Below are 119,960 nucleotides of genomic sequence, written 5' to 3'. Positions count from 1 at the left end.
AAGAACAGCAATTATAAAAGATAAAATAAAAAAATCTGTTTGGACTATATACGTATGATGTGATATTCTCTGAGGTGATGGCTGACTACAATTGTGGTGCTTAACTACAGTATACTATGTTATTCTGGTAAGAGAACTTCCTATATTATTTAAAAGAGAAAAAACAATAACAATAACATATTATTTAAATTGTTTTTATTGATCATTTTAGCTGTGTATAGTCAAGTTAGACCGCGCTCACAAGTTCTCACACTGGGTGCTGTAATCCCATAAAGTTCAGTATATCAAAGCAGGGTAGCCGGACCAGCACTCACAGGTTCAATGTTTTTTATTGGCAGCCTGAATCAAAAGCAGACATGTTTCGGACAATGTCCTTCATCAGTGGTATGGCTAGCACTGGAAATGCATTCAAGGTGATGGTTAAATACACCTGGCAGGTAAATGACACGGCAGGAAATGACATCACAACGCAGGTGTGCCTATGCAATATGACTAAATGAATGACCTATCAAATAGAGTCCAATCATAATTTATACATATGTATAGATATATCTATATCTATCATCAATAAATATTTATAAACAATACAATAAAAAACTAAACAAAACAAAATTACCAGAAACTTGATAACATATAGCATGCCCTTTAATTTATAGGGCTAATTGAGCCACTTTACGTAATTGAATTAATTAATTTCAAATTATCCATTGGGCATCTTTGTGAATCATGCCTCTAGTTTGGCAACAAACAACATCTTTAATCAGACCAGAAATAACAATGTGGGAGTAAGGAGGTTAAAGGAAACAGCGTTGTGATGTCATTTCCTGCCGTGTCATTTACCTGCCAGGTGTATTTAACCATCACCTTGAATGCATTTCCAGTGCTAGCCATACCACTGATGAAGGACATTGTCCGAAACATGTCTGCTTTTGATTCAGGCTGCCAATAAAAAACATTGAACCTGTGAGTGCTGGTCCGGCTACCCTGCTTTGATATACTCATTTTAGCTGTGTGAATGTACATCATGTGATGGTTATATTTTATTTAGTCTTTTGTGTGGACCCCAGGAAAAATAGTTGTTTCTAAGGCAGCGACTAATGGGGATCCTAAAATAAACTTAGACATTATATTATGCATCTATCTCAAGAGTGATGGCAAGAGGTTGTGAATATCTGGGTTGACATTTGTTGTCTCCATCATGGATCCTCCAGTTAAGGCTGATTAAGGCTGGAGTTACACCTATGGTGTTTTTCGTTTTGAAGATGAGTTTCGCTTTCCCGGTCGCAACGTAGTGGCAGCCGAGTTAGACATTCGTTTTGCAACTTGAGCACTTTCGTTTTGCCTCCTGAGCACAGTGATGTAGTACAATGCCAAAGCAGTAGGTGGCAGTAGGTGGCGAACATGAAGGCAATTTTCAACCAATCAGAACTTGAATGTGCCAATACACTTCCTGAAAAACAAATACACAAGCCGCCATCTTTAAATGCCTCCTTGAGCTATTTATCCACTGTAGCACTTATTTTTCAGCAAAGAACGTGCAATAAACAAAACGGATACATTCACTGTGTGTTCTGCCTCTCATTTGTTGATGAAACAAAACTAACATCAACACAATTGAACACCAAAAGCGGAGTTTAGTCTCATCGGTGCCGATTTTGTTAGCTTACATGCTAACGTGAATGGAATATGCCAGTATAACAGTATAGCATTGTGGCTATCAGCTAACGTTAGCTCACGTTAGTTAGCCAGCCAGCACCAAACTGATATCAGGAGCTATCAGTAGCTAGATAACATTAGAGACAACGCCTCATGTATTAAACAAAAGTGAATAGATGACTGGGCCATTTTGTTTAATGCTTGTTATGTTGAAAGAGGGGCTCTGAGCTAACAGGGTCTGGTAGCTAGGTATCTACGGTAGGTAGCTAACGTTAGCTCACGTTATCCAGCTGCTCATGCAATCGTTAATGCTAGCAGAATGAATGGATGTAAACTTTATTTAACATATTGCAGAATGGGTACAATACAATACGGCTCAATACAAACAATTGTTAAGGGAATGCAGACTGTTGTAGCTTGGACTGGGGTCCTTATAACAATACCTTGACAACACATGGTAGCTGCAGCTATTTGGGACAGCTCTGTTGTCACCGGACGTTGGTGAGGGCACGCAGATGTCGGTATCTACTGCGCATGGGCGTTGAGCAACAACGGCTCCTCGCAGATTACACGACGTTTTTCCAAAACGGAAACACAATTTCATCGTTGTCAGTAGGGCAACGCGTTTTCCTGCCAAAACGGCATTTCTATTTAACAGGGACAGCAAACGTATTCATTCAGCAACAAAACAAAAACAAAAACACCTAGTCTAACTGTAACTGAGGGGTACAATTCCCTGACTGTATTGAGAGTATGGTATTATTAAACCACTACTTAGTTATGTACTTTAATTACTGGCCATACAGTACACGGTATATCTGGTGAACACCCACACAAGAATACAACAATGACACCTAAAGTTCTATTTGGAGGGATTTATTATTATAGCAGCAATGATAGGTTACAGAATGGGAATTATGAATTGCGCTTATAAGGCGAAGAACACTTAAGTAGGTCAAGAGCGTAAGTCCATGAGCATAATAAGATGGGTATAACTTACGCCACCTGTAGCATAAGAATTACATAAGGCACACTCGTAGTCAGCTGGAGACACTAGGGGGGTTCCCTCCGGTTGTAAGCCGGCAGGGCAGAGGAATGTTCGGGATGCAAAGTCTGGATCAACGAGGAATAAAGAAGCTCCAGCTACGGGAGGCGGTACATTACTCCCTTGATCGGCAGACAAAAGCAACAGCTATAATCCAGTATGCACGACAGCATGGATGAAAGCCAGCCAGCCTCTGGTCCTAGAGGCGGGCTCGAGGGTGCTCCTCACAGGGGTAGATCCCACACGACAGTGGGGTAGACGGTTCTCTGCTCCAGCAGCCACGGTACCAAAGCAATATAATCCAGCCGGAAAAGGCTCTGCATTCGCCGGTGTAGATTCTCCTGTGCACTATACTTCACATTAAACTATGTTGAACTTGACGTTATTTCACTAAACTCTGACACTTTTACTATCCTATTCGCACATGTTATAAGTGCTCTATTTAGACGCAAAGTTGCTCACTTCACTTGGTCGTTGACTCGTGGTGAAGGCTTTAACTTTGGGATAAGACTAATACTTTGAACGAATGAACTGAACTGAATGAACTGCTGCTGCTTTCCACCTGCGCCGTATTTATACGTAAGGTGAATAATCTAGTGCCAACCTCAGTTCTGTCTCGTATTACTGCGCAAACCTGGACATGTTGAGACAAGCCTTGGCGGTGGCTTTGAACTCGCCATTGGGGGTATGGCCGTTGGTGCCTAGGGGTCGCTGTCCAATAGGAGAACGAATATTATGGTCTGGTTTGTACCTAGGTAAAGGGATATTCCGTGTATATATACAAAGAATATACAAGGGATATGAAACGATATACCAATATTATACAAGGGATCTCAAGCAGTAAATATATATATTCGGTTTAATCTGACCCTTTGTAACACTAACCATGGCCTAAGGCTGATCCAGTTAAGGTTAGAGCTGCCGCGATTACCGCATTACCGCGGTATCGCTGTTACATCACGGCCACCGCAGAGTAGGCTGAATACCGCGTCACCGCTATTTTTTATAATAATAATAATAATTTACCCTCCTCTCGTTGGGCTTGCGGCTCTGCAGATATACCCTACTCGTCTATCGAGGTTCCAAGCGACCCTATTGGGTACCAGAAAAGTCACGTGAAACATTGCAGACCACTGATTGGTCAGAAGAGAGACGCGTCACACGTTTTTACGTCCTGAATGTCAGTTCATCACAACAGCTAATAACGTTAGCTTTAACTCTCCGCCGGAGTGGACTATCATCGCTCTTCAGGAGTACTAAACGAGACATAATGATTTTACTGTCTGCAACGAATGTTATAATAAAAGCCCTTCGTTCTATACACTGATTGAAAACTTTATTAACAGACCGCAGAATGGGACAACTCGGCACGCTCTGAGCAAAGAAAGGAACTGAGATATGAATAGAGTATTGCTTGCTATGGTCCGGTAAATACGCTGATGTTATTGAACGCATAACTATATAATGTCAATGCCACAAAACGAATGCCTTTATTATAAAGTAGTAACTTTATAGTAATAATAATAAGAAAGGGTCGGGGGGGTGCCCGCGACACCGAGTGAACTGCGCATCCGTGTTTCACTTTCAATAACTAATGCGTGCTTGCCGAATCCCAAACAATATTCATGCTGCAAAGTCATCCTCTAAAGATAGACATTTAGACTAGAGGCAGGCTATATGCTATAAAGAGTAGACTACTACTAAAAAAAAAAATGCATTCAAACTTTTTTTTTAATTTTTTGTGTGCGTGCGGTAAAAACCGCGGCGGTAGGAAATATTTTGCAAATTTGTGCGATAAGGAAATAATCAATACCGCGGCAGCTCTAGTTAAGGTGTCAAACAGTGTCTTCATCATAGGCACTACTTGCCCTGGGTTGTACTTCTAGTACCTCCCTGGGTGCTTCTGATCTGCATCAGCAACAAAAACAACAATCTAAACAAAAATAAATAAATATCATCATCATTCCCCTTTGAATGGCAGTGGCTCTTTCAGTTTCAGCCCCATGAGATGTTGTTTGCACCATAACATTAATGGTAAATTGGCTGCATTTATATACAACTTTATACATATAGTGCTTTTATCCAAAGCGGTTTACAAGTTATACCTCATATTCACCCATTCACACACAGACGGTGGAGATCTTGGACTTCCTGACGGGTAGACCCCAGGTGGTAAGAGCAGGCAACTGCACCTCCTCATCCATCACGCTCAACATAGGGGCCCCCCAGGGCTGTGTTCTGAGTCCCCTTCTCTACTCCCTGTACACACATGACTGTGTGGCACAGCGGAACAACAACACAATCATCAAATTTGCTGATGACACAGTAGTGGTGGGCCTGATCTCTGCCAACGACTAGAGGGCCTACCTGGAAGAGGTAGAGAATCTGTCGCAGTGGTGTCAGGAGAACTGCCTTTCCCTGAACGTCAGCAAAACAAAAGAGATGATTGTGGACTTCAGGAGGTCGGGGGTCAACGGGGCACCAGTTGAGAGAGTGAACAGTTTCAAGTACCTAGGAGTCCACATATCCGAGGACTTGACATGGACCACACACATTGACAGTGTTGTGAAGAAGGCACGGCAACGCCTCTACTTCCTCAGGCGCCTGAGGAAGTTCCAAGTCAGGCAGAAGATCCTTAAGAACTTCTACTCATGCACAATAGAGAGCATCCTGACTGGCAATATCACCTCCTGGTTTGGGAATAGCACCGCACAAGACCGCAGCAGACTACAGAGAGTGGCCCGTTCAGCCGAACGCACAATTGGAGGGGGGCTTCCCACTCTCCAGAACATTTACAACAAGCGGTGCATGGGTAAGGCCAAGAGAAAAATCAAAGACTCCAGCCACCCAAACAACTGCCTCTTTGAACTGCTGCGGTCAGGCAAGCGATACCGGAGTCTCATAGCAAGCACAGAAAGACTCAGAAGAAGCTTCTATCCCCAGACCTTCAGGTTGCTCAACGAACAATAACACTATGCAACAACCATCCAAAGCACTCACAGCACACACATCCACACGCACACACTCACTTTAAACAAACAACTCACTGCAGCACCCACTCTACACACTTTAGAACACCTAAACACACTTTATATTTATTGGCAAAGAATTTGCACTACAACCCATACCTCAGTACACCTTACTGTAAATTGTACCTAAATTGTACCTCATCCCATTTCTGCTTTGCACTATATAGTATATTGTAATTAGTATATTGTATAGTATATTGTATGGTAACTCAGTTACTTCTACTCTGCATTGAACATTGTACATATGTACATACTGAACACTTGTGTCTACGTACGTGACTTCTATTTTATACTTGCTATACTTATTTTATTTTATACTTATCCTTTTGTCTAGCACAGTCTCTGGAGCGTAACAGAAAGAAGCATTTTGTATAAAAGTATTCTGTACTTCTGTATGACAACTAATAAAGAAACTTGAAACTTGAAACCATGCAAAGTGCCAACCTGCTGATCAGGAGCGGTTTAAGGGTTAAGTGTTTTGCTCAAGGAGGAGCTGGAATCGAACCGGGAATCCTCCGGTTACCAGATGACTGCTCTAGTTCTTGAGTCACTGTCACCCCTGCCCCATGGTACATTTTCTACTATTCAATTAAGATGATGCATGTGTCAGGCAGTAGGGGTCTGTCTCTTCTCCTCCACCACTGTGCTGTAGGAACCAATACACCTGTCTCTTCTCCTCCACTGTGCTGTAGGAACCAATACACCTGTCTCTTCTCCTCCACTGTGCTGTAAGAACCAATACACCTGTCTCTTCTCCTCCACCACTGTGCTGTAAGAACCAATACACCGGTCTCTTCTCCTCCACCACTGTGCTGTAAGAACCAATACACCTGTCTCTTCTCCTCCACCACTGTGCTGTAAGAACCAATACACCTGTCTCTTCTCCTCCACTGTGCTGTAAGAACCAATACACCTGTCTCTTCTCCTCCACCACTGTGCTGTAAGAACCAATACACCTGTCTCTTCTCCTCCACCACTGTGCTGTAAGAACCAATACACCTGTCTCTTCTCCTCCACCACTGTGCTGTAAGAACCAATACACCTGTCTCTTCTCCTCCACCACTGTGCTGTAAGAACCAATACACCTGTCTCTTCTCCTCCACCACTGTGCTGTAGGAACCAATACACATGTCTCTTCTCCTCCACCACTGTGCTGTAAGAACCAATACACCTGTCTCTTCTCCTCCACCACTGTGCTGTAAGAACCAATACACCTGTTTCTTCTCCTCCACCACTGTGCTGTAAGAACCAATACACCTGTTTCTTCTCCTCCACCACTGTGCTGTAAGAACCAATACACCTGTTTCTCCTCCACCACTGTGCTGTAAGAACCAATACACCTGTCTCTTCTCTTCCACCACTGTGCTGTAAGAACCAATACACCTGTCTCTTCTCCTCCACCACTGTGCTGTAAGAACCAATACACCTGTCTCTTCTCCTCCTCCACTGTGCTGTAAGAACCAATACACCTGTTTCTTCTCCTCCACCACTGTGCTGTAAGAACCAATACACCGGTCTCTTCTCCTCCACCACTGTGCTGTAAGAACCAATACACCTGTCTCTTCTCCTCCACCACTGTGCTGTAAGAACCAATACACCTGTCTCTTCTCCTCCACCACTGTGCTGTAAGAACCAATACACCTGTTTCTTCTCCTCCACCACTGTGCTGTAAGAACCAATACACCTGTCTCTTCTCCTCCACCACTGTGCTGTAAGAACCAATACACCTGTTTCTTCTCCTCCACCACTGTGCTGTAAGAACCAATACACCTGTCTCTTCTCCTACACTGTGCTGTAAGAACCAATACACCTGTCTCTTCTCCTCCACTGTGCTGTAAGAACCAATACACCTGTTTCTCCTCCACCACTGTGCTGTAAGAACCAATACACATGTCTCTTCTCCTCCACCACTGTGCTGTAAGAACCAATACACCTGTCTCTTCCCCTCCACCACTGTGCTGTAAGAACCAATACACCTGTCTCTTCTCCTCCACCACTGTGCTGTAAGAACCAATACACATGTCTCTTCCCCTCCACCACTGTGCTGTAAGAACCAATACACCTGTCTCTTCCCCTCCACCACTGTGCTGTAAGAACCAATACACCTGTCTCTTCTCCTCCACCACTGTGCTGTAAGAACCAATACACATGTCTCTTCCCCTCCACCACTGTGCTGTAAGAACCAATACACCTGTCTCTTCCCCTCCACCACTGTGCTGTAAGAACCAATACACCTGTCTCTTCTCCTCCACCACTGTGCTGTAAGAACCAATACACATGTCTCTTCCCCTCCACCACTGTGCTGTAAGAACCAATACACCTGTTTCTTCTCCTCCACCACTGTGCTGTAGGAACCAATACACCTGTCTCTTCTCCTCCAGCTATGGAATGCTCTGCCCTTGGACCTTAGATCTGTGGTATCTGTAAACACTTTTAAAAAGCAGCTAAAGGCTGTGCTGTTTAAACAGGCGTTTGGCGAATTATGCTCTGTTGACATCTTTTATGTCTTTTTTATCTGTTTTGGTTTTCCTGATCTTTCACGTTTTTTATTATTTTCTTTTACCATGCTGCTATCTTTTTGCATTTTATTGATGTTTTTGCTATGTGAAGCACTTTGTGACCCTGGTCTGTGAAAGCTGCTATATAAATAAACTTTACTTACTTACTTACTTACTTACTTACTTACTTACTTACTTACTTACTTACTTACTTACTTACTTACTTACTTACTTACTTACTTACTTACTTACTTACTTACTTACTTACTTACTTACTTACTTACTTACTTACTTACTTACTTACTTACTTACTTACTTACCAGTGTGCTGTAAGAACCAATACACCTGTCTCTTCCCCTCCACCAGTGTGCTGTAAGAACCCATAAGGTCCTCGTCAACGTCTCTCAGCAGCTTCTGCATGTTAGTTTTGCAGATACGATTCCATGTCACATAAAACCTGATGCTTCTGTGTAACACACTCAATCTTAAAGATATAGTTTGGATTCTCAGTAATGTAATCAATGTATAAAACCATTCGCTTATTTACCAAGTCCCGTGGTCGGAGTTCTGGCCGGGTTCTGAGTGAACCGGGAAGCTTCAGACAGGCAGCAGACAGGGTCTTGAAACAGACCTGTTACCACAGCACACAATCAAACAAACGCACCACAGCAATATAGCTCCTAGAACATGTATGTTGCTCCTTGGAATTTAGTTATTTGAAATTTAACAATTAAGGTGGTGGAAAACAGGGATTAAACGTTCCATCGTTGGGCATGTTTTCGTTGTCTGGGTTGCTCTGTAATGAAGAGAAAAGTCCTCGGGAGTAATCATGAGGCTAATCACGAAATGTGTTTTTTTATTTAGTGACGGGGTAATTTCACAAATCATTACATAATTTATTCATATACAGTTACATCTCTTGAACGTTGATGTGTCAAAGCATGGCTCCTGTGCTCTTCAGAGACAGGATCAATTCTGATACCTTGGCCAAGGTTCCAGGAGCTGTGCTCTGAAAGACACAATTAAAGACAGAATTATCTCAAATCCAAGTGCCGCTCAATCTGTGCATACTACATTGTTATAATTATTAAACATATTGAGTGAAACTATTTATATCACCTTTCAATCTTACAAATATATATAGGCCTACAATATTATTTTTCAAATATATAGGTATGTAACATAGTAGGCCTGTTATTCTATTAGACCCCCCCCCCCCCCCCTCTCACGCACATAAAACAGCCAGACACTTATTTGAATAAATTATTTTATACGAGCGCGTCTCCTGGCATTCTTCTGCGCAAAGTCCTGTATAACAGTCTTTAAATCTATACTGCGCGCACGTCGGCTCTCAATACTAAGGACTGCTAACCCAGACAGTCTCTCTTGCGACATGTGCTCCTCAAATAGGTCTTTATTAATTTAAGTTTTGAGAAAGATCTCTCAGCACTGGCAACAGTCACGGGTATAGTTAAAAACTATTTGTCTGTTGTGCGCAACTGTTCGCGGGGAAGCAGAAAAGAACATCGCTGTGCAACTTCGCTCATTCCAACAAATCTATTTTTTGAGTTGGGCAACGACAATATCGATATTTGCGTAAAATACCGCCACTCTAAAATGCTCCCCTGCCTTGGAGCCGCTGGTCCTCACAGCCAGGGGCGGACCTTCCTACAGGCGATATAGGCGGTCGCCTAGAGCGCCACCCAGAGGGGGGCACCAAAAAAAAAAAAAAAAAAAAATATTACATTTTTGTTTTTGTTTAATTTAGAAAAAAAATATTCTCTGTGCAGTTTTGGCGCCCCCCTCTATATCTGCAACCATTATTTTTACATAAAAAAAATTCTAACATAAGGGAAAATGAGCCAAAAATCTAAAACGGTCGGTCGGTCTGAGCCTCAGCTTTAGGTGTTCACAGTCAGAACATGCTAGAGCGCTGTGCATTGATGGGTATCGGTCAAGTGTTTATAGAATTGAGCGTTGAGGAAAGAAAGACTAACGTTAGAGAACTATGAAGAGACAAAAGCCATAAAAAAAAAATTACAAAAAACCGGGCGCAGTGGTGAATCTCGCCTAGGGCGCCAAATGTGCTAGGTCCGCCCCTGCTCACAGCTCTGAAAAGTGCCTCTTTGTGCAATAGGGTCCAGCTGCAGCCGCGGAGATTGTTCCAGATTGAGCAACTTCCGGCCGGTCCCACGACATTTCTCCCGGGACAGGACAATGTGCGCTGATTGGCGGAAAGTACGGAAGTATCTCGAAGTACGTCTGACGTTGAACGTCAAAATAAATGTCAGAATCAAAAACAAGTACGTCTGCGCTGACGAGAGGGGGGGGGGGGGGGGGGGGGGGGGGGGGGGGGCTTGTATTGATCAGGTTAGTAGATATTGTACCGATCAGGTATTACAGATCATATCCGCATGAAATAAACTCAAATGTTAAAACCCATTTAGACTGTTTCTCATTCCTGTACTGTTGTTTATACTCTGCTCCTGTGTTGTAACCCAACCCCCTATAGGTACAGTAAATGACCAAGTATGGTTTTGTCAATATTCCAATGTACAGTTTTGCTTGTACAGTTTTACAGTGTCCCCCACCCACCCACCCCTCCTACCCGACCCCCCCCCCCCCCAACCACCTCCAATGTACAGTCCCCCCCCCCCACCTACCCAACCTCCTCCAATGTACAGTTTCTACGTCAAATGTATATACCCTCTTTTCTGGACTCTTTTTGTATCACAAACAATACTGTATTTGCAAATCTGGTATGTCATAAATGTATAGATGTAGCAGTACTGTCTATCTGTATGTCGTGTATGTCATATGTTATGATTAATTGAAAATGGGGGACCCTGATGTAAACAAGACAAAAGTCTTTATCTGGTCTGCATACCCTTAACAATTGTGTGTATTGAGCTGTACTGTATTGTACCCATTCTGCAATCTGTTAATACAATTTTCAATCAATCAATCAATCAAGACCCGCGTCGCGGGCACTGCATTCCGTTCTCAGAATGGATTTGAGAGATCATCAGCAGGCTATATATGATATTCAGACTCTAGATCTATTTGCAGAGCCAGATGAGATGAGGCAACCTGTGCGATTGGCTCTTGACAACTAATTTTGCACGTACTGTATACAGTATGTGTGTATGTGCGCACTGCGGGAGGTGGCCAGAAGCGCGCAACTAGCCAACTACTATTATTACTACTATATTAATACAGTCTATTCCATTATATAGCTATAGGTGCTGTATGATGACAATACATTTGATTCCTATCTAATTTTGATCCATCGCAAAGCGCTCCAGCGCTTGAATACGGCCGGGGGATCCGCTCTATACAATGCAGACCCACGGCTCTCGTATTATAATGAGCCCGCGAGGCGTGTTATTATTAGAGTTAATAATATTGTATATTGTTTACACTGCCTTTTTATTCTATTTTTACTTCTCCACTGTACTATAATTATGTGACCTGTACCTCTATGTCTTCTACTACCTGTACCTCCCCTCCCCCCTCCACATGCTGCTGAATTTATCTTATCTTATGATTGTGGTGCAGCATAGCAGGGAGGGGGGCCCCGAGGATAGCCTACAGTGGGGGCGGGCCCCCTAAGCTCCGGGGCTCTCCCGCACTGCGGGGGGTGCGGGGGCCTCCACTACGCCAGTGTCACCGACGCTGCATTACCTCAACGATGGCAGCACGGTAATGCTAGAGGTTTATTACCACCATAGTATTATTTTAACATGTGATATGACTGAGTACTTCACTTTACTCAAGTTTAACTCGGACGAACTGTGTTTCAGGTGCTTTTATCGTCTGCACACTGTTCTATGCACTGAACTATATATAGATTTCTTCTCTCTGTTGAGCGAAGGGGGGTTCCCTTTTTCTAAATCGTTACAATATACAATTTTTGGTATGGTTAAGTTACGTAATGTGGTTGTGGTTGCTCTGACCCGGTCACAGTGCCAACTGATGTTTGATCGACATCAGACAAGATATTTGAATGGGGGGGAGGGGGGGAAACAGGGATTTTTGTTTTTCTTTTCTTGTGACTCGCTCTATTATGTGTTTGCTCTCGCCCAACAGGACCTTAGCGTGGGGATGTGTATATGTTATAGTGCTCTACTTCAAAGGAATCACGTTCAGTCATACTGCAACCTAGTTGGACTATGGCTAATTTAAACATCTTGATCTGGAATACAATATTCCACATAAACGCACAAGTGTACTAACATGGTTGAAAAGGCAGGAGGTGGATGTCACTTTGCTGAGTGAAACGCATCTTTTAATGGCTGACAGTGCAAGACTTGCAATTTTTTTATCATAACATAAGCTCCTCTTCTTTTAGCACTAAGTCCCGTGGAGTAGCCATAGTAGCTAAGCGAAAGTTGAATATTAAACTATTAGACGTGTGGTCTGATGCAGATGGTCGAATTACTATTGCTAAGATGGAATACTCTAACAGGAAAATTGCTCTGATAGCCGCCTACGCCCCTAATGTGTATGACGCTAACTTTTATACTGTACTCACTACAGAGATGTTGAAACTACCTGAGTACTCATTTATAGTGGGTGCTGATTTCAATGCCATTTGGGATCCATTGATTGATAAGTCCAGTAACGCTGAAACCCACGATCAGAAGCAAGTGACCGCGGCCCTACGTTCATGGTCTAAAGACACAGGGGTGGTTCAGGTTGATGTGTGGTGGTTACTCAACCCAACCGCGCAAGACTACTCTTTTTTCTCCGCGAGACATAAGACGTTCTCACCCTCTGGCCTCTGAAGTTGCTAATGTATTTTTTATTTGGGCCTCACAGGGTAAAAAGTACCCAGTGAGACCCACGGTTGCAAAATTACAAAATCACTTTTAGCCATTTAAAAAAATTATGTTTATTTAAAAAACGTTAAAGGGGAACTATTTTACTATTTCTTTCACTATTTGGGCACTTTTACACACTTCCTGTGAGTCTATGGAACACCTAGGTTTTTTTTTTTTTTTTTTTAATGCATTGTTTTGTATTTCTAATCAAGTACTCAAAAAACGCATTTTTTAACCTCAAGATCTTAAGCCGTTTTGAGGCTGGGCTCCAACCACTGTGTGGCCTGGTGCCAACTGCCACATTATTATGCAGCTGAGAAATCTCTGACATCACAGATATGCACATTTTTAGATGACTCAGTTCAGTGAGGGTGAATATTGTGAGAGGAGAATTGGAAGAATGCGCCAATATGAGAATTAGAGACATAGATCCTATTATTATAAGTCCACATAGCTAAGAAACAATGGTAAACACTGAAAAAGGTCATTAAGATAGTTCCCCTTTAAGCACATGTATAGTCAATTGGTCCTGTTGTTCAGCCTCACAATGCTATTTGATAGTAAATGTGTTTATATGTCCCACCCTCTGGCCTCTGAAGTTGCTAATGTCTTTTTAATTTGGGCCTCACAGGGTTAACCTCTTAAGCCTGAGATATACAGTAAAAGTGTATATTTTCAGCATTACGTTTGTTTACCAATTATTTTAACTGTTATTAGTGAAATATAAGATTATAGACATCTCAGGGCATTGAGTCGGAAACCGGCGCATATTGACAGGAGGAAGTGGCACATCCAAAAGTGAGTGTAGTCTTTTGAAGGAAGAGACTCAGGGCTTTCAAATTTCGAAAAACTACCCTACCCAGCTCACACCAGCCCCTGTCAATCATCTGACTTCTGGATTTACTTTTTGATTTCTCTTATTTTTTGGGATTATCTCCCACAAACCTGAATGTTATTGCCATAAAACAGAACGCAGTTAGTTTCTCTACCTTTCTGTGAACGTCTTGCAAAAAACGGTGTTGCAATATGATGAAAAATGGTGGAGAAATTTACATTATAAAAAAGATGGCAGAATTCAGTACTGTATCTACAAAACCTTCTGTTTAATCATCTTCCCTTTATTCATTTGCTTAGATTTTTCAGGTCTGGTCAATTTTAGCATGGTGTTATTCACAGTTAAAGATAAAAAAAAATTAATAAAATTGATATTCTCCTTTGGTTCATTACAATTTACTCAAGCCTAGTAACAGACACAATATTTCTGACACTGATCCATATATGTCCCTAGATTCAGATACCAAGAACATGCAAATGGACCATTTAAAAAAAATGTGTAAAAGTAATTTTATTTTTTTATGGATGGAAGAGCCGCACATTGACGGGCAAAGAGCCGCGGGTTGGCCACCCCTGCTCTAGGCTATTCGATAGCTTTGAGGTTGACTTGAGGCCCATTGCACTGTCAGACCACAAATACATCCTCCTTAAGGGTTCACTCAGTAAAATAACGTCCCGTGCCCCTAGATGGCGCTTTAACTCAACGCTGATGAAGAATGAGGAATTCAACCTGCAATTTAAGGAGAAGCTCATTGAATTCCTGCAGTTTAATGCTGGATCGGTACAGGATCGCAGAATTTTATCGAATTCAATTAAGGGGTTTATTAGAAGTAACACCACTATATTTGCTTCAAATATCCGCAAGGGACGTCTCTCCAAGTTGGTAGAATTGGAAGAGCTTCATAAAACAATGATGTCTTCTATGCAGCACAACTACTCTGGCCGACTGGAGCTCCAAATTAAGGTGGTGAAAAAGGAGATTAACTCCATTTTAACTCCAAAACAGTCTGAATTTCAAATGCACAGAACAAGACAACTCTACTACTTTAATGTCTCTAGACCTAGTCATCTACTAGCTATGAAGATACGGGCCAGTGAACAATTTGCGGATATTCCTGGCAATTAAGAACCAACAGGGGGAGATAACCACCAACCCCAACAAAATCAACAATACATTTAGCTCGTTTTATTCCAACCTGTACAAGTCAGAAGTGGTCTTTGATCATACCAAGCTGGAGGACTATCTTAGTCAAATTAACTTACCACAAATCTCAGAGGATGACACTAAACGGTTAGCTGCACCTATCACACTAGATGAGCTTAGGGAAGCGATTGCGGACATGCAGCGGGGCAAGGCTCCTGGTTGGGACGGCATTCCACCGGAACTCTATATTGCGTTCTGGGATGTACTTGGCCCCTTATTACTTTCAATGATTTTACACTCAGTCAAAGAGGGCAATTTTTCCAGGGATGTCAATATGACACTTATATCTGTCCTACTCAAGAAAGATAAGGATCCCACCGAATGTGGCAGCTATAAGTCTCCTCGGAGCCAATCTCAAGCTATATGCTAAGGTGCTAGCCATCCGACTTCAAAAGCATATGACATCTCTGGTTAGCCCTGATCAGACTGGCTTTATAAGAGGCCGACTGGTCACAGATAATATCAGACGGTTACGGCACGTGATTGATGCCAGCAAGGATGTTGCAACCACTACGGCTGTCATGTCCTTAGACGCGATCAAGGCCTTTGACAGATTGGAGTGGTCTTATTTATGGTTAGTCCTTAGAAGGATGGGGTTAGGTGAGGGGTTCATTCACATGATCAAAGTTCTCTACACCGGGCCTTCGGCCATGATCTTAACAGGGAAACTCTGCTTGCCACTCTTCTCTGTCTCGCGCTCTTCTAGACAGGGTTGTCCTCTTAGTCCCGGACTCTTTGCTTTATCACTCGAACCTCTAGCTCAGTACATAAGACAATCCCAGATTATATCCCCTGTGTCAATTAAGGGCACACATCACCATATCAGCTTATACGCAGATGATGTACTCCTATTTATGCAGAACCCCGCCATCTCTCTACCTCACCTTCTCCAAGTAATAGATGATTTTGGCAGTCTATCTGGATTTAAGATCAACTGGCCAAAATCAGCCTTCCTTCCACTCAATGAAACTGCGAAGGCAACCATCCTCCCAGCAAACATACTCATGGTAGAGCACTTTAAGTGTCTTGGGATTGAAATATTCCCCACTATTAGCCAGACAGTAAAGTATAACTACTCCAGCTTAGGTGACAGGATTACGAATGATTTCAACAGGTGGTCCAAATAAAAAAACTCATTACAGGCCCGTGCCTCAATAATTAAGATGAATGTTTTACCCAGAATTAACTTTATCAGCTCCATGCTACCGTTATCTCCTCCTGTTGGTTACTGGCAAAAACTGCACTCTGCTGCATATAAATTCGTCTGGAACAACAAACGCCCACGCTTAAAGAGATCCACTGCACAGAGGAGTAAACTCGACGGGGTTTAGCATTTCCAGACTTCAAATATTATTTTCAAGCTTACTCTTTGAGACCTCACATCACTTGGTTTGACGCTCAAGCAGCTGTGTCCTGGCGACCATTGGAGGAGAAGATAGTAACCCCTTATAGACTTCAGGATATTGTGTATACCAACATTTCAATTAAGCAATGTAAATTATGATTTGGCCCTCTTATCACACATGTGATCCAGATTTGGCGTGACACCCAGAAAGCACACGCATTCCCCCCTATTTAATAACAATTTACTCCTTATTGGACAAGAACCCATTAGGTACCCTAGATAGGAAAAGAAAGCCATCCATACATTGGGGGATATCTTTGATAACTCTGGTCTCCGATCTTTTTACAGGATCTATCCAACGGATATGATCTCCCCGGAACCTCCTTTTTCTTTTATTTACAAATGAGAGCAGCTCTGAAGGCTCATGTCGTCATTGGCGTCCCACTAGCGCGTCACCGGTTTCACAAATTATTTTATGACAGGGAGACATCGAGAGGCTTCGTCTCTGACTTTTATCGCCACTTACTTATGTCCTCATATAAGGACCTACTCCTAGATATGATTTGGAGAAAGGATATCCCTGAGTTGGATATAGATTTTGATTGGGATGCAGTCTGGGAAAATATTCTGCTATCATCACGCAACCCAGATCACCAACAGATTCATCTAAGTTTTGTTCATAGGACTTATATGACCCCCAACCTAATGGGTCTCAGACCTGACTCTCGATGTACCTTACGTCCAAACGGTGCCATTGGAACATATATGCATATATGCCCTCCTGTTGAGATCTTCTGGGAAAATGTTACCTCTCAGCTATCAGAGATTTTCTCTTTGACCATACCGACCTTGCCTTCTGTATTATTGTTAAATGATGTTTCTCAATTGCTGACCTCTGTACATGTAAAGAGACTCATTTTGGCCGGCCTTACAGCTGCCAAAAAGTCTCTGCGGGGTCTCTGCGGGTCGAGGCATCAAAGAGGCGTGGTGCTTTGGCTCGCGGGGGCGCCGGACTGTGGGCCCTCCGGGTTGAGATCCGTGGCTGCCGGATCTGGAGATGGAGGGTGCTCAGGAGGTCCACTATACAGTAAGGGGTTAAGTCCTACTCCTTACATAGAATTTAAGTGGCGACTTATTTAATTTATACTCTGTTTTATTAATTTGTTAGTCCAATTTATTATCATTTTGTGTTATTATTATTACTACTGTTATTGTCATGTGAAGTCCTGTCTATTATTGTTGTTTATAATTATTATTACTGTATTGTGTTGTCTTGTTTTTGAAAAAAAATCTAAAATATTCAAACATAAACATAAAGACGGACAACACGCTCATCACAGACAAGCTGGATGTAGCCAATTACTTAAATTTTCTTCACAAACATAGCCACAACACTGGTAAACAAACTACCCTCCCACTCAGGGCATTTTGGGGTAGAACACATCATAGCCTAAGCCTACTACAAAAACCTAGGGGTCCGCAAAGACGATTTCAAACTAGAAATGGTAACAACAGCTGAGGTACTCAAAAAACTGAGCGCGGTTAGGTGGCGTAGCGGAGATTGCGTTCGTCACCAACCCCGGAGCTGTGAGCTGGATTCGCCTGTTCGAATCCAGCTCACAGCTCCGGGGTTGTCACCAGCTTGGCTGGCCGTTCACACTAATACAATTGGCTGTATTAGAGGGTGGGAGAAGCTGGCGGGGTGGGTCCGGGTCGTTGTAAACAGCGACTCCTACAGTTCGGTCGGGGCGCCTGCGCAGTAGAATCAGGAAGCAACAAGGGCGGCGTGTCCCTCCCACGCAGACCCTCGCCACTGAGAGATTGCGCTGTGCAGGTGAAAAGATGCGACGGCTGCCTCCTCGAGTACCGGAGGGGACACGTGATGCAAGGCTTTGTCTACATTGCAGCCGGCTTGTGGGAGGCATGGCCTAACAGCGTTCGAGACAGGGGAGGGTAGAATTGGACAATTGGGGACGGGAGAAAAAATAGAAAAATGGGGATAAAAAGTAGATCAAAAAAGAAAAGATAGTCTATCAGTGAGCTGGATGCAAGCTCAGCCCTGCTGGTCTCTGACAAGAACAAGTTACAGGTTGAAAAAACCCTCAGCTCGGAACTAGGCAAAATCTGCATATGGCTCGCTGATAACAAACTATCATTACACCTGGGCAAAACAGAGTCCATTCTCTTCGGTTCAAATAACAAACTCAGCAAGACCGATGGCTTCAACACCATAGTCCCCACCAGACTGGTGGACAAGCTGATCAAACTGGGTCTGAGCTCCGCTCTGAGCGCCTGGATACTGGACTTTCTGAGTGAAAGGCCCCAGGCGGTCAGGGTGGGAGGTCAGATCTCCAACACCATCACCCTGAGCATCGGGTCCCCCCAGGGCTGTGTTTTGAGCCCGCTGCTGTATTCACTATACACACATGACTGTGTGGCCAAGTTCAGCTCCAACTCCATAGTGAAGTTTGCGGACGACACAGTGGTGGTGGGGCTGATCTCGGACAACGACGAGAAGGCCTACCGGGAGGAGGTTGAGGTACTGGAACGCTGGTGCCAGGACAACAGCCTGCTCCTGAACATTGGTAAAACCAAGGAGCTGATCGTGGATTTTAGGAGAAAACAGCAGGGGACACACACACCACTGAGGATAAACGGGGCTACCGTGGACAGGGTGAGCAGCTTCAAGTACCTGGGGGTCCACATCTCAGAGGACCTGACATGGACAACACACATAGACTCAGTCGTAAAAAAGGCGAAGCAGCGCCTCTACCACCTGAGACAGTTAAGGAAGTTCAGAGTATCGGGGAAGATACTCCAGTCCTTCTACTCCGGAGCTGTAGAGAGCATCTTGACTGGAAACATCACTGCCTGGTATGGAAACAGCACGGCACAGGACAAGAAGGCCCTACAGAGAGTGGTACGCTCAGCCGAGCGTACTACGGGTATTGCACTACCACCCCTGCAGGTCCTGTATAACAAGAGGTGCAAATCCAGAGCCTGCAGAATAATGAAAGACCCTCACCACCCCAACAACAGCCTGTTCAAGCTGCTGCGGTCAGGCAAACGCCTGCGAACACCAGCAACTAGGACAGAGAGACTTCGGCTCAGCTTCTTCCCCCAGGCCATCAGAGCCTTGAACACTGAACTCTCCACACACAAGCACACATGAGCACACACACACTGTACACGCTCACACACTAGCAGCCACTTTAACATGAGCACACACACTCATGCTGCACACGCTCACACTTATGGTCACTTTACAAAAGGAAAGGTCACTTTAAAAATAGTATAGTATAACTTGAGATTGTATAATATAGCATTGTATAGCAGTGTACATAAAGACCCAGTGCCTCATCCGTAGCTAACAGTGTATTGCACTATCACAGGACCTAGCATGTCTTACCATGCTCTGTAAAAACTCATGTACATATACCGATATGCCCTACTTTGATTACTTGTATTATTGCACAATGTCGTTCTATTGGACTCTTATTATATTATTATTATTGTATTATGCACAATCGTTGCGGGCAAGACCCCCCGCATTTCACTGTATACTTGTATGCCGTGACAAATAAAACTCTTGACTTGACTTGGCTTCTCAGTTACAGTGGGTGACAATATTGTCACAAGGAAAGATGAAATTACATACCTAGGTTCCATCCTCGAGGCAAATCTTTCCAAATCCAAAAAGTCAACCAACGAACTCGATTCTTGTACCGGATCTCCTCTCTGGTCAACAAGAATACCCTGACGACTCTGGCAGGAGCACTCATTCAAGGGTACTACGACTATGCTTGCACCTCATGGTACCAAAGCACCTCAAAAGCGCTAACAACAAAATTACTAACATCTCAAAACAAACTGGTCAGACTACTGCTTGACCTTACTCCTAGAACCCACCTCACCCCTGCCCACTTTGACAACCTAGGATGGCTTAGAGTAGACGACAGAGTACAGCAACTTGCAATGGGCCTGGTCTACAAGATACACTATACGACTAAGGTACCCTTGTACATGTCAAAATACTTCCCAAAGGTCAGTGAATACCACGATCACAACACCAGAGGGAGCTCCACAAATCATGTTAAACCCAGATTCGGCTCAAACAAGGGACTAAACATGTTTCGCAATTATGCCACATCAATGTGGAACGCCCTACCCACAGCTGTAAAGGAATGTGAATCACTACCCACTTTCAAAACCACTCTCAAAGAGCACCTACGAGAGACTGCAATTCGAAACTGGCCCCTGTAAATGTCCTAACGCAACCCCCTCCAATGTACAATAAATGTCCTATTAAGCCCAATAATACACTAGACCCTCTTCTTGGGACCAAGTAAGGTTTAGTCGATAATCCAATGGGACCAAGTAAGGTTTAGTCGATAATCCAATGTACAGTTACCCCACCCCACCCACACAACCCCCCCCCCCCCCCAATGTAGTTTCCCCCCCACCTACCCAACCCCCCCCCCCCTCCTACCAACCTCCTCCAATGTAGTTTCTTCGTCAAATGTATATACTCTTTTTTTAGATTATTCTTGTATCAAAAACAGTACTGTATTTGTAAATCTGGTATGTCATAAATGTATAGATGTAACAGTACTGTCTATCTGTATGTCATGTATGTCATATGTTATGATGAATTGAAAATGGGGGACCCTGATGTAAACAAGACAAAAGTCTTTCTCTGGTCTGCATCCCCTTAACAATAGTGTGTATTGAGCAGTACTGTATTGTACCCATTCTGCAATCTGTTCATAAAAACTTCAATCAATCAATCAATGGTTTATTCCATGTGTTATGTCCTAAAATTGTCATTTATGAACAAATGCCATCTAATCTCTGTTTATTCCTCCAAAAGAGACGTGGCATGATCAAAATATAGGCGTGGCTATCGAGATTCAGTGCAGATGATGTATTGCCGGTCTGACCAATTATAAACCGAGGGTTCCCAAACATTAATTTGCTAGAGACCAACCAATGAACCAACAATCAACCTCCATATGTCTGTGGTTGAATTTAGCTCAAGAGTACTAAATTATAAAATGATGTAGGCTTGCATTACATTGCTGCTGTCAGAAATGCAAAGGTTCCTAAAACCAAACCCTGCTCTGTGAAAACGTAACATGAAGGCATTTGTTGAACAGGGATTCCTTTATGACTTGTATGATTTTGACTGGGAACATATTTGAATTATGTAATGATGTACAAACTGCATGGAAGTTCTTCCATGAAGGCTTCTCCTCTCTTGTTGATAAACGTGCTCCCTTTAGGAGGTATACAGTCAAAGGGATAGATAACCCATGGTTCATGCCTGAGCTATCTGACTTTTTGCGAAAAAGAAGCAGCCAGAAACACCGGGTCCGAGGCTGATTGGCTCCCTTTCAGGCAACTCAGAAATCGCTTTACTTTTCTGATGAAAAAGACCAAATCAGACTTCTTTCTCTCTGCCACAACAGAAAACCTAAATGACCCCAAAAAATTCTGGAAAGTGATTAAATCCATTTCAACTGATGAGTCATAGTGACCTCCCACCCAGCATTGTTTACAATGACACCACTGTATCTGATAGGGCTTCCATGCTTGATTGTTTTAACAACCATTGTATTGCCTCTGGCTCCCTGTTCTCTAGTGTTCTTCTCCCCAAGTTGACTCACCAGTCCCAGTCCCTTCTGCTCCAGATGCTGGTCTCATAGATGCTGGTCAGCCTTTTTGTTTTACATTGTTCACAGTGGAAGAAGTCCATAGAGCTCTCCTTTCTCTGGATATTACGAAATCTTCAGGCCCAGTTAGGTCCTTCAAAGGTTGATAAATTACCAGTTGAAGGACTTTCTCCAAACAAACAATATTCTCTCCCCATACCAATCTGGCTTCAGGAAACAACATAGTACCATCACAGCCTCCCTAAAAGTCACAAATGATCTAATAGAGTGACTGGACAACAAAACATTCTGCACATCCCTCTTTGTTGACTTCTCCAAGGCCTTTGACACTGTGAATAATTTCATCTTGAAGCAATGATTGTTGAATGTTGGGCTGTCAAATCAAGCAGTTGGTTGGTTTGCTAATTATCTGTCAGACAGAATGCAATGTACACATTTTGAAGGTAGTTATTCTACAATGTTAAATGTCTCTTCTGGCATGCCCCAGGGCTGTTTTGGGTCCAATTTTGTTTAGTATTTATGTGGATGCACTTTGCATAAACGTCCCTGATGCTAAATTCCATTTCTATGCTGACGATACTGTCATTTACTGTTGTGGTTCCACCCTTGCTGAGGCCCTTGGCTACTTACAGACTGCCTTTAACCTTGTGGAACGTCAGCTTATAGACTTGAAACTTGTTTTAAATATTTCTAAAACCAAACTAATGAATTTTTCTAACGGCCGGAAGATACCTGTGCCCCCTCCCAGTGTGTTCTCCTTACAAGGAAACACGATCGATTTAGTATCTTGTGTACCTGGGTCTGGGTGTTTTGATCGATGATCGGCTTTCTTGTAGAGAACCTGATCAAAAAGTTTAAAGTGAAATTGGGTTTATTTTATCGCCACAGGATATGCTTTACATTTGCTGCCAGGAAGAAGTTAGTTGCAGTCACCTTTCTTCCTGTATTGGATTATGGCGACCTTCTTTATATGCACCCCCCTGCAAAATGTTTATGAGTATCACAGTGCCCTGAGGTTCGTCACATGTTGCAAATCCCTTACTCACCACTGTACCTTATAAGGCAGAGTTGAGTGGCCCTCATTGGCTGCACATCGTCTCTCACACTGACTGGCACACCTTTATATACAGTATAAAGCCATTTTAGGCCTACTCCCCCAATATGTATGTGGTTATATTTTAAGAACCCAGAGTGCTTTATCTGCTACATATCCCCAAAGTTCACACTGAATTCGGTAAGCACTCCTTCATGCACTTTGCACCCGCTGCCTGGAATTCACTACAGAGCACTCTGGACCCGAAGGAGCTAATTTATCTTAGAACATTTAAAAACCTTGTGATTAACTTGGAATTAGCCTCATATCGTTCTTGCTCCTGCTTTATATGAAAGGCCCTCTATTTAACTCTATTGCTCTCACCAGATTGTATCTTGTCTATCTGTTGTTGATTTTTACATTATCTGTTAACTGACGAAATTCAATGTTTTAAGCTGCTGTCTTGGCCAGGCTTCCCTTGGAAAAGAGATCATCGTGTCTCAATGGGACTGAACTGGTTAACAAAAGAATATATAAAAATTACCTATTCCGTTTACAAATTGTCCCTTCATTTGGATAAGGATGTTAGGCTACTGTTAAGCTGCCTGGCCAACCAGAGTTTGAAAACCACTGCAATAAACCATGCTCTTTATCTGCAGGCCAAACCCTGCATTATGTATTGAGCTGATTAGGCTCGTCTTTCATATGTTACTGGAACTCACCATCAAAGGGTTTTGTTTTGATGAAGCTCGGGTGGGTCTGCAGAGGCGCCTTTCTGTCAGAGGCAATTGTCTCCAGTCTTTTACATGGACTCCCAGCTGCCATTTTAGTGAGGGCGCACCTCCACACACCCCTGTGTCATAGTTAAGTGAAAGACAACTTGTCTGCTGATGCATGTCTGTCAAGGGGCTGATGCCTTGGTGAGGAAGGTGACAGAACGTTAGGTTATGGCTATAACCAAGTTCTGTTAGTTAGGGGCGACGCTTGGCATCACCTTACTGCACTATCTCGCATATGTGCACGCGCACTGAATAAAGACCACAATGTACCTTTAATCCCAATATTCGTCTGACCACACCCCAGCTTACCAGCTTCATAAGCAGGTGTGTGGTCACCTGCTCTCCTCCTTCCCAAGCTTTCACCACAAGGTGAGGTCAAGGGCTGCAGCGGCCGTCTGATGCCAAGCGTCGCCCCTAACTAACAGAACTTGGTTATAGCCATAACCTAACGTTCTGTTTCGTTAAGGGGCTCAGCTTGGCATCACCTTACTGCACAAGGGGAGGCCAAGCGGAGCCGCTGGCTGACAAATACACCCCGCTGACAGCCCCCCAAAACCATCAGAACAGGGAGGGCCGAGCCCCCCCGACCCCCCCTAATGGAGGGTATCCCCCCTATTAGGGGCTTCACGGGAAGGCGACGGACCCGACCGTGCGAAGAGGCACTCAAGCAACTCAACGCACAGGGTGAGCAGACCGTGGCTTGACCCCACGACTACACACACGCACAACCCGCATGCCACCCGGGAACGAACGGAGGAACAACCTCGTTACTGCCCCCAGAATCACGGGGTCAAGGGCAAACCCAACCCCGTGGCAAGGCCGTAGCAGCGGAGCACGAAGGAAGACCCAGACCCACCAAAAGGACTGGACTCCCTAGAATGGGGGCCCGGAGAAGTCCATGATGCCAGCATCAAGACCCTACCAGGTGGGCACGTAGTGCCCCGCCCCCCACATCGCCAGCGTATTCGGACAAAGGCCCCTCAGTTACCGCACCTGGTATTCCCAGGCGGAATCCCATCCAAGTACTAACCAGGCCAGAACCTGCTTAGCTTCCGAGATCGGACGAGATCGGGCGTGTTCAGGTTGGTATGACCGTAAGCCGAGCGGGCCCTGTCCCCCCAATAGTACACCGCCTGGCACACTGACCCTGCAGAACAGGCAGTCAGCATGGCCGTAAGCACACAAAAAAGGTTAACCAACGGAAGCAGGCAGCGCACCGGGGAAAAACCAGGCAACAGGCTATTAACCCTAGCCTGGAGACTGCGGACGAGACAGGCGCCAGAGGGGACAGCTGAACACAGCCGCCCCGGCGGAAGGAGCGTAAGCTGGCGGTGTTGCATGACCAAGCCTCCATTTAAAAACCCCCACCCAGAGGGGTCGAGGCAGAGAAGGCTGACACGATTGGCAGACGTCATGAACGTGCAGGGGCACCCTCAACCGGTGAACCCGGGAGTTGACACTGCTCCAACACACCAGGGAATCAACCACCTCGGTGTTACCCAATGCGGTGGTTGTTCCTATAACCCCTCAAGAAAAAACTCCAAAACACACCTGCGGGTATACACCGGCTACACCGCAGTACAAGCGTTTCAGTTTTCAAAAAAGGTTAACCCAGGCCTACGGGTTGACGAAACATTACTTCGGACCGGGCCTGGCGGTACGGGAAGCACAGGGTCACCAGAGGAGGTCAAAAAACCACCCCCACAGGCCCCTCATCGCCATGCGTGAGAGAGGAGCTCAAAAGAATGGAGAACCAGCCCCTAAGCACACCGTACTTGGTATTCCCAGGCGGTCTCCCAACCAAGTACTAACCAGGACCAACCTGTGTAGCGGCCGAGATCCGACGAGATCGAGCGTGTACAGAATGGCATGGCTGTAAGCCATTACGACAGTGCTGAGTAAAAACGTACCCAACCAGGGTCTCCATAGCGCTTAACCCTGTGACACCCAGACCGACCTGGCATTTTTCCCCCTGAAAAAAGCCCAAGTCCCTCAGGGTACCAGAACAGCAGATCTGCATCCCCGGCGGACAACGGGTTCAACTGATCTGGACCAGCGTGACCAGAACCAGTCCCGTGCCCTAACCACGCCGACATGCCTACTCCAGGAGAAGGGCAGATATGCGTGTTGATCTTAACATGAAAAGAAGGCGCCACCCAGACGTTCGGGCGAACCGCGCCTGGTGGCCCACCCCAAGGGCGTGAGACCCCTCTACATATGATCAGATCCATTCCGTCATCATCCCCCAGACATGAACGAGAATCCGTCGAAAAACCAACCCAGGTCATGGGATCTGGTCGTCGGAAGAGGAAAAACCCCCATCTCAGTTGCTTTATAAAAACGCTGTTTCAACCACAAGCAACCAAGGCGTGCCAGTCAATCGCCCGTTTACAGCGAGCTAGCACTATACGTGCGTCGGGACACACCCCCATCAATGAACAGGCTATTTAGACCTGTCATTGAATCCCCAAGGCGCCCAGGGGAACGACAAGAGGGGTGTGACACTCCCTAACTCCAACACTTCTGGAATAGAAAAGAAGGAAGCATCAACAGTATGTATCCCAGTCTACACAGCCGGGGTAAAAAATTTTCACATTTTTACATCCCACCACCCTCCCATAGGAAGGAGACGGGGATCCCCAGAGAGACTTCCCACGCGAGCTGTACAGATTGAAAAGAATATATTGCACCTTGAGCCATGTAAAAGATTGGTTTTAGGGCTCTCCGGGGAAGAGGCACTGAACCCATACACACTCAATAAACGAATTGAATCGAATACATATACAATAGAATAGGACCCTTCTAGAGGGTCCACTCACTTTGACAATCTGAGGAGGAAGGCTCTGTACTCTGATGGAGGCTCCCTCACATGGAAGAAGGAGTCCGAACTCACAGAAGGCCCGAATAGGCGCTTGGTGAGGAGGAGCCCTGACCACCCCCCTGAAACAGATCCATCACATGGACCTGAACAGCACACGGAAGTCCTACCAACAGAGACGCGCACGGTGACGTCTCTATGGCGGGGGAATTCCTGCGGTGCACACGCCCAATATACCAGGCCGTGGGACCAGGAAACTCCCCCCCCCCCCCCCCCCCGTAACGTGCCAAACCGCCACGTGACGGGAACCTTGAAGGACAGGGGGTGTACCCCTGACCGACAGAAACAAGGGGGAGAGGAAAGGTTACCAGTTCACCCCTTTACGACCCCACACCCATGATACGATGTAATGACAAAAAGAGAATATGACACAGTCATAGTCAGCTCTATGAAACGTTTGACAGCTCCACACAGCGCATGAGCTAACCTGCTATCTGATTTTTACTAAGGAAAAACACAGAATAGAGAGGGCTCTAAGAGCCCCGGTCCAACATACACATGTGCTTCTGTGGCCAGTCCAACCCAGTTGTAGGTCACATGACACACACAACCCATCATCACCTACAAAAAATGGCAAAAAACACTCAACAGAGGAACGCCGTTTTTTCACAATGAGAGAATACATCATTCTCGATTAGTATCGGCCACAGGCCTTGCTAAGCACACATGACAGCGACCAAACCATTTTCTCTTTCAGGAAAATAAAGTTTCTCCAGCAGATTTAGCACAACCTCAGCAATCAAGCTAAGAGTTACATCGCATCCCTACCACACAAAAGACACAAATAGTGCACAAACATGTCTGATAGGAGGATGAAAAAGTCCCCAGGGAACCGGGGGGAAACACAATCCTCCTATTTTACCCTCAATACGGCCAGTTAAAACAGGAAAACCTGTTAATATGTGAACACACTGTTCATTGTCATCACAGTCTGAGAAAAGAACATTCTTTTACCCACTTGTCACCAAGCATAGCTTCATAGGTTAGTTACCTTAGTTGTGAGTACACGGTACATATAAACACCATGATGTTTCTCACACAACAACCAGATCATTACATCCCGATTTGCACGGAGAAGCTAACTGCCAGTGACAAAAACAGCTCACACATAACCCGCAACGTATCCTAAATGCATTGCAGCAACACACGTTTTTGGGAAAAACATCGTTATTCACAATACATTTAGAAAAGTAAAACCAGAAGACGTGTTATAAGGTCTGGTCAAACCCGTTCCTACCCGGAACGCAGATCAGCGAAGTGCAGTCACAGACACCGTAGGAACACAGCCGCTCCTGTGTTGTCCGAACTGGGCAGCGTCACCGCTCCAACCCGCACTACAGTCCTCCGTTGATGCAACCTTGCCGTCCTGGCTCAGGGCAGGGTCGACGAAACATCCCCTGTCAAGGATGACGTCGTAGTCAAGAGTGTAAAACATGTTAAAAACAAAGCACGTTCAACAGAATAGCATCAAGCTAACGGCCGCTCCAACCGTTCGGGTGCTACTGCTTCTGCTCGCGAGACGCCGAGCTAACGACGCACGCGATCAGAAGCGAGCTCACGGCGGCGCGCGAGAAGCTAAGCTACCCCGCGCCAGGCCATGGCCTATAGCAGCAAGCTAACGTTACCTAGCGATCACGACATGCTAGCCCCGCAGCTAACAGCTGACTGGCTAACAGTAGGCCCAACCTGAGCAGGCTAACGCAGCAGTTAACAGCTGACTGGCTAACCGTAAGCTAAGCAGCTATCAACTGAACCTGTAACAATGACATAACACTCACCCAGACAGGCCGCCGTTCTGAACCTCTCCTCACTTATTAAGAGAAAAGAGAAAACAAGATGTCAACACCGCTTCACAACAGTGATTTTACCAACACCCGACGGAATCAGCACAATACCAACTGGCCTGTGTAGCTGACTTTGAACATGAATCTGCCGCTATCGCACATTCATGCACATATCCCCTCGTGAAGGAATACTCTCATTTGGATATGAAAGATGGGGCCTTAACACGGTGACAGAGAGAATCCACTCGTCCAAAACACACAGGGATCACCAGTGTTAATGGTTGCGGCCCACTAGTTAAAACTATAATGGTCTTCAGACCAAGGCCTTCTGTCGCCTAGGTGGCTGAACAAAGGACCCTAGCCTGGGGCCGGTTTCCATAAACATTGTCAAGTAGCCCCCATAGCACTAACAGACAAGTGGAGCCTGCCAGCAAAACACTACTCACCCATCCTGGAACGCATCGCTTCTCACAACAGCGGCATGTCCGACAGTTCAGCTGTGGCCTGACAGGTTTCACCCCAACAAACACAGCAAGGAACTGCAGTTGAGAAGCATGCAGCGGCGTGCTCCCAATACGAAAACCGGTGGAGGATTTTTAGAATGATCAACATCTTCCAGACACTCCAGTACGAAGACAATATCGCCGTATTTTCTCGAAAATAGTGAGAGAGAAAATAAAGATATGATGTCAACGTATCCTTGTTTCCCAAAGCTGTTCCTAATCCAATTTATTCCATCATCATGGTGTCAAGTGTGGGGATCTACCGAGGCACTTATTCCTTGTGGTGAAAGCGAGAAGGAGGAGAGCAGGTGACCACACACCTGCTTATGAAGGTAAGCTGATGAGGGGTGTGGTCAGACGAATATTGGGATTAAAGGTACATTGTGGTCTTTATTCAGTGCGCGTGCACATATGCGAGATAGTGCAGTAAGGTGATGCCAAGCTGAGCCCCTTAACGAAACAGAACATCCACTGATTGGATGTTGTTGGGAGACACTTGCACCACTTGACCCTGGTTGAACATCAAAGGGGCTAAGTGGCTCTGCTCTGGTCATTCAAGATTGTCTGCTGACAGGACTCTTGTCCTGAAATGGTTTTCTGTCTAGAGATCGTAGTTTTAGTTCGCTGACAACATTCAGAGGCCCACTGTTGGCTGCCATGGCCACTAAGATGAGTCAGAGAGAATCATACATGGCTTTAACATCAAGTCACAACTGACGGTAACAGAGCTCCACCTGTGGGCCACCTATTAACACTACAGTGGGAAATTGCAGGTACCTGTTGGTTCAGCCAGCCCAATAGGGTATATCTGCAAAGCCGCAAGCGTCTGGGCGGGGCTTCGGGGCTTGTACTCTGTGTGACTGTTGTTGGGGCTTGTACTCTGTGTTGTTTCCTGTAAAACCCGGAAGTAGTTTTTACAAGCAGTGAGGACTCGACAGCATTTGCATTTCTGTGTTCCGTGTTGCGGGTTAGGGTTATGGTTAAAAATAAACAGCACAAACTGACTACTTCCGGGTTTTACAGGAAACAACACAGAGTACAAGCCCCGACGCCCCGCCCACGCACACAGAGTACAAGCCCCGAAGCCCCGCCCAGACGTTGGGCTTGCGGCTCTGCAGATATACCCTACTCCAGCCAGGCAGTGACGGAGGTGATATCCTCCTCAAAGCATTGGTTTAGGTATGAGTTCCACCACTGCCCTGTCCATACCACCACATCAGAGCTTGGACTCCACCTGTGCCCTGCTAAATCTGCCTTTCTCAACCACATCATGTCAAATAACAAATTCAAAGATGTATTGTATCCTATTAGGGAGAATGCAACACAATCATGTGAGGACAGAGTAATACCAGTAATCTAAGCTCAGGTCCATGTGGGTTGTCTTGTTGAAAGAGCTCACAGTCAACCTACTGTACGGTTATATAAGGAGATAAAAACAAATGGGAGGCCTGTAGTAAAACCTTGCTCTACATACTGGAAGTATAAATATAAAATCCTCTGGGCTCTGACTGAGGATTTTATCAATCTGGGGAATTAACTGGTAATGGCTGATGGTATTGTCCAGTAAATGTAGTCTCATGTACATTACATATTGCAGCTGCTTTATGTTCTCTGCCCTGACGTGCAATGGAATGATTGTGTTCTCCATGTTCTCGAGGCAATGCTCAAGTGATGAGGCAGACACCTGTGGCACCAAACCATTCATTTCTCCAATTGTGACAAAAATGTTGTCACATTTCACCAAGCTAACATTAATCAAGCATTTATTTGACAAGTTGACCCAAAGTTAATCAAATGATATTGCAACCAAAAAAGAAAGTGAAAACAGGCTTAAAGGGATATTTCACTTTAGTAGAAGTCTTTGCTATCCCTGTCGTCTGCTGTCAACACCACCATTCCTCCCAGGTGTCAGGCTCCTCATTCACTTCCATTCATTTTGAGGACCAAGTCTAAATATCATACTTCTGAAGTATAAATTATACAGCGATATTATTCTGTGCAATATATTTTTCTCTGTAAACGGTATTTTTTTTGTAAGCTAATGTTGCCATTTAAAAATTATTAAAGTAAAGGAACTATTTCTCACTTGAGGTGTAGTTTGACCAACTATCAACTTTTCACAGAATGTTTGGAATATTTCTTCCAGCAAGGCAGCAAGTAACCATGGGTAACCGCTCCCCAAACATTCCATGCAAGGCAAAGATACACAGCACAATCAAACCTACAACAAATAGAGGCCTTGCACGGAATGGAACAGGCCTGTAACATAGCAACCATCGTTTTATAGCTTACATGGCGATGGAAGAAACAACAGTTGCTATGTGTTGATATGAGAAATATATCAACAAAAACATAATCATTTGGTGGCTTATTAATGGATTTCATAAACAAGTCACAGTAGAACAGTAATATAGTAGTATATTTTCTGTGTTTGATCTACTCTACCATTGCAAAGGAAGGCAACATTTAATTTTAAATACATAATACACATACAGTATACTCTATAGTTACTGGCAGCCATACTGGAAGAAAGAGAACCACACAAACATTCCATGCCAGGCCTCTATTGACCAGATGTACTCTTAATTTTAAAAAGGGTATTAAATCTGAAATCTTTCAAACTCTCAAGTCTGAAAGACATATCAAATGCCAAAACAAACTAATACCCTTTATTTATATCTGCACTGCATTCGTTTGCTTACTTCAGAAGTATTTGGAAGTGAGTGAATGAGGAGCCTAACACCTGGGAGAAATGGTGGTGTTGACAGCAGTGGCAGCTTACTTATAGATGCTTACATAGTAAGTGGTGACTGTTGAAACTTCACACGTTCTACTAAAGTGAAACAACCCTTTAAACGTTTACATTGGTTAGTTTTCTCACCATGCTTTTGGTTAGTTGATTTGTATTCAAGCAGTCACTGATGATTGACACCAATTTGATCCTCATATTGAGGGGAAAAAACAGATCATCAGCAAACAGTTGAGCTAACGTAAATGTAATGCAACCATACAACTGTTGGTTTGTTAGCTAACAGCTAATTAACTTGCGCCAACCTGCTGCTTTTCTTCTAGCTCACAGATGAAGAATCTGCTGTTTTAAACATTTGTAACTGTTTAGTGTTAGTTAGTGTTGTTTTGCAATACCTTTTTGGACTGCTTGGTTATTTATTTTACTGGTGTGGTATGGTAAGTCCAATATGCATTCAAACACCATCAAGTGACAGCCTCTCATCCCTCTGACCAAGTGTCAATAAAGGTTTCCTCTTGATATGTGAAAAAATAGTTAAACTGCGTGTTTCAGAACTGAGAACACTACAATAATAAAGCTAATTTGGGTATAAATAAAGAAAACTAAACAAAACAAACATTCTGTGACTCCATAAAATCTGATTCCCATTCATTGTCTAGGGAGCAACTCCAGACTTTATACCCGATGACATCACAAGTTTGGATTTATCTGGTTTCTGGCTTTGAGAGAGAGTTGTTCATATTAACACCTAAACACCTTGTCTTATAGGGACTGCTATATTATCATTTAATTTAGTTGTAACACAAGGATACAATGTCCCCAATGACATCGCTAGTGCCCATAGTCAAACAAATTTTACTTTCAATAACTGTCAAACTAAAAGAATGTGTGCAAAACTGTTTATAACGTTTTTGGATGTGTGTGAGATTATGTGCAAAATAAATCAGCATTACTTTTTGGTGAAGTGCCCCTTTAAACCGGCAATTTGACCACCTGTTCAACAGGAATAAAAGCATGTCTCAAGAATACCCATTAGACTATTGATTGTATTCCATTACTTCAGCATATGCCATTTTGGGTGGCAAACAAATATAAATGTATGTACATCTGGAAAATGGACAGTGTAGCCTATAAGTAAAACTAGGTAAAATAGTTATTGATGCTTCCACTGCATATTGGTCATAATTCTTCCACTTATGTTCTAAGGTCCCTCTGGTTTGGTCATCGTCTTTGGAGAAAAACAAAACATAAATAACAACACTGAGATGATATTGATATAACGATAAGACAAAAATGTATAGGGTTGATTATAGACTGTATATGCACCTGTTTAAAAAGGTGGACGCCGAGATAGTTGGTTGCAATGCTTCTCAGGTTGCTCTTTCCCCCCACCTTGCATCTGATATAGCCATACAGGTTGGCCCACTGTAAAACCAGTCCCATTATTACCACAGCCTGAAAAGATTAAAAAAAAAAAAAAAAGTAAATACACTTAGAAAATAGAAGTAAAAAAACAAGTAACAACCTCTTTTGAAATGTAGGTATAAATCAGTGGACTGACCAGCCATTTAATCTTGAAAGAGAAAACAGTACTGAACACAAAAATAATCCAGAAGACAGGACACACAACGAGGCCAAGCCAGAAGATCCGGGACTCAGCACTGGAGGGACGTTTTTGACTGCTTGCCTAGAAGTAAAGAGGAAAGAAGTAGGGTTGAATTTTGTCAACTGGCCCGACTACTGTTGGTACAGTAGGGTCTCAATCTATGTTTAAAAAGCATTGCATGCTGAATTAAGCTAGTTATTTCCTTACTCGATTTGAAGACATAATTCTCCATTGACCATAGTCACTCACACGGCAGCCATTTTGCTCTTATATCATGCTGCCGTGTGAATATGGTCAATGATTCAGTTGACAAAATCCTATGACCATTAGTTGACCGAGTTCTCTTGTCATGCAACATTCTACTGTATTTATTTCCTATGCTGCATTTGAATAATTCCCTAGCAGTCAGTGTGTCCTCCAACAGGTGGCGCCATTACACTGCACAGCTTCTCAGCCAGTACAGAAGTGCTATTGTTGCCAGATTGATTGATTGAAAATTGTATTAACAGATTGCAGAATGGGTAAAATACAGTACAGCTCAATACACACAATTGTTAAGGGGATGCAGACCAGAGAAAGACTTTTGTCTTGTTTACATCAGGGTCCCCCATTTTCAAATCATCATAAACATATGCCTACCTTTCTTGACTCAAACACCCAGTGACTCTTGCCATCATCGTCCACTTGATTCCACCATCTCAGGCCGACCAACAACCTGCCAGTCACATTCTGAAAGGACCAAATGGAATCAATCCTTAGATGTAGGCCTACTGTGGATCAGTCATTTGACCCAACTTTATTGACCATATTTACATTTAGTCATTTAGCTGACGCTTTTATCCAAAGCGACTTACAAGTTCTGTACGACAAGTCATTAGGAAGGGCACAACTCTATCACCTGAGTAACAATGTTCATCTCCATATTCACACGGCGGCCATTTTGCCATTATGTCATGCTCAGGTTGGGATTCCTTTCCACCCTAAAAATCCCAATTTGAGCATGACATAAGAGCAAAACGGACACCATGTGAACATGGTCAATTGAGATATTCTACCCACTTTGACGGTCCAGAAATCACACGAGAGGAGGAGGATTATGGCGACCATAGAGACAATGAAGCTGCTACTTAGGAGGATCTCACAGAATAAGTACACCAAGATGGCACTGGTACGGAAGAAGAGATGGAAGAATGTGACCAGTGGATATCTGCAACACAAAAGATGGTGTATGAGCATTTCAATGTTGATATTCACGAAACCGGTGTTGATGGTCAGACGTGAAATCCATACCACAAATCGTCCTCAGAACAGTTAAATGTGACCACGTTGGAGGGATACAAAACTCACTTAATTTGAGACGTTCTTTGGTTGATTATATCTTCATCATCACCAAAAAGTGGAGTATCTGCATCTTGAGAGTCCTGAAAAAAAATCAAAGTTTGATAGCTATTAAAAGTCACTTTTATTTAACGTTTGCTAGCCGAGTTCGCAATAATCATAGACTAGCTCAAGCGTAGCCAAATAATTTAAAGTAGCGTGATAGCCTGTATTTTGTATGAGTATAAAAGTACTTTATGGTTTCAAAATGTTCTGAAAATCTTCAAATGAAAAGAAATAGGTCACCTGTCTCAACATTTTTACACCTGTTGTCGACACCAACAGGGAATCGACACCTGTTCGAGTGTTCCTGATGACGTGGATGTAAACAAAAACGTGTGTCAAGGACCCTTTGAAGAGCTGTCTGGAAAGTTGCCTGCCTTAAATTGCAAGTCCAAGACAAATAGCCGTTATAGGCCTATTCTTCTTTTTCTCTATCTATTTCCTTTACTCTGCCTTACAAGTTCCATATAATTTGTGAATAAAAGATAGCAATGATTCCGTGATTATTATTATATATTATATTATTTTTCATTATAATTATAATTATATAATTCATTATAATTCATCAATTAAATTATTTGTTTGTTTCTATTATTTTGCATCTTCTATGCCACTAATAGTGCTACATTTGTGACAAAAAAAAGTGCTTAATAATAATAAATGTGACAATAATTGGACCATAATTTATCCAGCTCCTTTTATTGATCTGCTTTATTTTCAGGTCATATGAAAACAAATCTAGAAGACAATATACATAATAGAATATAGAAGAAAATCTAGATAAAACAATATATATTTAAAAAGCACATCTTTACATTTACTATATATAATTAATTATTACTCTTCACATTCTAATAATAATAATAATAATAATAATAATGAGGAATAGAAAAGTAGCTTAATAATATTTCTCAATGGCTCATACTGTTTCATAACTAGTTTATTGACAAATACTTATAAATAAGTATAATAATAATCATAATAATAATGGTTACACAATAATTGAACCATCATTCATCTAGTTCATTTTATTTTGCTCTGCTTTATTTTCAGGTCATATAGGATAAAGGATAAAACAAATATATATATTTAAAAAGCATATCCAGATAATTACTAATACATTATTCACATTCCCAACATGAAATGCCATAATAATAATAATAATAATAATAATAATAATAATAATAATAATAATAATAATAATAATAATAATAATAATAATAATAATAATAATAATAATAATAATAATAATAATAATAATAATAATAATAATAATAATAATAATAATAATAATAATAATAATAATAATAATAATAATAATAATAATAATAATAATAATAATAATAATAATAATAATAATAATAATAAATAATAATAATAATAATAATAATAATAATAATAATAATAAAACTATATATAATAATAATAATAATAATAATAATAATAATAATAATAATAATAATAATAATAATAATAATAATAATAATAATAATAATAATAATAATAATAATAATAATAATAATAATAATAATAATAATAATAACAACAATAATAAGCAATAGAATGGTAATAATATTTCTCATGCTGTTTCATAACTTCATCAAGGGGCGACAGTAGAGCAGTCGTCTGGCAATCCGGAGGTTCCCGGTTCGATTCCCGCTCCTCCCGGGCAGCATGTCGATGTGTCCTTGAGCACGACACTTAACGCCTAATTGCTCCCGATGAGCAGGTTGGCACCTTGCATGGTTGCCTCCGCCGTCGGTGTGTGAATGTGTGAGTGAATGGGTACAGTGTAGGAACAAATTGTAAAGCGCTTTGGATAAAAGCGCTATATAAAAAAGCAGCCATTTACCATTTAGCCATCAAGAAATTATATATACAGTATATATATATATATATATATATATATATATATATATATATATATATATATATATATATATATATATATATATATATATATATATATATATATATATATATATATATATTAAAAACAAATAATAAACTACAACTCCTTTATACAAAACTGATTTATACAGTGTCAAAACAATCAAGTGCTGTACATTCCTTTCATGAGGTCAACAACACCTCAAAGAGACTGGCCACAGAGTGCATACGGTAGAAGATTCCAAAAGGCAGTCCAATATTCACAACAGCAGCCCACATGTTGAACTTGTAGAAATCAGTCTCCACTCCGTGGTCAAACTGGGGACGGGCACCAAAGGCAGGCATGATCCAGAGCTGTCAATGGAAGAGAAAATATACCCAATGAGAGCATCTGTGAATTTTGCAACAGTGAATTTGAAGAGTTTATATTGAGGATGAATGATACTCACAATGATGTTACCCAGCAGCAGAAAAGCGCAGACCTCCTTCAGCACCCTTCTCTTCCAGCTCAGCTTGTGTCTGTATTCAGCAGTGTGCGGTGTCTGGCACGTGTGGGTGTGTAGACTGTGAGTTGTAAGGACTGGGCTATCCTTGGCGTCGTCTACGTCTGAACACATCTCTTTGCTTGGGCCAAAAACATATGGATTTGAGATCACAGTGATTGGTTGTGGCTCGTGGAAGGGCTCCCGATGAAGGCCCTCAACAATGAAAATGTTCTGCAGGCCAAGCTGGACCACGTGGAATATAGCCCAGGCCAGGTTGAGGGAATCCAGGTAGGTCTCGGATTTAGTTGCCACCACAGCCACGATGGTGAAGTAGCTGATGATAATCTGGCCCATGGAAGCTCCCACCAGCAGCCCCACATCCAGACTACGTGTGGGGTTCTTATCCGATACATAGTCCCTCTGGTCCAGCTTGTAAACAGTACAGCCAACCACAGTCGAGACTGACATCAGGATGAGAATCACTATATTTGTTACAAAGTGCATCATCAGTGCTTTTTCTCTCTTGTTGTCATCCTCTTTTCCCACATGCACCTCATACACTATGAAGGTTGTCAGACCTGCTATCACCAAGAGAATCCCTCCTATGGGCCCCAGAAACGCATCCTTGAAGCGGAACTTGACTTTGTGATGACCGTGTTCGCTCACTTCTCTACCAACATTTCTCCACATGACGTAGGACATGGCAGAGGCGAAGAGGCTGTACTCGATGTTGAAGGGGTACAGGTAGTAGTAGGCCTCCTTGAATATTTTACAGGAAGAGTAGCTGCACTTGCAGTCATCATCTCCATAACTTGCTGAAAGACACAATAGCGTAAAATAAAAACGATTAGGTTAGGTTAGGTTTACTTTATTTGTTCAAGGGGGACAATGTACATTAATAAAACATTTTACAAATGTAAATGCACCCAATTTTTGCCAAAAGGCTAATTTCCATTGGCAGTCCCCCTGCCAGAAGGTACAGGCTAAAATCCTGTGTAAAAAAAGGGTTAGCAATAAAGTCACATTGTTTCAGTAATAACTTTACCTGCTTTGTATGAATTATAGAACCACACAGAGCCAAACTTAGTTACCTTTATACATGGCCTCAGCCCGCCGAGAGAGTTTAACGTTAGTGTTGTTGGAAACCTCTGGTATATTTGTTAGGTGGACAGACTCCTCGGTGACTGCAGCCATCCACAGAACCAGATTTGTGGATAAGGTCAGCATCAGGCCACAGCTAAAGAGAGGGAAGCCCTAATTAAACACTGATGATGGCACTTCATTTGGTTTCATTTCAATCATAGATACTGTTAAAACATTTTGGTATGAACTACAGCAATGTGATCCTTAAGAGAAAGCCTATACAACTCCATCAGTGTCTTTGGATTTCTAAGGCAGTTAGTGTCAAATGTTAAAAATCAGTGTGTGTGTTGCAAATTTCACATAATCAACTCAAATGAAATATTGCTTTAAAAGCTACGCACATGGCATGGTTCCAGAGAGTAATTATAGCACAGATAGATTAAGGAATGAATAGATATAAAAGAAAAAACATATGCCAGTACCGTGTTAAGTTCCTTTGTAATTGCACACAATCTTTGGCATGGAACCACAGGAAGTATGTCTGAAAATCATACAATTATCTTCATAAATGTTTTCATTTTAATAATTTGTTATTGTTATAATATTGTAATTATGTTTTGTTAGTTTTTTTTTAAGTCATTGTTTGTTGTCTTATAAGCACTTATAAGTCAGTGTAGAACATTATCATGTTTACCTGAGTAAGGATGAACCCAACTTGTATAACAGGGAAGGCGACCTTGACGGCAGAATCACAGTGGAGGTAGCCTGCATAGTTGGCAATCTTGAAAATATCCATGATCAGACTGAGGATACCAAACAGTACAAGTCCTCCTGAGAAGATACAATGTAGAGGGGAAACATAATAATTGTGAACAATTATTCACAATTATTCACAAATTGTATCTATCCTTTTCTAACCAAATCTGACATGCTACAGGAACAAATTGAATGTCTCACCTCTCAGCCATACAGGTCCTGCGTGGCCATCCTTGTAATGTACAGCATTGTCTTCCCTGGATGTGTAGATGATGTAGTAAAGCATCCAGACAATAGTGAGGAGGAGGAGGATGATGAGGAAGACCTGCAGGTTGGCAGAGCTAATGGCCACATTGTTGTAGGCACTGCCGCTGGTCAGAGCACAGCCCAGGATCAGAATGTTGACAGTAATGATCCCAGACAGTAGCCAGCCCCAGTTTCGGCTGCTCTCCTTCACAGCCCCGCTGGAGGTGAAGGCCAGGCTCGGCTCACAGCGAATGCTCCCCACTTGATCCACCACATTGGTAGACAGGTAGTCCTCCTCTGTCTCTGTGTCTTTGGCCGTCATCCTACATGGTTCACATGGATTTCCGGTGGTCAGACAATCGCACGGATATCCGGTGCTTAAACACATGATGCTGCCTGTTCAAAATCTATTCAATAATGAGATGTTCCCTGTTTCTGTGCTCTATTTAAAATGACAGGTTTAACAGCTACACCCACTCCTCCAAAGAGAGATCCCGCCCAAGTGAAAACCTGCAATGAACCCAAAATCAACTCAATAATTCTCATCTAATCGGTGCAAAAGTATTTCTAATCAACGAGTGGAATTTATTATCTTCCTTTTGGTTTTGGTTAAAGCCCAAAGAGAGGTGCATGTTAACAGCACAGCATTTAGGTGGAATTCACAAAGCCTTTAGATATTCAAAGCAACTATTGTTTACTTTGGGGCAACCATTAACACAACCATTCACATATGAGATTAAAAAAAAAGCAAGTATATGTGTAGAATTCTTGTATGCTCACACACAGTGTATGGTCGTATCAGCACATGGTTGGCCGATAATGAATGAGCAAATCCCAGTTAATATTCAAGTAAGCAGTGATATGATCCAACAGTAAGCGCTACATATGAAGAGAAAGGATCAGCAAACCTGAACTTACCTAGTCTGGTGGGATCCTGGGAAGTAGCCTGAGTGCTCATGGTTTTATATCCGTCCACAACCTCAGTAGTTTACCTAACGTTAGGACGTTGTGTACGAAGGGTCATAAATGTCAATAAATCTGTTATGGACAACAATTAACATATTATTACCACACACAGAGTGTTTTGCACAAAATATTCATGTAAAGTTCAAAGGAGTTTTCCAGGAAAGGCTTTAGAACATCCAAAATAAGAGAAACCGGTTCCTTTTCAGACTGACAGCAACTTTTAGATATATATACAAATACATTTTAAAGGCCAAATTACAAGGATTCTGTGTGTTGAGTTTGTACTGTTAACCCACTACCACCACCATCACGAGAACATGTGCACCTCTTGTTAACATTCTGAAAATGGGCGTAACAAACCCAGTGGGCCTTTCTTTTTAAATCACTGCAGGAAAGGAATACTTTAATGGGTTTGTTTTCTGTATTGCAAAAACCCAGAGGAATGGCACTTGAGAAGGCTGCCTATTATGTTCGTTTCAAAGGGCCAGTCACATGCAACTTGTCTGGCCGCTTACAGTGTCTGAACAATTAAAAATTGTTATCTCTATTGTTGTATGCCTATCTATCTCTATTATCATGACTATGGCTATTTACTTCACAATAGGGTGGAGTTCGTAAATACACCCACATGTTCCCATTATGTTCACAGTTAAGCATGGTTAAGTTACCTACTAACCAACTTTTATTCACAAGTTGTTTGTGGTCACTGCTAATCTTTCTAGCAACTAATGTGGTTATTGAGGGAGAATTGGAAACAGCTCATTCATGAAAATTGTGAAATACTGAATGAGAAAAATGAAGAAATTTATTTTCCCCTGTGGAGGAAACTGTGCTGTTGTAGTCAGCACCACACATCTGTCTCATGTCTGGTCTCTCTGATCTTGTGTTTTTATGTGGGTATTTTATACATGTTTATTGTCTTTTGCCTTTACATTGCATTGTACTTTCCTTCTATCGTTCCTGCTACTCTTGCTGCCTCATCTTGTCTTCTTTTTTGTTTGTTTGTTTTTTGTTTCGCCATTTACTGAGGAGGAGAGCGTTTATAGGGGTGAACAAAGCTGCAGGCCAGATGGCATAACAGGGCGAATACTTAAGTCCTGTGCTAACCAGCTAGCCCCAGTGTTCACCACTATATTCAACCTATCCCTGGCCACGTCCGTGGTCCCTGCCTGCTTCAAGGTGTCCACTATAATCCCTGTACCAGAAAACACCTCCCCAGCAGGCCTAAATGACTACAGACCGGTGGCACTCACCTCTGTGGTCATGGAATTCCATCGACCCTTTGCAGTTTGCTTACAGGACAAACAGGTCCACCGACGAGGCAGTCTCCTAGGTACTGCACAACACCCTTTCTCACCTTGACAGTCAGAAGGGGGGCTATGTGAGATTACTGTTCATTGACTATAGTTCAGTTTTCAATACCATAGTCCCCACCAGACGGCTGACAAGGTGATTGATCTGGGTTTGAACTCCACCATGAGCGCCTGGATCCTGGACTTTCTGACCGACAGGCCCCAGGTGGTCAGGGTGGGTGGACACACCTCCAACTCCATCACCCTGAGCATCGGGTCCCCCCAGGGCTGTGTCCTCAGCCCCCTGCTGTATTCGCTGTACACACATGACTGTGTGGCCAGGTTCAGCTCCAACTCCACAGTGAAGTTTGCGGACGACACGGTGGTGGTGGGCCTGATCTCTAACAACGACAAGAAGGCCTACCGGGAGGAGGTTGATGTCCTGGCACTCTGGTGCCGGGATAACAGCCTACTCCTGAACATTGGTAAGACCAAGGAACTGATCGTGGATTTTAGGAGAATACAGCAGGGGACACACTGTGAATTAATGGGACTATCATGGACAGGGTGATCAGTTTCAAGTATCTGGGAGTCCACATCGCAGAGGACCTGACATGGTCAATCAGTGGCGGACTGGGACACAAATTCAGCCCGGGACATTCAGACGCACCAGCCCACGCACCGGCCCCGAAACCGGCCCACACAACGGCCGTTATGAAACACTTGTCCAGTATTAAACAACCAAAGGCTGTGGCTAAGGAGTCAACATCAGGGAGACCAAATCTACACACCGCCCCTAGATGTGCACTCATGCACAGTGCACACACACACACACACAGAGACACACACATACATATACCGTTACTTCCTGTCATTGGCATATGTTTTTTTTTTTTACTAACATCTTAGTGCCTCATTAGCCTAGGGATTAAGGATACATGAAGTATTAACTACACCATAATAATATTGAGGTTTTGATCCATAGAAAAGGTCTGTGCTACACAATTTCAGTTAGATTGGATTTATTGTCCTTTAATTTGGCACTCATGACATTAGTTGCTTGCCGTTTAATCAACATCGAAAGACCCCCCACTTCCTCCCAGACACCCATTCCAAGAGCTTGTTTTCTCTCTCTCTCTCTCTCTCTCTCTCTCTCTCTCTCTCTCTCTCTCTCTCTCTCTCTCTCTCTCTCTCTCTCTCTCTCTCTCTATCTCTCTCTCTCTCTCTCTCTCTCTCTCTCTCTCTCTCTGTGTATGTGTCTCTCTGTGTGTGTGTGTGTGTGTGTGTGTGTGTGTGTGTGTGTGTCTCTCTCTCTCTGTGTCTCTCCCTCTCTCTGTGTGTCTCTCTCTGTGTCTCTCTCTCTGTCTCTCTCTGTGTGTCTGTGTGTCTGTCTGGACTGGGCTCTCTCTCTCCCCTCAGGGTCAGTTGTGCTGGACTGGGTGCTCTCTCTTTCCTCAGAGTCAACTGCATAAGAAGAACATCAGCAATCAATAATAATGGCTTGAATTCATACAGCGTTTTTCAGCCTTTTGAAAACACCCAAAGTAGTAGTAGTAGTAGTAGTAGTAGTAGTAGTAGTAGTAGTAGTAGTAGTAGTAGTAGTAGTAGTAGTAGTAGTAGTAGTAGTAGTAGTAGTAGTAGTAGTAGTAGTAGTAGTAGTAGTTTATTCAGTCATCATCTCACACAATACAATATACACCATCATTTAACAATATTTGATTTTACAGTGACTGAGAAGGTACAGACTGAAGCAATGCTTATATAGCATATGCCTGTCCTATATTCTTAACAAAAATTTAAAAAATTAAGACTCCAAAACAGTATTCTAAAAGAAAATAGCAAAAAAAACAGTATTATTCACCCTTGTAGTTTTCAAAAATAGCTTTACAAACCATTTTCTTAAAAACCAAAAGCGACTCATTCTTAACTGTATATCAGCATTGTTCCACAAAGCGCTTCACAGAAACCATCAAGCATTCACACTCACACATACAGTACACATACATACACAGTCATACGCTACTGGTGGTTGTGAGCAGCATCAGCAAACACAGCTTCCCTGTGGCAGACTGACGGAATCATGTCTGCTATTCAGCGCCAACCACCATCAACAACCTTCATAAATACATTCAACATTAATGGAATAGGCTAACTACCAACTTAGCTGTAGCAGTTAGCTGTTATATGCAATCACATTTGTTTAACTACGGGGTAGTAGTTGACCTAGTTGTTAGCTTAAGCTAGTTAGCTGTGGTTATCTACAAACATGTAGATGAGACTAATCGAGAACATGGCTAACTGTTGGGAATTCTAAGGTACATCTTATTTAAGCATGTAAAATGGCAACTAATCAATTCAATCAATTAGATTACCAATATTATATCAACATGAAAATTTTAAAGGGAACATAATAGTATTTTATTTGAGTATTTAATATTATAATATTAGTAGCCAATTAATTTGCAGCCCGTCCTAGGTTCTGATTGGCTCTCTAGGTTAGCACTTTAGCTTCTGATGCTGTGGTGGGCACTAGTCCTAACATTGCTAACTAAACTTTTAGTCAGAGAAAAAACGTCACGAGTCACGACTATTTACGTCCACGTGCTGTAAGGAATCAGGAAAACGGAAAGCACATTGTCTTGTAATAGAATGACTGAAATCACTGCAAGAACTAGTATAGGCTAGCTAGCCCTCATGAACCGGCACACACCAACAGTAGAATATGCACTAGGCTACTGCACACACCTGTCATGTTACTGTTGGTTCCTTCCACTTGAACTTCATCATCATTAGCAGCAGCAGCTACTCTAACGCCAGCCCTTCCTCTACTAAACATGTCTGTAATTTTAGAACATTGTTCTGCATCTTTTACTAGCAATTCTAGCTTTTTCAGTTCCACCCTTTCTTTTTTTGCATTCTCCATTTCTGCGCTTCTAGGCCTACTCGCGGTTGGGAGGAAACGTGAATCTCATTCACTGATGTCTCATGTCTCATTCAAGACTGGCTAACAAAAGCATGTCTTTCACTTAACACCAAGAAAACAGTGTGTATGATGTTCACAAAGTCACCAGTAGAGGTCACTCACTCTAATGTGTTTCTGGGAGAGGCGGAGCTGGACATTGTACATTAATTCAAGTATCTTGGGGTCACATTGGACTCTACATTGACCTTCAAAAAGTAATGTGAAGAAAGTGACAAACACAGTCAAGTTTAACATCGAAAACTTCAGGCAGATCAGGCCCTGCCTGCCAGTTAATGCTGCAAGGATGTTTCTGCATTCAATGATTTTATCACACATCGAGTACTGTTTTATCAACTGGTCTCTTTCATATGTCACTACTCTTACACCAATAGAATTACTCTACAAAAAAGCCATAAAAGTATTTGATAGGAAACCAATTTCATTTCATCACTGTAATGTTTTAGAAAAAGTTTCGAGAATTTCCAAGTTTTCAAATATACTTGCTTCATGTACAAGGTTCTGCATGGACTTGCCCCTCCCCCATTGAATGAGTTCATCCAACAGAAAGCAGACACTGGCATTACCACCAGGGCCATCAGTAGAGGGGACTGTAAGGTGCCTTTTCGGTATACTACCATTGCAAAAACTGTGTTCTCTGTTAAAAGTGATAACTACTGGAATAGCCTACCAGTTGTGATTAGAGAGTGCCCTACATACTCCATGTTCAAGACCCATCTTAAACTGCATCTTAAGGCAAACCAGAACTGTGATCATTTTTTATCTGATTTAGTTTATGCAACTTGTTTATTGTTTTATTGCCGGCCCACACACTGGCCCACACACCGGCCCACATAATGGCCCACACACCGGCCCACATACGGCCCACACACTGGCCCACACACTACACCGGCCCACACACTGGCCCACACACTGGCCCACACACCGGCCCACACACTGGCCCACACACCGGCCCACACACCGGCCCACATACTGGCCCACATTAGTGGCCCACACACCGGCCCACAGACTGGCCCACATACTGGCCCACACACCGGCCCACACACCGGCCCACACACCGGCCCACACACCGGCCCACACACCGACTCACACACTGGCCCACACACCGGCACACACACTGGCCCACATTAGTGGCCCACACACCAACTCACACACCGGCCCACACACCGGCCCACAGACTGGCCCACATACTGGCCCACACACCGGCCCACACACCGTCCCACATACTGGCCCACACACTGGCCCACACACCGGCCCACACACCGACTCACACACTGGCCCACACACCGGCCCACACACTGGCCCACATTAGTGGCCCACACACCGACTCACACACTACACTGGCCCACACACCGGCCCACAGACTGGCCCACATTAGTGGCCCACACACCGACTCACACACTGGCCCACACACCGACTCACACACCGGCCCACACACCGGCCCACAGACTGGCCCACATACTGGCCCACACACCGGCCCACACACCGTCCCACATACTGGCCCACACACCGGCCCACACACCGTCCCACATACTGGCCCACACACCGGCCCACACACTGGCCCACACACTGGCCCACACACCGACTCACACACTGGCCCACACACCGGCCCACACACTGGCCCACATTAGTGGCCCACACACCGACTCACACACTGGCCCACACACCGGCCCACAGACTGGCCCACATTAGTGGCCCACACACCGACTCACACACTGGCCCACACACCGGCCCACACACCGGCCCACATTAGTGGCCCACACACCGACTCACACACTGGCCCACACACTGGCCCACACACTGGCCCACACACCGGCCCACATTAGTGGCCCACACACTGGCCCACACACTGGCCCAAAAAAAAAAGTAAAAAAAAAAAAAAAAGTACAATTTTTTTTTTTTTTTTTTTTTTTTTTTTGACCAGCCCACTTTGGTTCCGGCCCATCGGGATTCGTCCCGAACGTCCCGATGGCCAGTCCGCCACTGTGGTCAATACATACAGACACTGTGGTGAAAAAAGGCGAAGCAGCGCCTCTACCACTTGAGACAACTGAGGAAATACAGGGAAGGGAAGATACTCGTCCTTCTACTCTGGGGCTGTGGAGAGCATCCTGACTGGGAACATCACTGCCTGGTTTGGCAACTGCACTGCCCAGGACTACGGTTATTGCACTACCACCCCTGCAGGACTTGTATACCAGGAGGTGCAGATCCAGAGCCTGCAGAATAGTGAAGGACCCTCACCACCCCAACAACAGCCTGTTCAAGCTGTATGTCAGGCAAGCGCCTCCGTACATGCAGCAAAAACAGAGAGACTCCGACTCAGCTTCTTCCCCCAGGCCATCAGAACACTGAACACTGATCTCTCCACACACATGAACACACACACACACATCCTCACTTGCACTCTCTCACACACCCCACACAATACACTACAAAAAAGGTAACTTTAAAAACATAACTGTATATTTGTATATTATTGTATATAGTACTCATTAACTTTATTTCTTAAGCTTAGCATTGTATTTTATTCGTATTACTTTTTATCATGTCTATTCTATTTTATTATTTGTATTTTTGCACAATCGAGGCGGGCATGGCCACCTTTATTTCACTACATGTAAATGTATGTATGTATGTGATGAATAAAACTCTTGAATCTTACTGTATGTCAGGCTACTCTTTGTTATTGTCTGATCTGTCCCGTAGCACTGAATGTTCTGTCTGTCTGTCCTTTTCTCATGTTCTTCATGTACCCGACATTTTACATCCAGGTAGCATACATTTGATGGTTCTCCCTTTTATTTCTATATAGCTTTAGGAGAGAGAGAGATGGTGTGTGTTTATACAGTATGTTAATTTAACTGAACTGGGACACAAAAATAATGTAAATTCTTAAAACTGTGACATTCGCCTTTAAGTCGATCACTAGGGCTACTGAAAACAAGGGGTTGGTGCCCTTGAAAGATATTGAAATATATGTTATTTTTGAAAAACTGGAAATCTTCAGAAAGGTTTTGAGATTTATGCTGGAATCAGTTTTAAATAAAAAAACTAATTTAAAACTAATCAAATGTGGATAAAATATTCATCCACATTATCCATATTTATCAATAATGATTCGTCAATAATGACAGCTACTTGGCTTGAATAGGGCCAAAGGTGTTCTATGGGGCTTACTATGTGTAAGTTTCAGCAGTCTTACTGTCTAAGAACTTCTAAGCTAGCGACCACTACTCCCTGTTGTCTGCTGTAGTGTCAACAATACCATTCCTCCCAGCCATCAGGCTCTTGATTCACCTGCATTCATTGTGGGGACCAGTCTAGTAAATATTGTTCTTCTGAAATATAAACAAACTACTGCTCTGCATATTTCAATAAAACAGACAATTATAAGTCAAGTGTGCGTGTTTATTGCATGGAATGTTTGGGGAGTGGTTACTTGCTGCTTTAATGGATCAAATTATAAACAGTATGTGAAAAGTTGACAGTTTGCCAAACTGAAACTACACCTCAAGTGTGAAACAGTTCCATGATCATTTGAAAATGACAATATTAGCAGTAGCTATACCTTTGACACAGAAACATATAACAATGAGTAACATTGATGTATAGTGTTTGTACATGGTTTATACTTCAGAAGTATGACATTTAGAATTGGAGCCGCTTGATGATACTGGCCACCGGGAGCACTGTGGACCAACCAAAGAATTCTATATCGAGTTTAACCCGTGCGCATCTTTGGTGTCCCCTGGATACCGACGCATTCGGCTCTATCTCTCGTGCGAACGTGGGACGGTAGGACAGGTTTCCTCAGCCTCTCAGTGCCCCTAGACGGCTAGATGACGATGGTGATCAAGCGGAATAAGGACGAGGATCCATTCATCTTGTACCATGAATGACAGGTACCATAAGGCGGCCCGGGATGGCTACCTTGACCTGCTGAAGGAGGCGACTCGGAAAGATCTTAACGCACCGGACGAGGATGGTATGACACCGACGTTATGGGCTGCTTATCACGGCAACCTGGAGGCTCTGCGGCTGATCGTGGGCAGGGGGTGTGTATTAAACTTCACTCTTATTCAAATATATAACACAAGCCCCATCTATGCTACCAATGCATGCGCATACAACCACCACCACCACCACCACCAACAGCCTACTATTCATTGGCAAACCCGTTCATGGGCTTCGTATCGTAACAATACACCACTGGCATGTAGGTCAGCCTCTGCACTTGCAAGGCGTCACAAAGTACAGTAGCCTGTCCAGTCAAATGCTCTGACGGATGCCAAGTAAATAAACCGGTCCTGACTGAGGTACAGTGCCTCAGGCGTCGCCAAATATGGGCTCTGCCCACGAGGCACAGCCATGATAGTGGTGGTGGTGGTGGCGCAGATAAGACAAGCCCACTTTAACCCTCCTCCTATTATGTTGAAATTAATATGTTTTATATTTGGAGTCAAATTAACACCAGTAAATTATGGTTATTATTGGTTTAGCTAGTCTCTAGTGATAATCGAATAACCCTAATAGGGTTAGACGTGAATCCCTTTACATCTTCCACTTAACAATTTTTGGGGGGGTATTATAAGGGCTCTATAGTAGTACTATTATCTTCAATAACATTTGGAAAGGGTCTTTCATCATTAAGGGTATAACATTAACAATTATTATTATTATTATTATTATTATTATTATTATTATTATTATTATTATTATTATTATTATTATTATTATTATTATTATTATTATTATATTATTATTATTATTATTATTATTATTATTATTATTATTATTATTATTATTATTATTATTATTATTATTATTATTATTATTATTATACCCAAAAGAGACAACACACACCTGGTGGTTTGACCACAGAGCCACAGGGTCAGCCTCAAGGGACCCATTCTCATCAGGACCGAGATTCACTTTCCAGAGTAGGAGTACTGATCTAGGGTCAGTAATTGTGACCTCTTGTCTTTATGCCCTTATTTGATGTAACTGAGTGAAGGGGACTTCTACTCTTTGCGATAGGCGTCCTGGGTTCTTTAACGACCGAGATTCAGTCAGGAGTATACTAAGCATGTGTAGCAGGGTGGATTATCCCTGCTTCGTGGGAACGGGTGTGCACAGTCACTGGGTAGCGAGACACAGTAGATCTCTGGCTAGCTGCACCTCCGTTTTTGGGTCTGGAGCGTCCACTGGAGGCTGGCAGCGGGAGTGGATGGGGCCCGGGATTTACCAACCTGGTCCGGTACTCTGGTCTTCCTCTCCCTTCCAGGGCGGTCAGCAGTACTCCCCAACACGCTCTCACTTTCCCCAATTACTCCTCTAACCCTCCCACACCTAGTGACTGAATTGTAAATAAATAACTTGGTTCCCCCCGCAAACTGTGCTGAAGGGTCTGCAATTAGGTAAAATTAGACCTAAAATAATCCCCCTTTAAGTTAATATGTGGGAGTTAAGTTATTATTTACCACATAATGTTACACTGTCTGCCTATTGATGGCATCTCAGGTTATATGACGGTGCTGCCATCTAGTGGGCCAGAGGTGGTTTAGTGATGCGTCACTTCCTCTAGGATACGTGTTGTTGACGTTGAACTTGACCGGACACGCAAGAGAGCGGACGTACACACAGCGTTGCTCTCGTTAACGTTATAGTTTGACGGTGACCAAGTATGTAAAGTGGCTTACCAAGCGGACATTATACCACCAAGAGAGAGTGAGTTTTAGTACCCAGCTAATTTGATGTTTAGTAAACGTCTGGGATTAGCATATTTCAGCGGACTATAGTATTCCCCATCTATCGTTACCAGTTAGCCGAAGCTAGCTAGCTCGGCGCTAATACCTAAAGTAGATTCGGCTCATGCTTCGATAGCTGCTCTATACTGGACATATCAGTCGATATATAACACAGACCAGAGAACATTTAGATAGTGTCTGTGTCGCTGTAAAAGGACACAACTAGTCCTAAGAAGTAGCCATAGCAGTAGCCTGTGGTACAGAGGGGACCAGCGTGTCTGCAGCAGCTGTCGGCGTGCGCCGTGCAGCACCACGGAGCGGAGCGAGACACTCGGACCACCACAGCGGAGCATCTGGTCTGCAGGAGCAGACTGGTGGTGCCTATTGGACCGGGCAGCGTCTTCCCGCCCTCATCAACACGCAGCGGTCTACTACTCCTCATCACCTCCATCTCTCTCATCCTGCAGAGGGAATTGTTCCTCTGTCACAGTGGTAACCGCGGCAACGTTTGGCCAGAACACTTTAATAGAACTATTTGGGCGCCCATCTAAATTTAGTAATAGTATTTAATTAGGCTTTGTGTAATGTGATAACAATATTTTGTATGTATCTTTTTCCCCTTTTTGCTTATATAAAAGCATTATGATTCAAACAGTTTCCTCGCTCTTTCTAGTTTAGGTGACTCCATTTTAAGTTATTCACTCAGTTGTGTATTTGGTACAATTAGTTTAAGAGTTAAGGCATCCTACCACACCCCCCTAAGGTGATAATTATATACAGTCCTCTAAGCTCCCGCACAATTTGGTCACTTCGAGCCGGATTTAAACCAGATAGGATGTCACAAAAGAGCGAGGTAGGTTCAAAGGGTCCCCCCCCCCTTCCCTGAAGGGAAGACACGTGCTCCTAGGGAGCGTAGATTACCCTCCCGACTAGATGACTGTGTCCTGGGTACACCCAGTAGCCCTAGTTCGGAGAGCAATCAGCATGTGCTAAACACATCAGCTGACCGGACAGTAGGGGACTTTACAACCCAGACGGCAGGCACACCCCAGCTAGTAGAGGGTGCTGCTGCCACACCACAGTTAGATCAGACGGCAGGCACACCCCAGCTAGTAGAGGGTGCTGCTGCCACACCGCAGTTAGATCAGACTCTGAGAACAGAGTCAGACCCGACTGACACCCCCCAGCGGCCTGAAGAGAAGAAGAGACACCAGGTGGCAGTCTCGTGTAGTAAAGACATAACTACCTTCTCGCCACTGGATACCGCCAACCAAGATGAGTATGATGAGCAAGATGAGCCTGAAGAAGAAGAGGAGAGTGACTCCGCTGAAAACGACTCGCAACCTGGAGAGGATATTAATCCCCCAGACAGAGTGGAGCCACGCGGCAGGCAGGACTTCAATCACTTCCAACCGGGAGAGTTCTTCCTAGACACTCGCAGAACTAGTAGGCCCCCCAGCAGAGCACAAAGCAGAGGGAGCGTTACCAGCCAAACAGGATTCATATTCCAATGCATGCAACAACAACGCGAAGATGCGCTCGACAGAGAGAGAAGAGCCGCGGAAGCACTGGAGCGGGAGCGCGATAGAGCGGCAGCCCAGGCCTTGGAGTACACCCGGCTCGCTACCGCCCAACTGCAATCGGCCTCTGCCTCCAGGCAATCATCAAGAGCATCCACTAGGAATAACTCACCCCAGCGCCGCCAGCCTGAAAGGGAGGAGCACCCGGCTACGTATCCCCGACCCCGAAGAAGGGACAAGGCCGACTCCGAAGACCTGGAAAGGCGACTGGCTCGTCTGCAGGAGGAATATACGGCACCAAGAGAGGTGCCACCCCGCTCTCAATGTGAGCAGCTACCCGCCACACACAGAGCAACCTCCAGATCCCATCAACATTGGCCTGTAACTGCACCGGCCCCTAGGTACGACCCGCTCCCACAGCGCCCACCAGGGAGCGCCATCCCATTCTTCAAAGACAATTCTAGAAGTCAGTACCATGACATGAGGATGTGTCTGGAGTTCCTCCTGGGCGCCGCCAACCACAGCGAGCAACAGAAGTTCCTCGAGCTGTCTATGCACTGTACGCTGCCTGCGGCCAAGCTCATATGCACTGCCAACGCATACTCCCCCACCCCCTATACTTCGTCTCTCCAGGCCCTGGACGAGCGCTGGGGACGCCCGTGGGACCACATATTGGAGGAGATCCACGAGCTGGGAGAAATGGCAGACATAAAGGACGACCACGCCCTGGACGCATACTCCTTGAAGGTACAGGCTCTGGTGAGCCTCCTGACGTTCCAAGGAGCCGCCGGCCGCACTGAGCTCTATGCAGGCTCCAACGTAGAACGCTTCGTCAGGAAGCTTCCAAAGGAAAGGGAAGAGAGGTTCCGACGGGAACACGAGCGTCTCCACCCCCAACAGCCACTGTCTACCCTGATGGAGCTCTCAGAGTTCCTGAAGTCGGAGATGAGGCACATCCGCCTCCCCAAGCGGGAAGAGCCGAGAGGCAGTGGACGAGACAAGTCCGACCGAACGGGGCGGCCCGTTAGGGTGCTGACCACCGTACATGAAACCAGATCAAAGGAGCACCAAGGGCCCCCGAAAGGCCAACGAGGCTTCTCCTCCCAGAAGAAAGGAGAGAAGAAGACTCCGCCGCCATGCCAGTGCTGCACAGAGGTCCACTGGCTAGACAACTGTCCCGTGTTCAAGGAGAAGACTACAGAGGAAAAGAAACAGTGGATAATAGAGAATAAGCGGTGCTGGAAGTGCGCCCGTGAGCACAGAGCAAAGGACTGCACCCTCAAGGGACCCTGCAGACAGAGCGGGTGCGGGAAGATCCACCTCACGGCCCTCCACGACCTCAACAATAGAGACGACAAGGCTAAGCCTTATGTGGCGGAAGTCCGTGATGAGCCCTCTAGAGAGCTACGCAACTACTACGTGGGTCCCGTGAGAGGCAGCACTCCCCGCGTGCTGTTGAAGATTGTGCCGGTGGTCCTGCGGAACCGCAACAAGACTCTGGAGACCTACGCGGTTATTGACGATGGCTCGGAGCGCACGCTGCTGATGCGTGAGGCTGCCATCGCCCTTGGACTCGTGGGCGACGCAGAGGAGCTGGATCTCCTCACCATCCAACCAGGGCGCACCACTATTCAAGGAGAAAGTGTGGCCCTCACCCTCACACCGGCCGGACGGCCGAAGGAAGTCTTCAAAGTGAGCCGCGTATTCACAGCTGCCGGGTTGTACCTCTCCAGTTACGGCTACCCGATGGAGTCCCTCATGAAGAGGTACCCACATCTCCGTAATCTGGGGATCAACGCTGAAATGGAGGTGAAGCCCACCCTCCTGCTCGGCTCCGATAATGTGAACCTCACTTTACCCAAGCACATCATCCCGGGTCCACCCGGATGTCCCGTCGCCCTGGAGACTCCGCTAGGCTGGACCCTGCAGGGCCCCATCAGTCTAAGATATCTGAACGCCCGTCAGACCCACTGCCTCTTCATTGGAGCGGGGCACGAAGACGAGGCATTGCTGGAGAATGTTCAGAGGTTATGGCAGCTGGACATTGCTCCATACAAAAACGAGAAGATACACACTCGCTCCAAAGAAGATAAGGCGGCGATGGATCTTCTCCAAGCCAAGACCAAGCGTGTCTGCGTGCGCGGTGTCCTCAGATACACCACACCGCTCTTGAGAAGAGAGCCCATGCCGACCTTCAAGGTTCCCCCAGGAGTAGCGAAGCCGTGTCTGCTTAGCACTGAAAGAAGACTCAGCAGAGACCCCGAGACGGCTGCCGCCTACGCCACAGAAATGAGCAAGCTCATAGAGTCTGGACTCGTCAGGAGGCTGAAGCCTGAGGAGGCGGAAAGGAGTACCGAGTCATGGTACCTTCCACACCATAACGTTAAGCACAACGGAAAGAACAGAGTGGTCTTTAATTGCAGCTTTCAAGTGCGCCAGCAGAACCTCAACCGCTATCTCCTGCCCGGTCCGACTCTGACCCCTCCTCTCCTCGGAGTCATGGTGTGCTTCCGACGACAGAAGACCGCCGTCAGTGGCGACATCAAACGCATGTTCCATCAGGTGTGTTTGCTCGACGAAGATAAGCCACTCATGAGGTTCTTGTGGAGAGAAAACCCAGACGACCCGGAACCGTCCATCTATCAGTGGGAGGTGCTGCCCTTCGGGACGACCTGCAGCCCGTGTTGCGCCACCTACGCCCTGCAGCTTCATGTCGACGACGGCGCCGCACCCCCCGGAGTCTCCGATGCTGTCCACCACAGTTTCTATGTGGACAACTGCCTCCACAGCGTGGAGACCGCGGAAGAGGCCTACAAGCTGGTGCATGACATACGCACCTTCCTGGCCACCGCTGGCTTTGAGGTCCGCCAGTGGGCCACCAACGACCCTGAGGTCGTCCGAGACCTCCCAGACGAAGCGAAGGCTGACAGCAGCGAGACCTGGCTCTCCCAGTCAAGTGAGGACGCCCAGGAAATTACTCTGGGTCTCCTCTGGCGTTTCAAGTCTGACACCCTGTGTTACCGGCAAAAGAAAATCGAAACTCGCCATTACATAACCAGGAGGTCGATCTACAGTACTCTGGCGAGTCAATATGACCCGTTGGGTTACATCAACCCCTACACGACTTGTGCCAAGGCTCTGGTCAGCGAGCTGTGGACTGAGGCGAAGGGATGGGATGACCCCCTACCAGAGACACTCGGGGCGAAGTGGAAGAAGTGGGAAGAAGAGCTCCCCACCCTCCAACAGATCGAGTTTCCCAGGAGCTACTTTCCCTCGAGCGTCAGTCTGACCGGCAGCCAGCTCTCCCTTCATGTATTCTGTGACGCGTCTGAGAAGGCATATGGTGCAGTAGCGTACCTGCGCGCGGTGGAGCCCGACGACACAGTCCACGTCTCCTTCATTCTTGCACGCTCAAGAGTTGCACCCAAGAAGCAGCAATCCATTCCCCGGCTGGAGCTCTGCGCAGCTCTAAGTGGAGCCCAGTTGGGAAAGATGCTGAAGGAAGAGCTGCACCTCCCCCTTCACGCGGTGTCGATGTGGTCTGACTCCACAACAGTCATCCAGTGGATCCAGTCGACTTCGTGCAGATATAAAGTATTCGTAGGAACAAGGGTGACAGAGATCCAAGAGCTTGTGGGGATCAGCTGCTGGCGATACGTTTCGACAGATGTCAACCCGGCGGACGTGATCACCAGAGGTGCGACCCTCGAGGAATTGGCACGTCCCAACCTCTACCACCGTGGACCCGACTACCTACGCAAGCCAGAAGAAGACTGGCCTTCTCCTCCGAACTTGGAGAACGCAGAGGTGGAGGTGGAACTTAAGAAGTCCATCTTCTGCGGCCTCACTGGACTCCAAGACCCTTCAAATACTGACGGTCCCAAGGTTGAGGATTGCCAGACCCTAGAAGAGCTCCAAGTACGTACCTTCCACCACCGGAACCCCGGTCCCGGAGACCCGACCCCTCTCAGCGCTGACGACTACGCCACAGATGAGATCATGTTGCTGCAGAGGGTGCAGTGGGAGGTCTTCCAGATCGAGATGGCGTGCTTGGGACGGAAGATGGAGCTACCAAGAGACAGCAAGCTGAGGCTACTGGCCCCCGAACTGGACGAGAAAGACCTCATACGTGTCGGAGGCCGCCTACGACGGGCTCAGGGCCTCACTGAGGACAGCAAACACCCCATCCTACTCCCCTCGAAGCATCCGGTGACTAACTTGGTGATTTGTCACTATGACACCAAATTGTATCACCCTGGAGCGGAGCGGCTCTTCGCGGAGCTCAGGAGAAGGTTCTGGATACTTCGCGGCCGGGAGGCTGTGCGGCGTTACCAACGGTCATGCACAGACTGCCAGAAGCTCAGAGCCCAACCCATCATGCCACGAATGGCTGACCTCCCATCCTGCCGCCTCCGTCTCCAAGAAGCGCCCTTCCACAACACGGGCATGGACTGCTTCGGGCCCTTCACCATCAAGGCGGAGATCGGGAGAGCAACAGCTAAGAGATGGGGAATCATCTTCAAGTGCCTCACCACGAGAGCCGTCCATCTCGAGGTGCTGGCTGAAATGACAACAGACAGCTTCCTCCAGTCATTCCGTCGATTTACTGGAAGGAGAGGGCGACCCCATACCTTATGGTCTGATCACGGGACGAATTTCAAGGGAGGAGAAGCTGAACTCATCAAGAGTTACCACCAGATGAGTGAGGAGTTGAGGGACGAGCTGGCCTCCCAACAGGTCACCTTCTCCTACAACCCTCCAAATGCACCCCACTTCGGTGGAACGTGGGAGAGAGAGGTCAAGTCAGTAAAGGCTGCTCTAGCAGCCGCGCTCAGAGGACAGGTTCCGAAGGCAGAGGTCTTCAACACCGTGCTGGTGGAGATTGAAGCCATTCTGAATTCCAAGCCACTGGGGTACGTCAATAGCGACGCGGCCGATCTCGACCCCATAACACCCAACAGCCTTTTGATGGGGCGGCGAGACGCGGCCCTTCCCTTTGCGGTCTACGCCTCCACCGAGATCATCGGCAGAAGACAATGGAGGTATAGTCAGGCTTTAGCCGACCAATTCTGGAAGAGGTTCACCACCGAATATCTCCCATCGCTGCAAGGCCGCCGCAAGTGGATCACTGAAAGAGGCAACCTAGAACCAGGAACCCCAGTCATGATCGTGGATCAGGCGCTTCCCCGAGCCCGCTGGCTCACCGGAAGGGTGAAGAGTGTGGTAAAAGGGCAAGACGGAAGAGTCCGCTCTGCTATCGTGGATGTCGGAGGAAGAACATACCACAGACCAGTGGCTCGACTGATCCGACTACCCCCGTACTCTGACTCTGACCAGCCTGAGTGACTACTAGACATTCAGCAGACCTCAGTACTGATTAGCGCCGCAAATCAGGGGGCGGCTGTGCTGAAGGGTCTGCAATTAGGTAAAATTAGACCTAAAATAATCCCCCTTTAAGTTAATATGTGGGAGTTAAGTTATTATTTACCACATAATGTTACACTGTCTGCCTATTGATGGCATCTCAGGTTATATGACGGTGCTGCCATCTAGTGGGCCAGAGGTGGTTTAGTGATGCGTCACTTCCTCTAGGATACGTGTTGTTGACGTTGAACTTGACCGGACACGCAAGAGAGCGGACGTACACACAGCGTTGCTCTCGTTAACGTTATAGTTTGACGGTGACCAAGTATGTAAAGTGGCTTACCAAGCGGACATTATACCACCAAGAGAGAGTGAGTTTTAGTACCCAGCTAATTTGATGTTTAGTAAACGTCTGGGATTAGCATATTTCAGCGGACTATAGTATTCCCCATCTATCGTTACCAGTTAGCCGAAGCTAGCTAGCTCGGCGCTAATACCTAAAGTAGATTCGGCTCATGCTTCGATAGCTGCTCTATACTGGACATATCAGTCGATATATAACACAGACCAGAGAACATTTAGATAGTGTCTGTGTCGCTGTAAAAGGACACAACTAGTCCTAAGAAGTAGCCATAGCAGTAGCCTGTGGTACAGAGGGGACCAGCGTGTCTGCAGCAGCTGTCGGCGTGCGCCGTGCAGCACCACGGAGCGGAGCGAGACACTCGGACCACCACAGCGGAGCATCTGGTCTGCAGGAGCAGACTGGTGGCGCCTATTGGACCGGGCAGTGTCTTCCCGCCCTCATCAACATGCAGCGGTCTACTACTCCTCATCACCTCCATCTCTCTCATCCTGCAGAGGGAATTGTTCCTCTGTCACAGTGGTAACCGCGGCAACGTTTGGCCAGAACACTTTAATAGAACTATTTGGGCGCCCATCTAAATTTAGTAATAGTATTTAATTAGGCTTTGTGTAATGTGATAACAATATTTTGTATGTATCTTTTTCCCCTTTTTGCTTATATAAAAGCATTATGATTAGAGATGTTCCGATACCATTTTTTCCTTTCCGATCCGATTCCGATACCTAAGCTTTGGGTATCGGCCGATACCGATACTTATCCGATACCAGTGCATACATAAAAAAAATAAAAAATAAAAAAAATAAAATATTATATAAATTTTTTATAAATATAATTTTTTTTTTTTAACAAATACTGTTTTATATATACTGTTTTTTTGTAATAACTAGAAAGTAATGGTATTTATTCAACAACAGGTGATTGTATAGATTTGTATTAGTATCATTAATCAATGAGTATGGGGCTTCAGCACTGCAGATATACCCTACTCCAATGATCCACACGGACATTATACGTTGCTGCACTCGCTACCCACTGGCTCTGCAGATATACCCTACTCAGTCTGTCTACAAGGCTCCGTTTCAGTAGCAGTCGATCTGTTGTGATTTTTGCACAATAAATATTCAACATTCTCCTTTGAGACTCCGCCTCAGACTCTTATCATTTGGCACTAAAAGCTAAACATTGTCACCGATATGGCTGTCCGCAACATGTCATTAATTGTGTACGCGAGGTGGTCTCAATGACGACACCAACGTGAGCTAAGTTAGCATAGCATGAGCTGTCGGTATATGAAAAGACTGTAACGTTACTGGTGACATTGTGATTTAACGAATACTCCTTTGCCAACTTGCTGTACTTTGCTTGCAGGTCTGCAGCCATTATTGCTGGATTATATGAATAGCCCCAACTTTAGCCAAGGTAATGTTAAAGCTAGCTTTCGGTTAGCCGTTCAATGCTAATAACACCAGCCACCAAGCGAACCCATGAGCTCGCCGTCAACACCGCTCTGTCGGGACGATGACATTTAAGAAAGTATCTGCTGTTAAAATGACAAATGGCATTGACACTTTAATCGATTAAGCACACGTTTGTTTTATAATGCTTACTCAACAGACCACAGTGTTGTTGATAAATGACGTCATATGGTATCGGAGCGCAGCATTAGAGGGTACTCGCCGATACCGATACCAGCATTTTAGCCAGTATCGGCGGCTTTTCCGATACCAGTATCGGTATCGGAACAACTCTAATTATGATTCAAACAGTTTCCTCGCTCTTTCTAGTTTAGGTGACTCCATTTTAAGTTATTCACTCAGTTGTGTATTTGGTACAATTAGTTTAAGAGTTAAGGCATCCTACCACACCCCCCTAAGGTGATAATTATATACAGTCCTCTAAGCTCCCGCACAAGTACCCTCCCTCGTTGACACTAGAAACCTTACAGTAGGAAAGGGAAGGTTGAATAGGAAGGGGTTAATCGTAGTAACGTTACCCACACCAAAATGGTTAAGCCTGGGCACAAGAAGAGACACGCACACAGAACCCCAGTCAATGTTTTATATTAATTAATACGGTGCAGGTACAACGATTTAGTCAGGATAGTCAATTAGAATAAATCCCTACTATTACTCCGACTGTAACTCAACACCTTATAACCACCTATATTGTACACCCACCTCTGGGTTCCTATCAGGAATAATGTGGTTCAAATGTGTTCGACTCATCACCCACGTCTGGGTCAGTTCCATGTACATTACCTCTCTAATGCATAATTATGGAGTCACAGGTCTAGAACCCCCCCAAAGGGAAAGGATTAATTGAATGGGAAATTATTATACAAGAATCACACATTATCACACTCAAAGGAAATAAAAAATGTGGGCCCACAATACCAAACAAAAGTCCTATACTAATGCCGGCATATATTGTTGATGGGGTACCCCTATGAACTGTAGTTAGCAACGTTAGCTTCGCCCGCAGGCCGCATCACACTGTGTACTGTGCAATAAGATCCTGGGCACCGAAGCCCTAATATACTCAACCAAGATGGCGGCCTCGCCGCGCCACCACCGTCCGGATAGCAAGATGGCGTTGAACGCTCTCGGCACGGGCGCTAGCAAGCGGGGCTGGAGCAGAGGGGCAGTAGTGGGCTGAGAGCACGTGCTGGGTGATGGCGACCTCTGCTGGTCGGGACGAACTCCCGTGTTGACTGAGGACAGCCGGTGCAGAGCCGACGTTGACGCCGGTGAAGACTGGTTGTAGACAGCCGGTGCTGGGTCGACGCACATTCATAAACTTGCCCTCACTGACACTGAAGCTACACTCTGGGTCCCAAACAGCCCTCCTGCTAGCCGTGATATTTAATAACGCAGGGTGTCTCTAAACACCGGTCCTCTTCACGCCACGCTGGCGGGGCACCTCACTAGAGGGAATATCTTTAACTTAAGCCACACTTGGCTATACCGCCTTTCTTCTAGGATAACTCGTTGTATATCACTAGGGTTATTCAGTGGGGAAAACATGCAATGCTCCACTACGATTACTTCTCTAAAATAACCCGTCACATACTCAAGTTCAGTTCGTCCGCCCGTGTGTTCCACAACGGGGGCTCTCCGAGACACGTCTGTTCACAACAAAGTCCAAACTCGAAGAGGCTCGTCTTCCCTCTTCCGCCTCCATTTACTTGCTTCCCCGGCTCTCTGGTACGCTCTCTGCCTGCCACCGCCCCCTGCTGGTCGCCAACTAGCCACACAGGGAAACTGGGTGAGTGAATATGGTCCAGTGATACTGTTCATAATCCATATTCCAGCGGGTAGAACAAGAAGGAGCCTGCATCATTGTTCGAGGGAATACTAATTAGAACGTCTTGGTGCACCAGGGGAGATAAAAAGGCAAGTCAGCACTTCTGAATAATAGCCATATTTTCAGGGTGCTACATTTCCCCCCACTTTGAACTTGCTAAGTCCTCTGCAAGTTAACTCAATGAAACACCAACCAACGCATGCATGAAAACGGTCCTGAGACCAACAGTTTCACGCATAGATCGACAATCACACATTATGCTAACAGTTTCACACACTCCTTCATGAGTTGGACACACTGTTCAACAAACACACTCTTGAGCAAGTAGTCCTGGCGATACCGAGCGGGTAGCCGACCTCTGGTGCTCCTCTGGGGCCGGGTGGGTTCCACCCGGGGAGGTTCCACTTCCCCCACCTCCGACTCCGTGTCGGATTCTTCAGTGTCCGTTGGCGGGTCATGGACCACAGCCTCGCCCTCCGGGGCCATCGGTGGACCGTCAGCGGCCTCCTCTTCGACTCCGTCTCCGCCGTCTTCCCCATCCTCTCCTGAGGGGGTCGACTCCGCCTCGGCCTCTGCGTTCGTTGCCTCTTCAGGGGCGTCCCGCAGGGGCCCGGGGTGGTTACACGCCGTAGGATGCGTTTCCCGCCGGTGCCAGAAAGCACCTCCGATGTCTGATTCGGATGAGCTCCACGATGCCACCGGGAGCTGTCGAGGGGCCCTCGCCCGCACTTCCGGGTCAGAAGCCGGGAAGGGACAGGTCTTGAGCTGGTCTCAATGCACGGCCCTTTCTGGACCCCCTGCTTCGGGCCTGACCGTGAACACGGGCGTCCCTTCGTGGCTCTGCTTAACCACCACATACGACGTAGGCTACGACGCAGGACCTCCATGGGTGCCGTCACGTTAGTGCAGGTCATCTGGGCCTGGGCTTTAGGGAACACATCACGGGCTAATGCACATCGCTTGCATTGCTGCACCCATTTCTTCACCTCTTCTGCCATTCCGATCCAGTAATAGCTTCGCCTCATCAGATCCACCGTCCCTCGTCCCCCGTAGTGTCCCCCATCTTCGTGCTGGGTCTCGTAGATCCTCCGTCGCAGGGCTGTGTGCACCACCAGCTGGAGAACCTCCTCCCCGTCGCGGGGGTCGCTGACGCGCCGAAACAGTACTTGTTGGTGCAGGCGGAACCGCTCCCACTGCCCGTACAACTTGCGGATCTTAGGGTCCCCTTCCTTCAACTGCACTTTAGTGGGAGGGACCCCCTGCGTCACCGCCCGCCACACCGGACCCAACTCGGGGTCGTCTGCCTGGAGTTGCCGCAATTCCGCCCAGACATACCCGCTGTTCCTCTTCTGTGTCGCTATCTGTCGTGCGCTGACGCTCGGGACCTCCCACGTCTCTGTCGGTCTCCCGGGGCCCAGCAGGGCCCGTACTTCCTCCGCTGGGACCACGACGTAGCCATCGCGGGCGACTGGGGCAGGGGCGGACAATGGAGCGGTCCGTTCCTGGGGACCCTGACGGATGTGAGTGCCGGTCGCGGGTATCGTTAGGAAGTCTTTCTCGGTGTCTTCCACTTCGGGTTCTGATCGCATCGGCATGCGAGACAGGGCGTCGGCGTTCTGGTTGAGTCTACCAGGTTTGTAGTGCACCACGAAGTCGTACTCCGCAAGCTGAGCGTTCCAGCGCTGCTCCACTGCTCCCAGGTTGGCCGTGCCGCGGTGCCTCAGCGGGTTGTGATCGGTGATCACGGTGAACTGGGCGTACATCAAGAGGTCTCTGAACTTCTCAGTGACCGCCCACTTCAGGGCGAGGAGTTCCAGCTTGAACGCACTATAATTTTGATCATTCCTTTCGGACCCACGCAGGCCTCAGCTCGCAAAGGAGATGACTCGCTCCACGCCCTCTTGTTTCTGACTTAGTACCGCTCCCAGTCCCAAGTAACTCCCGTCTGTGGTCACTATGAAGGGGAGCTGGAGGTCGGGGTAGGCCAGCACCGGGGGTGTCAAGAGGCACTTCCGCAGATGGTCGAAAGCCGTCTGACACTGCAGAGTCCACTTGAAGGCCTCGGGCCGGCCTTTGGCGAACCCCTTTTTTTCTTTCCCCATCAGGGCGTGCAGTGGCTGGGCCACCTGGGCGAAGCGGGGCACGAACCGCTGATAATAGGACAGGAACCCGATCACCTGCCTCACTTCCTTCGCTGAGCGTGGCGCCGGCCAGTCCTCCAACGCCTTCACTTTGTCGGTGTCGACCTGTATGCCTGCTGCGGAGACCATGTGTCCCAGAAATTTGACTTCGGTCTTTAGAAGGAAGCACTTCCGGGGCTTGAGTTTGAGCCCATGCTCCCGAAGCCGTCCAAACACCAGGTCCAACTTCTGACAGTGGCTCTCGAAGTCGCTGGCGAACACCAAGACGTTGTCTAGATAGACAAGTAGGACGTCGAAGGCCAGGTCCCCGCGCACGGCGGTCATCAACCGCTGGAATGTCGCTGGTGCGTTACACAGCCCAAAGGGCATACGGGTCCACTGGTAGAGGCCGAAGGGCGTCGTGACGGCCGTCTTCTCTTGGTCTTCTTCTTTCACCGCCACCTGGAAGTAGCCGGCGGTGAGATCGAGCGAGGAGAAGATCTTGGCCTGCCCCAAGGCGTCTAGGGACTCCTCGATGCGAGGTAGGGGGTACGCATCCCGGTGAGTCACGTTATTTAGGCGGCGGTAGTGTTGTCAAAAATATCGAAGTATCGATACATATCGATACTGAATATTTCAAATGGTTTCGATACTCATTTCCCGAAATACCAATACTTTCTGCAGTATCGGTACCAGCTGGCGAGTGTTTTATCTCAAGTTGTTGACGCGCTGTTCAGAGCACGCTTGCCCCTCCACCTGCTCCGAGTCCAGCCCTCCCCCTCACAGAGCCGTCTTCAGTTAGTAAACAAACATTTTAGCTGAAGATGCAGAGCCTCCGCAACTTGTGCTTGTGGATAAAGAAAACAGCAGAAGTGCTGTTTGGAGGTACTTCGGGTTTGAGTAAACAACGAAGGACAAGCTAAAGCTGCCCCAATGCTATTTGCAAGCGGTGTTAGAGCAGTGCCAATGAGGATCTCCATAAAGAAATGAGAGGTTCGTGACAGCTGCTCTTTCAACGTCACTGTGACTGAAGCATTAAACCATTAACTCGAGTTTAATACATGATACGTTGTCTACTGATGGCGCATAATATCAACAGCTGATTCGTTGTAACGTTAGAGCTAGCTACTGCTAGCCGTTAGCTCCGTTAGCTTAGCTGGCCACTTTTACAATTACTGCATGGAAACGGAGTAACGTTAACGTTTAAACGTTATGTCGAGGTCATACAATACTACAGTCGACATAAGGTTAACGTTACCCCGTTTCCATGAAGTGTTTAAATAGCAGAAATCTTGTTGAAAATGTAACGTTACTAAAATGCTCCGAGCATAGCCTCTCTCTCTCTCTCTCTCTCTCTCTCTCTCTCTCTCTCTCTCTCTCTCTCTCTCTCTCTCTCTCTCTCTCTCTCTCGCTCTCGCTCTTGTTATCTTTAAATACAAATCGAAATTAAAATGATTGAAGTGAGATGAACAGTTATTTTTAAATGTGTGATCTAAAGATAAACAAAGGGTTTTAAAAGTGTTATATTTATCTTCTCTTATAGTACCAGAGAGAAGCTGAGAAGAATCAACCAGCAACAAAAGCTAAATTTGTTAAAAAAAATATATATATATATATATATTTTTTTTATATCGAAATGGTATCGAAGTATCGATACTTTTCAAGGTATCGTATCGAAGTCGAAATTCCAGTATCGTGACAACACTAGGCGGCGGTAGTCGCAGCAGAACCGCACGGAGCCATCCTTCTTTATGACGATCACGGCTGGTGACGCCCACGGACTGCAGCTCTCTACCAGGACACCCTGGTCCACCAGGTCTTGTACGTGCCGCTTTACTTCTTGGAACACGTGGGGCGGTATTCGGCGGTGTCGTTGCTTGACCGGGTGTGCGTCACCGGTGGGAACGTAGTGAGTGACCGTGGTGGTGTAACCATAGTCCCCGTCGTCAACGGAGAACACCGCCTTGTGTTTCTCCAACACTTGATTTAGCCGGCTCACTTGGGCCGGTGTGAGATCCTGCAGCTTTGCCTGTACGGCCACGGCGAGCCCTCGGGTCTTCCCGTACGGCTCCACCTCTGGCGGGCTGTCTCGAGTCTCAATCGCCGTCACTCGGACGCCTCCGTCTACTTCTTCCACGGTCACCCTCTCCTTAGGCCGTACTTAGGCAGTGGAGCTCCGCCAGCCTGGACCGGGGTCGGAGCACCATCTCGACGTTGGTCGGGTTCAACACAGGCACTCTTCCCTGTCGGGCGTATGCCACCACGTTCGCCACCAGTAGTCCGGGGTGCAGGTTGGCACTCGGCGTGTTCTCTAGCATCACGGGACGCCGCATCCCCGCTGTCGTCTCACAGCGGCCTGAGACGATCACTTCGCTGTGTGGGGGGATGACCACCGACTCTCTGCCGGCCACCTTGACGTACCCCATCCTTCCCGGGGCGGTACACTCTTGGGCTTCTTGGGCCATGGCGGCGACCACACGGCGGATGGCGATGCTTCTAGCGTCGACACGTCTTCGGCTCGCCGGCCGCATCACACTGTGTACTGTGCAATAAGATCCTGGGCACCGAAGCCCTAATGTACTCAACCAAGATGGCGGCCTCGCCGCGCCACCACCGTCCGGAGAGCAAGATGGCATCGAACTCTCTCGGCACGGGCGCTAGCAAGCGGGGCTGGAGCAGAGGGGCAGTAGTGGGCTGAGAGCACGTGCTGGGTGATGGCGACCTCTGCTGGTCGGGACGAACTACCGTGTTGACTGAGGACAGCCGGTGCAGAGCCGACGTTGACGCCGTTGAAGACTGGTTGTAGACAGCCGGTGCTGGGTCGACGCGCATCCATAAACTTGCCCTCACTGACACTGAAGCTACACTCTGGGTCCCAAACAGCCCTCCTGCTAGCCGTGATATATAATAACGCAGGGTGTCTCTAAACACTGGTCCTCTTCACGCCACGCTGGCGGGGCACCTCACTAGAGGGAATATCTTTAACTTAAGCCACACTTGGCTATACCGCCTTTCTTCTAGGATAACTCGTTGTATATCACTAGGGCTATTCAGTGGGGAAAACATGCAATGCTCCACTACGATTACTTCTCTAAAATAACCCGTCACATACTCAAGTTCAGTTCGTCCGCCCGTGTGCTCCACAACGGGGGCTCTCAGAGACACATCTGTTCACAACAAAGTCCAAACTCGAAGAGGCTTGTCTTCCCTCTTCCGCCTCCATTTACTTGCTTCCCCGGCTCTCTGGTACGCTCTCTGCCTGCCACCGCCCCCTGCTGCTCGCCAACTAGCCACACAGGGAAACTGGGTGAGTGAATATGGTCCAGTGATACTGTTCATAATCCATATTCCAGCGGGTAGAACAAGGAGGAGCCTGCGTCATTGTTCGAGGGAATACTAATGGAACCTAATTAGAATGTCTTGGTGCACCAGGGGAGATAAAAAGGCAAGTCAGCACTTCTGAATAATAGCCATATTTTCAGGGTGCTACACATGCTTCATATAACCAACTTTTATTTGCGTTGTGTAATTTTTATTAAGGACAGACACTTGCTTCTCGGTAGTCGGCTCATCACACACCCAAACACTGCTCACACGGGCTCATTCCTTGTGTAATGAAAATGATAACATGAAATCAACAATGTAAAATCACATGACGATATTATGTACCAGGGCAACAGAAAAAAAATATCCTGGTCAGTCAGGTAGTCGGCTCATCACACACCCAAACACTGCTCACACAGGCTCATTCCTTGTGTAATGAAAATAATAACATGAAATCAACAATGTAAAATCACATGACGATAATTATTATGTACCAGGGCAACAGAAAAAAATATCCTGGTCAGTCAGGTAGTCGGCTCATCACGAACCCAAACATTGCTCACTATAGGATTAGGAATAATTAGCATACTAGCATGTTAACTAGTTATATGCATTTTCGATACAATCTAACTAAATTAATATTTTACATTTACCATACGGTCGCTACATTCTATAGTTTAATTTCAACATGTCTACATGAATAATTCCAACTAGTAGTGAGAGTTAAACATTTAGGAATAACATGTTCTCAATTCTGAGTGTACAGTACGTGAACCTACCACGCGCTCATTCCTCGTGTAATGATAGTATGATACCACTCTAACGGGCGTAGTAGCTCACAAGGAAATACCCACCAACTAATACGAATCCATAGAACAACGTAAGCGCTATTCTATTGGTTCTTAGTTAGTTACCTTGGCAAGTGGAATCACTATCAACTCTGTTACATTCAGAAAAAAACAATTTTCTACAATCTAGCCTATGCTGTGTGCCAAAAATAATTTGACACTGCCTGGTTTAGGGCCTAAATCAGCATGTGACTAGCATAAATGAGCCTGGCTGTAAAATGTAAGCTAGTTTAAAGTACCTTAACTTTGGTGCCAGTAAGCTAGAATGACATGGTTGATAGTACCTTTGGATTCCTTAAGATGGGCGAGGACAGAAGCCCTGATATGGAGCACACACCCAGAATGCCTTGTGGTCTGAGAAAGACCAAGGGGCGAATTCACAAAGAATGGATAATAGGGAGGTGTAGTGGTTACGTCATTGTTGTTTCCGGCCGGTCCACCTCGCTTGAAATTGCAATGTATTTCCAATGGACACATTTCTAAATCGTCTACTAGTTTAAAACAAATAAAGCATGAACATTGGTATGGTGTATCTTTCTGTGTGTATTCATCCACAATCTATAGTTCAACAATTCAACAATTCACAATTAATCATAAAATAATTACGTATAATTTGATTTCAACCAAAAATGCTTAAACAATAATGTTAGTGATAGAAGGGAACTCATTTTGTGCAAAAATGGAAAGCTTGCCAATGTTCATGAGGCAGAAATATTACAATAGCCGATAATACAATTTCCCAATGATAAATCCCTATACGGGTGGACCGCGCGGGAAACTAAAGTGACGTCAGACTACACCTCCCTATAGCACCCTTAACTGTGCGCGATTTGCGTGCGGTATATTCTCCGTCTTTGCGAGCCATTCACTAAGGATATTGCGCAGATGAGATACTAGTGCAAACACACCCATAGGTGTGCAATTTGCTCCAGTTAGCTTGCGGAGCAGTTTGCACCTGACTGCGCTGTTGGCCGATATCAGGAAGGGATTGATTGATTGATTGATTGATTGATTGAAAACTTTATTTACAGATTGCAGAATGTTTTTTAACGTTACTTTACCATGTAAATTAATGACTAGGATGCAAAGCACTTTCAGTTTTCACTGCACACACAAAAAAGTCGCAATATCGAGCCCTTAGGTTTTCCTAGTCAAGGAATCAAATAGTCTGCTATGACTGCATGCGTGGCGCTAACGTTATTGTTTTTAAATGCGCAACTGTCGGAAAAACATGGCATCGATAAGAGGAATCGATAGTCACGGAGGCATGCGATTCCAGGAATCGGACAATTAGGAACCGGTTCCCAATCGATTCCGATTCTCGATTCCCATCCCTACACCCACCCACCCCCTCCTAATGTACAGTCTCCTCCCCATCATATGTATATACTCTCTGTCAGGATCTATGGGTAACAGTACTGTATATTTGCATATCATATATGTCACAAATGTAACAGTACTATATACCTGTATATCATGTATGTCCCTATGCCATAAATGTCATGATGTCATGTATGTTGTGTATGTCATAAATGTCACTATGAATTGAAAATGGGGGACCCTGATGTAAACAAGACAAACGTCTTTCTCTGGTCTGCATCCCCTTAACAATTGTGTGTATTGAGCCGTACTGTATTGTACCCATTCTGCAATCTGTTAAATAAAGTTTTCATTCATTCATTCATTCATTCATTCATTCATTCATTCATTCATTCATTCATTCATTCATTCATTCATTCAGAGAAGGTGTTGGCCTTGCTGACTTTACTACTGTGGGATATTTGTAGATATCCTGATGAAGAATGTTCTCAGTCAACCGAGGTTTGGATAATAACAAGGTTTATTAACCAAACAGATAGAATACATAGAGAGAATGGCTGAGGGCTTTCCCCAGGTGATCAGCTGAAATGACCCAGGTAAAAGACCCCGATTGTGGTCGGGAGGAGCCCTATATAGTTCAACAAGGGGGGGTGTGTGGTCCCATTTGATAGGTCAATTGGGGGGGGGGGTACAGGTTTGTGGAGAAAGGGGAGGGGAATGTCTTATTCCACAGAGAGGGGGGGGGCACAGGTAAGGGGGATACAGGGGAGGGGAGTATATTTACATGAGGACATTATATTATACCACAATACTCACTTTTCTCTGTTATAATGTGGGTGAGATTAATGTATAATATACCAGGATTGTTTGGAACAGGTAAAAGTGAAAATAGAAAACAATTAAAATAATGAAAATTTTGGCCAATGTGATCTGTTGGTTGGCCTAATAGTTTAAAATAGTATTATTTATATACATGATTCATGACATGATCGACTGGACTGCGGTCTGTGTTATTTTGATATCAGAGATGTGGGAATAGATATCACCCTTTTCTTTTATTAATCGCCTAAAATACCTATATCAATGAGTGGTCCTCAACTCTGATATCAAACAACAATTAACATAATCATTAGAAGCTATAGCTGTGCAAATATCTTGGCATACCTTCAGTCGTTCATGTCGTGACTCAGGGGAGCTAATGTGATGGTTGTGCATACAGGCATAGTAATAAAACTATTACATACATGTGAGCACTGTCTCTGTGTGGTCAGAGTGCACAGGGTGAAAAACAAAATTGTGTGCATAATTATTAGGAATAGGATTTACACATAAGGCTAATGTGTACAAAAACATTTTTAACAACCGTTAACCTGGTGGTTAATAAAACTAACATGATTGATTATGGGAAACTGTTCAAAAATATATATATGCACATTTTATAATGATTCTTGATGAAATTACTTAGGATTCAGTTGTATTTAACCTGAGTTTGAGTGTCACTTTCATCTGTGATTGCCTCAGTTTTGTTGGTCTTTACTTAGAATCAGGCAATTTTCTCCATTTCTTCTCTATAAATGAGGAGATAAAACTAGTGATGCACGATATATCGGCCGCCGATATAATATCGGCCGATATGGCCGTTTTTTTACACATCGGTATCGGTCCGATATCAAGATAGGGCCGATATTAAAAAAAAAAAAAAAAAAAAAAAAATTATCTTTTTTTTTCTTCTTTTTACATGTTTTGGCCTTAAATAGTTTCAAAATATCAGTCATTTCTGAAAATAAGTTACAAAAGTAAAAAAAATTATGCGTTTTGGAAAATAGCTCTTTATTTGATTATCATAAAAAAGTGTTTTCTATACAGAGATATCGACATCGGTAAATATCGGTATCGGCCAGAACAGCAATATTAATATCGGTTATCGGTATCGGCCACAATTTTCACATCGGTGCATCACTAGATAAAACGTCTTATGCATCGCTTCTGTATGTAATTCTAGTGCATATATTATCAACTGTTCACCATACAGGTGCAAAACAACAACGTTACATGTCCTCTTCTATGAGAGAATAAACCAACTGATTCTTTCTTGTCTGACAATACAATTTTGTAACCTAAGTAATTCAAATGTGATGTAATACAGTAACGCAGTAAAATTTAAATAAATACATAATAATGTGGACAATGTGTGTTCAGAAGTCTCTTGGTCCACAGGGCTCTGATGATGTCTCTTCTTGACGATGCAGTCGGGAACATTCACTCCTCCATCATTCAGAGGGGGCCTATAGGAGGTCACCGTTCATTCCCTGTGTACTTTGTCAAGAGTCACAGGGTCACCGGTAGCAGTGTGGCGGTCAACTATAGTGGCCTTGCAGACTCTTTTCCTGGAGCCTATGTTGTTCTCCACCACCATCACATGTCTGCCACTGTGTTCACGCTTGACCTTTATCAGGCCTTGAGACATGGCGGTAGGGCGAGGGTTTGCTGGTGTAGTGGCCTGTCTGTAGGACGCTCTCTCTCACACGGATGACAATCTTGTCATGGGAATCCACCTTGATGGTCGGGGACTTCAGTTCCCTTTTGCAGATGGTCTGCCGCGGGTCGCCGGGGTGAGGCTGCATGTCGTCCTTTCTGTCTCTGCTCCCCTTCCTTTGGGGACGTCTGTGTTGTGTGGGCTGGTGGTTCTCCCACGGTTGTTGTCGTCGCCCTGGTTGTGTCCGCAGCTCCTTGGCGGCGTCCCTGGTGGTCCTCTGTTGTCGTGGGTCGCTCATGTCGCTGGGTTGTGTTTCTCTCTGCCTGGTCCTGCCGTCGTTCGTGGTTCAGGTCACGCGTTGTCTCACTCGTCCTGTCCTCTCACCAATTTGTGATCTGAGGATGATAAAAACTGCCTTAGAAAACTCCTCACATAAATGATTCAACGCATTTCTGCTAAAGAGGAAAATCATTTTGGGATTAATTCAATTCATTGTAATTAAAATCACTTAATTGAAAATAGGAAATGCAAGCCAATTGCATTAGCAGTGATTCCTTATGTCAAGAAGGTCACATTCATTACAATCTTATCAGATCTTGTATCTAACTAGATCTTACAGCATTAGGCTTTAAATAAATTTGTAAATGAATGGCCAAAGTCTTGAATCAGATAAAATAGCTCTTTTTCTTCATAGTCTGTGATGTTAAATTGAAGTAGATCTTACCTGTGTGATGGGTGTGCCTCAGGATACTTACCTCGTCACGCCTTCTCTGGCGTTATTCACGTCTCAGTGTGGCTCGTCATAATTTAGCATGGGGAAAAACATAAAATCTAGGCAGCCAGTTAATTTTGCATGAAAAACAATCATTCATTTTCTCGTCTACTCTTAAGTAGTATTAATTTAATTACCTCTAATATACCTTGTGCATTTTGATAATCATTGTGTAAATGATTATCCTGCTTTCAACTGATACAAATAATTCTAACCCTAGCTAACCTTACTGTCCTGCATTTGTCCTAATAAACTAACCTACACTGTAGCACTCAACACTTTGATGACCATTGTTACTCAGCTGATAGAGTTGTGCCCTTTTTGATGTCCTGTCATACAGAACCTGTGAGTCGCTTTTGGATAAAAGTGTCAGCTAAATGATCAATGTACGTGTATACCTTGTACATTTAGATAATTGTGTTTCAATTTTGGTGGTTGATATTTTGCAGTCATGGAAATGTATTAGTTTGTTAAAAGAATCATGCATGTTATTGGTTATAAGCAGAGAATAGAAGGAGGGGATAGCATGCAAGTTATGTTATTTTGTTAGTATGGGAAATATGGTGCCTTTCATGACTGCAAATTCTTCACCCGTGTCTGATTCATGTTAACTAAGTGGTTCTCTGTTGGTCCACCAAGTCTGTAGTCAGAGTGTAGGCATACCCTGTGGGTTTCAAGTGCCCATCCTGAATAGTGTCTGCTATCGTCTCACAATTGATTTCCCTTTAGCTCCAAACTGCTTTGTTCTAATGTAGATTAACTCAGTCCCTTTCTGTCTCTTGATTGTCTGTTTGCTTCTTGTAAACACAATTTACATGTGGGTGTTTGGATGCAGATTTGTTTTAACTGGTCAATCGATTGTCTTTCAGCTCCACACATGTTGACATGCAAATTGTTGGAGTTTCAGTCTTTTGTGATACAATTTGGGTGTAGGTCTCTGCATCTCGCCTCAGAGCCTGACTGAAAATAAAAACACATGTTAATTTTCCACTCCTAAGACCATTTGAGTGGGTTCTTTGTTGATTGTCTGTGAGCTTAACAAAAACATCAGCTAGTTCGCATCCATCCCATCCTAGGATGTAATGATAGTGTTATCATTATCAATCATATCGCATATGTACACAAGCATCATATGAATGTGGAACCACACATTTTGAATCATGTTTAAAATGTCTTACGATGGAAAGGGCTAGTTATCTTTCATTGGTTCTTTAGATAAACACATTAACTCAAGTGAATATAACCTACTTGTTAACCTAAACATCTTACTTTTAAACATAATCTATGTTGTTTGTGTCCAAGTTTTCAACATTAAAAGCTTATAAAGTCTAATCTAAAGCTGTTTATGTGAACTACAATTCCTGTACTGCCATATACTGGAAACCGGAAGTGTTTGTTTAGCTCCCCGTATTGGTCAGTATGACCGGTACGCCCACAGATGTATTATAATTCTGAAACAGACATTGTAATTAGCTTTATGTGACTTATAATGTGTAAATTAAAGTAACATAAACACTCAAGTGATCTGAGATAGTTGTAATTTACTGTAACTGAGATGATAGTTGTGTATGTACAGTTTCTACGTCAAATGTATATACTCCCTTTTCTTGACTCCTTTTGTATCACAAACAGTACTGAATCTGCAAATCTGGTATGTCATAAATGTATAGATGTAGCAGTACTGACTATCTGTATGTCATGTATGTCATATATGTCCTGATGAATTGAAAATGGGGGACCCTGATGTAAACAAGACGAAAGTCTTTCTCTGGTCTGCATCCCCTTAACAATTGTGTGTATTGAGCTGTACTGTATTGTACCCATTCTGCAATCTGTTAATAAAGTTTTCAATCAATCAATCAAAGCATCTATATTTATGATTTTCATACTCACCGGGGAAAGCTGTTGTGTTGACGTCGTATATTATACGTGGATTTCATATACCTTCGGCCTCGGGCATATTACCTTACCGTTCGCCCAATGATAGTTTCATATCGCACTTTTGTATGACGTCATCAGTCCACGCTACGTTCACGCGTTCCCATTAATCTCGGAAATAACGCTTTGCAATCCATACAGTATTTTTCCCACGAGCTCTCAATAGCCTGGAATTCCTAAACCAGCGGTTTGTTACCGAATGAACGCGCCTGTGCATATGTGAAACGTAAACAAACTGAAACGATAACTATACTTCCCCAAATGGTCGTTCCCGTGGGCCGGTTTTGTTGATTCCGGAAATTACTATCCTAGTTTGTCCCGTGAGTTGCACCTCAATGTTATCCTCTGTATAACGGTACTGGTCTCCCTATGCTCGTCGCGCTATCCGTCGGTTTCTTTACTCAATACAGCACCGCGGCAGGTTCTATACTGTGCACATACAAACGAGACTTAAAACAGACAAACAAACATTAATACATATAAGTTAACGTGTGTGTATATCTGACTGTATTGGATCGCTGTTCGTTTAGTCGACCAGCACCGCTGCGACAAGGCATTTATCCCTTGATAACCTATACATCGTTATTAAAGTCATAACGACCGAACCTGACTTCGAAATTTACCAGCGATATATTAGATTATATATACCTTTTAATCATACTCTCGGTCCCTTCAACCCGCAACTAATGTCTCGTTAAATGTACATTCACGTACTGCCGAGGCATCGCCGGTCACCTTCCCGCTATCTGTATGATTAATTGGTTAATTCAATCCAAATACATCGTTTTCAGGAATGGAAGAGGTTGTGAGCTTAGTTTGAGGTTGCATCTATGAATATATGACGTTACTCTGTTAAATCTAATTAGATTATAACAGCTTCTCGGTCCTAACTTCCCGCCTCTTTGCCAAAAGAATCACAGAATAGTTTCTAAGAGAGTAGCGTTTTCCAATGATATCACTCTAATAAGCTCACGTATCTCCTTTTGTTGCCTATATTTCAGTCTGAATTAGACTTGGGTTAGCAATCCAACAACCTGTATTGTGTGCCTTAGCTTTTGGTCGGCTCCAACTCGACCAGGAATAGCACTTCAACCTTTGTGCCTAAACTTTCGGGAATAGCACATATAACCCATCCTCTCAGAACCGCCTGATAAGGACCCAGGTGCGCGCGCGCCCTGGTAACGATTCTCAATACAGATCAGATATATTAATGCACATTATTCTTACTCAGCCATGATCTCAATATTTGACAACATTCTGTAATGTTCACCTGGCACAGAGAAAAGCGGGAAGGTTTTAATTCCTTGCCATACATTTTTGGTCGACCATCTATTATACTCACTTTTCTCTGTATAGCTGAAACAATACAGCACGCCGGTAGGACGCAAGAAGGTCCGTCACAAGTTCGTAGACGCCAATTGTGGGATATTTGTAGATATCCTGATGAAGAATGTTCTCAGTCAACCGAGGTTTGGATAATAACAAGGTTTATTAACCAAACAGATAGAATACATAGAGAGAATGGCTGAGGGCTTTCCCCAGGTGATCAGCTGAAATGACCCAGGTAAAAGACCCCGATTGTGGTCGGGAGGAGCCCTATATAGTTCAACAAGGGGGGGTGTGTGGTCCCATTTGATAGGTCAATTGGGGGGGGGTACAGGTTTGGGGAGAAAGGGGAGGGGAATGTCTTATTCCACAGAGAGGGGGGGGGGGCACAGGTAAGGGGGATACAGGGGAGGGGAGTATATTTACATGAGGACATTATATTATACCACACTACTATATTTGATCCAAAGAGAATGGATTCCGTTTTACCCAGGTGTAATGATAGTTTGTTATCAGTAGTGATGCACCGATGTGAAAATTGTGGCCGATACCGATAACCGATATTAATATTGCTGTTCTGGCCGATACCGATATTTACCGATGTCGATATCTCTGTATAGAAAACACCTTTTTATGATAATCAAATAAAGAGCTATTTTCCAAAACGCATACTTTTTTTTACTTTTGTAACTTATTTTCAGAAATTACTGATATTTTGAAACTATTTAAGGCCAAAACATGTAAAAAGATATTTTTTATTTTTTATTTTTTTTTAATATCGGCCCTATCTTGATATCTGACCGATACCGATGTGTAAAAAAACTGCCATATCGGCCAGGTGCAGATTCTACAGAGTTCAGAGCTGAGGGCCTTTTCAACCTGCAACTTGTCCCTGTCAGAGTCAGAGACCAGCAGGGCTGAGTCGTCCGCGAACAGGAACAAGTTGTAGTCACAAGCTGCAACCCTGGACACCTTCAAATCCGCTCTAAAAACACACCTCTTCACCAAGGCTTTCCCCATCAGTTAGTTTTAGATTAAATTAGGTCCATTATCCCCTACTTTCCCTCATCCCCTCTTCCCCCTCCCCCCCTACTTTCCTTGCCCTATTTTTTGTCCTGATTGTAAAGCGACCTTGGGTTCTATGAAAGGCGCTATATAAATTTGATTTATTATTATTATTATTATTATTATGACATTTGCATAAATTAGGAACAGTAAAGGTCCTAGTATGCTTCCTTGTGGAACACCACAGCTCACTGGGAGGGGGGGGGACAGTGTACCGTTCACCTCCACCATCTGTTCTCTCCCCTCCAGGTAGGATTGCATCCAGCTCACTGATGAACTATCAAAAACCAATTGCTTTTAGCTAGAGCCATATGAAATCCGCGTTCACAGAATCGCGGACGGAATCACGGAATTGACCAATAAAAATGGAATCAACTGTAAACGTGGAATATTGCAGAATGTGCCCTAATCTGCTCTGAAATCCAGTGTTCGGGAGAACATGGAACGTTTGGTGCAACGCAAACACGACCAGGGACGCTAAAGCGTGTTACACACAACACGCAGCAATTTCCAAGCGTCTAGCTGCTTCGGTGTTAACGTTAACGTCGGAAGAAATTCCACACTAAGCCCTAAATTCAGAGCAGCGCAGTATCCTAATGACTTGTATATGACCAGCGATAAGATGTTTTGCTAATTCTGTCAACATACCGTGGACTGGACTCGCAAAACACGTGCGAAGATCACTCTCCAAAAGCCATGTCAGGAACACGGAAAACAAAACACTTCAAAACACACAAGTAGGGTATATCTGCAGTACCGCAGCCCCATACACACCAGCTCTCTAATGATGATCCCTGGTGATCACAATAGATACAGCTAGAGGGCGAGGCTAATCACTGACACTATTGTGATGAAATAGCTATGTAACGTTACAGTACATAGGACTAGAAATGATAGCTTCTTGCTAAATCTGGTGCACCCCTCTATTTGTTTAATGCAAATTATTGTCAGTACACACACTGTCCTTTATAAACTAAATAAACTAAACTAAAGGTGCCTAAATTATGCATTACTATATTTCATCACAATAGATAGATATTGCTATTTTGTCACAATATTATTTGAAAAATATTGTGTAAAATTGAAATTGAGTTGCAGCACTTAAAAACATAAAATGGACTGTTATATCTTATTAAATTGTGGACATTTATTTATTCCCACTTATTAGACACTATTTCTGATGGTAAAATGAGAGTACAAAGCAAAATACAGAATTCTGAAATATTAACACTTTAATCGCCGGAAACGCCGAAACTCGTCATTGCCCGCCATGCTCATTCTGCCGAAGACGCCGTAACACGTCTTTGATATCAATATTTCAAAAATCTGTGATCGAAATCATATTTCTCCCCCGAGGACCTGAGATATACTGCTGAGCTCCACTCAACTGTCTAACGGTTCAAGAGCGCCATCTGGTGGCCGATCGGCAGATCGCCCAACAGGAAGTGACGCGCCAAATAGGAAGTGCTCACCCATATTTCGTCCGGGCACTCGCGATCGTTAGCCGGACTCCATCTCGACACACTGGATAATCAATCGCTCGCCCTAACTCAATAAACAACGTTATTTGGACGTATATAGTATTATACGACCTGGAAATGGTTCATCTAGATCAACATCCCATAATAGAAAACTGTCTACTCCAAGCTGATCGTCCAACGGCGCGAGGAAGATACGGTAAGATCCAGCGTTATTTTCCAACGTGTTCTTTACTAACTGCTCTGATGACCATATCACCCACACTACATGAATCATCTAACGTTGGCCACGGAATTATAAACGACCCCCCGCCCATCCGGTCAACATCAGATGATACGTAGTAACTTCTAGAAGTACCTCCAGTTGAAATTTTTTATCTGGCACTGATCGCTATCAAACTGTATTTCATCATCAATATAATGCATTTGGGGCTATAAATCAAGTTCTGGAGAAAGCTGCAGAAAACGATAAAAACATACTTGTACTTTAGACCGTATTTTAGTATGAATATGTGAATGAAAAAGTATAACGTTGCTACACCCTGAACAATAGATATAGGACATTGAATGGGCCATAATAATGTCAATTTAGCAATACAATTTAAAAAGTTATAGCCCTGCAAAGAAGGGGAACTTCTCCATAGACAAATAGAGATGGCGAGGGATGGTAAATTATGAATTTAACCATGGCGATCAAAGTGTTAAAACAGAAAATGAATTTGGAAAAAAAAATTATGGAAATTGGAAAAAAATAAAACGGATTTCATATGGCTCTACTTTTAGCTTATCAATCAGAATGGAGTGATTGACGGTGTCGAAAGCCTTTTGGAGGTCCAGCATGACCATGCCACAGTATTTGCCCGCGTCCACCTCATGTTTTATGTGGTCATTCAAATAGAGAAGGCATGTGTCAGTGGAATGGGATGTTCTGAAGCCAGATTGGAATTCGTAGATTCGCTTTTTTTTGGCCAGGTACTTTTCGACCTGTTCGTATATTTTTCCATAACTTTTGAGATGGAGGTAAGAGTAGAAACAAGGCGGTAGTTGCCTGGGTCTAATTTGCTGCCTTTTTTGCGCAGGGGGGTCACTCTCACAATTTTGAAATCTTTGGGGACGTGTCCCTGTTTTATGGAGAGGTTTATTATGTGGGTGATGATTGGGGTGATGGTGGCTGCTGAGTCTCTGAGGAATTTGGAGGGGATATTGTCATGGCCAGTGGCCTTGTTAGGTTGGAGGGCGCTCAGTCTTTTTAACACCTCATCAGTTGTTACCATTACAAGTTTTAAATCGTCTTTGCGAATACCTAGATTTTTGTAAAAGGCTAGGATGTGTTCCAACTGCCCAGAGTGGGAGGGTAGTTTGTGAAGTGGATTCCCAAGCTGTTTCGGTTCTGCTCTGCTTCAGAACCGGGTTGCCTTAGTACTCGGCGTTGTGTCTCAATACTTTAAAGCTGGGAATCACTTCTCTTCAAACTGACTGAGCAGGCCGAAAGGCAGAAGGAATTAAGGAGGAAAGATAGTTTAACAGTTGTTTAATCAAAGTTTAAGAATGTATACAAATTACAATAAGAAGATGCTATGGTTGTTGATCACAAACACTATGCCGTAAGATGATAACAACCAGCCTAATATTACAGTATAAAGAATGATAATTGATAAGTTGTTGCTGGTCTTTGTGTTGTCTTGGCTGACAAAACAAAGCAGTCTGTTTTCCCTCCAAAAAGTCCTTTTGTTCTCGTTCTGCCTTGGCCTCCTTGGGGTTGATGGTGGAGATGGTGAGAGAGATCTTGTCCTTGTGGGTTTGGTTGTGGTTCAGAGTGTTCTTCTGTTGTTTTCCTGAGTCCCTCTCCCCACATCACACACCCATCTTATAGCCCAGGCCAGTGTCTCCGAGTTGATGACATCATCACATTAATTGCTCCAATCACAAGCCAGCTAAGCTTGTATTTGAAAAATAGGGGTTTGGCTTATAGGCCAAACCCTCTTCATAGTTACTGCAAAAAGAGGCTGTCTTTAACCCTCTACCTTAATCAAAGTTTAAACATTGCATCATTTTCATTTCCTTATATCTTTTACTTAAACACATTACTTGACTTGTTAGTACTTTGATGTACCTCAAGATATATTGATTACCTAAACACAGATATATTTCTTTATTACTAAGTCTGTTTGACTTTTAGAACATATATCTAACAAATCTAACCATTCTGTTAGCTTAATAGAATACATTTCAATACCATATAGAAAGAATGCTAAATGAAAATAGCACAGACACATTAACTAATTGTAGACATTTTAGTATGACCAAACACTAATTATATTTTAACTTACTTATTCAAATTACTATTTTAACAATATACCAGAAAATAGTTAGTTTGGAGATCTCCTGTGTGTGTGTGTGTGTGTGTGTGAATGTGTATGTGTGAATGTGTGTGTGTGTGTGTGTGTGTGTGTGTGAGTGTGTGTGTGTGTGTGGATGTGTATGTGAAAATGTGTGTGTCTCTGTGTGTGTGAGTGTGTGTGTGTGAATGTGTATTCGAAAATGTGTGTGTGTCTGTCTGTGTCCCCAGGCCGTAAGCAGCTGATAACACTTCACTGTGTGTGTGACAGGAAACTTCAGCGAGATAACATGTCTACATGACCTTTTGGTCTTTGTTTGATCTATCCCCTAAAGGGAAGTAATCTTACCCCAGCTGCCACTATGCCATTGTCACCCCAGGAGGGCATTTGCACAATCATTCTATGCAACCACACACACACAAATCTATGAATTATTGTTTTGAGGCCTAAATATTTCCACACATTAGTTAATCATGAGTCTATGTTTGGGAATTTACTACAGTTCCCCACTCGGATAGTTTACCTATCCTTAATATGTCAAACATAGATATCAATCTCTACACACTACTATCTAGATAACACTTAAGACATTTTTTAAATCATAAAATATATATCTGATTTGTCACACTCAGATCCTAAAATTCAAATTATCCATTTCAGTTTTTGTGATTTTGTGCACGGTCTTTAATAACTTGTTCTCGTACCAAGATCAAATGGAGCATTTGAGGAGGGGGGTCATGTTTTCTAGATTTGACCCTGCCTCCTCTTTATTGCTCAGAGCTGGTGCAATATCACGACTGCTGGGTGCAACTCAGAAAGCAAATTGCCTTTCTTATTACACCCCATCTTCTGTCAAGCACATCTTGACTCGTGGAGATCCTCTCTTAGGGGGTAGAGCCCCCTGCTGTAGTATCTTCTATTCTTCACAGCGATGGGGAGGTCGTTGCTGGCTGCTCGACCCCTTCGCTGGTTGACCCTCGGATCAGTGGAAGAGGTTTGTGTCTCCTCCCCTCCGCCTGGTCGTCGATAGGGGCGATAGCAGCTCCCCCCCTTCGCTTGTTGACCCCCTGGTCAATAGTTGAGGCCTTGCTTCTGTTGACAGCCGGAGTTGTTGCTGAGGCCTAGCTGCCTGTCTCCTCGTTGGTTGTCTGTCGTTCCCTTCTGAAGCCTCAAGACTCGGTCACTGCGTTGGCCAAGACTCTCCCGGCCCAAGAGGTAGGCGTCTCCTGGTTCTCCGCAGTGTTGTGGTTCCCCATGGAACCGCTGGGTAGACACTAGCCAGTGTCCTCTCCCATCCGTATCCTGCAGTGAATACATCGCTTCGGGGGACAGTGGGGATCACTTCTACCACAACAATTGATTGAGAATCCATAATTTTCCATCCCTCAGACTCTCTTTACTGGTCTGAGCTTTTGACAACTTTCTTTTCCAAATCATTTATCTATGTATTTCATGGCTTCTAGATCATTAAATTTCAAAATTCTGAAAAATTCACATGGCTCTCATTTTATTATGCTGTCAAAACAGTATACTCTCCACCTCTCGATGTGAAATACACATGAAAACATCGTTACCGTCTTCCTCTGGTTTCGGACAGCTGCATCCCGGACCGGACAGCACTGACATCCATTCGCCCAGTAACCTGTGTGTATGGCAACAATCACAGTCCGCCTTAAACACCCATCTCCCACATCACAAGCCAATCATCAATTGCACATGTTCACACCCTACACAAGACTAATTCGGCCAATAGCGACCAAATCCATTGAGCTTCATTAATGTACAGAGAATCATGCTTCCCAACACTATCACCAACCACGACACACCCCCAGCCGCTAAAACTGGGTATTCAATGGGCGGAGAACAAAAATCCATAACTAGCTCATGTTCCTTCACTTTGTTCCCAGTCCATTTTACAGACATATACTACCCCGTCCTGATGTGTCGAGATCACTCCCAGCTTGCCAGGTATCCTAAGAAAAACACACAGAAAGAAAGAAAACAGAAAACAAAACACAAAGAAAACGCTGCCAAATCAATAAATGAAAAAATAAACCAAACCTGTGAGCTTTCTAGCTCATTTTTAACTAAGAAATAAAAAGGGAAATCAAATGAATAAACGAAATGTACACTCCCGGCCTAAGTCAGGAATTGCTCATATCACACTAGAAAAGAGAAGTAAAAATAAAAGTAAATAAACACCTATCCTATTGCTCATGACTGTTAATATGCTTCTATCAATACTATAAAATACTAGAGTCTTTTCAATTTCTTAATCATGCAGTCCACCTCTTGATCAATCTGAATGTTGACCGAGCATGGATAATCTACTGATCACTAGCTGCCGCAGTGTCACATCATCACACTGTCTAATATCGATTAACTGTTTAACATAATTTGACCTCTTGTTAGTCTGATTAGTTCATGCATTTGTCAGTCACCCATACATCCGTTTTTAGTAACTTTCATTCATAATCTAATCACCTAACACCTCTATTTACTTTCTATTCTAATCTAATTAGGAGCATATTTTATCATTCAATATATCCCACCTCTACCCTAGTCAGTTGCATATATTTTTATTCTGCCGGTGGCCTCTGCAGACATGACCTTTGAAAATGACCTTTCACTCCACAGCCCCAACAACACTGGCGGTCTCCCCCGGGTTGTGGGACCCGGTGGGTCAGTTGCCTGTGACCGGATGACCCTGGGGTCATCGGGCCCAGAACACGTCCTGGTGGTGTGCCATCATCGCCATGGTTCCCTGGAGCCTGTTCGGAGGAGAAAGCCACGTACCTATTTGGTCCAGTCACAGTTCCTTGAGAGGGGCCCGTGGTTGGGAGGGGCCCGCCACCTGTTCCTGCACAAACACGCCCTGTTGGGGATATATGGTCCTGCTCTGCACAGTTCCGAGCAATGTGTCCGAGGGTCCCACACGTCCAACAGTGCACCTGCCGCACACGGTAGCCAATCGGATTCCTGCCTTTGCCTACACCTTTTCCTCGTGGTTGCCACCTCGTGGGTGGCCCTATTGGGGTTAGTTGTTGTCCCGGCACGGGACCCCCTTGTGGCCCCAACTGGGCCTGTCTCTGGCCATCTGGTTCTCCAGAGGGAGAGGGAGAGAGGCGATTGGAACCTGTCTCCCCTCCGGGCTGTGTGGGCTGGAGTAGGCCTTGGAGATAGTCCACTACCCGTCTAGCCTCGGCTAGCTGTTCTTCGAGAGGGAGGCACGTCTGTAACTGGCAGTCATCTGCAACGGACACTTCAGCTCGGATTGACTCGGGTAATACAGCTGTCTCTGGGTCGCTTGCTGCAACGACTCCCTGTGGCGGAGTAAAAGACATTATTTCCAGTCCCTCCGTCTCACTGGACACTAAAGGGGAGTCGATCAAATTCCAGTCAATCAAGTCAACGTCCAATTCGGTCAATGTAATGTCTGCAGAGGTTATCGGCATTATCTTGATTTGGGTATGCATTCTACACCGGCCTCCTTTAACTACAAGGTTCTGTAATGGCCTGAATATCTTTGGCCATCTCTTCGTCACTTTTATTGTGACATCTCCAGTCGTTGAAATAGACAGATTGTCTACCCTTTCTATGGTCAGTGCATCTAACCCTCCGGTTGCCCCTATCTGTGTATTTTCCATTCCCACCTTTCTTCAATCACTCGTAACGTCACCGTTTGGAAAGCAAGTTTCTCTGTATTCAAACTATTTTTACCAAACTTGAGTTAATTTCACTCACACTTCTATATTGGTGTAAACAGGAATTGATAATCTCGGTCTTGTGATACTATACCCCCTGACTGTCAACAGTCTCTTCGATTTCCCTGTTGGGGTTCGGAATTGTCAGCGCCGGCCATCCGTCCTGGAGCAGCTTGTGAAAAGAGAGAAGCAAAAAATACACTTAATTATCAGTGACATTTGCCATTCACAATCCATCATTTGTCTTTAAGCATGGAATGTCGGGCATCTCCTAGACTATGATCATATGAGAGCATTTGTGCAATTTTCGTTTTTGATTTATCAATGACACCGCCTTAATCTTTTTTCCAGTTGTCTCCATTGGAAACCCAGACTCGCAATCCTGTTGTCAAGATCCTCCTTAATACCACTCCGGGGAACTTATTTTCCATCAGCTGTTTCCTGAGATGGTGGTCAATCAGAAAGTTGTTATTTACAGCCTATCATTCCTAAACATCTGTATCGGACATTGTAATTTAGGTGAATAATCTCACTTTTACTCTAATCGTTCTTTGCAAATGACTATGTGTATGTGTAACTATATTTATTTCTGTCCGTGAAAGCCTAGTATGTATTTCGCTCATATTACATTACACATATCAGTAACACACATATTTTCCATTCACAATCTCTTACACAGTTATTATATATCCCCCGTAACACCTAACCCTTTAGGTGTTAAAATAACGCTCTTCTCACGGGAACAGAAATCAATTTTCAGTGCCTTATGTCACTGAAGTCCCCGTGCACCTAGAACAGTGTCACACAACCCGTTCATAACCACAGGTGGCGACACCATCCCCATATTGAAAATCCTGCCGACCAATGACATTCCACTGGCCAACTCGTCCTGTGGCCCACGGCATCACCCCCAGTTTCGAACCTGGAACGCAACACCCCGGGCCCCCTACCCAAGGATATTCAAAAATTATTCCACTCACAACCTCTGACCCCACCGTAACCAGTCACACAAATATTCACACACAATATAATTCGACGCGCGTAGTGTGGCAGCGAGCCTTTGACGAGTGCACGCATAGCGCACCCCGTTAATGCGCGGTGGCAGACAGCGAGCCCACCCCCGCCACGACGTTTAGCAGTCCCCGTACCCCTGGTAAAATGAAAAAATGTGTGCAGTGTGACAACGAGCACCGACGAGTTGCACACAGCGCACAAAGCGTGGAGGCAGACAGTGAGCCACGACGAACTGTCTACCCACACCCCCATTGCAGCTGAGTAGAGTATTTATGCTCCGACTTACGGCCCACCAACATGAACTGGTACTGAGCCCCAGCCGGGGCCCGTCCAAATGTAAGGAAAGAAGTACGAACGCCTTGTCGAACAAAGCGTAGCGCTAACGCAGGCAATACCACTGCCAGCACTAGAAATTCCCTAAAAACAACAATAAAACTGAATATGGAACAACAACATACGCACAATAAGTCCCAAACTCAGCCTACCGCCTTTGAAACCTTACAGTAAACAGCAATAAACAATATACCTAGCACTACACCGCGTTTGAAACCCATAAAAAACTCTATATACAGGCCCCAAACTAGGAGAGAAAGTGAAAGCGTTTCGGGGGGGCCGAGGGGGGGGAAGTACATGGAAGAGAGGCGGTGTTGAAATGAGGGGAGCGAGCGAGAGGGGGGGGGTAAGAGAGAGAGAGAGAGGGAGGGAGAGGGAGGGAGAGGGAAAGAGGGGGGGAGGTGAGAGGGAGAGAGGTAAAAGGGAGAGGGAGGGAGGAGGGTGAGAGGGGGGGGGGGGAGAGAAGGAAAGAAAGAGAGGGGGGGTGTGAAAGAGAAAGAGAGAGGGGAGGTTAGAGGGAGGGGAGGCGAGAGGGAGAGAGAGAAAGAGAAAGAGAAAGAGAGAGAGAGAAAGAGAAAGGGAGAGAGAGAGAGAAAGAGAAAGAGAGAGAATAAGAGAGAGAGAGAGAGAAAGAGAGAGAAAGAGAGAGAGGGGGAGAGAGAGAGGGGGAGAAAGAGAGGGAGAGAGAGAGAGAGAAATAGAGAGAGAGAGAAAGAGAGAGAAAGAGAGAGAGAGAGAGAGAGAGAGAGAGAGAAAGAGAAAGAGAAAGAGAGAGAGGGAGAGAGAGAGGGGGAGAAAGAGAGGGGGAGAAAGAGAGGAAGAGAGAGAGAGAGAGAAATAGAGAGAGAGAGAAAGAAAGAGGAAGAGAGAAAGAGAGAAAGAGGAAGAGAGAGAGAGAGAGAGAGAAAGAGAAAGAGAAAGAGAGAGAGAGAGAGAGAAAGAGGAAGAGAGGGGGAGAGAGAGGGAGAGAGAGAAAGAGGAAAGAGAGAGAGAGAGAGAGAGAGAGAGAGAGAGAGAGAGAGAGAGAGAGAGAGAGAGAGAGGGGGGAGAGGGGGAGAGAGAAGAAGAGAGAGAGAGAGAGAGAGGGGGAAAGAGAAGAAGAGAGAGAGAGGAAGAGAGGGGGAGAGAGAGTGTACAATGAAAATGTTCTGTGAGCAGAATCCAAACATATTCATCCTGTACACTTCTGCCCCCTACCGTATTCCCAATAAACTCCACCTTCCCCTTAACAATGGACGCTCGCCACCCCTACCAAGATGGACGCTCGGTACCCTCCCAAGATGGACGCTCGGAGCCCCTACTTAAGATGGACGCCCCCTCGCGAGACATACCGAGAGTCCCGTCATGCCATGACGTCAGCACAGTTAGCTTAGCATGTTAGCTTAGCATGTTAGCTTAGCATACTAGCTCCGTTAGCTACGTCGCGGGCCGTCAGACCGCGCACCCTTACGACGTCACATCCGGCGACCGCTTTAGCCGTTCAGCGCGGCCAGGTAGCATTAGCTTAGCTTCTCCCATGATCCCATAAAAACGTTCCCAACGACCCGTTCCGCCGCGCGGGCCGTCCCCTCGCAACGTTAATATAATACCACATACCCCACAACAGAATCCTATTTCCCTCAAAACGCCAGTGTAGTGATCTAATTAGAAATATAAAAACATAACATCAAAACACTAGTTTGACCCCTCCGTCGTCATTTCCGGCGAGCTTAGAACGACTTCCGGGTCGGGTTTAGAAAATCCCGATCACCTTAAACATTACATAACTATTTTATCCGCCACGAATATGAAAACTTTTAAGTGCATTACATATCCCCGTAATCTCAAGACACTATCGATCGACCTTACACATTTGAATTACGTCTACTTTTCGCTCCGCATGCTCCGGTGTCCAGAGGCTAATACCACAGCTAACGGCTGCTGCGTTCGACGGGCCTCGGAAAACCGGCGTTCTTCTTAAAATTCCCTACGGCCAATCGGTGCCCTAAATTACACAATAACATAACTATACTCTCACACGTCCCACCAATCACTCCTAACCATAAACATTCGCCAACCATACATTCATACACGCTTCCTAACACAATTAAAAAGTACACAATTAAAAAATACAAAATCAGCATTCACGCACATTTCCGCCTTCCGAACGCCGCACGCGGCGCGACCGGCAAACATTTCATTAAGCACTATTTTGTTACAGCACGCCCGCCCGCGCCCAAGGCTAAAACCAGACCTACTCGTGCTAACTCTTCTACTGTAGAGAATACTATGCAACGGCGTGCTTCAGTCACTACTTTAAGACATACTATGCACGGTGTCTATCCCGGCTTAACTCTGAGCACGAATCTAAGACATGTTCCTATCCCCTTACTTGTTCCGACTGGCAACGGCGCCCCGTTCATAGTGCTAACATTTTTACTATAAAATATACTACGCCGGTGATTACAGAGCCGCCCTCCCCAGCCAGAATATTCAATTTAATTTACCCTTACATCATGATTACATGAGGTTAAATTCTTAGCAACCCCCTCCGCGGTTCGAATAGAGCGTCCATACATTATCACACTCACCTCTTAGTAACTGTTCCTAGTCACTTCGAAGACGATCGACCAGTTGTTCTCCTCGTCGACCGGCGTGTAGAAAAAAATTTCTTTTGTTGTGTGATAAAACGAGCACTAGATTCACTGAAGTACGGCACCAAAATGAAGTGGATTCCCAGGCTGTTTCGGTTCTGCTCTGCTTCAGAACCTGTTGGCTGCTTCTTTCTGCGTTGTGTCTCAATACTTTAAAGCTGGGATCACTTCTCTTCAAACTGACTGAGCAGGCCGAAAGGCAGAAGGAATTAAGGAGGAAAGATAGTTTAACAGTTGTTTTAATCAAAGTTTAAGAATGTATACAAATTACAATAAGAAGATGCTATGGTTGTTGATCACAAACACTATGCCGTAAGATGATACAACCAGCCTAATATTACAGTATAAAGAATGATAATTGATAAGTTGTTGCTGGTCTTTGTGTTGTCTTGGCTGACAAAACAAAGCAGTTGGTTTTCCCTCCAAAAAGTCCTTTTGTTCTCGTTCTGCCTTGGCCTCCTTGGGGTTGATGGTGGAGATGGTGAGAGAGGTCTTGTCCTTTGTGGGTTTGTTGGTTCCAGAGTGTTCTTCTGTTGTTTTCCTGAGTCCCTCTCCCCACATCACACACCCATCTTATAGCCCAGGCCAGTGTCTCCGAGTTGATGACATCATCACATTAATTGCTCCAATCACAAGCCAGCTAAGCTTGTATTTGAAAAATAGGGGTTTGGCTTATAGGCCAAACCCTCTTCATAGTTACTGCAAAAAGAGGCTGTCTTTAACCCTCTACCTTAATCAAAGTTTAAACATTGCATCATTTTCATTTCCTTATATCTTTTACTTAAACACATTACTTGACTTGTTAGTACTTTGATGTACCTCAAGATATATTGATTACCTAAACACAGATATATTTCTTTATTACTAAGTCTGTTTGACTTTTAGAACATATATCTAACAAATCTAACCATTCTGTTAGCTTAATAGAATACATTTCAATACCATATAGAAAGAATGCTAAATGAAAATAGCACAGACACATTAACTAATTGTAGACATTTTAGTATGACCAAACACTAATTATATTTTAACTTACTTATTCAAATTACTATTTTAACAATATACCAGAAAATAGTTAGTTTGGAGATCTCCTGTGTGTGTGTGTGTGTGTGTGTGAATGTGTATGTGTGAATGTGTGTGTGTGTGTGTGTGTGTGTGTGTGAGTGTGTGTGTGTGTGTGGATGTGTATGTGAAAATGTGTGTGTCTCTGTGTGTGTGAGTGTGTGTGTGTGAATGTGTATTCGAAAATGTGTGTGTGTCTGTCTGTGTCCCCAGGCCGTAAGCAGCTGATAACACTTCACTGTGTGTGTGACAGGAAACTTCAGCGAGATAACATGTCTACATGACCTTTTGGTCTTTGTTTGATCTATCCCCTAAAGGGAAGTAATCTTACCCCAGCTGCCACTATGCCATTGTCACCCCAGGAGGGCATTTGCACAATCATTCTATGCAACCACACACACACAAATCTATGAATTATTGTTTTGAGGCCTAAATATTTCCACACATTAGTTAATCATGAGTCTATGTTTGGGAATTTACTACATTTGTTAGCCAGTATTGTGGCCAGGGCACGAAATTAACTTTTTGACTCACCGGCCAGTTGTAGATGGGGAAAATCTACCCGCCAAGCATATTTCTTACCGGCTAAAAAAAATACATTTTTGTGTCACATATATATAAAAAAAAAATTCAGTAAATTTCAAGTAGATAGGGTATTATATTGAAGAATACACTTAAATAAGAGGCCAGAGTAAAATTTTAAGCAAATTATTTTAATATATTCATTGATGATTAAATAATCAATACATGTCAATTCAATCTTAAGCTTAAATTGTAACCTACTGTTAAACATCAGACTCCTCACTCTACCCTCTTTGCAGGATTTAACAGAACATAATAAAATGTGAAGGTTTTATAAACCTAACTTAAACCTCCTCAATCATGTCCTCATCAGAGTCCACAATCTCATTGATTTACTACCGATGACAAACATGTTGTTTCTGTTTTTCTTTTTGACTTTGAGAAAATAATAATCACACACAAAGGAATAATGGCTTATAGCAGACTTAATGATTTTAGAATATTTCAGATAATGAAATGAAATGTTTATCAACTATCCAGTTAGTATTTATAGTGTAACGTTAGGCTTTAAATCATATTGAACGTAGAGAGAGAGAGAGAGAGAGAGAGAGAGAGAGAGAGAGAGAGAGAGAGAGAGAGAGAGAGAGAGAGAGAGAGAGAGAGAGAGAGAGAGAGAGAGCGAGCCCCGCCCGTCTTGATGTCACACACACTAGACTAGGATGTCAACACACGGAGCCTGGATGCCCGATGCATGAAGCGATATAAAGAAACTAATAGCCAATAAATGTGAAGTTATCTTTGAACCCCTGTTGTCAAGCCTTGTTAATATAACCCCTTTCGTCACTAATGGAACTGGTTTTGTGGACTCACTGATGGTGCTTTGAGCGTTTCCAGGGTTAGCAGCTAACGCTAATTAGCTTAGCTTAGTCAGCTCATGGTCTGTGGTCTGTGTCTATAATGAAATGATAGGAAAAGCTCTGCGAAATGTTCTTTTGTTAGGTGGTCCCGCTCTCGCTGCCGCGGTGGGTTTTCTTTTTAGCGGTCGGCTTACTCTTTCCATAGTTCCACATTATTTGTAACCCATTTAAAGTTATTAAGCTAACGTTAGCTCCCTACAGTGCAAGCAGGCGCCACGGGCAGTCAGGACAGAAGAGTAGTGGAGGTGACATCGGTAAACAAGCCACAAATTAGGCCTGTCGTAAGACCAAAACACACAGCAGTTTTAATTATTTTACATGACTATATTTGTGACCCGCCACATGGCGGACAGACCTCTCAGTGGCACTCGCCAAACCGAAAATCTGCCCGCCATCGGCGGGTGGCGGGCTCCAATTTCGTGCCCTGGTTGTGGCTATGTTCGTAAATAAGATGTTTAAGTAATTGGTCACATCCAGCTTGTCTGTGATGAGAGTGTCCTCTGTCTTAATGTTGATGTTTGTAAATCTGGTTTTCAGTTTCTTACTGCAGCCTAGTTGGTTGTTGAGTAATTTCCAAAGCTCACAGGGTTTGTTTTTGTTTTCCTCAGTTTTATCATTGACAAAAAAGATTTGTGCAGATTTGATTATGGTATTTACATCATTTCTTAGCCTGTTTCGTTGTTGTCTGAGCTTAACCACGTGAATCACTGTTGAAGCTTTTGGCAAGCTTTGACTGACTTTTATGAAGTTAAGAGAATTTTTTGTTTCTGGTTTTCATAGCGGTCAGTATGGCCGAATGCATCCATGGCTAAGCCATGTTGATAAGTATTGATGAGAATTTGGTTTTGAAGCCAAGCCATGTTTCTTCAACTAGTGTACCCCTGAGCTCATCTGACCAGTCCAGGCTTTCCAGTTCTTGGTTAAAGGCCTCACTAGAGTAGGTTTTAAGGTCCCTAGATGTGACTGTTTTGTGACAGTCCGGCCAATAAACCCGAAATGAGGCATAGACATAACAGTATTTTTCACCATTTGTATTCCGTTTATATTTGGTATTGTATTTTGTTTACTTTGTAATGTATAGAGCTTGCCTAATTTGTATTTTCCTGACACATTGCATCCTTTGTTTTTGTCACTATCTTTCGTCATTGCATCTGTTTGTCATGTCCTATTCCTATTAAATGTTTTACTTATAATTGTACTATATTCTATTGTGCTATATTTAATTTAGTTTATATCCCATTTAATTTGATTCAACCTCTTTATTTACAGTTGTACAGCCCAGGGCCCTGTTTCATGTACGTGGTTCAACTAAGTCGATCAACATGTCCATTATCCAGCTTCAGTTAACCCGATGTTCAAAGACGGGATTTTCCTGTTTCACAAAGGAGGATTCAGTCTCGTTAACTCAAGCCAGATTTGAGAGTCAGGCTCAAGTCAGGCTAGATGCGCGCTCCCGTTTTAGGTGGAAAGCCAGCACGTATCGATGGCAGAGACCCTGATTCTCAACGGCATTGATTGATTAATTGATTTAAGACTTTATTGACAGATTGCAATAGGCTCAATCGCCTCGCCGACAAGTTAAATGCGTTATCTATAGGCTAATTCTAAGTCCCTCATTACCTCAATCAATCAGATTATATTTCTTTAAACTTGCCTGCTGGATTGAATAATCAAATGAGATCTTGCTAGCGAAAATAACTAGTTAACTGTTATACAGAATTACGAGACGGCGTTCTTGCCCATTGATTGATGTATAGTCAATGTTTAACTTATCTCCAATGTGGTCCAACGGGTTGTTCTTTTGACTTCCACACGGACGACCCGGGTTCAAGACCGGGGTCCTTCTTTTTGCAATATAGGAATAATTCAATTTGGTGCACGTTGAGAGCTATATAAAGAATGACATCCTCAATGCATGTAGATTTATAATATTTTAACTTAAAACCAGGCTACTTTGGCGTATAATCATTAATATTATATTCAAAAAAATCATATTGGAAACACCGGGATTTGAACCCGGATCGCTAGGTTGGCAGACTTGAGCGCTACCGCTGGGCCACTGTGCCAGATGGGATAGATTCATTGTTTATACATTAATGAACGAGAGACCCGTGTTTAGAATATCCCTTATTTTGAATGAAGTTTTATTTCTTTATCCTCATTCATTCATGTGACGTCAACGGCTCATTCAATTTCTCAAATCCGTCAAACAGCGCATCTCATCAGACATCTTAATCCCAGTTACAATTAAAATAACCACATCATGTGTACGTCGCACGAGCGAGCGCCACCGTCGCCACGGTATATATAACGTGCATTATTTAGGACAAAGTGAATTTAATATCAGCATTTTGGGTCTATTTTACATTTCAAAAGCCCCCTCTGGAAGAATGGAGCACAAAAACGTAATTCAGAATGGTATAATGCAGATCGTAGACTGTGGGAATAGTTTCAGGAAACGGGCTGTCAGTTCTTTGCGGGGGCGTGGCGATAGTTCAGGCTAACTTGAACTTGAACTCTGCTTTCGAGCAGGCTCAAACTTTTGGATCTGTTGGCATGGTGATCTGGAAAATCCACGTATATGAAACCGGAAAGTCCGGCTAACCCAGTTATCCAGCTAAAGTTATCCGGCTAACTCAGTTATCCAGGTACATGAAACGGGGCCCTGGCCTATATTTTATTTCATAATTATATTATATTCTATTGTGCTATATTTACTTTAGTTTATATCCCATTTAATTTTATTCAACCTTTTTATTTACAGTTGTCCAGCCCTGGCCTATATTTTATTTCATAGTTATATTATATTCTATTGTGCTTAACTTAGTTCATATTTCATTTTATTTTACTCCACCTCTTTATTGTATTATCTGTCTGTTAATGTCTGTCCGCTAATGTTGCATCGAAAACGACCAAACCAAATTCCTTATGTGAAAACTACTTGGCAATAAAAACTGATTCTGATTCTGATTCTGATGTCATCCCCAAATAACTTATTTTGAGCAGACCTGTCCATGGTGCTGAATCTTTAGACCGAAGTTAGGCACTGTGCCAGTGAGAAAGTTGTATTTAATGTTAAGAGTTAGTTAAGAGAATAAAACCCACATTATCATAATACTATATCAGGGGTCACGAACGCGGTGCCCGCGGGTAGCCCGCGCCCGCTGCAAGCATTGCGTTTCTAATTAAATGTAGCCTCTTTCATTTCTCCCTCACCGCAAAAAACTGTCAACATGACCTACTCCGTTACGTTTCATTTAATGTACCCGTTAACCATAAACGAGTGGATAGATAAAGAGGACGGACCTACATCTACCGGTATTCAGAAAAGCAGCATTATTGGAAATGCCAATCCAACGAAAGACAACGGCCTGTGGGCATTGAACCAGCCCAATTCCCGGAACTGTCCAAGGTGCTGATCGCCCAAGGTGCTGATGACTTTCTCCGACTTTCGCTTGCATTAGACTAATACGTCATTAGTTTGCGTTGCCAAGCTTGTTGATAGCCTACTCCATTTGAAATTCCATAGCAACGAGACATCTTTAGGAAAAAATCTTCTATCTTGCTAGAGGAACAGCATTGGCCCCTGTTTATTGCCTGTCAGCAACTGTATTAAAAAGATAATGGATTGTGGCTTGATTCTGCCTGTGATTACATTTAACCCATAAAAAACGTGTAAACATCATAAACAACTCTCCATCCCTGTTCTTATATGATTTATTTACCCTGAAATGTTTTAAAGAATCACTCACCTGCCGGCTGCCACCGCAGAAACCCAGGTTAAATTCCGGCATCAGTATCTCTGGCTTGGTCAGTTGTCCCTACGAACACAATAGAGGCTTTGCACAGAATGTTTATGCAGTTTCTTTCTTCCAGTATGGCTTACTGTAACCATTGGTAACCACTTTCAAAAGAAAATACCTCATTTCTGTGCAGTGGTAGAGTTAGTAAACACTGGAAAAGTACGATATTACTGTTCTACTGTGACTTGTTTACGAGATCCAGTAATAAGACACCAAATTATTATGTTTTTGTTGATATTTCTCACATATCAACACACAGCAACTGTTGTTTTGCACATAGCAACCGCTGTTTCTTCCATTGCCATGTACAAAACAATGGTCGCTATGTTATAGGCAGCCATGCCGGATGAAAGAGAATACACAAACATTCCATGCAAGACCTCTATTGGCAGTGTTCTAACCTGGGGGGTTGGGTAGTGTAGAGGCCTAAGCGCTCGCCTACCACTGCAGAGACCCGGCAGCGTTACAGTACCTCTGGCTTGGTCAGTCGTTCCTACGAACACAATTGGCAGTGTTCGCAGGTGGGAAGCCGGTGAGGGTATGAGTCCTGGACATTGCAATAGTTCTCATTCTGGTTGGACACCCAGACCGTAGGGGACACTAGGGCAATGCAATAACCACGGAATTGGCATAACAACTAAATTGGGGGATGGGAGTAACTAAGTATATTCTCGCTAGTTTAAAAATTATCCCGCTAGATCCCTTAAAAGATGCTTTTATTATTATTGCTATAACCCACAGAATAAATAGTTAAATGCAATCAGTAGCCTAAAAAGTTAAAAGTGTTAGGCAGAGCATGTGCTTGCCAATGGGTAACCAAGGGCAATGACAACTCTTTCCCCCAAATGGAGTTTCCAGTGGCCAACACGTTGATTGACCCTATTGGACTTTCTGACTGGCCCTATTGGACTTTCTGTCATTTAAATTATTTTGGGCAAATCCCATTCTTCCCCTAGTTAGATTAGATTAGATTAAATTCATATTTATTGTCATTACAGCACAAGTACAGTACAACACAAAGAGGTTTGCCATCAAACGAGAATGCAAATGTAACAGTAAAGTGAAATAGTAATATACAATGATTAAACTGAATTAAACTGGGTATAAAATATATAAATTAGTACTACTGAGTATAGTGCTAATCAGATGTATGTACAGAGTTTTAATATTATGTACAGTGATACAGGTATAATGACACTATGGTAGTAGTAGTCATACTGGCCAGCAGAGTAACTAGTAAAAGTAGGTAAGGGATATCGGATATGTATAGATATAGTATACTGATATGTAAAAAGTATTATATGCAGGTATTTACAGACAGATGTGGATAGATATATATATATGGTAAGAATATATACATATATACATGGTACATCATTATTGTACATGCTATCATACAGAGTTATATGGGTTATATGCAGGTCTATAAGTAGTAGTTCTCCATGGGCTGTTCACCTGATTCTCACAAAACTAGAGGCATCTACTGTAGGGACTAAAATCTTTTCATGTATTATACATAGTTGATTGGCCAAACTGTCTGACTGTCAGCCTATGGCCAAAATGGGGAAAATGAAAAATTGGATAAACATATTTGGAAAGGATTTTATGTTTTATTAACGTTCCAATTTTTTTTTGCCAAATTGCTAACCCTAAACGACCAGATGTGGCAGAGAATGCACTGACGCTGGTGACGTCGGGTGACCTGATCTGCAATTCTAAGCTAGTTTTTGCTAGCAATTGTTACTTTTCTTCTTTTTTTTAAGCTGCCGCTTAAATTCTAAATCCCCTGCCTTATCAGAGAGAGAAATGTATATTAGAAGGCTTTGTTGCCTGGACCACAGCTGCATGAACTAGGAGAGATCTATTAATAGTCCATTAATTTTCCTAGAGCTGCAGGAGATTCTGGAGACTCTGCAGCTTAAATCATTCCATCCTCCATTCTATTTGTCTACTACTATCCACAGCACTGACATATTCTTCCTGTGAATTATTAGCCTCACAAAATAGGGTTCACACCTCGTAACTTGTCCAACCGCTTATATGGTTGTCCCCATTTGTGAGGAAAGTCAGTCTTTCAGTATTCTGGTCTGATATTAGCATATTGCATAGACTATAGACCACTATAGTATAGGCCTATAATATTACTATAAAAGCCTATTAGCTACATAATGTATTTGTACCGTAAATAACAGTAAACTGTACCTTCATTGTGCAGAGGCTATTCGCCTTTTACATTTGGAATGACATATATTGCTGGGCTCTGAGGGCTCTTGAAGTTAATGTTCCATTATGTACAATTAAATAATTCCAGAACTTGTTTGAAATGAATTCTCAACAGAGTTAAATGTGTTTTTTATTGTAATCTTCTTAGCACTATGGTTTTCATCTATGTTTTTCTCTTTTATTTTTTTCAAATTGCTAATAGATGCTATTTCAAAGGGAAGACAAAGTAGACTAGAAAACAATGTGGACCTACAGTAGTGCTACTGTAGCCTATTATATTCTACCATGTGTTCAAATGGCCAGTCATTATAATGGGACAGTTTAGGGGAACTCACAATAGCCTGTTTTGTATCTTTTCTGGTTGACCTGGTTTGTTTCCCAGGCAACCAGAAAACTGGGTCCATTATGAATTGGCTTAATTGAGTAAAGTTGACGCCATATCAGTGAGGCAGCACTATTGGTTCATGAATGTGCAACCATGCTTTGATATCAGTGAAGCTTTGTCATCTCACACAGTATGCGTTGGCTTAAGTTGCATGAATGCAATATCATCAATGCACAAGCACAAAATAAGCAAATGTTCAGGTTGTTTGTTGTTCACTGGTCTCAAGTAAAAAAATAAAAAATAAAATAAAAAATGTTTTGATGAAAACGCAGAGGCAGCAACCCAAGTAGGCTTTCATTAGCTACTATGTGTGATAAAACAGTTAGACTCAGACCCTAAGTACAGTATTTCCCACATAATCTGTGTAAACAAGACATCAATGGCATTTGCTTCCCAAGGACAAAGCACTTTTCCTTACTTGATAGCATAAAATGCAAACCCTCCCTCAATGATAAAGCTTGACTGACATTTGCTTCTAAAACCACAGATTAATAGATGCCGTTATGTCTTTCAGAGCAGCCAACCCGTGAGACCCAGGGACAATAATGAAGATAAGTTTAACGCTGTTTGACAACTTTATGGGGAAGGTGCAATTCAGCGTTCTACTTGGCAGATATATTACAACGTGTATATACAGTAACATCAAGCTGTCACTGAAGGTGACAATGAAACAACACTGTGATGAAGAACAAACACATTAATGGTGTTATTGGCAGCTTTATCAGGAAAGGCATGTGACATTAAGTTATTATGTAAGAACGTCCTAACCTGAGACGAGCATCACACAGAATCTGGGGTTAGTAACATAGTAAATCTTTCATCTCAAAAGAAAAGCTGAACACACTGCTGTTTTAATTGTGGCTAATCATTTGATGAGTAAATGTTGATAAAAATATGTTTTATTGTTGACACTGGGTTGTTTGCCAAGGACTCAAATCCCACACGTTGGTCCCATAAAACATGACAGCACTTTCATCACGCTAGAACTGTAGGTTAATGTGACCGTGTCTGAGATTTCCACGCTCTGCTCTCAGAACAGCAGCCACCTCTTGGCTATGTGATCCCAGCCCAGTCTGGAGCCGTCTTTACACAGAGCATCGGACCCGGGGGAAAAGGTGGAGCAGAGCCGAGGTCTGATTTCTATGTAAAGATGTCAAGCTGGAGAAAAGGTGGATTAAATGAAGCCGGGTCTGCAGTGTAAAGAGGGCTCAGGTGAGCGGTCAAGCGGTTAGGGGTTGAAATCAAGGTCAGCAGGTGAGAAAGGTGCTGATCTTTGCCCTGGCTGGGTTGAGCAGCATGGCATGCCATTCTCCACCATGTTCCCACGTGAAAACCGTACAGCTTTATCCATCAATAATATATCTGGGCTTCTGTGATGGCTTCACCTGCAGCTTGTTAAATATTGATCAGTCTGTATACGGCTCCACCCGGTGAGTGATGTGGTGTAGGGATAAGAGACGAAGGTCAAATCCTTGTTAGTAAGCATGTAAATATAGGGGAGCCATCACATGCCAAATGAGTCTTACTAGACCATGGATGAGACATTTGAGTCCCCTATTGTAATATTCTATTTTAAAAAGTGGACTATATTTACATTTATTTCCAACATTTACATGGGACATATTATGGAAAATGTGTTTTGCCTAGGATTTGACAGTCTGAACTGTCTTGCCCTTTGGTCAGGGTTTGAAGTCTTCAGATCAACACGCCTAACTAAACAAGCTATTCAGAATGATTGCCCTTGGTGATTTCACAATAGGAACATAATAATAATAATAATAATAATAATAATAATAATAATAATAATAATAATAATAATAATAATAATAATAATAATAATAATAATAATAATAATAATAATAATAATAATAATAATAATAATAATAATAATAATTAATAATAATAATAAATAATACAATCAATTAGCTATGATTAATCAATAAATATAATATATTTGGAGCCAGGAAAACTGTGTACCTAATGTACTGCCCAGTTAGTAAAATATGTTTACTGTTGGATGTGGGATAGCCAGGCAGGGGAGGAAATAATTAATAATAGGTTTGTGCTACATCCAGCAAAAACTACACCCACCAAAAACTACACCCACCAAAAATGGCATGTTCAATACAAGGGAAAAGGGGTTCTGGAAGATAAATACCGGTAATTAAAATGAAATTGAGACTATTTTCTATCTATTAAAAAAAGATGTAACAAATTATATCAATAGATTCAAGGAAGTCGTATGAAATTGGTGAAAAGATACTAAATGTATCCCCTTAAATTTTTCAATTTCCACGCTCGGGAGGAAAAACAAACAGTGATGGTCTACAGTCTGTGCCGATGTATGATTGATCATCAGAACAATAATTACAGTAATGAGAGCATAATTGAGCTGTCCTAGGCTGGTATAGTAGACCTATTATGTGAGGGGAATGTGAAAAGGCTTCAGCCAGCCAACTGTAATGTGCCATGACTAGAGGAATTCAGCATGACATCACCAGTTATGCACGGTTGTGCGCCTCCCGAGTCAGGCGCAACCTATCCGGCCTCCCCTGAAAGTGGATACTTGTAGAGTAGTGGCGGTGATGGCAAGCTTGTGATCATATTACAGGCCAGCAACATCAGTGCAGCACAAGGTGAGGTGACCCTAAGGTCATGGACTCTTGGCGAATGGCAATGTATGGATATACCGAGACTCTACTCCCCCCCTGCCATGACAAGATAACAAGATCCCTATACAGCTTATGCCACCAGTTTGGACCACATTGGAATTAGTTATGGCTTTTGGTCATTTTTCTGATCCTAAGCCAATGTAATGTTTAGGGTGTAAATGATTAATGAAAGCCTCATGAACAACCCATGGATGACAGGTCAGTGCTGAAAGCATAATAAAAAAAAAAGCATGGGCTTACTCATGAGTGGGTCGCTATATTTAGGCTGATCTAGATCTAGAGAGGACAAAAAGAAGGTAATCCTTCATCCTGGCTCATGTTGCACCTAGCTAACACCTTGGAACTGTATCACTTCTTCACTTGTATAAGTAATGATGGATCACGGTTTCAAAGTTGATTAATCTTTCAAACAGCACAAAGACAGATTTACATAGTAAGTAAATGGGGCATAGTGGCTCCTCTCTATCTCTGTATGTAACTCCTCCTTCTCTGTATTTAACTCCTCCTTCTCTGTATGTAACTCCTCCTTCTATGTATGTAACTCCTCCTTCTCTGTATGTAACTCCTCCTTCTCTGTATGTAACCCCTCCTTCTCTGTATGTAACTCCTCCTTCTGTCTCATGGCACAGGGGGAACCCTGACAAGTGTGATATATGGGGAAACACGCCACTCCACCTGGCAGCCGCCAACGGACACCACAACTGCCTGTCCTTCCTGGTGTCTTTTGGTGCCAACGTGTGGTGCCTGGACAACGACTACCACACCCCGCTGGACATGGCCGCTACAAAGAATCACATGGACTGTGTCCGCTACCTGGACTCCATCGCTGCCAAACAGACGGCTCTCAACCCCAAGCTGATCAGCAAGCTGAAGGACCGGGCGTTCCGTGAAGCTGAGCGGCGCATCAAAGAATGTGTGAAGCTGCAGAGGAAGCACCACAAGCGCATGGAGCGCAGGTTCCACAAGGAGGCATCCGAGGCCTCTGTATCAGATGCCATGAGCTTTTCCAGTTACACCAGCAGCTCTGTGAGCCGCAAGCTGCATCACTTCAATGCAGCCACTGTCAGCGTGCCATACTCTCAGGTCAGTTTCCCTCATGGGGATTTTCTTTAAATGTAAATAATTGTTCATTTGATTAGCTTGTGACTCATTTCTGTACGATTCTGTCTCCATAAGGCTACTCTACATGCCACAAACCGAGGAAAGACAAAGATTCAGAGGAAGCTGGAGAAAAGGAAACAAGGAGAAGGAACATTTAAGATCTATGAGGATGGAAGGAAAAGTGTGCGATCGCTCTCCGGCCTTCAACTGGGCAATGATGTCATGTTCCTGAAACAGGGCACCTACATCAACCCCAAGGAGCGTGGCCGCCGCAACGTCCGAGACATGTTCTCCGGGGACAATGACGATGCCATCTCCCGTGCCATGAGCGAGCCAGACCTCCATGGGCCCGATGTGGACTATTCCGAGATCAGCACAGACTCGGGCCACGACTCTCTGTTCAACCGGCCCGGTCTGGGCACCATGGTGTTTAGGAGGAACTATGTGAGCGGAGGGTTGTTCAGTCTCGGCGGGCGGGATGAAGGCAGCACCACCGACAGGCCGAGCGATACCGTTCATCTGCGTAGCAGGCTGCAGCACTTCCCTGGCCTGGATGACGACAGCATCGGCAGTGCACACAGCCTGCAGGAGAGGAACACACAGGAGCTTCCCTGGGATGAGGTGGAGTTGGGGCTGGATGATGACGATGAGGCTGAGAGCAGCCCCCTGGAGGTCTTCCTGGCCACCCAGAGTATGAGCGAGTTCATTTCCATCTTCAGGAGGGAGAAGATTGACCTGGAGGCACTGCTCCTGTGCTCAGACCACGACCTCAAGAGCATTCACATCCCGCTTGGACCCAGGAAGAAGATCCTGGATGCCTGTCAAAGACACGTGGAGACCATTGATGACCCAGACCGCATGGAGGACACAGCACTGTGAGTGACGCTTACCAGCGTTACTGCCTAAGGAATATATTGGCAAATTAAAGGGTTTATCATTTTTGTTGACATTATACAGTATGTTCTAGATTTTTCTTGTAGCCAGGCACAGTATTCATATCAGCCGATTGTGTTGCAAGCAATGTAGGTTGTTCTGAATGGATTCCCTGTCATCTGCCATTTTACTTTATAACAGATAACATGAGTTGTAGCAGATGAGGCTCCTGTCCTGTGCTTGTCTATTCTTAAAAGACTCCATGATGACCCTCCCCTTGGTAACTCCGCAGCAAGCCAGGCAGAAGGGGCATCGTCAAGATAAAAAAAAGAAATCTCAAACAGTAAAAGGGAAAAAAGGGCCTGAGCTAAAGTTTTAACAGGATTCTTGTGCTCCATGTCTAGTTAGATTCTTGGAGAAGCACTGAGGATATATTGGGTTAGTTCTTATTTGAACAACATACTGTAGCCTCGAAGAGTTGCATTGCATGAATGAACAAACACAAGAACTGTTATCAGAGTATAGTGTAGGGCTCAAAGAGTTATATTACTAATATAGTAATAGTATATATATATACTGTATATGTAGGGCTGCAGTATCTTTGTATGCCATGGTATAGTTAATGGAGAGTGGATGGTGGGTCTAATCCCATGAACATCTCTGCTTTTGCCCCTGTGGGGTCTGACCACCCCCTGTGCCTGTATACTTTGTGCCTGTGCATTTTTTAAATGTCTTTTATAATAGATGCTTTTTACATACATTTTAGCTACCATTGGACTTGTTTATTATTCATTAAACAATGCGTTCAGTCAAAGGTTCTAGCGAAATAGTTTAGGCCTGACTCATTTGTCTGATATTTTTACATATTATGTACATGTTTACATACAGTAAACCGAGTCAAAGCTAGCTTGGTTCACCGACAAATCAGGCCAATTGTTTGTTTGTAAAAAAGGAAATACATTGAGAGAATGTCTTGAACTGTGGCTTGAATCACCTGAAACTCTGTAGTACTGATACCTTTAGATACGTTTTCTACAACACAAAATAGCATATTCAAGTTCTATATTGCATGTCCACTGTATGCCTGTTGATGTTTTGGATGACATTGCTGTAAGCTACTGTATGCTACTGTGTTGCTCAAATCAGTCAAACACTGAATGCCTGTTTTTTTTCCTAATAAAACCTTTTTCAAGTGGACATTTTGCCTAATAAATCCTTATTTAAGTGATGCTGTATAATGCTTTTTCTGAGGTTGAAATGTATACTTGTGCTTAATCTAAGGCTGCAGGCCAGTTCCCCATGGCCGTAGCAAAACAGGGGGAGAGAAAACAATAGAGGTTGTATGATACTTTAAATTGAAACTCGTTAATTTAGACACCATGAATCTAAAACACCTAAATCCATGAAAACATAGGGTTCCTTCTTGTGCCCAAGTTGACTATAATTCGACTTCTGGTTTGGCGAGGAGCGGGTGAGCAGCTGCAGAACAGAGCTCCCGGTCCAAAATTCAAGAAAGGTAATAAAAAGTTATAAAACACGATAAAAAGTAACAACTCGAAGATAAAAGAAAGATGACAAGACCCAGTGCACAAAAGAGGGACAAAGAGACGCTGGATACAACCGGACCAACCAGGACTCGGGCACCGAGGTCGGACGGACCGTCCGGGATGCAAGCATGGAGGTCGCCCAAGCCGGCCAGGATGCGAGCATTGAGGCCACACACACCAACCGGGAGCCGAGCGCCGAGATCAACCAGACCAGCCAGGATTCAAATAACGAGATCTCACACACCAAACAGGACTCGAGCACTGAGGTCACATACAATGACCAAGATTCAATACCACATATACATATTATTTGATAGTGAATGGATGTTATGATTCGAGACACACTGGAGATAACACACAGACCACTGGGAATACAGACAAGGTGAACACATTAGTTGGGGAAATTGGGTCTTGCTTCGGGACATATAATATAAATAACACGTACTAGACTAAACTGTAGACACTAACACACATGACGCACAACTAAGATGACGGGGAACATGGGGAAACAGATTCGGAGACCTGACCGGGAGGCGTCTATGCCTTCTACAGCGCTGTTCGGTTTCCGGGTTCCTCTGATTGGCCACTAAGCCCACGTGACCCTACGCTAGCACGCCCCCCTTATGGCTTAGAGTAGTGGCAGGCAGAGAGCCTTGCTACTACTAGCCGAGTGATGAAACAACACTATTGCTCCGTGATCATAGCCATCCATCTCTAAAGCTAACCACTATTTGTAAAAGCCACAACCACGTTACCATATGTAATAATGTAAATCATTATGTCGTTGTACATATTGTGTATACACCGTTAGAAGCTAACGTAGCTTAGCTTGGTAGCTATTGTTGTGCTAAAGCCATACCCCGACACCCAGCTTGTTAGCCAGCATGAATGCCCGATGTAGAAGGCATAGGCGCAGGTCGCTTGTTGGCCGGCATGAGTGCCCGATTTGGGGTCGTTCTCTCCTCTTTGTGTGCCTTTGTCCTTGCGGGTGTTCTGCCGGGGGAGCTTGTGGACGCAACAATAGTGGTGGTTGTAGGGTGTTTGAGCTTGTAGCATTAGTTAGCTCATAGCTATCGTTAGCTTCTAACGGTGTATACGCAATATGTACAACGACACAATGATCAAACACCTTATAACTACTACTATTGTCATGTCCATAAGTTCCCTGGCAGAATACTTGTGAGGACAAGGGTATACAAAATCGGGCATTCATGCTGGCTAACAAGCTGGGTGTCGGGGTATGGCATTAGCACAACAATAGCTACCAAGCTAAGCTACGTTAGCTTCTAACGGTGTATACACAATATGTACAACGACACAATGATTTACATTATTACATATGGTAACGTGGTTGTGGCTTTTACAAATAGTGGTTAGCTTTAGAGATGGATGGCTATGATCACGGAGCAATAGTGTTGTTTCATCACTCGGCTAGTAGTAGCAAGGCTCTCTGCCTGCCACTACTCTCAGCCATAAGGGGGGCGTGCTAGCGTAGGGTCACGTGGGCTTAGTGGCCAATCGGAGGAACCCGGAAACCGAACAGTGTTGTAGAAGGCATAGACGCGACCGGGAGGCCTGATTGCTTTTACCAACGCGTTCGTGTTTCCGCGTCTCTGATTGGCCAGGTCATGTGACATGTACGCCCAATCGTGGGACCGCACGTTTCTACACTGGTTAAGCTTAGGCGCTCTTTCGAAGTTGGTTAAGGTTAGAGTTTGTCTTATGCAGCCGGTTCTAGGCCTACTCCTCAATTGCTGCTACTCTGCGATGTCGGTTGTGTATGATGGAAGGAAAGACAGGCCCGTGATCCTTTGCAGCAGTGGCATGTTTATTTTTCCTCCTGTCAGGTAATGACAAATACAATACGTCAGTATTATGTCTTGGCCACCAGGTGACGCCAGCAGCTCACAGACTCTTCACTCCATTCATTTAGACTGAAGTTTGAATTAGACATTCGACATTGAAATAAAACATTAGAATAAAACAATACAATAAAATAATACAAAACAAAAGGAGCTACACACATACCTGTCAGGTAATGACAAATACAATACGTCAGTATTATGTCTTGGCCACCAGGTGGCGCCAGCAGCTCACAGACTGCGGTGGGGAAAATACCAGTCAAAATCTACCAGTGCGAGGCATGTACAACCCCTCCCCCTCCATGCTAGCTTAGTCAACATGTGGTTACACAAAGGTTTGTGAACACGGTTAAATGTCTTTACAACAAGTGCACAACTGCTCATCATTAACGTAAATATTAGTGTACACACCCGGTTCATTGCCCGGAAACTTATTTACAACATTAGACCATTATACGTTCTTTTCAGACCAGAAATATATGTACAGGTAATGGACAACCGCCTTACCTCTTCACTCCATTCATTTAGACTGAAGTGAAGAGCGGCACGCGAGAGAAAATACGTCACTTCGGCAGGAAGTGACGACGCAACGATTTCAAAATAAACTTCTTTGAGAACATAAATAATAATAAGTAAATTAAATAAAACGTGAGGGATTATTTGTGGAATACATAACAGTATATTATATATACCTGCTACATTCACCCCCCCCCCCCCTGAATTCCACAAAAATCCTGAACAGGGACCTCCAACACTACGTCAGAACTGGTATGGGTTTACATGAAGAAACGTATCTTCAAAATCAGCTGGAAGCTACCTGTCAAACAGGTTCAGAGATAACCTATGTTCCTCCTAGAATCACTCGGTGCCTCGTACCCAAAACTACCCGGCCTACTTGAGTCCCATATCTCATCTGTGAGCACATGCAGTAAGTACGCTACTTACAGTGACACATCGCAAGATAAAAAAAAACGAATAAAAGAAACTGAAAGAGATAATACAGAACGCCTAGGACAGGGCGAGAAGAGACTGGGGTCTCCTACCAAAAGAGTTAGCGAACCCCTTCACACTGAACGGCCTCTGAACCATTGTCTCTACCAAACGGTTGACTCTCCTAACCACCCTGCCAGCCCATGTCCTGACTACACCCTCTGTGCCCCTTAGTGTGGGTGTTCGGCAGTCTCGGTCCCGTTCTATAATAGCCGGAATGACTACAGGAATAATGGTCGGGACCCTTGGCACTGTGTCTGATGTGTCAACTGTAGACACTGGTCTGGACGACTGGGCTCCACTTGCATCAACCACCGACACTGTCCCTGATACACTTCGCAGACTCTGGTCCGTCTCAGACTGATCTCCGTCCACATCAGCTACGTCACGGGAGCCATGACTGGCAGCCTCTTCAGCCCCACTCAACACCCATGTGCCTGTCCTATCCTCCGAACCTCCCTCTTCCTCCAGAGAGTTGACGAGACCCATTCGAGACCCGTCCTCTGATCCTCTCTCTTCCTCGAGAGAGTTGACGAGACCCATTCGAGACCCGTCCTCTAATCCTCTCTCTTCCTCCAGAGAGTTGACGAGACCCATCCGAGACCCGTCCTCTGATCCTCCAAGACTGTCCTCAGTCTCCGGCGCGTCCCCATCAGCAGTCTCTATGGGTAGGAAGCTGACATCCAAGATAAGGTTGCGATGCACCACTCTCGTCTTCCCCTCGTCATCTTCCAGCTTGTAGACATGAGTCTGTGGGTTGCTGTCCACGACAGTATAGACTGTTGGTTCCCACTTGTCCGCAAGTTTCTTCTTCCCCCTCTCGCCTTTGTTTGCAAGGAGCACCCTGTCTCCCACATTCAAGCAGGTCCCTTTGACTTTACGGTTGTAACCTTTGGCTTGCTTGTCTTGCTCCTTGATAGCATGTTTCCGAGCAACATCTGCTGCTTCATGGAGGTGGGACATAAGCATCGTCACATAGCTGCTGTAGTCAACAACCACTGCGTCATGTAGAACCTGTCTGAACATCACATCAACAGGGAGCCTCGGAACCCGCCCAAACATTAGGTGGAAGGGTGCATACCCAGTTGTCTCATGCACCGTCGCATTGTATGCAAATGTCAGAGTCTGTATTTGCTGAGGCCACCTGGCCTTCTCTCTCAGCGGCAGTGAACGGATCATACCTCCCAGGGTTCTGTTGAACCTCTCAGTCCCTCCGTTCCCCATGGGATGGTAGGCGGTAGTCTGTGACTTGGAGACTCCCGATAATCTAAGCAGTTCTGCAATGAGCTCACTCTCGAAGTTGGCTCCTTGATCTGTATGTATGCACTTCGCAAATCCATATACACAGAATACGTTATCCCACAACTTCTTCGCAACTTGCTTCGCTTGTTGATTTGAGCCGGGAAAGGCATGTGCCAACTTTGTGAAATGATCTGTCAGGACAAGGACGTCCACTGAACACTGTTTGCTATCTTCTGCACTCCAGAAGTCCAAACACACTAGTTCCATGGGAGTGGAGGTCCTTATACTTTCAAGTGGAGCCCTGGCAGACGGATATGGAGTCTTGGCCAAAATGCACCTCTGGCAGCACTTCACATAGTCTTTAATTTGATGCTCCATCCTCGGCCAAAAGAAGCGTTGTCTTGTCAGGTAGATCGTTCTTGCCTGCCCTTGATGTCCGGCTAAGTCATGTACGCCTCACAAGGCCTTGTCTACTAGACTCCGGGGCAAGACGAACTGAAGCCTCTTCTGCTTGCTCAACGGATCCTTAGTGACTCTATAGAGCACTCCATCAGTGACCTTCAGTCTCTCCCATTGTCTGATCAGTACCAGCGCACTTGCGTCCAGACCGTCTCTCTCTCGCCTCGAAGGTCTCCTCTGTCGAGTCAGAAAAGATGTGATCTTAAAGATGCCAGGGTCACTCTCTTGGCTTCTCTGAAGCTCTGCCAGAGAAAAGGCAGGTAGCAAATCCTGTCCTGGTGGAACAAGATGTTGAACGGTTTGGATCAATTCTGTTGCCCTGGACTCTGCAGCTGCATCCCAATGGTCATGGGAATCAAGGACAGCCTTCACAGCGTTGTTACACAAGGGTGGCGAACACTGGGACCGCATCACAGCAACCCGCTCCGACCTCTCTGTCCGTTGACACTGGACCTTCAAACGGAAAACATCTTGTACTCCGTTCTCCCCAACCTCACCCGATTCGGCGAGCAGATTGCCGTAGGACTCTGTGACCAGCCTTTGCCCAACCGTCTTGGCAAACGGATCCCGACTGAGAGCATCAGCCACTACGTTCTTGGTTCCTGCAATGTGCTTCAGGCTGAACGTGTAAGGAGCGAGCTTTGCGACACAGCGTTGTTCGCAAGCGTCGAGTTTGGGCTTGGTCATTATATAAGTGAGTGGATTGTTGTCCATACTGTGAAGGAGTTGCCCTTCAGCCAATGGCTGAACTTGTTGCACACACTCCACTTCAGTGCCAAAAACTCGAGCCGGTGGGCTGGGTAATTCTTCTGAGAACTGCTCAGGGTCTTGCTTGCGAAAGCTATGGGGCGCGCTTTACTTTCACCAGCTGGTACTTGTGACAACACCGCACCGAGCCCGTCCAAAGAAGCATCAGTTGACAGAATCAAGGGACGTGAGAAATCAGGATGCGCCAGAACCACACAGTCCAGCAGACTCTCTCTTAGACTGACAAAGGCGATGTCACACTCTGGAGTCCAGTCATCAGGTCTCAGTCTCCTGAATGTTCCCGCCTTCACCTTCATCCTTCCTCTCCTCTTTTGTCGCGCAGTCAGAGCGAATAGCGGCTTGGCGATGGAAGAGCAATTAGGGATGAAGTGCTGATAGAAGAAAACCATTCCCAGGTAGGATTTGATCCTCCGTACTGAGGGTGTACATCCATCCTCCTCCATGAGATCTGTCTTGGACATGCTGGATATGACTTCCACCTTTGCGGGATCCACAGCTACTCCGCTACCGTCTATGATATGGCCCAGAAACTTGACAGACGACCTCATCAGATGACTTCTTTGGACTCAACTTGAGATTGTGGTCTCGCAGTCGCTGGAAGACGACCTCCAGTCTTTGTAAGGCCTCCTCTTCCGTTGATCCGAAGACCAGCAGGTCGTCCAGATAGCATAACAGGCTACTGAAGTTCATGTCCCCGAATATACTCAGCATCATGTGCATAAATGAGGCGGGACTATTGCACAGTCCCTGCGGCATTCTATTATACTCATGTAGGCCTATCGGTGTAGTGAACGCTGTATATCTCTTATCCTCTTCAGCCATGGGAACGTTGTAGAAGCCGGACGTCAAGTCCATCGTACTGAAGAAGGTGTTCCCTCCCAAGGCGGCCAGACAGTCTGACTGATGTGGAAGAGGATGGGCGTCCTTGAGTGTTCTCGCATTCAACCATCGGAAATCAATGCAGATCCTCAAATGACCGTCCTTCTTCCATACCATCACCAGCGGTGAAGCATAATCACTCACTGATTTCCGGATTATCCCTTGTTGCTCCATGTCTGTCAAGACCTGTCGTAGTTTCTGGTAGTGAGCGGGGGGTACTCTCCGGTAAGGAAGGCGGAATGGACGATCATCGGTAAGTCGAATGCGGTGGACGAAGCCCTTTGCCTCACCACAGTCCATCTCCTGCTTGGAGAAGATGTCGTTGTAAGACTCGAGTAGCTGGACTAACTTCTCCTTTCCTGTGTTGCTGGTATGACAGGGTTGGATATCGAGTTTGTCAAGGCCAACATCACGTAGCCTCTGTTCGAAGTCTGAAGGACTGGTTGCCGTATGGTGCTCAGCCGGAGGAGCCCTGTCAACCCGACTACAGCCTTGGAGGAGCTCCAAATCTTCCACAGCTAAGCAGGGAGACACATCTGCCAGCTTACAGTTCCTCTTCAGCGTAACTGGTCTATCAGACAGGTCCTTCATGGGGACCCACCCATCACCCCACAGGGGCGTCACGATCCGACCAACCATGATATTCCGTGGCATGGACCTTGATGAAGTCGGTTCTACTACCACGGTGCTTCCTGGCGACATGATGGTATCTTTGGGTAGCTTACCCCAGACAAGGTGTTCTTGCCTCGCTAGAAGAGTGATCGACTGCTTGAGCTTGACCGTGCCGATCTTATCTGGTAGCTCCTCACCCCTCCAACGGGACGTATTTGCCATGAGGTCCAAGAACTGTTCACACCCTGGGGATGAGGATGGACTGCAGACGGAGATGAGCCGCCAGTAATCGTCACTGTTCTTCAACTTGTGCATGAGGAACTTGATCACATTCGTGCCGATGAGATTATCCCGGTGGCCCGGCACCACAAGAACTGACACAATGCAGCTCACCCCATACACTTTCAGTTCAACTTCGTACACACATTTCGGTTTAGTGAGTTTTCCTCCACACCCCACTAAAACCACGTCCTCAGTCATCGGTCTTGGTTCTTGCAATACTTTCCCCTTCAACATCCTTTCCTCTGCATCTTCACTGAAAGTACAGGCCATGGAGCCTGAATCAAGCATCCCCTGCATCTGGAACATATTATTTACATTGACTGGAGCATAGAACATCTCATCATACGGCTCAACTCTATGCGTGTTCTGTGCTATGATCTTCACACCAGCCCGTGCTGCACTGCACACTTTCACATAACACTGTTCATGTTCACTTTCAACACTGAGGGTTTGTTTGTCCTCACCCACACGTTCCCTCTTCCAATGCGGGTTAGTCAGTTTAAAGACTGCTGCTCTCGAGGTGAGTGCGCGGCCTGGTCTCCCCGTCTGGGAGTGTAACTGCGACAGTCTCTCTTGATATGGCCAAGTTTAAAGCAACCCAAGCACAGCTGCTCCTGCATGCAGTGTGACACAGTGGAGTGCTCCACCGATTTGCATATCTTGCAGTAAAACTGTTGTTGTCTATACATTGGCTGGTTGTTCTGAGCCATTGGCTGGTAGTTCTGAACCATCGGCTGGCTGTCCTGAGCCATCGGCTGGTAGTTTTGAACCATCGGCTGGTTGTTCTGAGCCATCGGCTGGTAGTTCTGAACCATCGGTTGGTTGTTCTGAGCCATCGGCTGATTGTTCTGAACCATCGGTTGGTTGTTCTGAGCCATCGGCTGATTGTTCTGAGCCATCGGCCGGTTGTTCCGAGCCATCACTTGACTGTTCTGAGAGAGTGTTCGGTCAAGCAGGCCAATCAAAGTCTTCAGGCAATTACCATCAATCTGAGGAGCAGATGTGACACACGCTCCAACCTGGACAGGGGGCGGCTCTGAAAGGCTAGGCGTAGACACCTCCTCAAACACAGGTGTCTGAACATGAACTGTTAAAGGTCTCCCCAGGCCTGCACGGTTTGTTCTGGTGTTCAGCTGTCCTCTCACGCTGACCTGATGACAGTCAACATGCTCCTGTATTTCACCAGCTGTCCACTTCTCTGGTGCTTTGAACCGCAAGATTGCAGCAAGGGAGGGATCGGGACAATACTTTACAAACATCATGGTCACCTCTCGACAGGGGTCATCAATATGTCGCCCATGTCTGCCCAAACCCTCCTCAGCTGCATCAACAGCTTTGTTAAGGCGGATCCAGTACTCGACAGGGTCCTCCCCTGCCACAGGCACAGTGTTGTAGAAATCTGCAAGAGGCATGCTTGAACATGACACGCCACCGAAATGTTTCAGTATGTCAGTCACAACTCTCGGGTTCTCATGAGGCTTCAGCAATGAGTTGCTACGGAGCGTTATCTTCACAATGTCTCTGGCTCTGCCCATCAATCTGGACAACATCTCCTGATGCTGCTCGCTCACTCCTATACCCCTCTTCCTCAGGTAGGTGTACATAAGTTCCTCCCATTCATGCACCGAGATCTTGTCAGACCCGTCTCCTCTGTACACCGGGGGCTCCCTCACGTCCGACTGCATCAACAGTTTTACGCCAGTCAGATTGAGTGTGGAGTCGACGCGTGGCTGGCCCCCACCTGGGTATTGAACCCGCTCTTGACTGCCTTCATTTGCCTGGCTCTCTCCTCTCAGCTGAGCTGATATTGATTGTCCCACCTGCTGGGTGATGTGTGCTATCAGGTCACCCAACGCTGGGTCGCTCCTGTCGGGGATGACCGCAGGTGAAAAGGTGGGTCTGTGGGTGAAGGGTGTGTGGCTAGGCAGATGGGTTGAGGTGAAGACTGGGAACCTTCATTGCCCGGGACACTAACCTGGTGGGTCTGACTGGGCGCTCGTGACCTCCCCTCACCTGGGCTCGCCCCTGGGGAATTAAACAGCTGTAACCCCCTCCCATAAGAGTTAAGCAGCGATGAACCCCTCCCATAAGAGTTAAGCAGCGATGAACCCCTCCCCAAACCAGCACCCAGAGAGTTAATTCGAGCCATCAGCTGCGCCCCCCTCCCAGACGCAAAATCACTAGGATTATGAACCACCCTCTCCCCAATGGCTCCATCCTCTACAACAGCCCCGCTCTCTGTGACGCCTCCCCCCTCTACAATATTGGAATCCATTCTATTTTTTTTTTTTTTTTTTTTCCAGCTATCAGCTACCAGGAAAGAAGGGGGAAAAATTATATATATTTTACTGATCACAATATTTTTTTGTTTACTTGGCTATCCTCTACCAGGAAAGAGGAGGAAAAAAATATATATATGCTGATCACAATATTTTTCCATTTACTTGGCTATCCTCTACCAGGAAAGAGGAGAAAAAAATATATATTTTACTGATCACAATATTTTTCCGTTTACTTGGCTATCCTCTACCAGGAAAGAGGAGAAAAAATATATATATTTTACTGATCACAATTTTTTTTCCGTTTACTTGGCTATCCTCTACCAGGAAAGAGGAGAAAAAAATATATATATATGCTGATCACAATATTTTTCGATTTACTTGGCTATCCTCTACCAGGAAAGAGGAGAAAAAAATATATATATTTTACTGATCACAATATTTTTCCGTTTACTTGGCTATCCTCTACCAGGAAAGAGGAGAAAAAATATATTTTACTGATCACAATATTTTTCCGTTTATTTGGCTATCCTCTACCAGGAAAGAGGAGAAAAAAAAATATATATATGCTGATCACAATATTTTTCCATTTACTTGGCTATCCTCTACCAGGAAAGAGGAAAACCAGATATCTAAAATAAAGAGAGAAGAAAAAGAATTTCACAATAAATAATGGAGTTCTGACATTCGACGACCTCCCGGTGACCAAGCTGGTGTTGATTCTTGCGTCGTCCGGGTCAATGGCACCAGTGTAGCCGGTTCTAGGCCTACTCCTCAATTGCTGCTACTCTGCGATGTCGGTTGTGTATGATGGAAGGAAAGACAGGCCCGTGATCCTTTGCAGCAGTGGCATGTTTATTTTTCTTCCTGTCAGGTAATGACAAATACAATACGTCAGTATTATGTCTTGGCCACCAGGTGACGCCAGCAGCTCACAGACTCTTCACTCCATTCATTTAGACTGAAGTTTGAATTAGACATTCGACATTGAAATAAAACATTAGAATAAAACAATACAATAAAATAATACAAAACAAAAGGAGCTACACACATACCTGTCAGGTAATGACAAATACAATACGTCAGACTGCGGTGGGGAAAATACCAGTCAAAATCTACCAGCGCGAGGCATGTACAACCCCTCCCCCTCCATGCTAGCTTAGTCAACATGTGGTTACACAAAAGTTTGTGAACACGGTTAAATGTCTTTACAACAACTGCACAACTGCTCATCATTAACGTAAATATTAGTGTACACACCCGGTTCATTGCCCGGAAACGTATTTACAACATTAGACCATCATACGTTCTTTTCAGACCAGAAATATATGTACAGGTAATGGACAACCGCCTTACCTCTTCACTCCATTCATTTAGACTGAAGTGAAGAGCGGCACGCAAGAGAAAATACGTCACTTCGGCAGGAAGTGATGACGCAACGATTTCAAAATAAACTACTTTGAGAACATAAATAATAATAATAAGTAAATTAAATAAAACGTGAGGGATTATTTGTGGAATACATAACAGTATATTTATATACCTGCTACATTCACCCCCCCTGAATTCCACTAAAATCCTGAACAGGGACCTCCAACACTACATCAGAACTGGTATGGGTTTACATGAAAAAACGTATCTTCAAAATCAGCTGCCCTGATTCCAAACTCTAACCTTAACCAACTGCGAAGCTCTAAGCTTAACCAGCGATAAACTAGGCGTTAGGTAGTTTGCAGGCTGTTCGACCCGGAAATAGGCGCAGAACTTGCCGTCCCACGATTGGAGCACATGTCACATGACCTGGCCAATCAGAGCGCAAAACGGGAACCCGGAAACACGAACGCGTTGGTAAAAGCATAGACGCGACCGGGAGCTCTGGAACTGTACTATCATATGAAAGAAAAAAAAAGAAAATAAAATGTTGGACAATAATAGGGGCATTGGAGAATCCCCATTGGAGATATCTCCGTCGTATAGGAGGGGCCTCTCCAGGAGAGCCTTATCCCTCCAGCCCGCCAACGGGGGTAAAAACCTGGGAAGTGCCAATTGTCTTATTGTGTTGTCAGTTTTATTTTTTCATAAATGCGGCTGTTGTGAAGGGCCAGATTAAACCGAATATATATATATTTATTTATATATATATATTTAATTGTATTTGTATATTCTCTAATATTCCCTGATATCCCTTGTATATTCCTTGTACAATATGCATTGAATATCCATTCTAGCCATCCCATAATAGTCTCCATTCTACTATTGGTCGAGACCTTGGTGCCAGGCTGCCATACCCCTCAGACCCAGTTCAAACGTACCGCTCGACATGTACGAACAAGTCCTAGTTCCGCGTAGGAATTTGGCTACCGCACCACTAATGGGACTATTTGTTCATAGTGCGTATATATACTGCGCTACTAAAGTAGGACTTTCTTTTCAGTCCAGTTTCTTACCCTCCAATAGAGTCACAGACGTAAAGCCTCCCCGCGATGCCACGTGTGGGAGTAAGGCCAAGTTCGCCTACCATCGGTATTGAGATATCGTGTATATTAATATTTGAATAGTCATATTTGGCACTATATCGTCGAGTTGGACGTAGTCTATTAAGCTAATAATAGTCTGTTAATATATAGTGCTTCGTGCGGTGAGAATACTACCGTAGTCAGTACCCCATCGTTTCGGGCAGAGAACTGGCTGCTTACCCAGGGTGGTTGACCCTATGTGAAGCTGCACCCGAGGAGCCCCAGAGCCGACGAGCGAGTGGACCTGTATACCGGATTATTCTACCGACGACATCCCGCCTTCCCAGGCACGGATTATGCTTTGGATACTTTGATTATTCTATGGATAAAGACCCCCGACACTACCGTGTGTTGGAACCCCCCCCCCTGGAGAGGACACAAGGTGAGGAGACGCTCTGCAAGACGAGGTCTCTCCACATCTCTCCCCCGTGGACCGGAGAGAGCCGGCCCACAAAGAGTCCACCTGCTTTCATCTGTGGTCCAAGGATCGCCGGCGCATTGAACGGCACTACAGTGGGTTCTCCTGGGATACCCTTGGCCGGACGAGGCAGCTGGATTCTACCCCCCCCCCCCTCCTACTCCTGTCGGCTTACAAGCGACCGGATTAACCCCCTCTAGTGTATCCAGCCTATAATCATTAAAGTATCATTGCTGTTATTCCTTAACTATTCCAGGTCGTATATTTACCACCTGCGCCTTCAGAGATTGGACATTATCTATTGATATACCGACGAATACTCCTTGCCATAAAAGTGCATACTATTTCAATTCATAAATGTAATTAAGTGATTAAGTGCTTATTCTACACACCATCGCTGTGTAGGAAAATAAAGACTTGTTTCTAATTCGTACATTTGTGTTGGATCCGTTTCATCTACGTGAGAGTGTTCATGATAATATATTTATGCCGTGTACTGGGTGGCCGAATATTAAGTACAAAGGTAGTGGTAGTAAGTATCATATCTAGTAATACAGTCAGGGAATTGTACCCCTCAGTTACAATTGGTCCTTCGAGCCGGATGGGTAATTAGTGTAATATTAATATAGTGTTATTAATATTGAAATGGCCTATGATGAACACTCCACGAAACGATCCTCCTAACCAACGCCCGCAGCGCGAACGACGGCTCCCTCAGTACTTAGAGGCTTACGCTGTCAGTCAACAACCTAGTCTTCTACTAACAGTAAACGCGGTAAAACTAGAAAGTTAAAGTATGTCTAACCCCAACGCCCAGACTACCCCGACCATAGAGGCCCCTACGGGCTCTAATGTAACTGACCAAGTTCACGGTGGGGACCAGTGGGAACCAGACATGACTTCACACCCCGCCAGTACTGAAGAAGTAGTCCCCGATGAGTCCCGGGAGGAATACAACGCTACCGAGAGAGAACTCGGCACGGAAGAAGACGGGGAGAGCACCGTGGAGATAGAGCTCCAAGGCTCCGCAAGGAGTACCCCGAGGGAAGGCTCCCCTATACAACCGCCTTCTCCCAGCGAGGCAGAGAGGACCCTACAGCAGGCATTCCTCGTCAGCCTGAAAGCCTCTACTGAACGCGATAGACTCCAGGGTGAACGCGATCGATTGCAGCTACAGCAACGAAGCGAACACGAGCAGATACGTCTAGAAATAAGACGCATTCAGATGGAAGAGAATGTGGCCCGAGAACGAGCCGGTGCTCAACGGGACGCAGCGCGCGACAGACAGCAAGCGCAACTAATAGAACAGCTGATCAGACGGACAACACCCTCTCCCTCCGCCAGAGGCTCCAGGAACTCGTCTAGACACACCTCCAGGGCGGCATCCCCTAGCCGAGTAAACAACCCTGAACTTGACCAACAGACGAGGTCTATACCCCCCACAGACCACCTCCCCCCACCGGTCCAAGCGAGACCTAGCAACCGGGAAGGAGCAGCATATCCTGTGGAGAGGCTAAACCAGAGACTACAAGCACTGGATGACCTAACTGAAGACGAAGAGGAAGAGAAGGAGAACCGCGCCCGAAGACAGCACAGTACTCTACCGGACCAGGAGGTCCGGTACAGCCCAGGCTATACTCCCGCGGAGCTGCGCTACAGACCCCCGACTCTATACACGGGTGAGCACGACGCACGACCCGCACCGAGGAACAGCACCTGGACAAGCGGGCCATGGTACACTGCCGGTACCAGCCCATACCAAGGAGCGGGAGGAGACTCGCCTAGGAGGCCTCCCCCCCAACGCTCGCCGATGTATCCACAGTCAGCGTCATACATTGGCACGCCTATGGTACCGACTTCACCCAAGAGAACCGGGCCCAGTATACAGAACTCCGCATGTGTCTGGAGACCATGTTGGTGGATGTATTGGATGAACGCCACAAATACGCCATCCTACTGCAGCACTTAAAGGTGCCCCGCGCACATAATATAGCGCTCGCCTACGCGACTTCCACCACCCCATACACAGCAGCGCTGGTAGCATTGGACCAGAGGTATGGGCGCATATGGGATTACGTGATCCAGGAGATCCGACACATCGACCGCTTACCCCCAGCAATAGACAATCGAGCACTGGACGACCTGTCCATCAGAGTGCAGTCCCTGGTAGGGATGTTGGGAGCGCAAAGAGAGAAGGGGAGGCATGAACTTTACGCCAACTCAAATGTGGAAAGGATCCTGGAGAAGCTGCCGCCCGCTCGTCAGGAGCGCTTTAGGCGGCAGAGGGACCACAGAGACCCGAATGGCCCCGAACCGAACCTCCTCGATCTAGCAGACTTCCTGGCGAGAGAAGTCAGCAGCCTACGGCTAGATACATTCGGACGGAGCACCCCTGGCTCCAGAGAAGGAACCAGACGACTAAATGATGGAAGAAGATCGGTGACTGTGATGCACCAATCGGAGTCAGTACCGAGCAGCAGGAGCCACAGTACCCCCTCCAGAACGGAGAAGTGGAAGATAGTGTGCCCCTACTGTGAGAAAGAACACTGGCTAGCGCAATGTGACTCCTTCCCCAAGCTGAACGCGGAGGAAGCAGGTCAATGGATAAAGTCCAACAAGCGCTGTTTTCGCTGTGCGCGCTCACACATGGCAGCCGAATGCCGCTTAAAGAAAAGGTGCACCAAGTGCGATGGAGCCCATCTGGACATACTTCACGACAGTAACAGACGGCGCCCTTCACCTGCACCATCCAGCCGCAAAGCGAGCGTCATGTACATCGATCACGCCAGCAGCAGTGGAGCCCGAGTACTCCTAAAAGTAGTGCGTGTGACACTAAGCTACCAGAATAAAGTCCTGGACACTTACGCCGTCCTCGATGACGGGTCAGAGAAGACCCTGCTGCTCGCCTCCGCTGCGGCCCAGCTAGGGCTGCGGGGAAGCGAAACCCAAATGACAATTCGGACAATAAGACGAGATTTGAAGACGATAAAGGGCGAGAATGTCTCATTCTCTATCGCAGCAAGCGGCCAGCCTGAGCGACGGTACCAGATTGCAGACGCTTTCACCAGCCAAGAAATAGGACTGTCGCGGTACACATACCCCGTCGCCAAGCTGATGGAGAAATATGCACATCTGCGCAAGTTACCGATCCCGCTCATAGACAATGCTATGCCGACCCTGTTGATAGGCTCCGACCATGCAGACCTCATTGTCCCGATAGACCGGGTTCATACCGGACCCCGAGGCTGTCCTGCAGCAGTCGAGACCCGTTTGGGATGGACTCTCCAAGGCCCGCTCGCCAAATCTCTCAACCGAAGTACAGCCACTAGATGTCTCCACTCCCGAGTTACAGAGGGAGAAACCGCACTCCTGCAACACGTAGAGCGGCTATGGAGCTTGGAACAAATGCCCTTTAAGAATGGAAAGAAAGACATTCGCTCTAAAGATGACATTTACGCCATTCACCTCCTCGAGACAGGGACCAAGAGAGTCCCGGTCAACGGCGTGTTGAGATACGCCACGCCACTCCTGCGGCGAGAAGGAATGCCTACTTTCCACGCCAAGACAGACGCCATAGAACGGTACCTGCTGAACACGGAGCGGCGCTTAGCCAAGAACCCCGCCCAAGAGAGTGTATACCGCGCTGAGATTGAGAAGCTCATCACAGCGGGACACGTCACAAAGATGGACATTAAAGAAGTTAAAGTTAAAGTTACAGCGGCAGTGGGGGGGAGTTTCGGGGGGGGGGGGCATAGTATCGGCGGATCGACCCGGGAGAGGGGGGCCTTGCGTGTTGCGGGGTCGGTGGTGGGGTCTTGTGTGTTGTGGGGTCGATGTGCGGGGGGGGGGTATCTGTGACATGGGAGGTAACGGACTTGGCTCGGTTGGGGGGGGGAGTCCCCTGCACTCCCCTCTACTGGGCCTGGCCCGATCAATTCAAGGGACCCGTGTCACTGGAGCCCGGCTCCGTGTATAGAGGTCCTGGGATATGGTGGAGTCCTATCTCTCGGGGTGGATATTTCTTTATTATTTCTGTTATTTGAATGTATTGTCTGATGTATGTTTGTAAAAAATAAAAATAAAAATGCAAATAGAAATTTAAGTAAAAAAAAAAAAAACACAATCTCACATCATTATATCTGTCTATAGACAGTTTATCATACCAAGAAATAGCTTCCTATTTACACTTCCTGTTACTCTAAACCTAAAGTAAAGGCATGTCCATAATAAGATGCTTGTTTTTGCCTTTTCAACTTGCAAAAATAATCCTGTACGATCTGCTCACAGACATAGTAGTCTTTGTTTTTGTTTTGCCTCTGTGTGCACAGCATGTCAGGAAACATGTTAGGAAGTGGTCGATAAACGCTACTGTCTGAAAATCCCATGTGTCTTGAGAATTCCAGGATAACTTCGTTATCTAAAGGAAACACTTTGTTATCAAAAGGAAACACTTCTGTGAGCCTTCCTCCATAAAGGTCCTTTAGTTTCACCGCTCACTGAATGACTCATCTGAAATTAGGTCAACTAGAATAGATGTCCTAGTTTTATAATAACATACATTTGGCTGCTTGTGTACAATTAGCTGCTCGACTAATACATCAGCCTTTTCACAGACCCCACAAAGTTTCAAGTTTGTTTATTATTTGTCACAATAAAATGCATGTACTTTACGGTGAAATGCTTGGTTCTGTATGAGCCCATGAGAGTGTGCTTCATACAGTAAAAAAGTAAGTAAAAGAGGAATATACAATCTAAAGTACAGCCTAAGTACAATCTAAGTACAGTGAGTACAAATGCAGACATTGAGGTACAAAACTAAGGTAAGGTGCAAATGCAAATGAGGTATCAATATAGTACAAATCTCTTTAAATAGGTAAATATAATGTAGTGTTAAAGTGTCTAAAGTGAGTGTTAATAAGGTGAGTGTTTGTTTAAAAGTGAGTGTCAAAACATCATCCTCAACACTCCTTTTTGTTATCCATGGAATTTAAATCCAGAATCTCGAATAGTTGTGCATGTTAAAGAGCTCTGCTCTGGAGCA

At 44.8% G+C, this 119,960-nt stretch overlaps 3 protein-coding genes across 4 annotated transcripts; 1 reads left to right on the top strand and 2 right to left on the bottom strand.

The window, feature by feature from the left end:
* Window positions 1-30,838: 30,838 nt before the first annotated feature.
* Window positions 30,839-35,207, bottom strand: LOC311240157 (Golgi apparatus membrane protein TVP23 homolog B). The gene is made up of 7 exons (XM_084328700.1): window positions 35,062-35,207; window positions 34,786-34,859; window positions 34,498-34,645; window positions 34,078-34,167; window positions 33,394-33,519; window positions 33,159-33,287; window positions 30,839-33,060 (listed from the first exon to the last, which is right to left on the bottom strand). Exons 1-7 carry the CDS (start codon window positions 35,071-35,073, stop codon window positions 33,034-33,036), a joined length of 606 nt encoding a protein of 201 aa, XP_084184826.1. The 5' UTR covers window positions 35,074-35,207; the 3' UTR covers window positions 30,839-33,033.
* A 1,573-nt stretch (window positions 35,208-36,780) lies between these two features.
* On the bottom strand, window positions 36,781-40,217 carry otop2 (otopetrin 2). The gene is made up of 7 exons (XM_084328805.1): window positions 40,197-40,217; window positions 39,234-39,601; window positions 38,971-39,107; window positions 38,759-38,817; window positions 38,285-38,430; window positions 37,158-38,008; window positions 36,781-37,062 (listed from the first exon to the last, which is right to left on the bottom strand). The coding sequence occupies exons 2-7, from the start codon at window positions 39,598-39,600 to the stop codon at window positions 36,892-36,894; spliced, it is 1,731 nt and encodes a 576-aa protein (XP_084184931.1). The 5' UTR covers window position 39,601; window positions 40,197-40,217; the 3' UTR covers window positions 36,781-36,891.
* An 8,193-nt stretch (window positions 40,218-48,410) lies between these two features.
* ush1ga (Usher syndrome 1Ga (autosomal recessive)) lies at window positions 48,411-102,196 on the top strand (the record flags this gene model as incomplete). 2 transcript variants are annotated; one of them, XM_084328592.1, is made up of 3 exons in its annotated part: window positions 48,411-48,574; window positions 99,721-100,174; window positions 100,268-102,196. In XM_084328592.1, the coding sequence occupies 3 exons, from the start codon at window positions 48,411-48,413 to the stop codon at window positions 101,069-101,071; spliced, it is 1,422 nt and encodes a 473-aa protein (XP_084184718.1). In that variant the 3' UTR covers window positions 101,072-102,196. The 2 variants fall into 2 exon arrangements, with proteins under 2 accessions (XP_084184718.1, XP_084184719.1); XM_084328593.1 differs by lacking the exon at window positions 48,411-48,574 and adding an exon at window positions 97,566-97,631.
* Between the last annotated feature and the right edge of the window lie 17,764 nt (window positions 102,197-119,960).

The sequence above is a fragment of the Notolepis coatsorum genome (genome assembly GCF_963971535.1).
Source record: "Notolepis coatsorum genome assembly, chromosome: 14".
NCBI lineage: Eukaryota > Metazoa > Chordata > Actinopteri > Aulopiformes > Paralepididae > Notolepis > Notolepis coatsorum.
Note: the sequence above shows the minus strand (reverse complement) of the source record. Positions and strands in the feature narration are given on the sequence as shown.

Bases quoted from the DNA above. Each gene is read 5' to 3' on its own strand.
- LOC311240157 (XM_084328700.1), bottom strand. The intron at 34,646-34,785 runs GTGAGTTTTGTA...TTTGTGTTGCAG, and splicing joins CAAAGAACGTCTCAAATTAA to ATATCCACTGGTCACATTCT. The intron at 34,168-34,497 runs GTGGGTAGAATA...TGGTCCTTTCAG, and splicing joins GTGATTTCTGGACCGTCAAA to AATGTGACTGGCAGGTTGTT.
- otop2 (XM_084328805.1), bottom strand. From the start codon at position 39,600: ATGACGGCCAAAGACACAGAGACAGAGGAGGACTACCTGTCTACCAAT. The intron at 39,108-39,233 runs GTGAGACATTCA...GTATCTTCTCAG, and splicing joins AGGACCTGTATGGCTGAGAG to GAGGACTTGTACTGTTTGGT. The intron at 38,009-38,284 runs GTAACTAAGTTT...TGTGTCTTTCAG, and splicing joins GGCTGAGGCCATGTATAAAG to CAAGTTATGGAGATGATGAC.